The sequence below is a fragment of the Cervus canadensis genome, chromosome 21 (assembly GCF_019320065.1).
Source record: "Cervus canadensis isolate Bull #8, Minnesota chromosome 21, ASM1932006v1, whole genome shotgun sequence".
In the NCBI taxonomy this organism is placed as follows: domain Eukaryota; kingdom Metazoa; phylum Chordata; class Mammalia; order Artiodactyla; family Cervidae; genus Cervus; species Cervus canadensis.
In genome coordinates this window covers 44,625,787-44,747,682 of record NC_057406.1, presented here as the reverse complement: position 1 = coordinate 44,747,682, position 121,896 = coordinate 44,625,787, and the positions used below count along the sequence as shown (strand labels likewise).

The 121,896-nt window shown below is 45.5% G+C and overlaps 1 protein-coding gene across 1 annotated transcript; it reads right to left on the bottom strand.

The window, feature by feature from the left end:
- Nucleotides 1-2,259: 2,259 nt before the first annotated feature.
- ELK3 (ETS transcription factor ELK3) lies at nt 2,260-69,618 on the bottom strand. Its single transcript, XM_043440487.1, has 5 exons — nt 69,273-69,618; nt 41,709-41,917; nt 17,581-18,360; nt 8,492-8,614; nt 2,260-3,029 (listed from the first exon to the last, which is right to left on the bottom strand). Exons 2-5 carry the CDS (start codon nt 41,913-41,915, stop codon nt 2,931-2,933), a joined length of 1,209 nt encoding a protein of 402 aa, XP_043296422.1. The 5' UTR covers nt 41,916-41,917; nt 69,273-69,618; the 3' UTR covers nt 2,260-2,930.
- Between the last annotated feature and the right edge of the window lie 52,278 nt (nt 69,619-121,896).

The following is a 121,896-nucleotide window of genomic DNA, read 5'->3' as shown; positions in this document are numbered from 1 at the left end:
AGATTTTTGGGATTGTGATGAATTTATTGAATCCATAGATCACTTTGGGTAGTATTGTGATCTTAACAATATTAAGTGTTCTAATCCATGAACGTGGGATGGCTTTAATTTCTTGATGTTAATTGCAGCTAAAAGTAAATGGTAATGTAGTTTTCCCCTCCTCATTACCTCCCTACCTCAATGCAGAATGACAGAACTTCAGATTTAAGTGATCAGAGGACCAGTTTTCAAATCCATTCCCTTCTATCCAACTCAGTATCAATAAAGTATATTTGTTTCCTTAAATACCTGTTTAAATAAGATTTACATATACATAGTGTTTCAATGTGCAATATTTAAGCTAAATAACAATTCTTTTTCCAACTTATACCCATAGAATAGTGGCATTTGAATCATCCCAAGTAAATGGAAGTAATACAACCCACTTGCCTCTTCACACCTTTTATCACAAAGTATTTATTGAACAAAAATAATATAACAGTAAAAATGATACATATATGAAAATTGAGTGAAGATTTGCAGTCATAGAAAAGATGTGTACAAAGAGACCAACAGGTTATAGTTCTATAAACTTTACCATAGCATTTTAACACTGATCAAGCAAACATATAAAAAGGGAAAACAAACTTATTATGTTCTTCGAAACCTATTTTTTTTACTAAAATAATTGTTTAAAAAAAAAAAAGACAAACCCAACACACACACACACAGAATGAGGCAGAGCAATAAGGATTATACTTCAACACCTCCAGTTCTCTATTTGTGTTATGTGAGTTTTTTGGTGCATCAAAAATTCCTGTGTTTTTTCCATTTCTAATAAATGGAGCTAGAGTGTATGTTAATCATAGTATTTGGAGGAAGGGAATACTAGGTTGAGGTTTTTGCACATTGACTGACTTAGTTTCTCTGTAAGAATCTTGCATTTGAGGTATGCTCTTATCTGACAAGTTTTTTGTTTGTTTTTAATGCTCTTTTGTTTTTTCCTACCTAACATGCGGTTTTGGGCCAGCAGTTACCTTACAGCTGGGCATGGGGAAGTAGAACTGGACTGAACACCAGTCATTGTTCTGCCTTCAATGAGCTACGTAGCTTTAGGCATTCCCGCTTCTGTGCAGTTGTCCTTACCTGGAAATGGTGGTTGGATGTATCTCCAAGGCCTCTTTTAACATTTTATGTTTGGTGAACACCAGTCCCCTGGACTAGCTCTTTTATTTTGGTACAGAATTATCCTTAGCCTGTGGGTAGTGACAATAGTGTCTCCTTGCAGATTGTGGAACCAGGCCCATTACTTTATATTCAAGGATGCATATTAGAGTGTTTGGATTTTTCCCCCAGATAAGGGCTTACATCACCAAATAAAATTCCTGAAAATCTCAAGCTCAATTCCAGTTGAACATCTCAAGCGTTAAGTGTCGCAACATAATTTTAGAATGCTTGAAAACTCAAATGTTTGTTTTTCACCCTTTCTCATAATCCCTGCCATTTAACGCCTCATTTGGATCAGTGAATTATTTAGCCACATTTCAAATTGGTTTCTGTTACAGTTGAGGATGGTAACTAGCTCATGGAGCTGCACGCACTGGGCACCTCTCAGTTCTTGTGTCTTACATTAGAACTTCACTACTTCATGCACAGGTTGGCACCTGACTGGTGCCTGCTGATTTTTCTGAAGGAACAAAAAATGTTTCTGTTATCACTGTTCTAAACTGCACTACACAAAAGGATTCACTGCTTAGTGCTGCGGATTGTTACATAGTAAGTTCAGTTTCACAATGATCAGTTTCCTGAAGAACTTAGGTATTTTTTTTAATCAGTTTTCCTTCATTCTCACCATGAACAGTAATACATAAAGCAGTGTATCCTGCACCCCAGTTTCCACAACCAAGGCTTTACCCATACACATGCAGATACCTGGTATAAAATGTTTTCTTTGTTATATGTATTCATCACCAGTCTGTGAACCTTTTCCAAAGCATAGGATTTTTAAATGTTAATTATAATTTCTGGGGTTCAGAGAAACCCTAACTTACATACAGTAAATGCATCAGAGAGGTATGATTCTCAATGGAAAATGGGAAGAACCAGGTTAATTTTTTAAAATAAGAATGTGCTAACCTAGGAAATATTCCAGGGGCATAGATTGAGTGAACTTTATGTCGTTTTTCCATCTCAGGCTTTTGTGTGGAAGGAGTCTCAAAGAAATGTAAACAGGAGGCTAGCCTTTCAAGGTCCATTTTTCAAAAAATGCACTTTAGAACATTCTTTTATGAAAGTTTATTGTCTAAATATGGCTTAGTTGTTTTTTATAAAAACATTACTTGGACATTATAGTCACTGAATTTCAGTTCAAAAGAGGTTCTAAGGCTGTCTCATACAGTTGAAAGCCAAAAAGAAAAGTAATGAATGCTTTCATATTGCCTACTTGTGAAAAATAATGAAATTCTACTAGAGAGTTGTTTGATACTAATTTTTGTCTTTCAAACATTTTCTCTTAATACTAAAAATATATATATATATAGATAATTTACAATAAACTAAATGCAAAGGAAGGCACAGCTGGTTATAGTATATATAAGCACAGTTCAGCATTTGCAGAATTTTAAAGAGGAAGAAAGCTTCACATCCTTATTACATTGAAAACCATTTAGAAAAGTTCTTCACTGTCAACAGTGTTCAACACTTAAGAGCTAAGAAGATATAAAAACAAAAACATTAAAATTCACTTAATGCAAAACAGATTTTCATATATACTTGAATATAAAAAAGTTTTTAAAATGCTAACATAAATCTAGACCATCCATGTTATGAAAAGTGCAAACCAAATTAACAGACGGGTTTCACAACATCCTTCTCACGACACAGGTAAACTAGCCCATGGGGACAAATTTGTTTCATCAGTTAATGAGTCTTTAAATTGTGGCCAGATGTCATCAGGATTTCTGAGAGTTCGAAGAAAGCAGTACTGGAGAAGCAGCTCTGTCCAGACTGGGGATTGGCACTGGCATGTGGCCGTTAAGCAGTGTTGGGAACTGTAGGGGCAAAAGATGTTTACAATAATTATTGCAAATCCATTGGGAAGACCGGAGTTTTTAAACATTCCTAGACAGACCACAGTGGACCAGTTCTCTCATCACCTCTGTGATTGATAGAGGTCAGTTGCCAATTTTTAAAATAATTTTATTTATTTATTTTTGGCTGCCCTGGCTCTTCGTTGCAGTGTGTGAGCTTCTCACTGCAGTGGCTTCTCTTGCTGCGGAGCTCAGGCTTTAAGCATGTAGGTGCACGAGCTTGTTTGCCCTAAGGCATGTGGAATCTTCCCGGACCAGGAATTGAACCCATGTTCCACACATTGGCAGGCGGATCCTTAATGCCTGGACCACTAGGAAAGTCCATGTTGCCAATTATTTTACAGAATGAGTAATTGGAAGATGACAATGAAATCAAGACTACGTACAGCAGAGGCCAACGCTTAGAAAATATCCCAGATTATTTTATGTGCAGAGACTACTAGAAAAAAATACATACTTTATATGTTGCTAAAGCATGTTCTAATAGTGTTTCTAGAAGATTCCATTCTATTCAGAATGATCATTTGCTTTTCATATTAAGAAAAATCAATTTTGGAAACCAGGAAACTCTTTGTATATGAATCAGTAATTTCTCATATTGTATTTTGAAACTATCAGTTTTCCAGAGTACTACTGATGTTTTTCAGTAACTGTTAAAAATGAGGAATATTTTTATCTTCAGAGATTTAGAAAATAGTATCTTTAAAAATATTCTGGTTAAAATGATAATAGCAAACCAAATAGATAACCCATAAGTACCAAAATTTATAGTTAATTTGTCTTGTTGGTAACTAAGATGGGACAAAAGTACATGCTTTGATGTCTTTCATGTCTAAAGTATAGCAGCTATACTCCCAACTGAACACAAAATACTTAAAGACCTCCTTCTAAAACACGATTGCTGCAAACTGAAGTTTTCCTTGTTGAGGACAAGATGAGTCACAGTGATCTCTCGGGCTGTCTTCTGGTTTAATTCTTACTTAGTCTAGGTACTGTGCTTTCTGTATCCAACTGCCCAGCTTACTTTAATGTCAGTGGCAAGCGGGTGGTGCTGTTACTTACTGTTTCTGTAATGGTTATAATCAAGGTTTTCTTTCCTGACACTTTGAATTTTAATGTTATATAGAATTTTATCCATTTCATCTGGGGTTATCAAATCTATTTACATTTAGCTTATACTTTACTTTTTATTTAAGGAGTGCTCCTCACCACTATTCCCACTGATTAACAGCAGACACTGGAACAAGAGCACACTCTGAATTCTCATACTTGTAGTTTATTTACATCTTCTCTCATTTTAGTTGTTGTTCATCTTACTAGTGTTTTCAAAAGAATCACCTTTTGGTTTTGTTATTGACTTCTGTCCACTTTATTTCTGTATACTCAAGTGTCATAGTTTTTCTCGGTTAGCCTGACCTGACATGTTTCATATTCCTCTTTGTTGCCCCCCTCCCCTCCCATCATCCACACACAGTCCCTTTTCTTAAATTACAGCATTCCCCAACTGTTGTCCTCAGTACCATACTCAACACACGTCTCCTGGCGTCAGTTAGGTAGCCCCGGCACCTCTTCCCCACTCACTCTAAAGTCAGTAAGGTGGTCAGGAGCAGGACAGTGAACAAGAATCAGGGTGCACCGCTTGGTAACGTGGGATGTTGGGCAAATTGAGCAACATCTCTGGGCCTTTGTTTCTTTTTTCTTTTTCTTATAAAATCGGTCATCTTTTCATATAGAGCTATTGAGACTATTAAATAAGGAGCCATGAAAAGTGCTTTAGAACAATGTCTGACATACAGTAGCCCTCAAAAAACTGTAGCTGTTGTTATCAATAGCATTCCCAGTCTTTTAATCACTTAGTAATCCTTGCCTCTTCCTGATTTTTCACTAATTACTCCTTATACCCATGTAAAAGTCATCCTCTCAATTTTACCTCTGGAATGTCTTTTTCACTCTTCTTATGTAAAAGGTGGTTCTCCCCTCAGAATTTGGAGTAGTGTAAATCTCATGGGTTCCTGCCGCTTACTCTTCCTGCCTTCTGTCCTCTCTCCACACTATGATACCAGGGATACCTTTCTAAACTAGAGATCTTAGTTATCTCCAGCTTTAAAAGGCCTCCCATGGTTTTCACTTAACAACTCTTTAGTATACTATGCAAGCCCCACTGCTGCTTTTCCAGCCAGTCTGTCACCCAGGTCCCTTCCAGAACAGACTATGTATTTTCATATCCAAGTGATGCACATCTGTTCACTTAGAATGTCCTTCCCTCTGCCGTGATCCTGTCCCGTCTCCCCAGCTCAGACGTCTCTTCTGCCTTGGGGCCTCTGTCCAGGCCCCAGCTGGAAAGAGCAACTCCTGCTGGGTTCCTGGAGCACTGTGTTTACACACCTGTTATTCACGGGTTGTATATCCCCACAGTCCCCGCCTCAGAGCTTTACAAGTATTTTCTGGGTTAGATTTGTTGAGTTAAAAATTATGGAAAACTTTCTCAGTTGAAAATTACCTTGTGTCTGTACCTACTAGGTATATTCCAAATTTGATCAAAATCTGTTTCAAAAGTGGAACAGACATCCTAAAGACAAGCTTAAAATGCGAAACAGTCCAACTGGGAACCCATCTCACTTTATAAACCAAGGTGTATGTTTAGATTTAGTACAGTGTCTTTGGCATCTCTCTCTTTATGTGTCTCAATTACAAAGCATACCTCTTCTAGAAAGGCTCGTATCTCCACTCTCCTTCCCCTGAAATTCTCAGTATCTGCTATCACTTACTAATAATAGCCAGAGACCCTCAGTGCCAGAACTCCTCCTCAGCCTTGTCAACTGTTACCATAAGGACTCTGATCTACTTTTCTAATCATAACAGGAAATTTGCCAGCATCATTATAGGCCAAGTCTATTTTTTTTCCCTTCTCCAACACATTCACATAGCATATGTGAAAGAGGCTTGTTATTTTTAAAGTTACTTTCATTAGTTTAAAAAGCAGTACTGTTGATAGTAACCTAAATTTGAGACTCAATCATTTGAAATGTCTAATTTAAAAAAAAAAAGATTCTTCTTCCCATGTTATTTTAACCATTCTCAAAACTGCAAGTTTCGGCTTTCACCAGGTCAGTCCTCTTATCATATACATAGAAAGAGAAGTAATACTCTAAAAGGTACAAAGTTATTTTTCTTTAGTCTCACAGACCCCAACCCGAAAAAGAGGGTCCACGGCCATACGACCTGTCAGCCATCCACACCTGGTTACATTTCCCCATTCAGGATTGTGTTCTGAATGGCTCCAAGAGAGAGGACAGGCCCAGTTTGTGAAATCACAGTTCTGAGCAGGTTTTCTTCTGCAGAATTCTAAATGTAAATCAGGAGCCACTGGTTAGCAGTGGTTCTGAGTGGGGTTTCCTGAGTGGGGTTTCTGGAGCAGCAGCATCTCTAGGAATGTATTAAAGAATGTTATCAGGCCCCATCCCAGATCTTCTGAATCAGAGACTGGGGGAGGGAGGGACCCAGCCAGGTGCATTTTAACACACCGTCTGGCTAAGTCTGCCCTGTGTTAACTTGAGAACCACTGGTCTACAGTACAGAACTACAGTCCACAGTAGTGACTGAAGGGATACGCGTCTTGGCCAATTCCCAGAGCTCCTGATACCTTTTAATGTGTAGAATCAGTGGGGAGATGGGCTACTGTTAACTGTTGGGAGTAGTGGGCTAGAAATCTCCAAGAATTCTGGACCAGTAGTTCTGGAGGGCTTCCTTGGGAAGTCACCAAGCCCTGCACAGTCAGGTGGTAAGATTTTCAGCAAGGAGGGAAGTGAGAGTCCATTCATTATTCACATATATCTCAGGAAACCTAGAGAGGCCTTGTGTTGGATTCCAGGATTAGGGTAGGATTACAGGCCCCACTGCCCGCTGTGGAGCACCACACAATCCTGTCTGCTCTACTCAGGAACTCTCTGCTGCTCCCATCTGGAGACTTCCCGGAAATAAGGTCTTTTAGTTTCCGCACCAAAAGATCACCAATCTAAAACTTGCCTAATTCTGCATTTGCTTACTGCCTTTTGCTATTGCTAGTTTTTGTTTCTTTGCCTGAGTTAAAACGGCTAAGAATCAATTGGCTGCGCATGACTATATCTCAGTTTCTTGTAACGAGAAGGAAGGCCTGGAAGAGAAACCTGATAGCTCAAGTATAGTCACATCATGACATCCTACCTTCTCCCTACTAGGAAACCAGAGAAGCAAGATAGTAACCAGAACCTCTCTAGCTCTACCCTTCTCCCAGAGAGACCCTAAATACCAGCATGTATAGCCCCTGGCACAGAGGTGAATATTAACTTTGACAGACAAAATGAACAGTAAAGAAAAGCACTGGAGATGTGATCTTGTTGACACTTAACTTTCTCAGGCACCTCTTCTCTTGGTGAATTCTGAGGCATCCCTTCCTTTAGTCAGTCAGTGGTAACTGCTGAACATCTTGTGTACCAAGCAGCGTGCTAGATGCCAGGCACACACCACAGCAAACAAGATGCAGTTCTGGCTTCTTGAGGGCCCACTATTTAGTTGGGAGATTGTCAGATGAACAGGCAGTACAAAGTGGTTAGTGCTAGACGCAATGAGAACCAAAGAACGCCGGCTTGAGGTCAGCCAGACTGAGGGGCAGAGGTGAAAGGCAAGGTGGACGAGACAGACAAGGTCAGAATCGGGAACAGAAGGTGTGCGCAGAGTATCCAGCTTTGCCTCACTCCTGTCCCTGGGATCCTTCCTACACTCACATGTTCAGACAGTAACATCTTGGTCGGTGAGTCATAATCTTTGGGTCTCCAAGAGGAAATACCAATCTCCACATGACAGCAAGTGATGCTGCTGCAGGTTTCTAGTATGGAGATGCCTAATGAATGCACTTAACCTAGGACGGGGAGTTTTACAAGACGAACAGCTGAGACTTAACTCATTTTTAATCAGATCCCTGGATCTTCCTTTTTCTATTATGGAACAAGGAAAACTTGATTCTGATTCATAGAATTATGCAGGAAACTTTGCTGTTATTACAACGTAGAGTCCACTATTTTTATCTTTATTTTGTGTGGTTACTATACTAATAGGTTAGTATGTTAAAGTCTTACGAGATTTTATAAAATACAATTAAAAATTTTTTCCTTATAAATTTCCAGTTTACATAGTTAGTGAAAATAAATGGAGCAGTTGGAGAATTTATTGTTCCATTTATTGGATAGCTGACATGCACATGCCACCTCAATGAAAATACCTGCCTCTGAGGGTGCCTTTTGCAGCCATGTTAACATGAATTCCTTTTGGAAACTTACACAGTGACTTCTGCCCTACATTTAGAGAAAATGTTACCTTGCAGGACTTAACAAGGAAACATATCCCTTAGAAATTGCACATGTACAAGCTCATTTCTAAATGCTCACCTGAAACAGCGTGCTTGGCCCTTGCAGCCGGGCAGGACTCAGTGGAGCAACTGGACTGAGGCTGCTCCAGAAATGTATGCTGGACAGCAGCGGACTCGGGGTCAGAAGCAGTCCATTCGGCGTCTGGGGAAGAAAGCACACGAAGGATTGATGCCTGTATCACCGGCTTCCGCTGTGGTCAGCAGTGTGGCCAGGGGCACCAGCCCCAAACCAGCCTCCTCGTCTCAGGAAAACCTGATGTTATTTCCGCGGGGCTGTGCCGTTCAATTTCCTTCAGTGCTAACTGTATGAGCAATTTATATTATAAAAGACGGGAAAAGTTACCTTCCTTAACCATTCTAGTAGAAAACTCAAGTTTGTAACAACCTTTGTCCAGCTTCTTTCTTCAATTTGCGCCCCCTCACACATTAAACAAGATTGGTGGCAATAGCAGTAAATACTCCACCTGCAATGTAGGAGACACAGGAGATGCAGATTTGATCCCTGGGTCACGAAGATCCCCTGGAGGAGGAAATGGCAACCCACTCCAGTTTTCTTACCTGCAGAATTCCATGGACAGAGGAGCCTGGCAGGCTACAGTCCATGGGGTCACAAAGAGTCAAAACATGACTGAGCACACATGAACACAACAATATACAAGCAAATGGATCCCATGAGAAGGCTTTATTTCTTCTTCTCTGTATTAATTTTTCTGCAGTGGACATCCATTACTTGGGCTACACACACACATTTTTAAAGGGCCTCCCAAGCTTCACTTTCCCTATCAACAACTCTTTAAATACTTGAGGATCTGCTGCTAAAATACCCTGTAGCAGCTTCATGAAAAGCTCTGAACTGAGTTTACCAGATTTCACTCTGGATATGGGGCTGATGAGAATTGATCTCCCCAGGAATGACTCAGAGGGAAACAAAATCCATTCTTGTCAGATAGGATGTAAAGCCAAAACGCTCGGTTTCCTGGGAGAGTGCCAAGGATGGCATTTGCTTGCATACTCGCAGCAGGAGTCCTGGTCTTCAAGCCAGCTAGAGTGCAGAAGGAACAACCCACCCCTACCGGTAAGCCTGCCTGGCTTTTATTCTCAGCAGAGACAAGCTCCTTGTCCAGGGCGCCTGTGCATTTTAGGGGCTAGGAGGAGCCCCTCTGTAGTTCGTGATGTCAGTGAGGTGCTCTGTGTAAGAAGGGCGGCGAGGGTGCCAGCATTTCAGACTGCATCATGCTGCATGCCAAAGTGTTTTTTTTTCCCCCTAGAATTGGCCTCAGCAGCTTTGTTAATTATCCAGAACATTTGGCTTAAACCTAAATGGAAAGGTCTGTTCTGTTCTGCAGAAAGGAGATAAACATCCAAAGGTTCTTAGAATGGAGCTGCTGAAAAAACTCAAATTATTTGAGTCTTTGGTTCCACAGCATTTCCTACATATTGAATTACCTACAAGGTTACCCAAAATACAATAAATTTCCCATTTGTTCTAATCCAAGGCAGTTTCATAAACAGGCCAGGCCATCTGGCCTAATGGTTCAGATGTGGCAGTTCTGCATGGGCAGTTCTACTAGGGTTCCAACCTCAGAACAACTACTTATGAGTTAGGTAACAACCCCTCTCTGCCTTGGTTTCCTAATCTGTAAAACAGGGAGAAAAATGCCTACATGTTTTACATTACAGGATCATTAGGAAGAGTGAATGATCTGTGTAAAGCTGGCGGGTTAGAAATGCTCAGTAAATGTTCAAGACTGCTGTCAGTAGTTAAGTGTATTGGACTAACTGTATTAAAACCCAGCCACGGGAGAAATCCTCAACTGTGTAAAGAACTGAGACAGACAGACCAGCCCAGGCAGCCAGTACCTTGGGGTTCCTCTCAGCTGTGTTAGTCTCAGGCCTGTAGCTATTCTGACCTGAGGACTAATATTTGCACGTCACTCAAGCCAGGTTCCAAGCACAGTATGCCACATGAACATTTAACCAGCGTGTTGAGGGCCTCCTAGCTTACCTACCAGTGAAAGTCACAGCTCTAAAGAGACAGTGAATCCTTTAAACTACAAAACAGCTTTCTCTCTCATCCACAGCCATAAATATACATCCACTCCTTTTTAACCTTCTGAGCAATATGAGGTATAGAATATATTTTCGTAGTCTAAATGTCATACCCATGTCTGGATCGGAGATGTTTGCACATTTGTTTCTAAGGGATACAGGATGTACTCAGAATATAGTAGCCTTCTGTTTCTCCTATTTAATATATTTGAAATGTCTTCTATAATATATGCAAATAAATACTGTAAAATGACTTCATTCGCTCCTCTCCCTCCCATCCCTGTTCTGGCTGAAGATTCTATGGCCGTAGGGGAAAATCTAGTTGGTTACTCTTTTTTTTTTTTTTTTAGTTGGTTACTCTTTTAGGGAAAATTTCTATAAAGCCTGGCGTGAGTTCTCTCTGGTACCGTGTGAGCTTTCAGAGCCTCTCTCCACAAGCTCCTTGCACCCTAGACAGAGGCTAAAGAAAGAAGCTACCAGCAAAATGCATGCTTCCTCTTCCTTCACTAAAGAATGTCTTAGCAAATGGGGTCTTCTGAGTGGCAGACAGGAACTTCCTGACCCTGTCACCTGCAGGAAAGGAGATGCTTCTGGACCCAAGGGCCATGGGTGTTCATTTTCAAGGGGAAACACCCTCCTGTCAGTACCTCATGTCAGTTCTTCACTGAATACTGAGTCTTCTCATCTGAGCTAAACTGAGTGAGCTAATGTTGTCCAGACATGCCCCTTCTGAATGCCCTCTGACCACCACAATTCCGCCCCCTGAAAAGAGACTTCTGTTTTCTCCTCAGCCAGATGGCACGAACTCACCACCTTGCCAGATCCAGTGTTTATGACTCCGTTTCTGTTGACAGTACCACCATATATCTACCCACTCAGCAAATACTGACACAGTATATAGTATGTACCAGGTGCCAGAGAAACAGTAAGACATTGCCCCTGTACTCACAGCCCGTCTGCAGCCCAGCATCCCAGACACTGAGATGCAAAACGCCTTCCCCCGTCTCCTCGCCACAACCTCGGCACGGCCTGGAGATCCTTCCTTGAACTGACTCCCCTGTTTATCCCCGCATTTCCAGTCTTGCAGCATCCAAGCCCCCATCAACTTAGATGGCATTCGGCAACTGCCACCTAAACCAGTCCAGCTGTCTCTGGTCTCTCCCTTCCAATCTATTCTGAGCACCGCCACTGAATCAATCACCTTAAGACACCATTCACAGTTTTAGGGAAGAGAAGAGTTCAACCTAGGACTTCCCTGGCAGTCCATTGGTTATGACTCTGCACGTCCACTAAAGGGGGTAAAGTTCAAACCCTGGTCAGGGAACTAAGATCCTGCATGCCATGCAGCCAAAAAAAAAAAAAGTTCCCTTGGCCAAAATTCTAGGTAGGCCCATAGCAACCTAGAATGTGAATCCCTGCCCCTACTCTGCCCCATGGGTCTTGACTACCACACAATTCCAACCTACTAGTTCTTCAGCACTCATTCCAAAACCTCCATGACCCCTCAGCCCGTGGTCCCCTGGGCTAGAGCCACTCCACAAAGGATCTCATCTATTTCCATGGTTTTTAACCATCCTGTAACCACCTCAGACTCTCTGCTTAGCTCCAACTGCAGCTGGGTGTTTCTTCCTGAATGTCCTCCAGGCTCCTCAAACTCCACATGGCCCAAATTGGACCTGGACCCTTTCCCCATGAGTTTCTTTCCTCCCATGAAACTTATACTCCACTTCTGCTCACCCCTAACACCTCCACACCCATCACCTGTGTCAGATCCCTCTCCTTTGGCCTCTGGCCACGGTCACAGCCATAGGTCCTCACTGGCTTTTCACCTGGGATTTCAGCCATCTAACTGCTTCCAGCCTCACCCCTCCCTTGCCCATGTCTTCAGGATGATTTCTAAAACAGTTCTCACCATGTCCCTCAGGCTCCTCCTCCCACCACCTCCTTTACCTTTGGAATGTATCCGCCTCTCTCACTGAACCACTGCCCTAATGCACAAAGCCACTGCACATCTTTATGACCACAAAGCCTTGGCAGCATCCCCACCCCCAGCAAAGTGAACACCCTCTTCCTTAGTGCTCCTTCTACACCTAAAAATTCTTTGTGTATGTACTGTGTCCAGGATACTATATTTAACCAACCTAAAAGTAAGTTAGGAGCTTCCTCCCAATTCAGAAGGACTGCCTAATTCACGTTTGCATCCCCAGCTCCAAGCTAAGCCCATGACACATGACAGGCGCTCAGTTCGTGTTCAGTGAACTGAACTACATGTTCTTCCTCCTGTTCCTGAGGTCCGTCTCTGCAATGGGCCATCATGCATGTGTACACCTGGTCATAGCTAGATCCAAGAATGAAAGGTCATGAAAGTAGGCACTTGTCCTTCCTATGATGTGCAAATAATGCTCAATAATTACTTGTTGATAGATTCTAATAAGAATCTTTGTTTCCCTGACTTACACCTTCAGCAGCTCTTACGTTCCCATAAAAACAAGTTCCTTCCTCCCATGAAACTCATACTCATGGGACTTCTGGCCTCTGAATTCCTCAACGAGTTCCCTGGGCCCTCTATAATTTCACACCACCCTAAATTACTAATTGTTCTCTTTACCTATTGGCCAGCCAGCCTGTAAGCTTATGGGAGCAGGAACTGTTTCTTGCTCACCTCTCTTATCTCCAGGAGCCTAGCTGATGGTTGGGCAGGTTGTAGCAACAAACATCTCTAAGCTTAATCTCCCATGGATGCCAATGAAGTCCATGACACTGCCATTTTGTGGTTAAAAAAAAAAATCCTCAAAAGATGACAGTGAACCCCTGGAAACTCCTAGAGTTGTCTGAATTCAAATAAAAACATGTATTCAGCAACTTTCAAAAAGAAGTAGAGTCACAAACAGAAGTCTGTGTGGCGCTGAATGTGCTGAAATGAAGGAGAAGAGGACGGCCCTATTGGTCTAGGGTAGCTATGGTAAGAGAGGAAAAAACAGAGAAAGAACAGGGGAGGAGTCAGCAACCTGTGAAGGAGCTACAGAAAAGACGGGTTCCGGGGCGGAAAGAGAGGGGGCAGCTATCACTGTTGGTTCATCCTAGGCACCCCGAGCTAGGGGAGCATCAAGAACCTTCAGCTGGAGAGTCAAGTCATGCAAAGTCTATCAGCGGCGTCCTCTACTGCCAAGTTTCTAAAGGGTATCCTCCTGCAAGACCAGGATGGAGGAAGCTGTAGGCTGGGCTAGGGCAGTGTTACAGGGTGGGATGAAGTTGGTGGGGGGGAACATTTTTCCTTTTGTGATCATGGCAAAAGAGACAGTAAATTGAGAAACCACCCAGAGCTGAGCCAGGACACGGTCTACACTCACTGCACGCATCCATCTTACTCCCAATTCCCACTTTATGATTTGGGTTCAAGGTTGTATATCCATCAGTACATGCAGAAAGGAGCTTTTAGCACTTCAGTCTTCATCAAGCTGTCCCTACTCAATTAGTGGTAATCCAAAGCCGCTGCTAATAAAACAGCCCGGGGCATGCATGCTCAGACTCTGATGGTATGAGTTCACGCCCTGGTGCCCACACATATCTGAGTTCAACATCTTGGACATCACATGGGAGATGAACAGAGGTCTTAGCATAAAGGAAGGGGCAAGTGATGAGCCACTCATCTGAGAGAGGAGGAGGGCCCGATGACACCCAGGTACAGATGATGCAGAAAATCAGACGTTCCAGTTGGCACCATTCAGGCTTCCGTGCTATCTGGCTGGGAGCCAGGAGGGTCTCCCATCCCAGCTCTCCCCCATGTCCTGTCTCAGTTTCTGTAACTCACGCCATCAGAGAGAACATTCTGGCTTTTCTAGCAACAGACCAGTATGACCTCGATGGCCAAGCTCCAACTGCCTTACTCCTCGGCACCCAGCTGGCTTCTGTATTCTCATTTCCTTCAGTTCCACACAGTCCATGCTGGGGGCGCCTCTGGGTGATCATCATGTCTGTCTACGTTAGTAACTGTGGTTTCTCAAAGGCTCATGAGGAGGAATCTCAATGGCGTTTCACACAGGTCCAGAGCTGCACCATAAGTGTCTTCAGGAGTGGAGGCTGTAATGCAGGGGGACTGGCAGAATGCAGATGATTTTTTCATGCCCATCATGTTGTAGGTTGAAATTTCGAATCTGAATTTGGGCCTACAGGAGGTCTGTGGTTTAATAAGGTCCTGGGAGGGAATTGTAACCACATGACCCCAAGCATGCCAAGACATGCTTAATCCCACCCCTTCTTCCTGCCACGCTTCTTGCTGAAACTCGGGATTATTCGTGGAATACATGAATAAATGTAAATCTTTCTTGGAATAAATACAAGTTCTTGGGAAACTTCATTTTCAGGGTATCAAGTAAGTACAGCACACTTTTATCTCCTGTAAAGCCAGCCATGAAGACTGACCGACTGGACGTGCCCACAGGTGTAAACACTGCACACCCCAGAGGGGAAAGTGGCGTTTCTGTGACAAAGTGCTGAGGTGTCAAGGTCCCCCACCCACACCCAGGCCAGCTACACACGTCTTCAGCCACAGTGCAGGGAGCTTCCCTTCATTCCCCGTGTTCTGGTCCCAAACCACAGGGCCAGCCTGAGCCACTCTCCTCCAACGCAGCTACACGGCATGTGTTCAGAGATGGTGATAACAAACTCCCCAAGCAAGCACAGACTGAAATCAGAGCTGGCCTGGCCTGGCTCTAGACCTCTCTACACCTCACAGCGGGAAACACAGGGGAGGCCGGCAGGAGGTTCTCAGAGTGTCCACTCGGGGCTCAGCTTCTCCGCTTATTTCTCTGAGCCACGTCGGAGGCCGCTGTTTCTGAGCCATGTACCTAGCGGTCGTTAGTCCCCGGCCAGTGGTGCAGAGTGAGGAAATGCCCCTTAGAGCACACGTGCCCATTCTGACCTGTCACCTGGCCCTCAGCCCGCCCCTCCGTGGCAGCACGCTGGTCACCACAGGCTCACAAGCCACGCTAACAGTCCCTCGGGAGGCCACAGTCACTCTGGAGAAGCCCCAGAGAGGAAAAAGACCAAGAGCTGCTTTCAGCTGCCCGCAGACTCCACGGACATCTCACGATCAGAGAAGGCCAGGCACTTTCCCAGCACGTGTGCGGAGAGCGTTTTACTTAAAGGGCGTGGTGGATTCTGGAGCAGGCTAACTGGGCTCAAGTCTTCACCTCCAAGTCCTATTAGCTGCGTGACCTTGGGTGAGTTACTGGACCTCTGCCTCCTTGACCTCTGCTGGAAAAATTGGACAATGGCCATTATCTCCTTCACGGGCCTGTGATGATAGATAACTAAGATGCTGCGTGGATGGTGTTTACAACAGTGCCTGACACACGAGATGCTCAACTGTGCTGCCACTAATGGTGGTGACAGCAAGGACACCCACCGCGCTGGGACGGAGCTCCTCCCCCGGGACGGGACGGAGCTCCTCCCCGCGACGGGACAGAGCTCCTCCCCCGCGACGGGACAGAGAGCTCCTCCCCGAGACGGGACAGAGCTCCTCCCCGCGACGGGACAGAGAGCTCCTCCCCGCGACGGGACAGAGAGCTCCTCCCCCGCGACGGGACAGAGCTCCTCCCCCGCGACGGGACAGAGCTCCTCCCCCGCGACGGGACAGAGAGCTCTTCCCCCGCGACGGGACAGAGAGCTCCTCCCCGCGACGGAACAGAGCTCTTCCCCCGCGACGGGACAGAGAGCTCCTCCCCCCGACGGGACGGAGCTCCTCCCCCCGACGGGACAGAGCTCCTCCCCCGCGATGGGACAGAGAGCTCCTCCCCCCGACGGGACGGAGCTCCTCCCCCGCGATGGGACAGAGAGCTCCTCCCCGGGACGGAACAGAGCTCCTCCCCCGCAACGGGACGGAGCTCCCACCTGCTTCAAGCAGGCCCCACCCTGGTGCCACCAAGTCACATGATTCTGAAACCCGCCAGTTGTAGCCACCTCTCTTCCCACAGCCTTTACCCCATCTAATCCTCACACAATCCATCTCACGGATGTGGAAACGGGCTCAGAGAGGAAGTACCCACGGTCACATTTCTACCCAGCAGTGCCGCCAGGAACTGAATCCAGGTCTGTGACCCTGAAGCCAACGAACTTAACCTCTGCCACTGAAACGCATCCAGTTTTCCAGGGGAAGCAGAAATAGGTTTACCAGTACCTGCCCTGCCGTTGTCAGCTGGATGAGAGTGAGCATCTGAATAGTGTATTCGGAGGAGGCCGCCTTCATGGTGGTTAGTGACGCTTCACGAGTTTGCTCTCCGCTCCCCTGAGCCAGGGACCTGGGCTTGCTCAGACCAGCACCGTTTTTACAGAAGCATCTCTCATCGTTTGGTGTGGCCTCTGCATTGCTTTTTAGAGACTACAGAACAGCCCAGCTCCCCACTGACAATCACAATGGCCATATTGGTTAGCACATACTTTCTTATTAGCAGAAAACAAATGACTACTTACCAAGTGCCCTCCAAAGAGGACTCCGCCATAAAATTTTCATAAAACCCAAGTGCCTTCTGAAATGTCCATTGGCCTGCTCAGCAACTTAAAAGTATAGTGGCTCAGAGAGTGAAGAATCTATCTGCAATGTGAGAGACCCAGGTTCAATACCTGGGTCAGGAAGATCCCCTGGAGAAGGGAATGGCTACCCACTCCAGTCTTCTTGCCTGGAGAATCTCATGGACAGAGGAGCCCGGCAGGCTACAATCCATGCGATCTCCAAAAGTTGGACACGACTGAGGGACTAATGCTGTCAATGCTCAACTTGCCCTCCGAAATCACTGTGTGGACCTGCTTTGATGGCCCGTGTGCATATTCCCTCTTACATCACTTTAGGCCCCTAAAAGAAACCAATTGAGTGTCTCAGCCTATTTCTCTTGTGTACACCTCTGTCTGGGCGTGACTTCCCTGCACAATGCACAGTGATCTTGCTCCAGGGGCCCAAGGATCACCCTCTGAGGCGAAGACAGAAGTTGCCCCTCTCCCCCACGTTTCCCCTAAGCCAATGAGTCTGTGTGCGGCCGGACGACAGGACTCTACGGCGCTTACCTGGGCAGTGAAGAAGGCTGGGGTGAGGGAGCCCGAGGGGAGGGCCGGGCTGTTAAGGGCGATGGAGCCGATGTCGGTGCCGGAGAGCACCAGTGGGGGTGCGGAGATTTCCAAGCCTTTGGGCTTTTTGGCCTTTGGGGGGAGCGATGGAGACCTGGTCTTGGAGCCCGACGACAGGTTCAAGGGCTCCAGGGAATCCGAGTCATGGCAGGCGGCCTCCAGGAAGAGGCTCCTGTGTTCGGAAGGGAGGGGCGAGTTGGGGGACAGCGACGGGGACCGAGACGAGGCGGGCGAGGCGGACGAGATGCTGGCGGCGTTCGGCAACATTAAGGAGGAGATCTTGGCGGACACGGACGAGGCCAGGAAGGCCTCCGACGTGGAGGGCAGGGACACCACGGGCCGGCTGACGTGCTTATCGGTTTTGTTGGTCACAAACCTGATGACAGTCCTGACTTCTTCCGCGGGGGGGCTGTCTTCCAGCGGCTCCTCCAGCTTCTCCGTCTTGATGGCCTTGAGGGGCTCGGGCGGGTTCTGCAGGGAGTTGATGGTGAAGGACGAGTACAGGCCTGAGTGGATGTACTCGTTGCGGCTGGCGCTCTTGAGGGCCGACAGGCCGTGTCTGTGCGCCTCGCGGCCCTCGGGGGGCGCCTTGCACTCGCCGTCCTGCAGCAAGAGGCTCTCCCGGCTGATCTCCACCGCGTGAGGGTCCATTTTCAGTATCTCCGGGAAAGAGACAAATTTGTACACAAACTTCTGCCCGATTACCTTCTTGATGATATTCTGCAAACACAAAAGCAGACATGGAAAAGATGAGTGCATCAGAGAAACCGGCTAAGAGGGTCATTCTTGGGGGGTATTTTGCAGGCGGGAGCATCAAGCAGCCTTGATGACACATCTCAGCTATGGCGCACTGCCCGGGGGACAGAGGGCGAGAGTGGAGGCATCAGAGCTGCGCTCCAGCGTCCGCTGATTGCGAACGGTGTGGTCTTTAGCAAACTGATGGTCATTTTGAGTTTCCTCGTCTGTGAAGTGTGGATTATTTATACTTAGGAATATAAAACTCTTGCCATTTATTAAGCACTTACTATGTCACTGACATTGTTTCTGCAATGGCTCATAGAATCTGTAGCGCAATGCTAACAGGAAGGGACTATTCAACTCCCATTTTAAAACTTAGGGAAATAAGCTTAGAGCCTTTAAATACCCAACACAGCCACATGGTAGGTAAGTGGTGGAGGCAGCATTTCCCCAACCATAATACAGTATTGTCTTACCGACCTCTGGGGCTTGGGAGAATTCAAAGAAATAATAATGGGAAAGCCTTCTATAAGCTGGAAAGCATTATAGAAATGGAAGTTATTATCACCAAACACCACAATGTTTTCTTAAATCATGTAGCCTTTTTCTTTTTTTTTTTTAATTTGCTGCCAAGAAAGCCGCTGGAGGAAAACACAAAGTGTCTACTTGGCTGTTTGGGACACTCACACAGTATTTTAAGTTGATGTTATCTAATTCTGGCTCTTCAGTTTATGGCTCTCGTCCTTAAACATCAGAATGTAAATGAAAACCAATAATCTCTGCAAATTTTCCACCCCCCTCTTCGGGAGGATGGACTTCGTTTTAAAGGCTGTACTGTTCCTGAGGGTCATTAGATTGGAACATTAGCAAACACCAGATGCTTGCTGGTGAAGATACTCAAGGAAAACAAGGACAGTCGTCATCGAGCACAGAGAAGTGGCAGCGCCATCCCGTGGGAAAAGGGCTTCCTTGTAAATTGTTCCCCCAAAATCTGGGTATGAAGCAGGGTAAAAAAAAATCGTTTTGGGGAGAAAAGCTTTAAAAGTAGCTCCTCTTGCACTGTTGGTGGAAACGTAAATTGATAACAACCACTATGTAGATCAGTGGCCAAAGCATTGGCGCTTCAGCATCAGTCTTGCCAATGAATATTCAGGGTTGACTCTTCACCAAAACTTTGGCCATCTGATGTGAAGAGTTGACTCACTGGAAAAGGCCCTGATGCTGGGAATGACTGAAGGCAAAAGGAGAAGGGGGCAGCAGAGGATGCGATGGTTGGATGGCATCATTGACTCAATGGACATGAGTTTGAGCAAACTCCAGGAGATGGTGGAGGACAGGGAAGCCTGGCGTGCTGCAGTCCATGGAACTGCAAAGAGTTGGGCATGACTTAGTGACTGAACAACAACAAATGGAGAACAGAAACTAGGAATAAAACTACCATATGACCCAGCAGGCCCACTACTGGGCATATACCTGAGAAAACCACAATTCTAAAAGACACATGTACCCCAATGTTCATGGCAGCATTATTTACAACACCTAGGACATGGAAGCAACCTAAATGTCCACTGACAGATGGCATGGATAAAGAACACACCCACACACCCACACCCACACACAGAGAAATATTACTCAGCCAGGAAAAAGAATGAATTTGAGTCAGTTCTAGTGAGATGGATGAATCTAAAGCCTGTTATACAGAGTGAAGTAAGTCAGAAAGAGAAAAATTACTATATTAATGCATATATATAGAATCTAGAAAATGGTACTGATGAACCCATTTGCAGGGACAGAATGGGATGCAGATATAGAGAATGGACTTGTGGACACAGTAGGGGAGGGAGAGAGTGGGACGAATGGAGGAAGTAACAGACACATATATACTACCACGTGTGGAATAGATAACTGGTGAGAAGAAAAATAAAACCAAAATGTAGCTCCCACTAAGCACCTGCTCTGTCCGGGGTATTATGCACAAGTGATCCCACATGATCTCACATGGACCCACTTGCAGGCTGGCAGGTATCCTCCTATGACATGAGCTCAGAGACAGGAGCAACGGGCCTGGGAGCCACAAGGTTACTGATGCTAAAACCTAATCTTGTTCCCATGTCCACACAGAGTTTCAGGGAAACAAATTATTTCATATAAAGCTTTTTTAAATGAGATAAAATTGTCATATAACATTAGTTTCAGGCACACAGCATAATGAGTCAATGTTTGTGTATATTCCCAAACGACCACCACTATAAGTCTGGTTCACATCAATCAACACAGATTTTTTGTTTCCCTTGTGATGAGAACTTTTAAGATCTATCCTCTTAGCAACTTTCAAATATATGAAAGGAAATTTAATTAAATTCTGATGTTTCTCTTGTGATCAGTTTGGTGTACAAATATGTTTTTGCCTCCTCTCTTGTTACATTACAGCCCGCTAACTTGCCTTTGTCCTCCTTTAGATGGATCCTCAAATCCCAGAAGTGAATTTATCCAGTAGTAAGAAGGATGGGCATAATTACCAAGCCACTGAGATTTTCAAGGAGGAATTCCTCAGGGCAGGCTTCTAACGGAGAGACACATAAGGTTCCCAAGCAGCACCAGAAATCCCAATAATGCAAATCTGGGTGAAATTTGGCTCAGCACCACCACACGGGAGGTTCAGACCTGACTGCATGAGATTCAAAGCTGGGCGGTTCCAGTGCCTGGGACCCTGGCCTGCTCCTACTGACTCCCTCTGACCTCATTCTCACACTTCACTAGCAGAGCCGAAAAGCACCTTCAGAAACTTCAGAGAGATCTGATAAACCTAAAAGGCCCCCTGGGCCTAATGGGCAGCATCTCTGCAGGTGACATACCAGGCCTGGGTCTACAACTCACCCAGGAGAAATCAGTTCCCAAGGAGGAAAGGGTTAAATAAGGATGTCATTAGTGCCACCCGGCCCATAGATATGAAAAGAAAAGCATCTAGCCTGGTGTGTTTCTCTGCTATAATTCTAAGGTATTTTTGCTTCTCACTCATAATATTTTTCTCCCTGGGGCAAAACTTCATTTTATTCTCAGCCGGTTTGAACACTCGTCTAAACTCAGTGAATCATTAGAGCCTAGATAATTACATAGAAGAAAAGAGAAACTGTATGGGCTGAATCTTTCTTCTGGCGGGTCTTATAAATTCTTTAACAGAACCAACCTTTAATTTTATCATGGGTATTCAGAACATAATGTCTGAATGGGGATTACACTCACAAGCAAACCAAGAAGTCATTTGGGGCTGTAACAAAAGTGATAAACGTGGTTGGAAATGGAAAGGCAAACTCAGAGAGAGAGCTGGGCCTTGACGTGTTAAAAAAGAACGTAAGGGGCCTTCCTTGGTGATCCAGTGGTTAAGAATCTGCCTGTTAATGCAGGAGACACAGGCTCAATCCCTCGTCTGGGAAGATCCCACACGTCGTGGGGCAACAAAGCCCATGGGCCACGATTACTGCGCCTGTGTGTCCAGAGCCCACAAGAGGCAACTGCTGCGCCTCACTCCAGGGCCTGTGTACCACCAGGAGAGAAGCCGCCGGGATGAGAAGCCGGCTCACTGCAGCGAGAGCAGCCCCACCCACCGCAGCTAGAGAAAGTGTGTGTGTGTGTGCAACAAAGCCCCGCACAGCCAGAAACTTTTTTTAATTAAACAAAAGAAGAACTCAAGGAGTAAGGAACAACCCACATGATGGCTAACTGAGAAATAAAATAGCAGCGAGTCTTAAGATAGGGTGTCATTCAACCATGAAAACGAGTGAAGCGCTGTCACAGGCCAGAACACGGATGCACTTCAAACGAGTTCAGCTCAGTGAGAGGAGCCAGACACAAGGGCCACATGTTTCACTCTGTTTATATGAAATGTCCAGAAGAGCCAAATCTATAGAGATAGAAATAGATGAGTCACCTCCTAAGGGATGACTTGGTGGAATGGAGGCACTCGGGGATGTTAGTTAAAAAATCAGGTATTGGCAGGGGGTGGTGGGTAGTGAAAATGTTCTAAAGTTGATCATGGTGATGGATGTACAACTCTACATAGGCTCAAAGGCATGACTGATATGCCTTAAATAGGTGAATAGATTGACTCATACTTCAATAAAGATTTTTTTTTAAATGAATCTTTTCCCCCCCAGCTTGACTGAGATATAACTGACATAGAACTTTGTGTAAATTTAAGGTGTATAATGCGATGATTTGATACACACACACATATATAATCACAAAACATTTACCACCATAAGGTTAGTTGACACATCCTTCACCCACATAATGACCATTTTGTTGTCATGAGCAGATTTAAGATCTCTCAGCAACTGTCATTATACATTACAGTACTGTTAACTCTAGTCAGCACGCTCTACATTAGATCCCCCAGATTTACTCATCTCACTGCTAGAAATCGGTACCTGGTTCCCCAACCCAGCCCCTGGTAAACATCAAGCTACTCTGTGCCCTTCTTTGAGTTCAGTTTTTGTGGATTTCACATATAAGTGAGATCATTCAGTATTGGTCTTTCTCTGACTTATTTCACTTAGCATGATGCCCTCGAGGTCCATCTAGAACATAAGGAATTTGAAGAATTTTGGCATGCTTAAAGGGAAGATGGTGGGAACGTCTGCTGGCTGGGTGGCAACTGCCATGATCTGCTAATCCCCACTCTGAACAGAAAGACAGAGACACTGCACAGTCAGGGCCCTTCAGTAGCCGCTGCCTTGGTGAGGAGAACCAGCTAGACCCTGGGAGGGCTTTTGGGGGAAATGCGACACGGGGACAGGGATATGGAGATGATGACAGGAGCTGACCAAAGGAGAAAGAAACAGTTTCTGGAAAGAACCAGGCAGGGTCTTGCTTCTCTACAAACTAACAGGAAAGATGGATTCGATCTAGCTACCTGGACAATTTGAAACCTCTGCAAGGATAGAAGGCTTGGAAGGGACTGAGGCAGAGAGAGGGGAGGGTGGGATGTGTGAAGGAAGGCAGAGCCTGCAGGCCAGCTCTTTAGGAGCCCAGCTCCACACTGGAGACGTCTGCTCACAGGAGGGGAACCTGTCAGGAAACCCCCCAACCACGATGTTCAAGGCCAGCGATCCAGGTGGGTGGGTAGATTGGGAGGAGGGGTGTGCCTGGCAGTTGAACTGACAGCCCCTTTGTACATGACTTCAGGGCAGACCCCAGGATGGTATCAGTGGCATGTGTGTTTGAAGATCTTTCTGTAAGTCTCCAAAGCAAAGCTTCCTTGCACGGGTTTAGCCTGGGAGGGGCTTGCTGAGAAAACACACAGTATAGGGAAATAACACTAGATAGTATTTGCTAACTATTAGGTGTCAGGCTGTGTACTAAGAACCTGACCACCCTCAAGTCATTGAATCCTCTGAAAAAGTGGAACTGTTATTACTCCCATTTTAGAGATGGGCAAACTGAGGCTCAGAGACTATAAATCATCCCCAATCACAAGCATGTACTTGGGCAATCAGACCCCAGAGCCCCTGGTCATAACAGAAGGTGTCATAAGACTTGGGTTAACTGACACAGCCCAGAAAATGAGAGCACTTGGGTATGGGCTTTTATTATGAAAAATGATGAGAATATTTAGAAGTCTGTTTTTTCCACCCCTTCCTCCCAGGCTCACAAGTATTTGTTGCTGACGGTTGCCTGGTAACCTGACAAACGCTGTCTGTGTCCAGCTGGGCTGAGTGACTCTCCCAAGCGTGGTTTCAGAGCAACAGTTGCACACATCTGCTTCCCTCCACATGTGGGGGACCAGCCTCCACTTGTAACTTCCCATCAAATGTGCATTCACAACCAAGGAGGACTCCTGACTTGGCATTCTGCATGAGGTTACAGGCAGCAAGGATGGGACCAGCTTCAGCAAAGGGGAAAAGCGACATTCATCCAGTACACCCCAAGAGGCAGTTCCATCAGAAGTAGAAGCTCAGGTCTCCAAACCACTCCCTCCATCGCCACTGCCCAGTGGGTGTTTTAAGACTGCAGGAGCCTACAGGGCGAGCAGTCCATCTGGGTCAGCACCATGGTCGCCTCGTGCAAAGAAAGCCTTCCGGAAGCACCAGCCACCCCTGGTCCTATGGAGCCTCCCTAGGTTACCTCACGCTAACAAGGCGGATATGCTGAGAGCGTGGGTCCCATTTCCATCTCCCTCACCACTGCCTGCTGCCCTGACAGGTTCCAGGCTTACTTACACAAATAGGTGTGTCCATGGGTGTGTTCAAATATGTACCTCATGCCCAATTCTGCCTGCTCCTCCCACCGAAGAAAGAGGAATGTGTGTAAATAATCCCCTAGAGTGGAGAACTCAGACGTATGTTTATTAAGTTCCATAATTAAAAAAAAAATTACATACAGGGTAATAAAGAGATGTTTGTGAAATTGAATTTACCTTCTTCATTTTGATGTTATGAAGGATAATATTAAGTTCATTACACGTTTATTGAATGAATGACCCTCACTGTGGATAGAACAAACCCAGGCAGGAAGCCGGAGGCTTCACCCCATGACAAACACAATTTTCTGTAGCTAATCCTCAGGCTGGTTAAAGCTCCCTATGAAGCATCGCGTATATGTATTGGCATGTGCATTTTTGCTGACATTTTTTATTGGAAAACTCCCAGACACTGGGAGCTATATGCAAGGCCCCACAACCTCATGCCTTCAGTGAGAACTTGCTGTTGAGTCACTAAGTCATGTCTGACTCTGTGACCCATGGACTGTAGCCTGCCAGGCTCCTCTGTACATGGGAGTTCCCGGGCAAGAATACTAGAGTGGGTTGCCATTTCCTTCTCCAGGGCATCTTCCCAGACCAGGGACTGAACCCGAGTCTCCTGCATTGGCAGGCGGATTCTTTACCACTGAGCCACGGGGTGAGAGCTTACTAAACTGTAGTTCTACTTATCTAAGTCCCCAGCAATACCTGCTGCGTGTGTGGGCTCTGGCCTGGCACCCCAGTTCTGACACAGGGTCATGCGAGGGGCTCTCAGCGCTCAGACTTCTTACCCAGCTTGCATTCCTTTCCAGCACTGCCCTTCCCCCGGGGAGGAGCCAGTCCAGCTCTGAGCTCCCCATCAGCAGGGCTGCAGCCCTCTTGTTCCTCTACCATTTCAGGGTTCCCAGGGACTGCAGGACCCCTGCCCCTGATTCCACAACTTTCCTATCTTGTTCTCAACACAGAGAAATGTCTGAGACTCGTAACACATAACTGTCCTTTTCTGAACCCAACACCGGCAGCAGGGCTACAGAGGACAGGGTGGCGGATCTTTCCATAAATTCTTGACCTTGTCACGAGCGCTGCCCCTGGGATGACAAAGAGTGTTCCAGAGTCACGGGCCTGAGGTCACACGCTACCCCTCTCTCTTATCAGCCATGCGCCTCAGCTTCCACATCTATAAAATGGGGACCAACCTACCACCCACCTCACGGGACTGAATGTGTAATCCACATAAACCTTGCGGAACACGCACATGATAAGCCCACAATATATACCGGCTCTCACTGTTTTGATTTTTACACTCCCATTGAAGCAAAACAAAACAAAAGGAAAAATCCACCCTCTATCTGCTTTAATAACAACTGAAGAGTCAAAATTAAACATCTTAGAAGGCCGTGCTTATTCTCACAGCTCTGGGCGACAGGTGGATCATCTGGCAGACAGAAACCCGCCTAGTTTACACATCTTGACCAAGGAAGAGAAGCAGGAAGTTCTCTTTAGTTGGGTTCAGACAAAGAGGAAACTCCAGGCTTCAGTCCATCACGCCTCGAGTGGCCAGCACCTGACATCCACTGTGAGTAAACCTCACACCCGCCCCTTGCTTCAGGTCTGGGGGCCGGGGGGTGGAGGGCAGAGGATGGGAGTGGTTGCGGAGCCCATGTCCTGTCAGAAGGCCCCTCAGCTTCGGCAGAGATGCCGCATACCCAGCCTGACAACTGGTGCCAACGCTAACCCGGCCCATCTGCCTGTTCGCTGCTGCCTCTCGGAGCAGGGAACACGCTGCCCAGGCAGGGGGGAACAGCCCGGCTCCACAGCACCCCCGAGGCTTCGGCCCCTGGGGAGGGTGATGCGAGCCACTGGCCCTGGTGCCTGACAACGAGATCCCGGGAGGGGGAAATGGGAAGGACTTATTTGGGGGACATCTGTCTGGCTGGGCTGGATATCCTCCATGAAAGGAACCTGTGGCCAGAAAGGGCAAATGAAAGCAGCAAGTGTTTCCAGGAACAAACCACGTGCTCCACGTGCTCTGCTGCCTTGCAAGATGGGCACGGTGGTCCCATCTTAAAGATGCAGAAGTCGAGGCTCTTGGTTGGAAGTGAGGTTATACCCAATTTTCCAATCCACAGGGGTAGGTTAAATACTGGGTGGGGGAATTTCCCTGGTGGTCCAGGGGCTAAGACTGTGCTCCCAATGCAGGGGGCCTGGACTGGATCCCTGGTTGTGAATTCAGCTCGGGGCCCCGAATCCCTGGTCAGGGAACCAAGACTAGGGGCAGTCAAATAAATAAAATTTTAAATCCTCTTTTAAAAATGTACTGGGTGGACCTTATAATGGAATCTCCCAGGGCTCTTTCAGGGGACAATACATCATTAGCATTTTCCCATGTCTTTAAATTAACAGTCACGTCCAACTCTTTGCAACCCTTGGACTGTAGCCTGCCAGGCTCCTCTGTCCATAGAATTCTCCAGGCAAAAATACTGCAGTGGATAGATGGTCCCACCTCTAGGGGATCTTCCCAACCCAGGGATCGAACACAGGTCTCCTGCATTGTGGATTCTTTACCGCCTGGGCCACCAGGGAAGCCCCTTTGAAATAAAATAAGGGTAAAAAAGCAGCAGGCCTGAAATGCTTCCATTATTTTAACCAAAATAATTATATATACACTCATATATACATATAAAAGAAAAATTAATCTTGGAAGATGTATAATAAAATTTGACAGAAGTAGGATTACCACTGAGACGTAATTTTTTACTCTGTGTTTTCACATTAAAAGAATTATGTTTCCTATGTGTTGCTTGTCAAACTCAGAGAAAGAATCAGGCTCTAAAAACCTTAGGTGCCCAGGATGACGCAGCTTGTGACTCAACCAGCTTCTGTCCAGAGCCCAGACGAAGCCTTCTCTGTCCCACCAGCACACCCTCTCCCAGAAAGCAGCTGAAAGGTTGCTACCCAAGTCAGCCTGCCAGGACCACCGGCTCTGCGTTCCAGAGAAGCCTCGGGACAACTGCGGCGAACCTGGGAAAACCAGCCCCTTGCTCAGGAAGCCAGGGCCTGGCTAACGCCTCCTGAGGCTGGCCGGCCCTTCTGAGGCTGATCTGTAACTCCAGACGGAGCTGCCTCTGCCCACCCTCAGGGCAGAGGAGGTGTGTGCTTTGAGGGGACACCTGGCAGGAGGCACTGGGGACCCAGCGGTCCCACCACAGCAGGATGGACCCGAGGCCCACATTGCAGGCAGATTCTTTACTGTCTGAGCCACCAGAGACGTGAACCCCCGCGAGTGATGGGAAAACAACAGGAAGCTGGTGTCCACAGACACGGCCTGGCTGTGCCCCCTGAGCAGCAAAAGGGCTCAGAGGGAGGACGGAGAGCACCCGACAACTCCCGGATCCACGGCCCGGGTAGAGGTGCTCCCGCAAGGAGACAGGCCCAGAGCCTGGACGGGCCAGACGCGAAGTGCGACCAGCACAGGGGCAAACTGCCCCGGTTCCAGTCCCAGCTTCACTACTTACCATGACCTTGGAAAGGTACTGAAACTCTGCCGGCTTCAGTTTCCTTACCTCAATTCAATGAACTGGAACACATTTAATATAAAATGTTGATATCCTCAGAGCAACATTTTTACATGAATTTAGGAAAGTGAATTTTAAACAATCTTCAAAACAAAAGGACAGTGGTATCTTTGAAAATCATACAAACGAATTCAAGAGGTCACAACAAGATGTATTAGATGGCTGCTTTCCCCAACTAGATGTCTAGTTCATTCCTAAAAGAGAAATAAAAATATCTCACAGGGCAGTTTGTTCTAAAAGGCCAATGTATGTCAGTGCCTCACTCGGAGAAGTCTTTAGAGCCTGAGCTCTAACCCGGTGGAATTTCGCCCAGCAAGCAATGATCTAATTGAATAGCATCCTCATTATATCACACTGTCTTCTCATTTTATTCTGCCTTCAAGTAGTCAAAATTCCTTATATGGGTACTTTGGCATGCAGTCACAGAAGGCTTACACAGTGACTCATGTGGCCCTCGCAACACTCTGAAACCCATTTCACAGATAAGGAATCTGGGGCTCAGAGCTGAGTACACAACCCAGTAAGCAGCAAAGGGGAGTCTCCAGGCTCCTGGCTTTGCAGCCAACACCAGGGCTTCAGCTCCTCGTCTTGGGTTTCCATCCAGACCATGGTCTGACTCACTCCTTCCCGACACAGAAACTGACTGTCCTCTCTCCAAAATCAGAACAAGAACTCACTGTAGGAGTCATGCTCCAAGCTCCTCCTCCATCACAAGCAAACACTGAAGACGCGTTTGTATGAAAAGCTCCTTGCTCGGCTCTGAGGAATGGCAAAGGAAGGGAACCTGGCTCCATCCTCATCCGTGGAGCATCTGACAGCTACGCAGACGGTCGTGGCAGCCCCTGCCTCCTCTCGCCCCGCCACCTGGACCCGAGGGGACACAGTGGTTGGCCAGCCATACTGGGCTCTGCTGCGAACCTGTTATGGGCAGACTCACTGCACATCGTCTGCCCTAGGGCAGCTATGACAGGACCCCTGAGACCCAACCCATGAGTCTGAACTGCCTGCCCGGGAGCAGTCCTCCCCCTCGCTCATGAGGTGAACAGAGCTTCCATACATCCCACATCCACTCAGAACCTCGGGATGAGACCTTATCTGGATGGAGGGTCTTTCACATGTAATCAGCTAAGGACGTCAGGATGGGATCGTCCTGGAGTTACGTGAGCACTGAATTCAGCGACCGACGTCCCACGAGGAAAGGAAAGCTCCAGAGACACACATAGGAGGAAGGCCATGGGAAGGCAGGGGCGAGGCTTGGAGGATGCAGCTACAGGTTAGGAAGCAAGGGTTTCCAGGGGCCCCAGAAGCTGGAAACGGCCAGGAAGGAGGTTCCCCGAAGGCCTTTGGAGGGAGCCTGGTCCTGCTGATAACTCGACCTCACACTGCTGACCTCCACAACTTGTAGGGAATGCACTTCTATTGTTTTGAGCCACCAACTTGTGTGTTAATTTGTCACAGCAGCCCAAGGAAACATCCTCTTCCTTCTTAATGTCTCTGTCCAGCAGGGTGGCGAGGCATGGTTCCTCTCTGAGAGCTCGGCCGGCGCGCGGGCCATCACGGGGCCGAGGGCACCCGGCGGGTGCGGCCTGGGCCGCCCTGGGTGCAGTGTGGAAGCCCGGAGTGCACAGCCTGCACACAGCGTGCACACAGCCGCCCCCACTTGCAACTTCTAAGAATAACGCGCTGCCAATAAAGGGCTCCAACCCTGTCTCGGAGTTGACTGACTCCCGGGGGAGGTTTCCATGCGGTTTGGGATGAGATCTCTTTACTCTCTGGCACTGCTAAGCCGCCGGGCAAACCGCCCTTCCAAACCCTCCTGGCACTGCGGCTCAAGGAACTCTTGCTGCCCCACTGGGGGCGGGGGCAGACCTCGTGGCATTAAGGGCATCCTCCCACCCCCGGGCTCACAGCTTCTTCCCACTGGGCAGGAGTCTTGTCTCCCACTGGCCCCCTTTCAACACTCAAGGGTATTTTTATTAAAAGGTCTCTGGAGTGTTAATAAAATAGAATGCAGAACTGCTCCCCTCTTTGCCCCGTGGGTGGGGGAGCTGTTGGCAGTGACCCCACTTCGAGCAGCCGCTGCCAGCACTGGCAGGTGGCTGGAGGGGGCGGGGGTTGGGGACCACAGGTGGTCTCGGAGCACGTTCTCATCTCATTCTGGCTTTGCCACTGATTTTCCTGGAACTTCGCTTCCCCTCTCGGGTCTTCACGTGGTAAATGAGGGGCAGGCAGGGTGGGAGGGGATGTCAGGTCCCTTCCAACACTGACATTCAAAGAGGGTGGATTTCCCTTGATGCGCCTCTTGTCTCAGTGGCCGCTCATCATTCCCTCCATCCTGCGTTCCCGTGGTCCCAGCTCCCAAGTGGCTCTGGTAGAAGAACCCATCTGCCAACGCAGAAGATGTGGGTTCAATCCCTGGGTCGGGAAGATCCCCTGGAGGAGGAAACGGCAACCCACTCCAGCGTTCTTGCCTGGAGAATCCCACGGACAGGGTAGCCTGGTGGGCTCCAGTCCATGGGGTCGCACAGTCAGATAGGACTGGCAGAGCACTAAGGCGGGCCAGCTCCCAGGCAGCGAGGCAGGAGCGCAGCGCAGAGGCGGCATCGCCCAGCGTGCAGTCAGCGGGAGGAGGTGACCGAACAGGAGCTGGAGGACGACCTGGGCCCGGCGGGAGAGGCAGAGGGCCAGTCCAGGCGCACGTGAGGTTTGGAAGAGGGCCTGGGGCTGGGGCGGGGCAGCAGGGCAGTCGGGCTGGGGCCAGATGGAGTAAAGAGCTTGGAACCCTTCCTGGAGGCCGCAGGGCGCCGGGCAGGTGCATGAGCAGAGGGGCCATGCTCTGATCTGGCCTTTTTTAACAGGTAAGCTTTTTGTTTTTAGTGTTTGTGCCAGGTGGCATGTGGGATCTTAGTTCCCTGACTGGGGATCGAACCCACGCCCCCTGCATTGGCAGTGTGGGGTCTGGACCACCAGGGAAGTCTCCTCCACCAGAACCACCACCTCATGTTTTCAGCAGGCTCGGAGGACACTGCCAGCAGTTCTTCCATTGTCATTTCAAACAACAAGCCCTGGAGGCGATGCCCTTCTCCCCGCCTGCCCTGGGGCAATCATCAACATTAGGAATACCTACCAGATTCAAGCTTGAGTTCTTGGCCCTGCAGCTGTGTGACCCTCCAGCTTTATAGTCCTGAGCATGGGCCTTGGGGTTGAGACGCCTAAGTAGAAAGCCCTGCCGCTCACCAGTCGTCTCATCTTGAATCTGTAACTTAACCTGAGACTCAGTATCCCCATCTCTAAAATGGGTCCACTGCTGACAGAGCCGATGGGCATTTCACATGCAGGGAAACGAGTTTCTAAACAGGGCCTAGCTCAAAACAGAGGCTCCATGCATGGGAGCGTTCCCTGTTTCTGTCACAAATGTGGGGTAGGAACTGAGATAAACTGTCGCCGGAGCCCAAAGGAGATGGGAAGGAGCAGGGGAGCAGCTGGGCCCGGTGGGTGGGTGGTGGGCGGTGTGATGTGAGCACTAGGGGTTTTGTCAGTTTATCTCCACAACCACTCAATTTGCCTGCCACGAGAAGCCCAGAATTGGGAAGGCTCATGCCGGCAAGCTGGTGTGGGCTTGGGCAACGGCCTGACGTCAGCGGACTTGGCCAGGCTGCCGAGCGCTGCAGCCTCGTCAGCACGGTGTCGAAGTGACTCCCGAGACTCTGGGTGTTTCTTAGCAACGGCCCTATTTGGGGGAACAGTGAGTGCCAAAGGGGAAGCTGGCCTGGAAGTTTGTGCAAGACAGGCGGCACCCCTAATCAACCCTCAGGGTCCCCCCGGCAGGCTGGCTCCCTCACGCCAGCAGCTCCCTCCCGGGCAACGAGGGCCAGGCTGGAAGCCTGCCACGAGGCCATCAGCTACCTCGCAGGTTTCCGGGCAGCGTCCCAGCCCAAAAGCTTGCAGAGAGGGCCCGGGTCATCCCCGTGGCCCCCAGGCAAAGCCCAGTGGCCATCTGTTGTACTTTTAACCATCCAAGCGGCTGAAGAGACACGAAAAAAAGACACCCAACAAAACACGCCCGGCCCTCAATACTCGGACCCAGGGCTGAGCACAGGACCGTCTGAAACACAAAACACCCCCGAACAGAGTCCAAGATAGACGGGTCTTCTGTGAAGTTTCACAACCCACGAAGGTGTTCTAGAAAGTTCCAGGACACAAATGCTCGCCGGACTTTTTGCTTTCTCCACTCTGACAGACAATACATCACATAATCTTCACACAATTTATTTGGAGGAATTAAAGAATTCCACCTGGGCCAGGCTTCTCGGTGCAGGCAGTTGGGTTTAGATATGTATTATTAATACAAACATTTTCCTGTCGTGATTGCACACCCAATTTAAAATGAATTATCCAATTAAGTTAAGAAGGTGATGCATTCTGCTTCCAGGAATATGTTGCCAGTGACTCTGTCTTGACTGTTCTCCCCTAAAAACCCTTCCAATTAAGTTAAGACCGTTCGGTACATCGTGAGGCTAAGCCGGGAGGTTGCTGTGGAGACAGGAGGAGTTTTCTTCATATCACTATTTCAATCTCCTGATGAGAAGGGAGCTGGCAGAGCTCTCAGCCTCCCCCTGGGATGAGTGTTCACTGCCAACAACAACAAGGACAAAAAGCTCTGTTGGACAGAAAAGGATGAAAGATCGTGTAAGCTTCCAGATCTCCTTCTGCAGCTACCCAGAGAGCCATGGCTTGGGCCTCCTCGAGCAGAAGCCAGTTGGCGGGTGCATGCAAGAGGCAGACGCCACCCTGTCCCTTCTCTCCCCCTCGCGCTCGGTCAGTTCTAGAGGGGGGCATGCAGATCTGATGCGGAAGGTGTGACGGCACCAGCTCGGCCAGCAGACAGCAATCGACTGGTACCAGTTAGCCACAAAGATCGGGACCATGGGGTCGGACTGAGACAGCACCGATGTCACGAAGAGTCAGAGGAAACACGGATGCTTATTTCTGAAATGCAAGCCTGACCCAGGCACTCTCTCGCTGACAGCCCTGCACTGGTTCTCCGCTGCCCTCGCCCTCACGTTCACGCCCCACTCACTCCTGCCGTCCCATCCCTCCCTCCTTCCCTAAGGAAACGCTCAGACTCTTCCTCACCGCCCTGTCTTCGCACATGCTGGTCCTTTCCTCAGCATACCCCCCCCCTCCTTCTGTCAGTCTGGTAAATGTGTTCTTACTCTTCCAGACCTGGGTCAGATGCCTGGACCCCTGGCAGCTTTTTTTTAAAGAAAGGCAGCCTGTCTTTACAGGCTTCCCTGGTGGCTCAGACGGTAAAGACCTGCCTGCAGCGCAGGAGACCTGGGTTCAATCCCTGGGTTGGGAAGATCCCCTGGGCAAGGGCATGGCAGCCCATTCCAGCATTCTTGCCTGGAGAATTCCAAGGAGAGAGGAGCTTGTGGGTTACAGTGCATGGGGTCTCTAAGAGTTGGACGTGACTAACACTTTACTGCAAGGGAGACGCCAGAATCACAGCCAAGTCAGCGCTTTGCTATCATAACTGGTTTTCATGTTTGTCTCCCTGAGCAGCTGCTAAACCACTCAAGGGCAGGGAGTCTGTTTTCAAAGGAATGGCCTAACCACAGAAGAAAAGGCAGAGAGGACAGAAAGCGGCCATACCAACTAGAGAAGGATGTACAGGCATCTCTCAGAGACACCACAGGCTTGGTGCCCCAGATCCCCGCCAATAAAGTGACCATCACACTAAGGCAACTATTGCAATAAAGTGAGACACAAGCTTTTTCGTTTCACAGCCCGCATAAAAGCTACATTTATGCTATACTGTAGTCTCCTAAGTGTACAACAGCATTATATCTGAAAAAACAACACTTATATACCTTTAAAATACTTTATTAAGACAAATGCTAACCATCATCTAAGTCAATCTTTTTGAAATAGTGACATCAAAGATCACTGATCACAGATCACTATGACAAACGTAATACTAATAAAAATGTCTGAAACACCGTGAGAATTACCAGACTCATTCAACACAGGGTTGCCACAAACTTTCAATTCGTAAAGAAGTGCAGTTTCTGCAAAGTGCAATAAAACGAGGTATGCCTGTATAATTAGAAACCACACAGAAGTTGTTCATGAAGTGAGTAAATGCTGTGAATCCCAGGGGTTCCCCACGCCCCTCACACTCAGGCCCATGGGTGCCGGCAGTACTCAGGGCCAGAGACATGTGTGTTCTGGGTACAGACACTTCTCTTCCCCACCCCAGGACAAGAGATTTTAAAACCAAGTCTGCCTGATGTTATTAAGAGTTGCCAAACTATTTAATAAATAAAATCTCTGTGAGAAATCCTTATGTCTACATCAGGCTGTAGAAGTACCTTCTGGAAGACTCAGTTTAAACCTAAGAAGAGAAAAAACCCTACCCCCAAAATGTAAGCCATCAGAACTACTGATGCAATGAACCAGTCCACCTCTGAGGCTCACAGCAAGACAGCAAAACAAGCTGTTTGGTAGGAGACGACAGTGAAATGCCCAGGCATGCACTGAGCATCCCGTTTAGGCTTCTGTCCACTCTGGGTTCTGCCCTTCATGGGCTCAGACACAGGTGTCCTCTCATGACCTTCGTGTTTCCAACCTGGGACTCAGGGCATTGAGTCACTTCTTGAACAGCTGCTGCTGCCGCTGCTAAGTCACTTCAGTCGTGTCCCACCAGGCTCCCCCGTCCCTGGGATTCTCCAGGCAAGAACACTGGAGTGGGTTGCCATTTCCTTCTCCAATGCATGAAAGTGAAAAGTGAAAGTGAAGTCGCTCGGTCGTGTCAGACTCTTCGCGACCCTGTGGACTGCAGCCTACCAGGCTCCTCCGTCCATGGGATTTTCCAGGCAAGAGTACTGGAGTGGGGTGCCATTGCCTTCTCCATGAACAGCTTCTGGGTGGTTCTAATTATATAGGCATACCTTCTTTTACTGTGCTTTGTAGATACTGTGTTTTTTTACAAATCCAGGATTGGGACCACTGGGGCCAGTAGGTTTTTCCTCTAATCTGTGTCTTGTATTAAAGTCCTCTGCTCTTTCAGGGCATGGAACCCCCGAATTTCCAGAGACTCTGAAAGCCTCTAAGGCGGGGCTCATCTTCACGGCCTTTGTTCCACCCTAGGGACCCAGCACAGCGCCCAGTCCACGGTGAACATACTGTGACGCTCCGTTCACGGTCTAGTTTCACACCTGCAGCTGAATCGAGCTGTTGAACATGTCACAGGAACAGTGATCCTTTAGGATTCGCTGACTCAAACCACAATCTCCAAAGCTCTCCTTTGGTGCATAATTGTGAAAATCTAAAGGCAAGCCCAGGAGTGTGAGAAATGATATACATCATATGGGTTGAAGTGTGCTCCCCAAAAGCGTAGGGGAAAGCCTAGTCACAGGACCTGTGGATGTGACTTCACAGAGGTGAGAGAGTTAAGATGCGGTACTGAGGGCGGACTCTAATTCAGTACACCTCATGTCCTTTTAAGACACAGGGAGCGATGCCATGAGATGACAGAGGCAGAGACCGGAGCTACAAGCTGAGGAATGCCAAGGACAGGCGACCACCGCCCGGAGCTCGGGAGAGGTGAGGAAGGATCCCACCCACGTCTCAGAAGGAATATGGTCCTGCTGACACCCTGACTTCAGCTTCTAGCCCCCAGAACTGCAGAACAAATATCTGCAGTTTAAAGCCCCCCACTTAGTGGCAAATTGTTAGTGTAGCTCTAGACAATTCATACAATAACTGGAAGGCAGTAACTTTTTTCTAACACGTATTTAGTGTCGACTTTCACGATAGAAGTGATTTGAATCTGGGTGGAGGCCGCTTCACTATGTTATCCGTTTGCTCATTCAGAGAGACGACAGTGGGTAAGTCAGGAGCCTGTGGTGCAGACGGCTCTGTGAATGGTCACAGAGACAAACAGCTGCACCGCCAGGCAGTCAGTCTTACAAACACAGATAAGAGAAGTGGCGGGCATTTTCATCGTGTCCTTACCAGTGCTGATCAAACCAGTCCGTCCTAAAGGAAATCAACCCTCAACATTCACTGGAAGGACTAATGCTGGAACGCCAATATTTTAGCCACCTGATGCGAACAACCAACTCATTGGAAAAGACCCTGATGCTGGAAAAGACTGAGGGCAGGAGGAGAAGGGGACGACACAGGATGAGATGGTTGGACGGCATCACTGACTCAATGGACAGGAGTTTGAGCAGGCTCCAAGACATAGTGAAGGACAGGGAAGCCCGGTGTGCTGCAGGCCATGGGGTCGCAGAGTCAGACCCGATGAACAACTGAACAACAGCCGGGTGCTGAGGACCTGAGCACGTGGTCACACATACTCCTCACACAATCCAGGGAGGAAGGGGCTTTTCGGCGCCCACTTCCCCATCAGGGATCCGAGACACAGGGACGGAGACACGGTAGGACTCTACCAGGATGGCAGGGACCACAGAGGGAGCATGAGGAGGGGAGGCTCGCCCCCGGGGAAGCACGGGGAAGTGTCTGACTAGGAGGGGCGGGAGGTGTCATTGAAATATGAAAGCATCTGTGAAAGCTTAATTTTCAAATCAGCCAAAATAGTATTAAACAGCACCGCAGGGACTTCCCTGGTGGTCTAAGTGGTTAAGAATCTACCTTCCATTGCAGGGGACACAGGTTCAATGCCTGGTCGGGGAACTGAGATGCCACGCGCTGAAGGGCAACTGTGTCTGCACACCACAGCTGGAGAGCACACGCGGCAACGAAGATCCACGTGTCACAACCAAGACCCAACAGAGCCAAAAATAAACAAACAAATATTAAAAAAAAAAAAAAAAGCACAGAGCATGTCTTAGCACGAGCAAGAAGAGCTGTAACACCCAGGACATGCACGACCCGCGCCTACCCCAGTGTGGGGCAGGACGCAGGCACAAAAGTCCTAACTTCCTTCTTGGCACCTGCCTGAACTTTTCAAATAAGTGCTCAGGGAACTAGCCTCTGCATTTATTGTGGCTTAACACTTGGCAGCACTGAACATGCTCGGGTACTGCTCTTAGCCCTGTTTCATTCATTCGCTCAGTTGTGTCCGACTCTTTGTGACCCCATGAACTACAGCACGTCAGGCCTCCCTGTCCTTCACCAACTCCTGGAGCTTGCTCAAACTCCTGTCCACCCAGTCAGTGATGCCATCCAACCATCTCATCCTCTGTCATCCCCTTCTCCTCCTGCCTTCAATCTTTCCCAGCATCAGGGTCTTTTCTAATGAGTCGGCTCTTCGCATCAGGTGGCCAAAGTATTAGAGCTTCAGCTTCAGCATCAGTCCTTTTAATGAATATTCAGGACTGATTTCCTTTAGGATTGACTGGTTTGATGTTCTTGCACTCCGAGGGACTCTCAAGAGTCTTCTCCAACACCACAGTTCAAAGGAATCAATTCTTCAGTGCTCAGCCTTTTTTATGGTCCAATTCTCACATCCATACATGCCTATTGGAAAAACCATAGCTTTGACTAGACAGACCCTTGTCAGCGAAGTAATGTCTCTGCTTTTTAATACACTGTCTAGGTTTGTCATGGCTTTTCTTCCAAGGAGCGAGCAGCTTTTAATTTCAAGGCTGCAGTCACCATCTGGAGTGATTTTGGAGCCCAAGAAAATAAAGTCTGTTACTTTTTCCATTGTTTCCCCATCTATTTGCCATGAAGTGATGGGACTGAATACCATGACCTTCATTTTTTGAATGTTGAGTTTTAGGCCAGCTTTTTCACTGTCCTCTTTCACCTTCATCAAGAGGCTCAGCCCTAACCATGTGTTAACTTAGCTAATCCCTACCACAATACCATGACATAGTCTCTACTCTTATACCCATTTTACAGAAACTAAAGTTGAGGCCAAGAGAAATTAGGCAAAGCACTTAGTCATGGAGCTGGATTTAAATCCAAACCATGTAGCCCAGAGTTAATGCTATTATTGTAGTTCTCACTGTGATAATCTGCCCGGGGCTGGGGGGCGTGGGACTTGATGGCATCCTCTTGAGGAACAAGGATTAAAGAGCCTCAGCCCCAACCTGGTACCTTAGCCCATACATTGTTCTCTGATGTCTTCTGCAAAGTTTTGCATACATTTTCCACTTTTTCCCTCTGCCCATTTCTAAGTATTAGAATGGGTTAAAAATGTAGCATGCAGCATATAAAAACAACGATATCCTCATGCCTGCTTACTCTGGTGGGAAAACTTGCCTATTAGGACAAACCAAGGGATGTGCAGTTTCAGCCAACAGTGAAGAGACGCGAGCTGGCACAGAGGAGGGAAGACGACAGGAACAAAGCAGCAGCTGGCGAGGTGGGGCATCACCTAACGTATGCCACGTGCAGAGCAGGTTCTGGGCAAGGGGGACACGGGGGAGGGGAGGGGGCAAGGAGGACGGGGACCGAGGAAGGCACTGCAAGGCAGGCAGGGTCACAGGAGGGCCGGGGGACCGTGAGAAGCACAGGCAGTGAGGATGGGGCCCAGCGAGGGTGCCCGCGTGGTCAGGGGCTCCACATTCACAGAGACCTTCCCCAACTCTCTCTCAGGTGAGAGATCGGACCATGAAGACTGCCGTTTTTGTGGATTAAACATAGTCAGATATTGCCAATTTCATACCATTCAACTTATACATAGAGTCCTAGAGTCACACTGACAGAACTGAAAAAGTGTTCATCACAAAATGTAAAATACAACTTTTTAACCTTCTTTCATCTCTTCTCCCACCTTCTTCCCCCTTTCTGTTCTTTCTCTCCCCTCACTCACTCAGGCCCCCTCCTCTCTTCTCCCGCTCCTCCCCATGTCCTCCCTCCTTCTCTTTTCACTTCAAAATATATTTAGTGTCTGGTGTCAGGACTCCCCTCGAGGTGCAGTGATGAAGAATCCACCTTCCAATGCAGGGGTCACGGGTTCGATCACTGGTCGGGGAATTAAGAGCCCATGTGCCTCAGGGCGACTAAGCCTGCTTGGTGCAACTACCAAACCCAGCACGGCCGAAATAAATAAATAACTTAAAAATTTTTAAAAATCGTATTAAAAAACCAACAACCCTGTATTCAGTGTCTAATGACCATTGCAGGTCTCAAGAGAGAGTCAAACGGCCGCGCGTACACACGAGCACATGGTGTGCGTGTTCCCAAGGAAGGAGGAAGGGCATCTTCTCCTGGTGGCCGAGCCCGCCCGGCACCTGGACAAGAGCCACGCTGGCCCTCGCTCTCAGCGCGAGCTGCCGGCACGACGGTCACGCGGCCAGACCTTCGCTCCACCCAGCAGGAGGGTGAGCAGGCCACACTGGCCACTCAGACCCGGGGTGCTCCAAGAAAAGCAGAAACGTCCAGGGCTGCGACACCTTCGTGCTGTGTGATTGCCCACCTGGAGGTCAGGTGCTCAGAGGAACGGAAAACAAACGGCTCAGATGGCCGAGCGTGTGCCTTCCGGGCAGGAACGTGGGCACCCTGGCTCTATCGCTCTCTGGCCGCAGGACTGTGGGCAAGGTTCCCATCGAAGGCCCACGTCCTTACCTATAAAGGAAGAGATGCCCGCAGGACAGGCTCAGGGGGTGTGGAGACCAGGCTGAACAAAGCATGCAGGGTGACTGCAGAATCTGAAACTGCTTTCCCCAGAGGTTTAAAAATCTGCCCAAGGGATATCAGACGTAGACTGGACTGCACGACTTGGCCTGTCTCTTGGGGAAGTCACCTTAAGGCTCTGCTCTCTCTTTGGACTGAAGTCCCAGTCCTCCGTCCCGATGCCTGGGCCATGTGAAAAAGGGAAAACCGAGTCACAGACCCCGAACCCCTTTTCTGTGATGCCTTGATTTAAAACTATAAAATCACTTTGTTTTTTTGTCAGTCTCAAAGTCATGCTCTTAGGCATTCTGCCAGCCAGCAAGATGACAGTTTTCCTTCAGAGGGCCCCAGTTCTCACTGTGACTTAGAACCTGGGAAAAGGCAAAACAATAAACCATCTGTGAGGCTTCCAGACAGAGCAATTTGTGAGAAGTGCTTTTTACATCTTGATAGGACTCTGCATTAAGCCGGCATTAATTAATTGCTACATTAAAGGGAAGCACCTTTAACATTTCAATGACATAATCATATGCAATTACGATCATATAGAGGAACACTTTATAATTAACGATGCTTCCACTTCCTGAAATGTGTAATCCTTCTGTCTTGAATTCCAAAGAGGTTGGCAGGAGGATGGCACTAAAGATAGTTCAGGAACTAATATTTAAATCAGTTTTAAATTCACCTTTCAACATGAATAGTAAAACCGGAACAAAAGCTTACCCTTATTAGACTCCAAATCTTTATGTCTATGAGGCTAAATATTCAGCAACAATAGCTCCACACAGAAATGGTCAACAATTACAGGCCTGAAATGATACCCCTCAAGAGCAATAATTTTGCCCCAGCAGGCACATCAATTGCTTTTCCAGAAATGCATTACAGCTCACTCCGACTGTCCAGGCTTTGGAAACTATGCTGTGTTATCATTAATAGAGCACTTTGACTTATTTCCAGGACTTAAACATGAGAATGGTTTTGCTTTTAATTAGGGAGGTTTCCCACGAAGTCACGATCCCCAAGTACCAAGCATTGCTCTAAGTGTTCCACATATGCTGGCTTGTTTAGTTCTACACAGCAGTCCTGAGCCCACACTATTTGAGCCCCATTTTATAAATGAGGACAGCAGGCACCCAAATGTTAAATAGCTTGCCCCAGGTACCATCCCCTCCCCACCCTGGAAAAGCCTGTTTGAGTGAGTCACAAACCAGACAGGATAAACAGACTTTCTCGATTGTCACATTCATTCTGTCACTCTGCGTATGACCGAGGCCCCACAACCTCCCTGCATCTAATTTCTATTGTGAGAAAATTCTTGCAGCAACCACAGAAGAAAATGCAGAGGCAACAAAATTTGACCCATAGTAACACCTAAAGGGCGGACCTCCCTGGTGGCTAAGTGATAACTCACCTGGCAATGCGGCAGATGCAGGTTCAATCCCTGGGTGGGAAAGACCCCTTAGAGAAGGAAATGACACCCACTCCAGTATCCTTGCCTGGGAAATCCCGTGGACAGAGGAGCCTGGCGGGCTACACTCCATGAGGTCGAGAAAGAATTGGACACGACTTATGAGACTAAACAACAAAAACACCACCACCTAAAGGGCGGCCGGAAAAAAGTCCCTATAGCACAGCCTTTCTTAAACAGCACCCAAACTTGCATCGACAGCCCCTATTTGATGCCCTTCACGGTACACTCCTTGGAGAAGGAAATGGCAACCCACTCCAATATTCCTGCCTGGAAAAGCCCGTGGACAGAGGAGCACGGTGGTCTACCACCGCGCTGGGTTGCAAAGAGCTGGCTGTGGCTGAGCACGCGTGTGCGTACACACACCGTGCGCTATTTCCCGCTGTCCTCAGCGGGCTGTGACGGTGGCTGCCCCCCACCCCCGGGACAGCCCCCCGAGACGGCAGAGGTGTACCTTGTCGTAATAGTACCGCAGGGCTCTGCTCAGCTTGTCATAGTTCATGTTCGTTTTGTTTTTCCGGAGTCCCCACAGCTTGGCCACTTCTTCTGCCTTGAGCAGCTTGAATTCACCATCGTTGGAGGTCCAGCAGATCAGGTGTTCATGTTTCTGGTCCAGCAGCAGCTGCAACAGGAACTGCCACAGCGTGATTGCACTCTCCATGCCTGGGGGGGGGGGGGGAGGTTCGTGAGCGCAGCTGCCGAGGCCGGGGGGCACCTCCGCCCCGCCCCGCCCGCGAACCTCAGCAAGGACCTTCACGTCCATCCCAGCCGCCACGCTGAGTCATATCTGGCTGCATGTCTGCAAACAGCCACGGTTCAGAAACACAGGGACGCCCTGTGACCCCGGGACTCGCCGCACACATCCCCACAGGTGACAGGGTTACACTGGGAATGACATGAAAAAACGGTGAATGGACTGCCCCTTCCTGAATCAGTCCTCATACACACGATTGCCCACGCAACGCACGTGGTGTCTGTACCGTTCATCCTATCAGCGCCCTCGCTGGTCAGCCTCTAGGCTGTTACCTGGATGAAGCACCGGAGCCGCTAAGTGCGGTTACGGAGGGGCCGGGGGTATACCAATAGGTGTGCTGCGTGAGGAGCTTCTCTAAGAAGGGACTTTGTTAGGTTACTTTCTGTATTCCCAGTGCCCTGATAACCCTGCCCAATGCCCGACCGATACATGCTTAAAGACCTGAGGAATCAGTTACTGCCACTTAAAGAGTTGGTCTCTTTCTTAGGCACTTGTCACGTTGCAGATAGAAACACCTTTTGTGGGACTTCCCTGGCGGTCTTAGATTCTGCGCTCCCAGAGCAGGGGGCCTGGGTTCGATCCCTGGTCAGGGAACTAGCTCTCACATGCCACAGCTGAGAGTTCACATGCCACAACTAAAGATCCCACATGTGTAAATAAGACCCTGCACAGCCAAAAAAAAAAAAAAGCCCACCATTGTCACAAGCACAGAGATGGGAAATGCACTCTTTTCTTCACTATGAGAAGGAAGCCTATAAAATGTTATCTTTTCCCCTTGAATCTGTTGAGGACTTTGTAAATGCTGTTCCTCAGCTTTGGAGTTTGGTGAAATTCGCCTCATCCAGCACTACCCAGTTGATACGGAACCTTCTCAAGGAAATTTTTCCCCACTCTCCCAGGCAGTTCCCAACTTCAGACATTTGAAGACTTTCATGGCAATGGGTACTGATTGTAAAAATAACAACAATGCCCATTTGTCTCATCAACAATTGCACATCAGGAAAGGAGAGGCGGTTGGGCTGGTCTCAAGAGCTTCATCATAGTTCAACCCTCATGACTGGACACGTGAAGTGCCCTGGGTTTCGATCTGGGAAGGATGCTGGAATGAGGAAGCCCAGGATGTCCAGAGGGTGGAACGCTGGCTTTTGGCACAGATAGAAGCTTCGAAGGCCAGTTGTGAGGTGCGGACAAAGCCAGAGAGAAGTAGGGATTGTGCCGTGATGCAGAGAAGGAACACTGAAGCCCCAGGAGGCAGCCAGGGTGACGGGAACTAGGGCGCAGTGAGAGAAGAGCACGACTCTGGGAGACCTAGAAGCCAGAATAACAGCCGCAGGGAGACTTATCTGTACCAACATTTCTGTCAACTCCACACCTCCTCTCCTGCATTTCTCTTAAAGGGGCAGCTTTCAGGCTGACCAATCATTTTTCTCCCTTTCCACACGGGGATTCATGTGAAAAATACCTAGCTTTCCAATAAGTATTTATTTCCTTATTTCCTTTCACATGTTCAGCCAAAAGAACACATTTTACTCTTTCTCTGAGCAACATGGGTTTCTCAGTTAAAGAGAAACAGAATAGTAATGTTCTTCAAATACCCATAGGGCACTTTTTATTTACGGCTCTTTAAAGGAGATATTCTTTTCAGAAATCAATCTTCACCACAATGGCCACTCAGTCCGCAAGACAGTAAATCACTTCCTTGTTGGATTAAAACCGCCTTTTGTATCTCATGAGTCTCATAAACACAACCACGGTGATGCACACGCAGCAGCCCGCCAGCTCCAGCTCCGAATATGAGCTTGCGATTATTTGAGGACGGCCCACAGCGTCCTCCCCATCACTGGCACTAAGAATCGCTAACAGCGGTCTCAGATTCTTCGGCATTTTCACACCCAAACCCTTCAGGCAGTAAGCTTTCAAATATCTCTAAAATTTTAAAGTGGATGCTCGGAGGAATCTGCTGCAAAGGGCAGAAGGCTGCCAGTGGGTTTGGAGGTCTGATGGAAGGGATTCCTGGGTCGGGGGCTCTAGGTGTTCACACCTCCCCCACCTCTGACATGAGCCATCACGTTCCTGATGGAACAGGAGGACAATGTAAACATCTCCAGTGTTCCACACTTAGTGCTTCTCCCAACCAGGACTCCTCAGAGCTTCCTGTGCTTCCTGGAATCCCTTCCCATGGCACTCCAACCCCGTGTATTGCAGCCATGTGCCCCAGGCATAAACAATGAGGACCTACTGTACGGTAGACCAGATAACTGTTCTCAATCTTCCACTCCTTCCCCCTTTCAAGTGAGCATGCAGCAGCGCCCCAGAATGGGTAGAGTACTTTTCCCACATCCCACAGATATTTGGGGATGGCCACGCTATTTGATTTGGCCAATGGAATGATGAGCGGAAATGACAATGTGCCATTTCTCAGCTGAGGTCTAAGAGGCTTCCAATGTTTGCGCCTTCCCTCTTGTGTTCCTGTTACTACTGTGAGGCTGTGGCCCAAAAATGAGACACGTGGAGCCAATCTGAGCTTGACCCAAAATCTGGAGGAAAGTCACACAAATCACAGTTTGAAGCAGTGCCCCTGACGTCAACCAACGAGAAAAATAAATGCTGCCGGATACCAGCGGCTCTCAGGCTGTTTGTTATGCAGCATCATAGCAGCAAGAGCTGACTATTACAATGTCTTAGTCTAAAAAACTCTCTCTGCTGGGGCACAATATCTTTATACTGTAAACTTACATTCACAATCATGAGGTGTGCCTAGGCATGAAAAAGCATGTTATGCAGGGGGATTGGCCAATCCTGTCTTTACTCTGAGGGTTACAAATGGGCCACATAAATGACCATAGGTGCTACGGCTCGGCCCTCAGCAAAGCTAAAAGGAGGAAAGAGGGAAGGAAAAGGGAGATATGAGAGGAAAGTGAAGAGGCAGAGGAGCAAAGGGTAGGGACAGGGACACCCTCGTCAGGGCCCTGCCAGGTTTCTCGAATTGACGAGCTGGGCCAAGGAGCGGCACAAGCCGAGCACCAAGAACCAGAGGGCTGCCCGCACACACTCAGAGCTTTGGCGAGGCGGGGTGGGCGGAGGAGCGGCCCCTGCCTGCCCGTCACTCTCCCACATGGAGCTGTCGGAGCCAGCTACCGCTGAGGGTGGGAGGATTCCTCAGAGGGTGGATGTGAGGAACAGGGCTGCACCGGAGGTGACTGAGCCATCGAGCCGCTCCTGCCTAACGCAGGGCAAACCCACCACCGACGCCCCATTCTCCTTCTCCAGCCCTCCAGCCGCTCCACGCCGCTGGGTCCGCCAGCTTCCGCCAGCGTGCAGTCACACAAGCCTTCACTGTGCAACACCCAGCCACACGCTACTCAGAGGTGAGCCTCAGAAACATTTCCCCACGAGCTTATCACAGCGACAAACATCTGTCACCCACCTCTGCACTTGGCAGAAGTCGTGCTGGGCGACAGTGGGCCCCCCATGGCCACTCTGGCCTCCACCCGTCCCACCCTCCCTGGTGATGGAAACGGCCGAGTGCACGCGAGGCAGTGGGAACACGTAGGGCTTGGGGTGGACGGGTCAGCAACGGATCTCACCGCTGTGGTTCCCACCACTGGATACTCAGCGTCTCCTTGATCTTAGTTCCAACCTCAGTAACTGTGATGAAGTGTCATCATTTACACAACTGTCTTCACGTACAGTCACGCTTCACAGCTTTGCCAGCTACAAACTCTGCCCCCGTCAAGGGCACTGGCAAAGATGAGTCTCACACATGGCTGGGGAATACACTCTCCCCCCAACCACCAACACATAGTAGCAAATTGATCAAAATTAATATATCTCTCACCAAAAATATATATATATATTTTTTTTAGTGTTTTTTTTTTTAGTGTTTTTTTAAAAAATTAATTCCTTGATGCCTAGACTCCTTAATAAAGTCCTATGTCTTAACATGAAGGTACAATCAAGCCCAGTGTATCTGCTGCCATTATGAAGAAGTGTATAATTCAGGCAGCATCCTATGGCTCTTACTAAATAAAAAGTTCAAGAAAGCACTGATAGTTGAGATTTATGTTTGATACATTATTATACAAGCAGGGGTCTGCTTTAACTTAATATGCTTCATCAGCCTAGCCTCATTTAGCTGACTTCCCACAACTCTCCACTTAGATTATGTACAATACATGAAAGAAATGCTACAATTTGCTTTAAAAAAAATTTCCTAAATCAAACTTTCAGCTGACTAGAAAATGTTACTCTTTTTTCCCCCTTAGACCTTATTTTGAATGGACAAAATTTTATCAGGTATGGTAATGCCATTCTTTCCTTTTTCCAAGAGTCAATAAAATTTAATGTTTCATATGAACACATGATCCTTTGAAATCTTAAAATCTCATAAAATAATTTGAGAGCTGCAAAAATCATTGACTGATGGTTTTAAAGTCTTTTTAATTTCACGGAAAGCACATGATTCTATTCTTATTTTTTCCTCTTTTTTCAAGGTTAAATTTTTATTGATTGAAAGATTCTTTAAATTTTATAGTGCTCATAATGCCACGCTTAATGTGAACATTAAGCTCTGCACTTTTATGTTTAGGAGGATCCACTGTGAAATCACTGCTCTTACTGGAAGAGATGCCCTCCGCATTAGATCCTCTCTGTACCCTCCCTGACTGCATCTCAACCCTGCCGCCCGCTGCAGATCGTCTCTCTCTCAGCACTTCTACTGGAACTAACCCAAGACCACGGTCACAGCAGCTGACAAGGCCTCTTCCAGGCCTCTCCAGAGAACAGAGCTACCTGCTATTTGCCCCAGCTGTTCCTTCTCTGTAATTTATATAGCCTAGATATTGCCACGGTGGAGGATAGTTAGATCATTTAAAACAGTTTGTCAAATCTGAATAACACACATCCCTCCTTTGGAAGGGGCAGGAGGCAAAAAATTAACAGGTCCTCATGTGGGCAAATCATCTTCACTAAATATCTCATTACAGTCTCCCTTCAATATTAAGAAGAAAAATGGATATAAGTGCCTCAAGGTTTATAGTTCTTATACAACCAGCTGATCGCTCCCACCCTATGCAAATTAACAATTAATCTTACATATGACACATGATGCTTGGTTGAGAGGCAACCAACACAGAAGTTATGGTCCTGTAAGTTATTTTGAGTAAGATGTATTCATACAATTATACCCTACAAAGAGGAGAGAGACTCAATTCTCTCTCCACCTTTTTCAATTTTTTTTGAGTATCCATTTTATGCCAAGACACTCTCTGGGTATTTGGGACACACCAGAGACAAAGGAGATGACGACCTCTGTCTTCATGAATCTTACATTCTAATGGGAGAAGGCAGGCCATAAACAACAAACACATGACTATTAAAACACAGTATTTTGGAAAAACAGTGTTACAGGGAAAGGCAACCACAGCAGGTTAAGGGGGTGGGAGCCTGGGGTGTGTGAGCACAAAGTCATGGAAGGCCTCATCGAGAAGCTAAGGGCCGAGAAATACCTTTGTTAAAAAATAATTTTCAAAATGGGTAAAATCGTGGCTCTCCTACAGATATAAAATGAAGACATGTTAAAGATTTTATTTCACTCATTAGTCAACCAGGGAACTTGGCAGGGGTTCTAACGAGTTCAAAAAAGAATCTGAATAATAAAGGTATTTATAAATTAGGAATATTGAAATGAATGCATAAACAGGGGTGAGAGAGGAGTTAACTGAACTCTACAAGATAGGAGACAATTTGCATACCTATAGACAATAATTATTTTTGCTATCAGCTATCTCTAATTAATAGATTGTAAAATACCTTCCATAAAACCAGAATCACAGCCTCCAGAGGCAATTAGAGTCTAGGCAATGCAGTTTTTTGTGGAAGCATAATTATTTTCTACAACTTCCAACTGCTTCTGTTGTGAGGGTGAGAGGGTGAACTGCTTCTGTCTACTTAGAAGGCTACACAGTGAGGAAGAGCAGATTCAGAGCCAGACTATCTGGGTTCAAATTTAAGTACTGGTCCTATTTGGCTAAGGGACTTTGGTTAAGTTACTTAACCTTTCTGTGCCTCAGTGACCTCATAAGGAAAATGGAGATGATGATGATAAAGGTATCTCCCTTATAGGGCTGCTGCAAGGATTACATGAGTTACTAAGGACGCCCTTGAACTACACTTGGTACATAGTGTTATTCCAAAGTTTACTATTATTTCTTAAGCAACAGAGAAACTTCTTCATAGATCATGTTGTGAGGCTATCAGGCCTTCAGCTAGCTCAAAGGCATCATTTAGATACTATATCCACCTTGGTTCTTTGTTCATTAGGCAATGATTCCACAACAGGCGCTGAAATCCAGGAAGAATCTTCAGCTCTTTGGTGACTGTTGTTTATAAGGTGACCTAGAATATGTTTATGTGGGTTTTTAAAAAGACTATCATCAAAAGATGAAAAAACATCAACAGACACACACTACTATATATAAAATAAATAACAAAGACCTACTGCATAGCACAGGGAACTATATTCACCATCTTGTAATAGTCTACAATGGAAAAGAATCTGAAAAAGAATATATATAAAATGAATCACACTGTGTGTACCTGAAACTAACTCAACATTGTCAATCAACTATATGTCAATATTTTTAAAAGTCAAAAAACAGATTTTTAAAACTTCTGGCAGAAAACTCAGATCCCTGAACACATATCTGCTGCCTCCAGCTTAAGAAACCCTGGTGTAAAATGCTTGTCCTGACACTTCCAAGGTGTTTCTCTAGCAAAGACAGCCCTTGGGCGCTCACTCCTCCCTTGGGACTAGTTCTGCCCTGATCTATCTTGTGCCCCTGGAGCAGGGAAGGGAGTTAAGGAGACAAGAACCACTGGCTCCAGATGAGATAGAAGAAGGGCTCTGAAACGACGACCCAAGGGACAGCGTGATGGTACCACTTGTGAAGACGAAGCCCAGCTGGGGAGCGTTCCCCGGGCGGCTCATGGTGGAGGTGGGCCAAGCATGAAGAGCTTGTCCAGGGCACAGAGGAGGAGGGAGGGACATCCAGGCAGACTCTGAGCCGTCACTTTCCACCCTCATTCTGTGTTTTCAACTCTTTTTGTCTTTAAAGAACACAGATAGTATCCTTGATTCACTCTTTAATCTGGAGGGAGTCTCAAAGAGAAGGATGCCATAGACTGAATATACTGATCACTCTCGCCACCGACGGTGCCTCCCTCTGCCCACTTTGTCCAATAAATGAATGAGTGAGCCTGAGTTTCGTACAGGCCTGTCTGTGCCCTTAACCACTGTTACACCGCCTCCCACCAAGAGCAAGGAACTCGCATCATCAGGACTGGGAGCAGGCTACTGGAGAAGGCTTGCTAACGCAGTGAGCTTGAGCAGAGCCTTGAACAAAAGGGTGAGCAAAATCTGAAAAGGGTGATAGGATTTGATCAAAGTCCCTCCTTCAAAAGCTTAAAGCTAGAGTTCTGTTCAGAGGATGTGCCCGTAATTTCTCCCCTTTCCTTGTTAACATTTAGCTTCTGTTGGGTCATAAGAACCAGGTTCTGATACAGATTTACAATTCATGGAGTTGTGTCATCAGGAGAAAGTCTTGCCTAGGAGAGCATTTGAAGTTCTAGGGGGTGGAAGGCAAGAAAAGAACACTCTTTCACCTTCAAAAAGAAAAGGATAAGAGGAGAGAGTAAGAGTACATTATGAGGGTACATTATGGGTTGGATGAAGCACAAGCTGGAATCAAGATTGCCAGGAGAAATATCAATAACCTGAGATATGCAGATGACACCACCCTTACGGCAGAAAGCGAAAAAGAACTAAAGAGCTTCTTGATGAAAGTCAAAGAGGAGAGTGAAACAGCTGGCTTAAAGCTCAACACTCAGAAAACTAAGATCATGGCATCTGGTCCCATCACTTCATGGAAAATAGATGGGGAGACAGTGGAAACAGTGTCAGACTTTATTTTCCTGGGCTCCAAAATCACTGCAGATGGTGACTGCAGCCATGAAATTAAAAGACGCTTACTCCTTGGGAGGAAAGTTATGACCAACCTGGATAGCATATTAAAAAGCAGAGACATTACTTTGCCAACAAAGGTCCGTCTAGTCAAAGCTATGGTTTTTCCAGTAGTCATGTATGGATGCGAGAGTTGGACTATAAGGAAAGCCGAGCACCGAAGAATTGATGCTTTTGAACTGTGGTGTTGGAGAAGACTCTTGAGAGTCCCTTGGACTGCAAGGAGATCCAACCAGTCCATCCTAAAGGAAATCAGTCCTGGGTGTTCATTGTAAGGACTGACACTGAAGCTGAAACTCCAATACATTGGCCATCTGATGCAAAGAACTGACTCATTTGAAAAGACCCTGATGCTGGGAAAGATTGAAGGCAGGAGGAGAAGGGGACAACAGAGGATGAGATGGTTGGATGGCATCACCAACTTGATAGACATGGGTTTAGGTGGACTGCAGGAGTTGGTGATGGACAGGGAGGCCTGGCATGCTGCAGTCCATGGGGTTGCAAAGAGTTGGACACAACTGAACTGAAGAGGAAGAAGTTCTTCACCATGGGCAGGGCAGGGGTGGGAGCAGCCAGTGATGGCTCAAGTCCAAAGCAAGAATCAGTGTGCAGGCCTGGATGAGACGGCCATGTAACCTGAGCAGAAACAACCTCTAACTCATGCCTGAAAAACAAAGTCCACCCAAGACCCATAGGTACAAACCAGTCGTTACCAATAGGGAGGGGCAAGGAGGAAGGGATAAGATAGGACCACAGACTACTGTGCATAAAATAAATAACCATGGGGCGGAGACAAGATGGTGGAGTAGAAGGACATGTGCCTACTCCCTCTCATGGAAACACCAGAATCACAACTAACTGGTGGACAACCGTCAGTAAAATAAATGAGCCACAAGGATGGATTGTGCAGCACAGGGAATATCGCCAATATTTCATAATAACTCCAAATGGAGTTTAACCTATAAAACGTTTGCTCACTTTGCTGCACACTGGAAACTAATGTTGTAAATCAACTATACCTCAAGCAAAGTAACAGGTAAGTCCATCCAGTAGCGGAGGTTACTGTGCTCCTTCAGACGCCACCAAGCCTCCAGCAGCGGCCAGGCTGCCAGGAGAGTCAGTCCCAGCCCAGGGCCACCAGCATCACCTTGTCACCCTGCACCAGAGGGCTCCTGGAGAAGCTGATGCCTCAGGGACCATCACTTTGCACGAGTCTAGGGGCTCTAGTGATTTTGTAGTTATAATTTGTGGGGGTCTGTACAAAGAGGATTTCTGCAAACTGTTTTAAGCTTCAGCACCACCCCTCCCAAACCTAGTCCGGCCCCCACCCCTTCTCAGGCTGCCTCCTCCCGAGCAGATGTTCTCCGCTTCTTGGTGGCAGCCATTCTGCCGCAAGGTGGCGCCAGACATCCTAACGTGAGACAGAGCCGCTCAGAGTGCGTAGGCAAAGCCTGAGGTTTCTGCTTCCATTCTTAGAAGCTGAAATACCCGCTTATTTGCTCTTCTTCCTATCTGTGGCAACCTAACACTTCTCTTTGCATGTTTCTAGTTTCATTGTTTTAAGCTACCCTGAGTTAGAGTTTAGAGGGTTCAGAAAAATTGTCTTTGTAAAGCTTATACATTGTGGGAACTAGAGAACTTTTAGCCAACTTATAAAAAACCAGTTAGAAATGAGAGAGCCCAAGGAAAGGAGTAAAACTCCTGCGAAAAAAATAAACTAGGTGTTCAGCAAGTTCACATCTTTCTGCTTGTTAAAACTTGCAGAGTTAGAGAAGTCAGGATGAAACTTGAACACTCAGTACTGAAAATTCTCTGAATTTCAATTCCTCTGCCCAGAATATCTACTAAGTGTTTCTGTAGAGAAATGTCAGAAACCATCCCATTAAAACAAAAACCTGTACTTAAGGCAGGGAATTGGAAAACAACAATTTGTACTATTTGAGGTCAGCAGTAACTTGGCACAGAATAATTTTAGGGCATGAAGTCAATAAGGATTAATATTTGGTAACTGAGCAACACAAACGGAAGTCTTTTTTATATTATTTTTGAGAAGGTGAAACTAAGATTATTGACATGTATTTTCAAAAGACATTTTAATTCTTGTCAACCACTGTATGTAAAAAATGCTAATCTGCGAGGCTAAATTCATGTCCCTCGAGGCTCTTTTTATCTATTAAAAATGTTTATATTCTCATTCATCCTGTGACTATTTGCAAATTGTCTGTGCTTTAAAGAGCAGCGTGTGTGAGCTAAGTCTCTTCAGTCATGTCCAACTCTTTATGACCCCATGAACTGTAGCCCACCAGGCTCCTCTGTCCATGGGATTCTCCAGGCAAGAATACTGGAGTGGGTTGCCCGTTCCCTCCTCCAGGGGATCTTCCTGACCTAGGGGTAGAACCCAGGTCTCCCGCATTGACACCAGCACCACCTAGGAAGGCCCCCTTAAGGAGCAGAGTGAGCAAGAAAAGAGGGAAAGCAGTCATCGCTCAGCCTTTTTTTTTTTTAATACCTTTTCCAGTTCACAATGTTTTTCAAATCATTCTGAAGACAGAGAAAGATTTTTTCTGGGGAAGTCACTGACAGCCACTATAATACCACCACCTGCTGTTTACTGCACATAAAATCCACTCCTCTTTCCTTCTGAAACTATGTGTTGTCTGTGGGTATATGGGAAGCAACTCAGCTGGTTTGCTGGTGACTTTTATAGGGTGAATTTCCTTTGGAAAAGTAAATGGATGGCTACATTAACTCCAGCTGGGAAAGTAGGTTCCAACCATTCTTTCTGCCACATCTGTATATTCAGACCATGTCCCACCATTTCCCAGCCCACCCATCCCCTCCACTGCACATCCAGTCCTAGCTCACCCCACATCTTTCAGACTAGGCCCACAGGCAGATAAGAAAGGGCCTAGTCTCACTCTAGGTTGCCTGGCATGGATGGATACTCCTTGGGTCTCTAAATTTGGCAACATCTCCAAACTTCCTAATATTCCTGGTACTGAGTTTGTTCTTCCTGTGCCAGAAGAGGACGTGGTGATCTTAATCCACAGGGTTAAAAAATAAATAACTGGTTGTCCCAGAAGCACCCACCTATTTCTCTGCACCTGAAAGAAACAGATGGGTGGATCTAAATGAGATGGTGCACAGAAAAAGCACAGCACAGTGCCCTGTACATTGTGAGCCTTCCCCAGGGCTTAGATGCTGCTGCATCTGTGCCTTCCGTGAAGCCTTGAACAAGCCTCCCACTGAGGGGGCTATTTCTTGTTGGCTATCAGATCCCCTGGAGAAGGAGATGGCAACCCACTCCAGTATTCTTGCCTGGGAAAGGCCATAGACAGAGGAGCCTGGTGGGCTACAGTCCACGGGTCACAAGACAGTTGGACATGACTGAGCAACTGAACAATGACCATCACTACATCAGTGTCATCCAGCAATTCCAGCAGAGCACCTGGTAAACAAGGGGCATTCAATAAAAAAGCATCATGACTCTCGATTTCTTTCCCTTTAAGATAGGGACTGTAATATCTGACTTCAGAGACTCTTCTATCACCCGCTAAAGAGCCCAGACATAGAAGGATTTTCTTTTTCTACTTTTTTCTTGGGAGAAAGATGGACTTGCCCACTTCTCTGGCATCTCCCCAGATGGCTTACAGTCAGGTAGCCACACAAATAGTGTATGATCTGTAGTCCTCCACATATATACACATCTCCATTTAATCTCTTCTTTGAAAACATCAGACACAATTTTACTGGGCAGTTAAGGGAACACAAGCCTGCTAGATCAAAGCGGCCAACTGGTCACCCAGCCCTCCCAAAGTGGGTCTGTAGTTCATTACAGCCGATCGGCTAACCACATCTACCTCCCTTGTATATCAACATGCCCCCAAAACAGACTCAGAAGTCCTGGGCACTGCAGAGAAAATCTTTTCAGGTAACCAATGGTATTAAAAAACCAGACCACATCTTGAAAGATAAGTAGGGCTATAAAAAAATCAGAGGTTCCTACAACCTGGGACACTCCCCAGGTCCCCCCATAGAGGGGGTCCTCTCCCTCAAAAAGCCCAGGCGCTGCTGACAATGCCTTTTCCTTAAACAGATGGATTGCTCCTTCCCAGACATTTTTGGACTAAAACCCAAACCTTCGCTTTCTTTGCAGTTGTTTTTGTTGTCTGCGTTGTTTTCAAGGATCTTAATTCTGGCTTGAAGCACATCTCCCTCCAGTTCTCACACTTGGTAGCATTCAGCTTCCTCTTCTGCAGGTTGTAGGGAGGAAACTGGAAAATGGGCCACAGGAAACCTGGCCTCCTACATCTGTCCCACTTTGTAATTGCAGCTCTGGTTTCATTTTGCCTTGTGTGTCAGCTCTGTTTTAACCCTCAACACAACGGCCAGACTCTGCTTTCTGAAAGAACACTGCTAGGCCTAGTGCCCAAGGAAACGCATCGAGACTTTTTTCCTTCCCCAGAGTAATTAACCGTATGAATTCAACATGGAAAAAAACACCAAGCAAATTCTCCTAACAGTAGTCATTTGGATCAAAAGTCACATGGAGCTAGAAAAATGATTCATTCAATGTGATAAAACTACTACTAAGTCCCCAGTGAAAATTTAAGATCCCTTGATAGTACTGTACACAGCAGAAGTTATTGTATATCAGGATGATTACTAGCAGCTCAAGGCTGTCAGATGAATTCTGACTTTTGAGGCTTTGGTAAGTAACATATGAAAATAAATTATAATTATCCCTCATTATAATTTCTCATTATGATGCTATTTTAAATTATGTTCTTAACCACACAGCTATTAGGTTGAACCATATGATATTGTTTTCATGGGTCAAAAACAGTCAAATACCAACAATCTCCTATAGTCAACCTAAAACATACAATTACTAATATATCCAGAGAATAGACACACACACTCATCTCCAGGGCAGTATCTTCCTCCTGTGTTTGGTCCATGGACCCTTTTTGAGAATCTAACGTTCTCTAGTGGGGGAAAAAGATATATTTAGATCCTAAAGATAATTTATAAATCTCAGAGAGCCCCAGTCTAAAGGAAATGTTAGCTGTATCTTCCCCCACCAGCAATACTGAGTGTCCATGGAATTTTCAAAGATAGGGCTTCTACCAAAAAAACACAATTTCTTCCTTAAAGAGGAACTTTGTAATGTTAACATGTGATGAGCATTTACTGTGTACCAGGCATTATACACGTTGTCTAAATTGGATACTCCATGATTTAATGACATAGAATAAGATGCTCCAGTCACAGTGTGGGAAAACAGAGACTCGCATCCAGGTGCACCTGGGTTTTGAGTCCAGCTTCTTAATCACCACACACAGTTCCCCCAGCAGAGGTTTCATTTCTTATATGCACACCTTGCAGCTACTAAGAGAAACGTCCCATTTTAACACAGAGGAAAATACAGTTAACATTCCCATGAGAAATCAAATCAAAATGTTTCCTTGTTCATTTCTGGTTTTGCTTTTGTGACTCCAGTTGTTCCAAGTGGTTCTAAGGGAGTTTGAACCCACCCCATCATTTAAAAACAAAAACAAAGTTTCCTTTTTTAAAAAGATCTACTATCAGTTTCAATACAGGGCAGTTTCATCCAATGCTAAATAACCAAGGTTGCCTCTTGATGATAAGAAACTGTGCCTTCTATTATTTAGCTCTTTCTCAATAGGAAAGACATCCTCCCGGTTGGTGTGTACGCGCGCGCTAGACGGTGGATCAGGAGGAGGGACATGGGAAGTGAAAGGTAGGTGATCTCACCTGGCCGCCAAGCAGAGCCCCAAACCCACATGCATTTCATGTAACAACAACATGACTCATGAGAAACACATCGCTGAGAATAGGGGCAGGCTGGGGACCCCACTAAAAAGACGTGACCCACCGGACTCGGCGAGCACCCAGCGGAGGCTAAAAACATCTTTTTAAAAAACCAATATCTCTGGGGAAGCCCTGTTTCAGGTTCTAAGAAAGCAAATACGTGGGATCTCATGGCGTCTCATGACATGCACATAGAATAAAAAAGGTGTTTTGCATTGAGTAAAACTTACTTAAAACCTTGCTAAGTGTTCTTAAGTTTGAGCTTCAGTTTAACGAGCTCCCTAATTTCCAGTGGGCACACTTCTTCCACACTACCCCCTGATTCTTATATTTCATAGGCCTTTGAATGGAAGAATCTTTTCCCTAAATTTCTGTACTGTTAATAAAATTCAATCCTGTGTGCAAGGAGAAACACTGGATGTCAGAACATATAAATTCTCATCATAGTCATGACCTTGAGGAGTTGCATGATCTCAGGGAAGAATGTTAATTTCTCTGTTTCAACTTTTTAAGTAAGACCAACCCTAACCCTGCTCCATACAGGGTCAGCAAACTACAAACTACTTTTCTTTGATGAAGAGTATTTCAAAAGTAAAAATCTAAGATATCCTTTTGATCAATATGCTGTCTAAATGATCTTTAAAACAAAAATGGAATACCTTCAGCTTCAGATAAAGCCTTCACAGAGAGATTTTTTTAAATCTGTGGTTGCCTGAACTAAGTTTAAGGCAGAAAATGTTTAGTTACCTACTTTTAGTTTTACGAAAATAAAAAATAAAAGAAATCTCACATGCCACTTCTACTAGGATGAAACCATAACCTTTCAGATAAAGTTGAAAGCTTTTCTGTGCTAAATAGTAAGTTGGTAAAGCCCACAAGTATATACAGAGTGCAGTCAGAACACTTTTGCATGATACAAAATGATGGTGGTTTTTCCACATCCAGAAACTGAGACATTTCCTGCCAGAGCATCCTCCAAACTCTACTATTGTGTTGAAACTGTAAAATCTTTCTAAATCAGGACTGACTTCCTCCTATTATGCTTTAGAGGCGTCTTTCTGGGAAGGGTAGATTCAAGGCAAAGGTAGGAATTCCTGCAGCACCACCCAGTGGAAACATAAGAGAGAGAGAGAGAAAAGGCAAGATAAAACATGTTGAATTAAACAAAAGTCATGTCATAAACTCTGCTAATTAAAATTCTGGACAGTGTGCTTTTTCCATCAATGGTGACCAGCAATATTTTGCTTAACAATTGTGTCCTTGGTCCTCAGGCCATTCCTTCAATGCACCCACACAAATGATCAACATCACATCTGCCTGGTCTCTCTCACACGTGTGTACACACACACACACACACAGGGCCGACACCAGGCCCAGGGAGGAAGGAGTCCCGGGTGGGGTCAGGAGTGGCCTGCAACACCATCCCTTCCTTGCAGAAGGGCCCCCAGGGACCGTGGGGACCAGGAAATCTGTGCAGCTGTGCTCCATGTCCCTGTCCAGCTGCAGGGTCGGGCATTTCCTGGCAGAAAGGTAACCATCTGTGCATCTTCCCCTTTCCCCGCTCTGAATGCACTCGGTCTGGGCCACCTCCAACATCTGCAGGCATTTCGACCTCCCTCGCTTCCCCCGGGGTGGGGGGAAGGCTCTCGGAGCTTCCCCTTCCCTTGTGGCCCTGATCTCCCGTCCCCCAAATTCTCTCCACGGTGACCACTGCTTCTGCTCCTCTGTCTGACCAAAGCCTCCCACAGGTCGTTTCAGTCCATCTCAATTCCACTTACCACCATCATCTGAACACCTCTCTTGGCCAGCGACTGCTTCCCACGCACACACAACACATCGGGCTCCTGATCTTGGGAACGGGATGGAGCAAAAGGGACCCTTGACCCCCTCCTTCCAGCTTTCCTTCCCAGAGAGCCCTGGCATCAGCCAGGAGAGGGAGAGAGCTGTGGTCTTCCCAGAGACACTGGAAACTCTCTTCTCTACGGAACTTAAAATAAAGTATCATTTCCTCCATGTCCTGGCTATTGTAAATAGTGCTGCAATAAACATTAGGGTCAATGTATCCTTTGGAATGGTTTCCTCCGGGTATATGCCCAGGAGCGGGATTGCTGGATCATATGATAGTTCTATTTTTAATTTTTTTAAGGAACCTCCACACTGTTCTCCGTAAAATCCAAACGAGAGGATCTATGTATGCGTGTGACTGATTCATTTCACTGTACAGCAGAAACCACCACCACATCGCGAAGCAATCATACTCCAAATAAAGGGTTTTTTAAAAAGCATCATTTCTTCAATCATATCTGAAAGCCTAGGTCACTAAAAAGAAAAATGGTCACCAACATTAACACTCCTGGTAAAGTTATCTTTCCCTTTTCCTGGAATAAGTCCACCAAAACCATTTTCCATGTCTTCTAAAAATAGAAAATGATACTACTTAGCTGATCTTGACATTGTTTAGAAGTATATGATTGGTGTTAGAAATGTTACAGCATTTTTGAACTGTTTACAAATGGCTAATAATAATATAAATATAAACCTTTCCCCTTTCCTTTTTCTGAAGTGTAACATTTCACAAAATGTGCTGGTTTCTGAAAATGTCAAAATTTGGCTGGGATATATTGACTAACGTTAGCTAGTTTTGGGGGCCTTACTAAATATAGTACTGCTACAAAAATAGTGACAAGTTCCTGGTATTTGTGACATTTTCTTTAGGGATTCTGGAGAAGCACAAAAGAGCTGCCTTCCAGGGGTGGCTACCTAAGCAAAGATCCGCACTTACTTGAGCATCACCACTTCTCTTGAGTGCTCTTCTTGACAACATGCTTGGCATGGTTTAGAAAATGCAAATTCCCAGCCTCAACATTTATACATAAATCTGGTATGATAATATATTCACATTGGAAGGATCTATAAAAAGCAGTGACTCTGCAGTCTTCAAAATATCATCACCTGCTCATGTGGTGGACATCTGTGGGGGATTTTAGCTGCGTCTAAAGTCATGAAGGTAGAATCTCACTTTTATAGCTTTACTGTCTCCATATGAAGAATCCTTTCCCACATTTTTGTGGAGATATCAAGTTTAGCTATATATGACGAGTATGGTGCATAAATACAGAGTTTCTTCTAAATTCAAACGACTGCTAATAAAGTTCTTTTTAACATGAAGTGAAACTACAATGGCATGAAGGTAAAATGGCAAGCAAAAGGCATTTCATTGTTTCAGAGAATGTCCATTTAAAAAATCTAGCCAACTTGTAGATAAACTATAGAAAGTAGAACACATTTAAAATATCTTGGTGTTTCTGTTGAGTATAATTACTTGTATTTTTTTTTAAGTTGCAAAAACAGATAACGAGTGATTTCAAAACTAATCTTCTCCAGGGCGTTATACTTAAAATGCATTTATTAACCCCCAGACTGCAATGAATAAATGGACAAAATAACACCGAAACTGTCATCAAGTGGAAGACTCAGAGTTCATTCATTCGTGTCCGGCTGCCGTGCACGCGTTTCCTTCAAGAAACCAACAAAAGCATCCAATAGGAAAGAGCGGTGGTTGGTGGAATCAGCGCCCAACATCAGCGAGCCAGAAGCCTCCTCACTCACCTTAATTCCCATTCGGGAATCTGCCATCCACCAAGTCAGTTTAGCCCTTTTCTTACATGTCACATGTGACTTGTTCCTCTGCTTACTCTTCCAGTAACTCTTCCACACAAATATATTAATTGCACAAAATAAATGCCAGCTTCAACTTCAATGATCTTTTCCCTTTGCTAAAGAAAATCACCCTTTCTGTATTTGAATCATTTGGTACATATACAGTGTTCTCCATCAAGGTCTGAGAGTGTCTGTTTTCCTAAAGACAAATTGGTAGGTTTAATATCTAGGTGGCTCAGTGGGTAAAGAATCCGCCTGCAATACAGGAGATGCAGGAGACTTGGGTTCAATCCCAGGGTTGGAAAGATTCCCTGGAGGAGGGCACAGCAACCCACTCCAGGTCTCTTGCCTGAAGAATCCCATGGACAGAGGAGCTTGGCAGGCTACAGTCCACAGGGTCGCAAAGAGTCGGACACGGCTAAAGTGACTGAGCACACACAGCACGTACAATATTTAGGTTAAAAAAAAAAAAACAAAGGATGTGGCAAAGCCTGGAGGAGGGTGCTGTTCTTGTGGTTCAGTTCTGATTTAAATCAAAGCAGAGCAAAACTCTGGGGAGCAGTGATGCTGACCTTCTGGGAGCCCCAGTACTTTTGGGTCACTCGGTTTGATTCAAGACATCTTTTACTAGCATATACTTCTGGAATGAAAGCAATTCACTTTAGGAAATTGTTTAACACTCTTCAAACTTACTCAGTGCATCCAAGGATCACAAATGCAGAAATGAGAATCAATGCTAAAGAACCTAAAAAAGTGAATGAAGCAAAGTCAGGCAAGCCGAATGGCTGGCTGGGCCATGCTTCTGGCTTTGCCTGACTATCAAAGATGGAGTGGGCTCACCAACAGGCAGTCTTCCCTCCTCTAAAGACTCAGAACCATGGGACAGCACCTCTTTCTCTCCACCCGGGGTTTACTCACTTCCAACCCTGACTCAGAATATCACTGGGAGAATCTGGAGATGCTTGTCCTAAAATGCTTCTAAGAAAAAAAAAAAACCTAGCAATGCTCTACTACCCAACACCTTCTGGTCTAAATGATCCATATCTGGAGTTTGAAAAACAGGCAGGAACATTAGCAAAAATAGCTTCCCCACAACACTCATGAAGTCTAGAACCCAGAGGATTTCAAATGTAAGACCATAGAGAAAAGATCAAAGAGCTGTATCCACATAGTCTTCAAATGATGCTAAGTGGTTTGGTCCCTTCCTGTATGTTCTATATGGGGCTTGCTGAAATTATGATGTACCTGGGCTTTCTTCACTCCCGAAAATTATATCAAAAATCCAAGCTTTTCTGAGTTCTCACAGTGAAGTAATGATTCTTTGGGATGGGATGAAGAGGTCAGGCAAACTTTCCCTTATGCCAGTCCTCTGTATAGAACTGGGGCTTGAATCCTCCATGAGCAGAGGGACTGTGGAGAAGGAGCAAAAACTGAGACCAGTCCCATTCTCTTAGACTAAGGCATTCCTCTTGTAGCTCCAACTACGGAGGCGCGTGCACACACACACACACACGCACACACAATGCTCCAGTAAAGGGTACCAAGGAGGTTACCTCTCCAGTCCATCGAGTATTAACCAGAGACATATCCTTAACTGTTAGTGTTGGGAAGCTGTTCTCACATCTACAGCCTTTTTTGTTTGCCTAACAGAATGTTCCGATTCTCCCGGGCGCTCATGTCACCATTCTGACAACGACAAGGACTTACAGGTGTAAACATCTAAGAATTCCTCAGTTAATTCCTACAGAGAGACCCTGCAGTCACGCAGGAGCACGCCCCGGAATAAATTCTAGGGCTTGTTTTGTTGTGGTAGTTGTCATAATCTCTCTCTTCTGACAATTAACTGCAGGGAGAAAAAAAATATTGCTTAATTACACCTTCTGATTAATCAAGGTTTGACTATCAACAAACCACTCCTTGGCAAAACCCAGCTGAAATTAACAGCAGATCTAGCCCTCAACTGAAAACTATTTAGGTATTTAATTATTCATCCTTTCATCATCACACAGGCAATCTTATTATTTTAAAACTCAATCAGAAATGTCACTTATTATAAGAAGTTATAAACAAAAGCTACACAAAGGTGTTAGTATAAGTGAAGAAGCACTTTTAACAGTGAGTGTTATGAAACTCAGCCCAAGGAACCTATGGAAATTTGGTCAACTGAGTCTCAATAAAGGACTATGATGATTGCTGTAGAATGATTCATTTTAATATGGAAAGAACTTTACATTGAGATTCTTTCAAGCTGTACTATCCTATAAATTACCTAACTGTTAACCAAGAACTCTGAGTATAACACCGATGTCAACAACAGAGCTAAAGTCTGTCCCCTCAGATGGTAACATATTAACCTGATCTCTATAAATTCACTTTTGCTGCAAATCTGGACAAAAACTCTGGACAATGATATATCCTCTATAGAGGACCTTCTTTTAACCAAGAGATATGCCTCTTATTAATTCAAATAACTTACTGTCTAAGAAAGAGCTGGATTTAGGAATAGCAATAAAGTGCTTTATCAAGTTCACTGGCAAAATGGGGGGAGAAGAGCCATACTGACAAAATCTTTCCTCTTCAGATTGCTTTTAACTCAATGAATGTCACATATTGTACAAAGGGCTGGAATAAATACAAGGATGAGAAAAGATGAGGCCCAGTGGGAGCTTAGACTGCTGGGCAAGACTGATGAGCAATACATCTTGATACATTCATGTGCAGATATCCCTCAGTTTCCGAATCTAATGAATTTCAGGGTTTGGACGGTGACTTCAGATAACAAGAGGTAGCCAGCTATCAAATCTACATGGTTCCTGAGTTTTGGATAAGCAGTATTAATGAATAATGAGGAACACCAACCCTATCTCCAGAAGTAAACATCTGAAACTGTTTGGTACCTGCGCTTGGATAGCAAGAATCTGCAGAGGAAGAATTCAGGTAAAAGGAAACCGCAAGTAAAGCCGGTGGCAAGGGCTCTAAAGGCCAGGGATGGAAGATGGGGGGGATCTGGTCTGGAGAACTGGCAGAGGTCTCCCTGGGGAAGGGATGGCTGAGCTGCGACCTGACAGATGACCAGTGCTGGCTCAAAAGCGGAGTGAGAGAAGTTGATGGGAACACAGGACCAGGAAGGGATTCCCAGAAGAGAGAAGGGCATTTGGAAGGGCCCAGGGGCCAGAGGGCACATCACACGTTTGAGGACTTGAGGCAAGGCCAGTGGAGTTGGCCCAAAGCACAGCGTGTAGCTTACATTAGAGAGTTTTGGTCTATATCCCAGCTGCAGCCACTGGGAGATCGTGAGCAGAGGAGCCACAGGATGGGAACTGGGTTTGAAGGACTGCCCTAGCGTGCGGGCAGGGAAGAGACGGAGGGGCTGAGGGGAAATGTGGACCCCCTCAGATTCAGCGGGGGGAGGATTTTCAAATATGATCAGGAGGAAAGAACACGGACCCAACCTGGTGATCAAAATCTTATCTGAGCTACTCAGTACCCAACCTGGAGACGGTCGCTGGTGTCCCCAAGAATGAGGCAGTTGTGCTCTTTAGAAACAAGGGGTGCGTGTCACAAACCTCAGGAGGAGGGGGAAAGGGAGCCTGGCACCGTCCCTCAGGTCATCCTGATTCAACAAGGGGCAGAAGTGGGATTGAAGGGAAACTTATGGGGAGTCCCTTTTTCCACCACCAAACAGCTTCTAAAACTCGCTGCCTGTCTCTCAAAGTCAGCTTTCGGGGGATGACATCAAACATTCAATTTACACTTTCACAGCTCCTGGAAGAATTCAAGTTCTCTATTCTTAAAAAAAAAAACAACAACTCAAATAGGACTTTGGATCTAACTCTCCAACCACGCTACCCTCTGGCCAGGAAAACCTCGGTCCAGGGAGATCAAGTCAGCCTCTAAACCCAACTTGTTTTAAGAGAATCTACTTTTCCCCCCAACATACATACAACTGTTGATAAGCAAAAGTGATACTAAATAGTGAAGGGACTTTCTTTTCCTCTTTACAGGATGATGAGGAAATCCACACATTCTGACAATTTATTTTTAACCAAGCAGATCAAATAAAAATACTACAGTATTTTATCCTGGTGCCCTGGGGTTTAGTAACATGGTAGAATCATGAAATTGCCATAATATAATAAAAAAAATAACCAGGGGATGTTTCTAGATGATAGAAATTTCTCTCCTTGGAGGTAGGGGATGGGGATGACATAGGTGTATACTATAACACTTCAGATCTGTGCAATTTCATGTATGTAAATTATACATCAGTGAAAGAAATAAAAAGACACAAAGAGTCTCAGATTCATTCTACTTCTGGAGTAAATGAGCCCTTACCTCACCAGTCTCATCACTCCCATATTTATACTTGGAAAATTAGGAACTGTCCTTAGATATGGTAACTTTGAAAATACTTAGGATGCTATGTGCTTTGGAACTTCTTTTTAGAGCATGTATAAAACTAAATTTATTTTAATCCAATTCAAATCAGAATCCATTAGCATAACCATCATCTTAATTTCTTTAAAAATATGCAAATAAATCTCACAGCCAATTATAAAATAATCCCATTTAATTCCTAATTTAATAATAACTTTCCAGCAACTGTAAATTAAAACACACAAAGTGGTCTGTGAGTAATTCCTAGTGGCAAGTCAACCAAATTACAACTTATTGAAACGGTCAATTCAAAGTTTATTTTTAAATTGCTGACATATATTTGAGTTTCCAGTAATGGATGAAAACCATTTTCATTTTGGTTGTGGGTAGGGATGATGAGGAGTCACATTTCTACATAAAAGACTGAATGATCTACCATTTTTGAAGGCCCATAGGATGTGTTAACAGTGCACCCCAGACACAGAAAAATAAAAACTAATGGTTACTGAAGGGGAAAGAGGACTTGGCAGAGATGAATTAGCAGGTTGGGATTAACATATACACAATACTATATATAAAACAGATAACCAATAAGGACCTACTATACAGCAGAGGGAATTACACTCAATATTTTGTAGTAACTTATAAGGGAAAACAATCTTAAAAAGAATACACATAATTGAATCACTGTTGTACATCTGAAATTAGCTCATTATTATAAATTGTGTATCAATTAAACAGTATACACACACATACACACACACTGACAATTCGGTTTACTGAGGCTGTATCCTAAGTGGCAAAACCAGAATTTTCACGTTCTCACTGCCACAGTCTCAGCCAAAAAGCTGGATGATCTCAATTCAAATTGGTCACAGGCAATAATAATCTTGGACTGAAAATTCACTGAAAATACCAACTTCAAAGTTCGGAAACTTTACTGATATAAAATGAAACGCTAATGAATAAGAGTCACCCAATGTGCAAGAAGCACCTTCTTCCCTTCTTTATAGTTAGAGAAGGTCAAGGTGTATTTCTGGTCTAACCTAGTTTCTCTGTTTTCATCACTGAGCATTCTATTTTGATGTGTAGCACCCTGGACTTCCTGTTACTACATCTTGATATTCTTCTGCAAATCATGACTCATCCTTAAATCACAGAGAAGCTCATCAAAATCCCAAACTTCACAGCACATATGAATTCAGTCTTTCATGAGGGCAGCATTCTTAGAACATGACTTGGGAGCCACAGAGGCAAAAACACTGAACGAGTTCATGTAGAAATTATGTCAATTCACTGTTGAGTCAACACATTTATTGGATCAATAAATACAAGCTCTATGGGTGGTGATTTTGGTCTTAGGACAAGTTATTAAACTGTGTTACATGATATGTTAACTGAAAAAGTTACAAAACAGAAAGTATACAGTGTGACTCCAATTAAAAATATTGTGTGTGCATGTGTGGGTATGTGTGTATTTTAAAAGATCGGAAAAAAAAAAATACACCGAAGTGTTAACAGGGATTATGGGAGATGTTTATTATTTTTTCTTTGTGGTTTTCTCACTCTTCCTAAGATAATTCACATTAATATTTTTATAATAGAAAAAACAACTAACCTTTAGAAAATATTGCTATACTAATGTGACCTCAAATACGTCAATCTATGAAGGCAAAGGGGAATTACAGATAAATAATAAAACATGAAAAAGTCTTGCCTTAAACATACAGAAACATCTGCCAGAAATGGAGCCCTTCATTCAAATGGCCACAACTGCTCATCTGTATGTGCAGGTCCTGGCCCTTAGGGGCAGAAGCTGTCTGCCCACAGTCAGGACAAACCCCAAAGGGATAGAGAATCTTGTTTCTTTTAAAGTTTAATGAGGAACCCCAGGTCTAGAAATCACAAAGATGGCTGAATCATTCCCTGGGACTAGAAAGGAGCAGAGCCATTAATTAGTAAGCAGTAATTCACCATCAGCAAAAAAAACAAAAACAAAAACAAAAAAAACTCTACTCCAGGAAGTCACATCCTTAGATAATTTTTTTTTCCAGTGTATTGGTTTTGTTTGGTTTTAGGTAATGTTTTGCAACCATATTGGTTTTCTGAATCTCATAAACATATAATTGGGCAGCATAGGATGCTTAAAATCCAGTATCTGACAGCTAAGAATGGAATATTTTAATTTATATGCACTGCCTGGAAGCCCTTTAAAACCGATTTCAGGAAAAGATTCAAGTTCTAAAAAGTTATTACAAATATAAATTTCGATATAGGATCTCACAATTACAGTTATTATGTATTACCAGGTTTGAATTATTAAGCTTTTTTTTTTAATAAGAGAAATCTTTCATAAATGTTTAGGAAACATCAAAATTAAAATAGGGCTGAAAAAAACAAAAAACACTGCTTTCCCCCATCTGGGCTACTGCCATTCTGGTCTAGAAGGCATTAGTACCAGGTGAGTGAGGTTCAGAAAGGGACTAACTCAGCTCACAAAGGTACACCATCACACTATCATTATTTACATATCTACTGACACACATACTACTAACCAAACAGAAAGGGAGAGAAAATTCATGCCTACTTTGTTATTCAACATGACAGAAAAGTGCAGTGATGATTTTTATATGTCCTATTTGTTGAATGAATTCACATGAAAGTCATCTTCATCATTAACGTAACCAAGAGTTTCTCCATCTGGGTACTCCTGACATTTTGGGCTGGAAAGTTCTTTGCGATGGGCTGTCCTGGGCATTGTTGGATGTTCAGCAGCATCCCTAACCCCTACTCAGTAGACGCCAGCAGTACCCCCTCTGATTATGACAACCAAACCGTCCCTGGATGCTGGCAAATATCCCTTGGGAAGCAAAATTACTCTTAGTTGAGAACTGATATAAATGAACATCATGCATTCCAAATAATAACTTATAGGAATAAATAACTTGACCTCCTTTTTGTTTTGAAGGAAATGTAGTCTACAGAGGAGAATATTTACAACCTTCATCCTTAAGATAGATCCTGCAGAACGATGCTGCCTTTGGAAAGCTTTTTTCCTTATCTATTTATTGTTAAGTCCTGTTATCCTACTTACAGCTTTCAATGCAGCAATTTATTGAGCATCTACTCTGTGCCAGGTGCGGTGCTGGGGACACCCTGTACTCACGTCCCCTGACTCACACCCTGGTTGGGCTGTTTTCAGGACACGCCTTGCCATCAGAAAAGAAACACTGACACCTTAAAAAACCCTCAAGAGAGCAGCATGTCCTTGTCAATAAAGGAGACCCACAGTTCCAATCAGATTCCTTAAAATTATTTACCCTTTTTAGTAACTCTACACATTCCCAACATTGAAAGGTTTAAAAAAAAAAAAAAAAAAGCCCAGAAGGCCTTGGCTATATTTGGCATAGAATGACCATCAGGGGTTTTTGCAGGCAGGATCATTACTGGAAACCCTAAAAACATTTAGGGACAGTCTTCTTAACTGTCTGACGGGCGAGCCCTCCTAACACAATCTGTAATTTTATAATCCCCATAAATTGAAACTCATAACTGACCTTTCCCAAATAAAAGTGTGTCACAGAGAGAGAGAGAGAAGGGAGAGAGATCAGAGGGCATTTTGTTTGCCAATAAGACTCAGAAATCAATTTGAGCTCATTAATAGATGCCTGGAACACGCTCGGCTTCTCATCACCTCCGCCGCATGCCCCCTCCCCCTCCAACTGAAGCACAGATGAGAGAGGATGGGTGTGTTTAAGCTGCTTGGGTAATAGAAACTTCACACACACACACACACAGGCGCGCGCGCACACACACACGGACAGCTAGGAGAGAAAAACCTTGTAAGCCCCAAATCCAAAATGACTGCAAAGTTTAAGATGCTGCCCTGAAAAGGTTCGTTGGGCGACTTGCCCCTCTAAGTAAATAAAGCCGTAACTTGTCTCGGTCTCCAGCGCCGGGCTCCCCCGGCTGACAGTGGCTGCACAAAACCCCTCCTGTGCTGAGCAGCGGAAACTCCTAATGAGATTAGTTGGTGTGTGTGCAGACATTACTTAGCAATGACTAAAGGGGCTCTCTTCCTGCAGCAGCCAGTGGAAAATTCAGGGAACTTTTTCCCCCTGCAGCAGCAGAATCCCTTTAACCCTCTCCCCAGCCAACTCCAAAAACAACTCAGCCTCCCCCGGCGTCCCCCACCTCCCGGCTGGGGCGCTGGGGGAGTTAAAGACCCGCCAAGGGCTTCCAAAAGCGGGAGGGTGGGAGGGGGCCGGCGGGGAAGGGGCGGTGACCCCTCGAACACTACAAAGGAAACTGTAAAAGGCACAAATACATAAACCTGAGCAGCAGCAAACCACAGTTTCTTTGTCAGCTCCTCTAGTGAGTCATTTTCAAGATGCTGTCTGCTGCCAGTTTCAAAGCGGAAGCGCATGGCAATTAGTCTTGCCGTTTCCAGACAAGCCAGAAACTCTCCCGACACTCGTTTTTTTTTTTTTTTTTCTTCTTCTAAAAAGCCCCTTTTGCAGTTTCTGAAATAACATTTCTTTCTCCCACCCCCACCCGCCGCCTAACTGCAGCTTGTCCTCAGGATGATTCGGTTCAGAAAACGTAACAAAAATCCAGACCTGCGATTTTTCTTTTAACCCTGCAAAATTGTGATTCCTACCCCCTAAAGTTACAGTAGCATTACAGGCCAACATTCAGTTGCAAGTTGAAGAGCCCCATCCCAAACTGCTGGGGGCTCCAAGACCATCGCCTGCTGGGTCCTCCTCCCAGACCGTGTCCAGTAATGACTCTGCCGGCTTTATAAGGTCCAGCTAGGCGTGCGCCTGGGGCGGCGACCCGGGCGGGGGGTCACCTGCCGAGCCAGACGGGACGCGGCCCCCAGCCCCGCCGCTCGGCTCCCCACGCCCTCCTCTTCCCTCCCCACCCCTGTTCTCCCTGAATCCGAGCATCCGTACCCACTGCAACCCCGAGGAAGTCCCAGCCCCCCTGGAAGGTCAGCGGTGGTCCAGCCTCCAGGCACGCAGCCCGCTCCAGTCACCGACCCTCCCGGGGACCCCAAGTCTCACCGTCGCCCGCTCCTCCGGCGCGCCCCCTCCTCCCGGCTCGCAGCGCAGCCCCAGGGCGGGGTGTGCCCGCGGCGGGTGGCCGCAGCCCCCGGGGCCGGCGCGCGGACCCAGGCGCAGGAACATCCCGCGGCGCCCACTCCCCGCGGCCTCCCCGCAGCCCCCGGGCCTGCAGCCTCCTACGCGGTGCCCACCCGCCCCACCCCCACCAAACCACACAGAAGAAAGGAAAGAAAAAAAAAAATCCCAAACCAACCCCCACGAAACTTTGCAAGTGCCCGAGCAACAGGCACGAACCCTACTACCTACCCAGATGTGGGGGAGCTTTCAAGATCCTTCTTCGGGGGAATTTCTAGGAGGAACCGGGCGAAAGCCCCCGACTTTCCATGCTGACAGGCGTCTGCAGACGGTCTGTTGCTCTTGTAATGAGATCCTGATTTCCCCCCCTTTTTTTTCTTTCTCTCGCTCCTCTTTTTTTTTTTTTCCCTCTGGTGTGTGTGAGAGCAGGAAGTTGGAGCAGTCAGGCCGAGCCGGCTCACTTCCTTTACTGCATTATTCCCCAGGCGGTGTGCAGTCTGTGTAAACAGGCTTTTCCGCCCCGCGCCGCGCGCCCCGGCCGCGGCTGTGCGCCGGGGCTGGCCGCCGAGGCCCGCGCATACTCCGCCGCCCCGGGCCCCGCACCGCGCCCGCGCCCCCGCCCGCCGCGCTCCCCGCTTCCTGCTCGGCCACCCCCGGGGAGGAGCCTCCGGACCCCTGGCGACTCCGAGTGGCCGCAGCCCCTCCCCACGGGGGGCCGGGCGAGTCGGCCAGAAACCCGGAGGAGCTGCCCCGGCGCGCTCAGGGGCTGCCCTTGGGTGGCGGCCGGGCCCCGGGGGTCCCTCTTCTCCACCCTCTAACCGCCCCCCAGCGGGGGTCCCCGGGCTGGGGACCGCGCCGGGCCCCGCCGTGGGGGCTTGCCCTGCCCGGTTGGTCTGGACGCGGAGGCCCAAAGTGGGGAGGCGGCTGGACGTGGTGTTTCATGTCAGCTGGGATGGGAGAGCGGTGGGGCCGAGGGGCGTCGGGAGTGGGGTCTCGGTGCTCTGGGCCAAAGGGCTGCTTTGATCGTGGGTGGGGGCCTGATTGCTAAGGAGGAGATGTTTGTTGCATGTGCAGAAAAGGAGGCGCGGGTTTTGTCTGAGAAAAAAAAAAGCCAGCGCTCAGAGTAGGGGGCCCACTTTGGGGGAAAAGGATGAGAAGCCATAAACTGGAAGCCAGGATTCTCCAGAAGAGCCCTGTCTGGCCGTTCGCTATGGCCTAGCCCGGGCCCGACCTCTCCTGCCTGCTCAGGGACTCCAGGGGGAAATGAGCAGCGACCAGGGGCCCAATGACTGAGGCTTCGGAGGGAGGCTCCGTGGTCTCAAAGGTGGACCCCACCCCACGCTATTCCCCCACAAGGACACCCGCCTCGAAGGGCTCAGGCCAGGCTCTAACGAGGGAGCCCGTCCACTGCCCTGAGGCTTGGAGGAGGGGGCCGGTGGAAGGATCCCCACCCCGGTCCTGGGCTCCAGCCCCAGCTTCTCAGCTTCTGGCCCCTTCCACGTCCACGCCTCTCCCTCCCGAGCAGCGCGGACCCGCGGCTCCCAGACTGAAGAATGCGTCACGTGGGGGGCTTGTTAAAGCGGGTTTTAACTGCACCACAGAAGTTCCTGATTCAAAAGGTCTGGGATGGTTCTCAGCCCAGGCTAAAGTTAGAATCACCTGGGGAGTGTTTTGAACACTATTGATCTCTATGCACAACCCAAACCGATGAAGTCAGATTTCCCGGTGGCAGGGCCTGTGTGCCTTCCAGAGGGCGGCATTCTAAGAGTCCCCCACTTGCTTACTTGTTTCTTCCTTTTGCGATCTTTCTGAAGGTTATTTGTTCATGAATCTCTCAGTCTTACTATGTGTGGGCTTCTAAGGGCGGGGCTATGTTTTACTCTAGTTAGTACCAGGTCCCACCCCCAAGTGTCAATCAGAGCACCTGACCATCGGACTGTCCAGTTCCTCAGCCTTTGCTTTGGGGCTGGCTGGATAGTTCACGGAGAAGCGGGGCTGAAGCCCGCCAGACCTCTGAGAGAGATGGGAAAACAGGAGCTCGGGGCTTGGGGGAAGGTAGGAGAGTAAAGGAGGAGAGGGCATGGGGAAGAGGGTTATTTATCAACCCCTGATTTTCCACAGCTGATTTTTCACTTTAGGGATTATTGTTTTAATCCCTGGTGGGCTCCTATCACTCAGCAGAGCTCACTCTGTGCCCCTGAATGATCCAGCTGGGGACCAGGGGAATGTTAATTTTCTATCCTTCTCAAGGAGAAACAATCTTACACATAGAATTCAGAACCCTGTGTTATCTGCAAAGTGTATGGCAAAACAAAGCATTAGTGTATCTTAAACTAGTGGCTTTCATGCTTTTTTATTATATATCTTCATAAAAAATCTTTGCTGAATCCTAATATGTAAGCAAGAGAAGGTTTACATGATTTCATCAGGCTTTGTTTTGAAGAAATGCTTCTTTGTCTAAGGCACTTCTGAAACACTCATGGGCAGTCTTGGAGTTTCCCAGACCAAATGAAGACCTCCTTAAGTTCTCCTGGTGTTTTAGGTTGTCCATGTCACTAGTCCAAGCTTCTGCTTAAAATGAATAACTCAGAGCTGACACAGCTCTTCCTCGAGATGCAGGGAGGTATCAGCAGGCCTTAACTCAGGCTGCGGTAACAAATGCCAAGGTCGAGGTGCCAGCAGATTTGGTTCTTGGTGAGGGCCACCTCTTGTGTCCCCACGTGGCCTTTCCTCAATACACACGTGCAGAAGGAGACAGAGGAAGCAAACTCTTTGTCGTCTCCTATCATAAAGGGCACTAATCGCATTACAGGAGCTCCACCCTCATGACCTCAGTTAAACCCAATTACTTCCCAAAGGCCCAGCCTCTTAATACAATCACACTAGGGGTTATTCATTTTCATGTGAATTTAGGAGAGGCATGGAACATTTAGTTCACAACTGCTATTGGTTTTCTATGCTTTCCTTCTCACTATCAAAAAGCAGCCAAAAGATGTAGCATCTAGTATTGTATGATCACATTCTTTTTATGTTTCTGTTATAAAACAGATAAGAGTTTGGATTATATGGATGATGAGTAATTTCTTCAGAAACCCTCTATGACAGGAACCCGTAATGAATGACTGCCAGCCAAAAGAGAATGAGGCTCTCTCAGCTTTGAAAAGAACAACAGATCTTACCAGAGATTGGAATTAGTGTGATGAGTTCGAGGATGCTTGGGGCAGGATGCAGGAGGATCAGCTCAAATAAACCTTATGGAGTGAGCTTTTGCTGGGATAATAGTATGTAGCAAACAGCCCCAACACCCAGTGGCTAACAACAACAAGTGGCTCTCAGTTGCCTGGGTTCAGGTTTGCTTCACATGTTTTTCTCATTCTGGGACCCAGGCTGAAGGAACAGGCTCAACACAGGACTTGTGACTTTCCAGGAGGACAGGAACTCAAGAGAAGTGGGTGAAGACACATGGAACCTCTTAAAACCTCTGCTTAGAACTAGCATACCCTCAGGTCAACTCACAACCCAGAAGGGAAAGTGAGTCATGTGGCCAAGTCTGAAGTCAGTGGGGCTGGGGGGAAGTGATTGGGTTGGCTCTTTCCTGGTGGCTCAGCAGTGAAGAATCCACCTGTCAATGCAGGAGGCACAGGTTCAATCCCTGATCCTGGAAGAGCCCACATGCCATGGAGCAGCGAACCCCAAGAGCCACAACTACTGAGCCCGAGGGACCCCATCTGCTGAAGCCCATGTGCCCTACAGCCTGTGCTCTGCAACAAGAGAAGCCACCACTGTGAGAAGCCAGCTCACTGCAGCTAGAGAGCAGCTCCCGCTTGCCACAACTAAAGAAAAGCCCACGCAGCCACCAAGACAGCACAGCCAAAAGTAAATAAATAGATAAAATTATAAAGTCAACAGGAAGACTTCCCTGATGGTCCAGTGGCTAAGACTCTGCGCTCCCAATGCAGGGAGCCTGGGTTCAATCCCTGGGCAGGGAACTAGATCTGAGATGCCACAACTGAGTCTGCATGCTGTAACTGAAAGATCCTATGTGCCACAACTAAGACCTGGCACAGTGAGATGAATAAATTAAAAAAAAAAAGTCAACGGGACAGGGAGAAGGACAAAGAGGAAAGATGAGAGAAATCTGAACAAATAATCTACCATAAGAGAAAATGGATGCTGGGTATACAAAAACAGCAAATCTCTTGGTTCCCTTACAATTTAACATTGCACAATGTGTAACAGAATGGGATGCTGTGAACAGCTTTAAAAAATACAGATGGATGAGGAAGTATAATTAGATAGGACAAGAAAAAGTGAGTTTTAGAATATATCAAACTAAAATATTCTAGAACATAGCAGAACAAATAATATATGAAACATATGAGTTGATGGTATTAAACTTATGAATCGGTGAATTTTGGTAGAAACTTAAAAGTGGTTTGCTTCGATACTTTGGAGACTACCTCAGTATTGGCGGGGATGTGGGTGGGAATTGGAAATAGACAGCCAAAGCCTGATGAAAAGGTAACCCACACAGGGGGCAAGTAGACAAAGGGAATCAGGAATTTGGGGATCCAGTCCCATACTGACTTGTTCCAGCCCTGTGACCTTGACTAAGTCACTCACCCTCTCTGAGCCTGCATGAACATCAGTTTTTACTGAATTTTACATTGAATGCCAATTTTACATTAAAACAGCACGTGCTATGGACCAGGATTCGAATTTTTCACGAACTGCATTTGAATGAATATTTAAAACAACTGTATAGACTTGCAGGCAGACCCACTGAGAGTCTGCCTTCTCCTTTTTACATTGTTAGAGGTCCATCAATGGGCACCTTTGAGAAGCACTGATTTGGACCATCATTTTTGCCCTCAGACTGGCCATCCATGGGCCAGAGGTTGGCAAACTGCAGTCTGCAAGACCCACTGCCTGTTTCTTTATGACTTTCAAGGTAAGAATTAACTTTTTCTTAAAAAAAAAAAAGTTTAATTGTGGTAAAAACCATAACATAAAATTTATCATCTTGTGTTTAGTGTTTAGTATAGTAGGGTGTTGGAGAAGGCAATGGCAACCCTCTCCAGTACTCTTGCCTGGAAAATCCCATGGGCAGAGGAGCCTGGTGGGCTGCAGTCCATGGGGTTGCTAAGAGTTGGACACGACTGAGCGACTTCACTTTCACTTTTCACTTTCATGCACTGGGGAAGGAAATGGCAACCCACTCCAGTGTTTTTGCCTGGAGGATCCCAGTGACGAGGGAGCCTGGTGGGCTGCCGTCTATGGGGTCGCACAGAGTCGGACACGACGGAAGCGACTTAGCAGCAGCATAGTAAGGTGTAGAGTCTCTTCACATTGTGGTACCACTGATCTGTAGAACCATTTCATCTTGCAGAACTGAAACTTTCTACCCATTAAACACAATGCTCCATTCTGTCTTACTCCAGCCCCTGGCAACCACCATTCTACTTTCAATTTCTATGAATGCAACTACTTTAGGTACTGCATATAAGTGGGATTGGGTTTCCCTGGTGGCTCAGACAGTAGAGTCTGCCTGCAGTGAGGGAGACCTGAGTTCGATCTCTGGGTTGGGAAGATCCCCTGGAGAAGGGAATGGCTACCCACTCCAGTATTCTTGGACAGAGGAGCCTGGTGGGCCACAGTCCATGGGGTCACAAAGAGTTGGACACGACTGAGTCACTAACACTTTCACTTCTTTTCATAAGTGGGATTATACAGTATTTATCGTTTTTGTGACTGGCTTATTTCACTTAGCATAGGGTCCTAAAGCTTCACCCATGGTATATCGTGTGATAGGAGTTCCTTCCTCTTCAAGGCTGACTAATATTCCATTGTGTACACATACTACATTTTTTTTAACCATTCATCTGCTTATGCACATTTGGGTTGCTTCTACCTCTTGGCTCTAGTGAATAATAAGAATTTATGTGTTCAAATGATTGAAAACAAATCAAAGGAAGAATAATATTTTGTAACATGTAAAAATTATATGAAATTCAAACTTCAGTGTCCATAAAATCTTTGTTGGAACAGAGCCACCCTCACTCACTCACATGTTGCCTAATGCTACTTTTGTGCTACAGCGGCATAGTTGAATAGTTGTGACAGAGACTGGTATGGCCTATAAAACTGAAAATATTTACTTTCTGACTCTTTACAGAAAAAGTTTATCAACCCCTGGCAGAGGCCATCAAGTTTTGCCCTGTTTTTTGTTCTGGCTTTAGCTGCATTTTCTTTCTAATTCTGGAGAAGATGTCTCTCTCTCATATGGGGTTAAAATCTTAGTATCTTTAACAAACTTTGCATCCAGAAACTTCCTCAAAGGAAACCAAGTTGTTGGACTTCATTTAATTCCTCTTATTTGGTCTTCTGCTGAGGTGGGGAATAGCTGGTTTGGACTCTCCTAGCCCTGGAGATAGCCTTTCAAACTTTCCTCTGGTCTCTGAACAAACCTGAGTTCCCAGTCCTGTTTACACAGTGGAACCACACATACCAGGGCCTCACCCCTGAGATTCTGAGGTTGAATCCAAGAATCTCTATATCTTCAGAGCTCCACCCAGATGACCTCTCTGCTCATGAAAGCCTTGTAAATGTCTTACTCATCCTTTTGACTAAGCTCGAACTCCACCTCCTCCAAGAAGTCTTTCAAGATCCACCAAATGAAGTCCATGGCCCATTTCTCCTGCATCCCCATCATACAGGGTTTAAACTTTACCACTTAGCATTATCCCTAATGCCTACCAAAAAAGGTGCTAACAATTTTTTTAATCAACCAATTCATCAATAATGAAAGGATTGATATACAAGTTCTATAAATGATGTTGTACATTACTGAGACACATGAACGATCACTAGAAGGAAGAATAATTGATGACATTTGGAAGGAATAAACAATGATTCCAAGCTTTAGATTTTTTTAGATGATTAAAACTTATGAATATTTTATGTACCCACACTCGCCCCCAAACCACACTATATCATTAGAAAAGAAAGCAGATTTTCCTTTCTATAATCTCTGTAGATTATACAGATATATATATATATATATATGTGTGTGTGTGTGTGTGTGTGTGTATATAATAATCTGTTGTAATCTCCAGGGTGAATACAACTGAGAAACTACTCTGAGCAGCTACTAGTCAAAATCACTTCCTACATAATAGAAATCTGATTTGTCCAAAAAGGTACAAATGATCTTGGTTCTTTTTTCTTTTAGTGATGCCTTGCCTAGAGTTCATGTATAAACAACTGCTTTGGATTTTAAATGCATAGAACAAGAAAACAGGGCACTTTCTCTGTTTTAAATTTATTGGTATAGTAGCTTCACAGCACTGTATTAGTTTCTGCTACTAGGCAAAGGGAACCAGCCGTCTGCACACACATATCCTCTCCCTTCTGGATTCCCCGCTCGTCTAGGTCACCACAGCATGAAGTAGGTTGCCCTGTGAGATACAACAGGCCCTCAGTGGACTGAGGGCTTAGCCAGTCACCTCATGTGAGACATCACAATTGGAATCTGAGAAATAACTGGAGAAGACTGGGCTTAGGGGGAGCAGAGGTGCAGTACTGAGTCCCCCCAAGAGCAGGCAGATGTTCAGCGATGTCATTAGTGGAACATCCATGGTCCTAGGGCCTCATGTCTCCCACAGCCCGCTGAGGCTACAGATGGAACCCACGATGGAGAAGAGAAATGCCACCTGCAGGCTGCTGTCAGAAACCGGGCACCAGGGTTTGGATGTAAAGGGAGCTGGGGCGATGACACGTTTTTGAACTAGCTTTAAATTAACTAGGATTTCTGTAGGCTCCGGCGAGAGTTCTGAGGCCAAAAGCAGATGCTGAAGTTAAATGTATGGAAGGAGTATCTCCCTCCCCACAAAGTGTCAGTGGATGCTCTTAAGATGGGGTGAGACTTGGTAATATTACATTCACCCCCCACCCCCACTTCATCTCCACAGCAATACACATTTCTTTAATAAATGTGATAGATACTCACAGAGCGAAAACAACTAGAAAATGTGTATAATGCCTCAAACTTTAAAAAGTGCAATTAAATAGATGAAGTCAATCAGTCTCTAATAGTATGAATCCTGTTTTACATTTGATACAACTGAAGAGTGGAGATATTGATTTGTGGGTTAAGGGTCATACAGTAAGTGATGGGGTTGGGACTAAAGTCCAGGTTTTTGGAACAAACCCAAATCCTTTCTGGTACTCTTTACTGAGTTCTAATAGAGGACTACACAAGGTAAAAAACCTAAGATCATGGCATCCACTTTGATCACTTCATGGCAAATAGATGGGGAAAAAAGAGGAAACAACGGCAGACTTAATTTTCTTGAGCTCCAAAATCACTGCAGATTGTGACTGCAGCCATGAAATTAAAAGACGATTGCTCCCTGGAAGAAAATCTGACAAACCTAGATAGCTCATTTAAAATCAGAGACATCACTTTGTCAACAAAGGTCTTTATAGTCAGAGTTTTGGTTTTTCCAGTAGCCATAGATGGATGTGAGAGTTGGATCATAAGGAAGGCTGAGTGCTGAACTGATGCTTTTGAACCGTGGTGCTAGACAAGACTGTTGAGAATCCCATGGACACCAAGGAGATCAAACCAGTCAGTCCTAAAGGAAATCAACCCTGAATATTCATTGGAAGGACTGATGCTGAAGCTGAAGCTCCAATACTTTGGCCACCTGATGGAAACAACTGATTTATTGAAAAAGGCCTTGATGCTGCAAAAGATTGAAGGCAGAAAAGAAGGGGATGACAGAGGATGAGATGGTTGGATGGCATCACCGAATCAATAGACATGAATTTGAGCAAACCACCAGAGATAGTGAAAGACAGGGAAGCCTGGGGTGCTGCAGTCCATGCGGGTGCAGAGTGGGACACAACTGAGTGACTGAACACCACCACAAAGTAAAGAGGAGAAACCCAGAGTGGAGAGGCTGGGGAACTGCTGGGAGTGAAGTTTCTACCACTAACTTGTCACATCGCCTTTCTTAGACTCAGCATCTTCCCCCGTCAAACTATAAACTGAGGACACTGGACCAGAGAGTGTCTGAGACCTCACCTCCCACTGTAGTTATTCACAGCAGTTCTGCCTAAGAAGCCCCTGGTCACAGAGTCTGCACAGCAGAAGGCTGGGGCATTTTAATCTGCCCCCTGGAGCAGCAGGTTGAAAACTTTAACTCCAACCCACAGGAGGAAATGCAGTTTACATCTAAGTCCTACACACACATATAAAGGATTGAAACAGGTTTCACAATAGATTTTTTTTTAATGTTTATTACGTGTGACGTATTTTGATATCTTCTCTCCCTTTTTATTTGCTTAGAAAATGTCGTTTGCAGTCCACCAGTTTGACTTCAAGATCCCTGAATGGTTTGAGAGGCACAGCTTAGAAAGCTGAGAAGTGAGGGTTAGTGGTGAGGCAGACCATGTGAAGACGGGCTCACAGAAGCCAGCTGAAGTCCACGGGAGAAGTGGCTTAGTAAAAGGGAGAGCATTTTTCTGTCTGTGTGTGAGTCAGTGTCCTTCTAAACATCCCCCACACTTTCCCATTGTCTGCCACCTCACCAAGCGCGTTCCCAGCTCTGTCTTGAAGCTCTCTTCCCCAAATGCAGTATTTAAGAGATTCTCCTGGATGTCCTGGCTTTGTTTATAACTTTGTTGATTTACCAGCCCATCAGTCACCATGTTTCTTGAGGAACATTCACTGTGTATGTGGCCAGCGCCACACAGCCGGTCTTCAGTATCTGGGGACACTGCAATTGCAGCTTCAACCAAACATATATTGAAAATATTTGGGGTGAAAATTCTAGAAAGTTCAAGAAAGCAAAGCTTGAATTTGCTGTGTACCCAGCAACTAGGTACATAGTATTTACATTTTATTTACAACTACTTACACGGCATTTATATTGTATTAGATATTAGAAGTAATCTAGAGATGATTTAAAGTATACGGGAGATACAATGGAATATTACTCAGCTATAAAAAAGAATGAAATGATGCCATTTGTAGTGACATGGACAGATATAGAGATTATCATAGTAAGTGAAGTCAGAAAAGACAATACCATGTGATATCACTTATATGTAGAATCTATATACTACTGTATATACAAAGCAGATAAATGACAAAATCCTACAGTATAGCGCAGGGCACTAGATTTGATATCTTGTCTAGAATGGAAAGGAATTTAAAAAAGAATATATATATATATATATATATATATATATAATCATTTTACTATACACCTGAAACTAATACAACTGTTACAGTGTTAGCAGATCAACTATACTTCAATTAATAAGTAAACCAATCAATCAAAAAGCAAATTTCAAAAGCCAATTTAAAAACACATATGGGAGGATGTGCATAGGTTATATGTAAATACGATGCAAATTCCAGTGGACAATTGTGCTTACCATGGTGAGACAAGTGATATTTTAGCGGGGTAGTGGTGGGGGTGCACATAACAAGACCCAGATGTCACCATGGGAAGGCTGGTTTGGCTGATGATCCATGGATAGCACCACCTTGGTGACAGTCTGAGCCTGAGCTGACAGGTGCAGAGAGTAGAAATACACCTCTGAGCGTGGCCTCACCAGTCAAGGCCTCATGTTTAACTCTAACATTGTTGCCCAAGGATCTCATTTATGTAGGTGCAGACAGCCTGATAAAATTGAAAGTAGAAGGCATTCATGTATGTACATCCCATCCTCCAACCACTGCTTAAAATGCACTAAGAACTAGTATTTTTGTAGGTCCTTAATTATATTGTCACCAGTACAATAATATTGCATTGTGTTTTATATGTTGACAATTAAAATGTAGAAATGTGACCATATATCACAAGTTTTATACCCTTCTTTTGCATTTGTTCAGTTTTTAATATACCTAGAACTTCAACAAATGGCAATGTTCTATGCCATTCCCAACTTGGAGAGGCACCACCCCCAGGGAAAACTATATTGTCAGTGATACAGTTTTATTGAAACATTGACAAGTGAATTTGCTTGTAATGAAGAGCATTCCTTTTTCAAAGTAACTAAAATGCTTGCCTCTACTGTTCAGAGGACCCTTTACATAACCAACCAAGCCAAATCAACATTTTTTAAAAATTTGAGTATAATAGCTTTACAATGTTGGTTTGTGCCATACAATAACATGAATCAGCTATAGATACATATATACACACGCACACATGCATCTCTTCCTTCCCCCACCCGTCCTACCCCTGTATATTGTCGCAGAGTGCGCACGGGGCCCCCTGCGTTACACAGCGGTTTTCACTAGCTGTCTGTTTTACACATGGCAGTGCTCCTCTCCCAATTCACCGCACCCTCACCTTCCCCCACTGTGTCTACAAGTCTGTTTTCTATGTCTGCATCTCTATGCATGCCCTGCAAATAGGTTCATCAATACCATTTTTGTAGATTCCATATGTATGCATTAATATATGATATTTGTTTTTCTTTTTCTGACTTATTTAATTCTGCATGACTCTTAAGTTTATTCATATCACTACAAATGACCCAAGTTTGTTCCCACATCATTTGAGGAGTTGTTGCTTTGTTGTTGTTCAATTGCTAAGTCAACCCCATGGACTGCAGCATGCCAGACTTTCTTGTCCTTCACTATCTCCCGGAGTTTGCTCAAACCCATGTCCATTGAGTCTGTGATGCCATTCAACCATCTCATCCTCTGTCTCCCCCTTCTCCTCTTGCCCTCAGTCTTTCCCAGCATCAGGGTCTTTTCCAGTGAGTCAGCTCTTCACATCAAGTGGCCAAAGTATTGGAGCTTCAGCTTCAGCATCAGCCCTTCCAATGAATATTGTGTTGATTTCCTTTCGGATTGACAGGTTTGATCTCCTTGCTGTCCAAGTGACTCTCAAGAGTCTTCTCCAATACCACAATTCAAAAGGAACAATTCTTTGGCACTCAGCCGTCATTATGGTCTAACTCTCACATCTGATTAACTGGAAAACCATAGCTTTGATTATATGGACCTTTGTTGGCAAAATGATGTCTGTGCTTTTTAATATGCTGTCTAGGTTTGTCATAGTTTTTCTTCCAAGGAGCAAGCATCTTTTAATTTCATGGCTGCAGTCACAGTCAGTGGTGATTTTGGAGCCCAAGAAAATAATCTGTCACTATTTCCACTTTTTCCCCATCTATTTGCTGTGAAGAGATGAACTGGATGCCGTAATCTTAGTTTCTTGAATGTTGAGTTTTAAGCCAGCTTTTTCACTCTTCTCTTTCACATTCATCAAGAGACTCTATTTCCTCTTCACTTTCTGCCATTACAGTGGTGTCATCTGCATATCTGAGGTTGTCGAGATTTCTCTTGGCAATCTTGATTCCAGCTTGCAAGTCTTCTAGCCTGGCATTTCACATGATGTACTCTGCATAGAAATTAAATAACCAGGGTGATGATATACAGCCTTGATGTACTCTTTTCCCAATTTTGAACCAGTCCATTGTTCCATGTCCGGTTCTAACTGTTGCTTCTTGACCTGCATATGGGTTTCTCAGGAGTCAGGTAAAGTGATCTGTATTCCCAACTCTTGAAGAATTTCCCACAGTTTGTTGTGATCCACACAGTCAAAGACTTTAGCATAGTCAATGAAGCAGAAGTAGATTTTTTTTTAAATTCCCTTGCTTTTTCTATGATCCAGCAGATGTTGGCAATTTGATCTCTGGTTCCTCTGCTTTCTCTAAATCCAGCTTCTACATCTGGAAGTTCTCAGTTCACGTCCTGCTGAAGCCTACCTTGAAGAATTTTGAGCATTAGCTTGCTAGCACATGAAATGAGTGCAACTGTACATTAATTTGAACATTCTTTGGCATTGCCTTTCTTTGGGATTGGAATGAAAACTGACCTTTTCCAGTCCTGTGGCCACTGCTGAGTTTTCCAAATTTACTGGCATATTGAGTGCAGCACTTTCATAGCATCATCTCTTAGGATTTGAAATAGCTCAGCTGGAATTCCATCACCTCCACTAGCTTTGTTCGTAGTAATTCTTCCTCAACCCTACTTGACTTCACACTCCAGGATGTCAGGCTCTCGGTGACCACACCATCATGATTATCCAGGTCATTAAGACCTTTTTTGTACAGTTCTTCTGTGTATTCTTGCCACCTCTTCTTCATCTCTTCTGCTTCTGTGAGGTCCTTTCTGTTTCTGTCCTTTTTGTGCCCATTTTTGCATAAATGTTCCCTCGGTGTCTCTAGTTTTCTTGAAGAGTTCTCTAGTCTTTCCCATTCTATTTTTTCCTCTATTTCTTTGCACTGATCACTGAGGAAGGCTTTCTCATCTCTCCTTGCTATTCTTTAGAAGTCTGCATTCAGTTGGGTATATCTTTCCCTTTCTCCTTTGCCTTTTGCTTCTCTTCTTTCCTCAGCTGTTGTAAGGCCTCCTCAGACAACCACTTTGCCTTTTTGCATTTCTTTTTCTTGGGGGTTTTGGTCACCCACTCCTGTACAATGTTATGAACTTCTGTCCATAGTTCTTCAGGCACTCTTTCTACCAGATCTAATCCTTGAGTCTATTTGTCACCTCCACTGTATAGTCGTAAGGGATTTGATTTAGGTCATACCTGAATGGTCTAGTGGTTTTCCCTACTTTCTTCAACTTAAACCTGAATTTTGCAATAAGGATCTTATTATCTTAGCCACCGTCAGCTCCAGGTCTTGTTTTTGCTGACCATATAGAGCTTCTCCATCTTCAGCTGCAAATAATATAATCAGTCTGATTTTGGTATTGACCAACTGATGTCTATGTGTAGAGTCGTCTCTTGTGTTGTTGGAAGAAGGTGTTTGCTATGACCAGTGTGTTCTCTTGGCAAAACTCTGTTAGCCTTTGCCCTTCTTCATTTTGTGCTCCAAGGCCAAACTTGCCTGTTACTCCAGGTTTCTCTTGACTCCCTACTTTTGCATTTCCAATCCCCTGTGATGAAAAGGACATCTTTTGGGGTATTAGTTCTGGAAGGTCTTGTAGGTCTCCATAGAACTGTTCAGTTTCAGCTTCTTCAGCATTAGTGTCTGGGGCATAGACTTGGATTACTGTGATATTGAATGGTTTGCCTTGGAAACGAACGGGAAATGTTTTTGAGACTGCACCCAAGTGTTGCACTGACACCACGCAGTCCGCTGGAGAAAGGACTGGCAAACCACTTCAGTATCCGTCCCTCAAGGACCCCACGAGCAGTACTCGCTGCTTGGTGGTCAACAGTGAACAAACATGGGGTGAATTTCTCATCAAGGAAGGTCATCCCTGGAAACCACAAAGCTCCCAGTCCTCACATACATTGTCCCTATACTACATTCTGCTGGATGATCAAGCCAAGATGGCCTTTCTCTTTGTGCTCTATTCCCAGTCTCACCCTGCTCTGTCTGATCATTCTATTTTTAGACATTAAACTCCAGCAAAGCAGCTGTTCCAGGGAACCTGAAGATATCTGTTTTTTCCCCATTACATGTGGATTTAACCTTTTTTGTTTAATTTTCTAAGAGAAAACTTACTTCAAGGCCCAGGGTGAGCCTCTCTGTAGACTCCTTACACTTCCAATGTGCAGGGTACAAAATAGACACTGCCTGACCTTGAGAATTTACCAAACTAAAATTTAGGTTAAACCAAGAAATCTGTCCTCAACAGATAAATTGGAGCTAGCATTGTTTGGTGGAAAGAACCATGATTCAGCATCTTAGACTCTCATTCCAGCCCTGTAATATGATTTTGTGAAAGATACTTATACTTCTGGAAATGGTAGGCCTGAGGTGGGAGGAGGTTCAGAAAACCTCTCATTACTGAAACCCATTCATTCATTCATCCATCATATATGAATTAGTACCTTCTGTGTGTCAGGGATTGAGTCACAACTATTATAAATGGCAAGATAAGTAATACATGATTATTGCCTCCAAGGAGCTTTCAATCTATAACTTACAGCTCTAAAATCTTACACTTCAAAATACAATAATAATCAGAAAATTTAATTAGCCCAGGGTGGTCAACCATCTTAGTAAAGCCACATGCTATGTAGGAAGGTCTCCCAGAATGCAGTCAGATGACCTTTGGTTCAAGTTCAGTTCGGTGACCTTGAATATGTCCCCTTATCTTTTCCAGTCTCCATTTCCTTGTCCACAAGATGGGCATAAGATCTGATTTGAAGTGTGGGAGGATTAGAGATAAAATATACAAGGTACCCCACACATCATATATAAACTATCCTCCCAATTTCACTCTTAATCTTTAACATACATTCTTCATCCAAGCAGTCAGATCCATCTCTTAAAAATGTAAATCATGTCATATCACTTAGTACCCTCCCATGTGCCCCCACAAATACATAGCTTCCTGGCTCTATATTGTGGCCTGTGGGCCCAGCATGATGTTGCCTCTGCCTCCTTGCTCTGTCTCCTTCCTATCCCCTCATTCTTCCCTTCAAGAGACCACATGCCTCCTCTCTTTTTTTTCAAATAAGGAAAGTTTGTTCCCACTTTGGGGCCTTTACTCTCTGCATTTTCTAAAGAGTTATTGGTTTCTCACTAATCAACTATCAGCTCAAATGCCACATTGTCAAAGAGGCCTTTCCTGGCCATACATCTCCCAGTTTGGTTCCCTCTATCACATTTTCTTGCTTACTTTTATACCACCACTCTCTAATTCTTTTTATCTTCTTGTATATTGTCTGCTCTACCTCCCTCAAGAATGTAAATTCCCCAGAGGTAGATTCCTTGTGTCTCTAACTCACTGTATCCCCAAAACTGAGGCTGTGCCTGGCATATAACAGGTACTTGAAAAATGTGTTTTGAGTTTATGTTATTAATTATCATCATCATTTGGTGGCTGGAATTTATCTTCCATAGGTAAGGTATGAATCTTGAGCCAAAAGAGGGAACTAACTTCATGCCTAAAATACAAAACTGAGAAGAATGTGTGGGAAAGTCAGGAGTGAGAAGGAAGGAGAATCTGAGCTCTGAGAGGCCTTTTAATGTGATAGAAAAATTTCTGGATTTGGTTGAACTGACTGGGCCTTAAAAGTTGCCCAGCTCTGAAATTCCATGCCTTTAGGACGGAGCCACTTCAGGAAGCCCGGAGCATGGGCATGAGATGCTAAATGAAAGCCTCTGAGAAGGCAGTGTTGGGTGAGTCCCCTCTCCATCAGAACCACGCAGATCCTGTGACCCATCCACTCCACGGCCAGATCGTCCCTCAGCACCCTGCTTCCCAGGCTGCGCCTGGCACAGGGCAGCTGTTTACAGGCATCGGCTGAATGAAGGAATGTTCTCTGGAACCACACCGAGGGGAAGTGACAGCTCAGTGACTCAGAAGAAAGGGCCACTGAGTCACCAAGCCACTTCCTGTCTTGCTCAGTGTCTTCCATGGTGGGAAGATGGCAGACTGCTTAAGCTCTAGTGGTTCCATATGCAGCGATGTTGCAAAGCGAAGACCTCCAGGGTCAGGGACTGGGGGAGGAGGGGAGGAAATGAAACAGTCCCTTAAACTTTGAGTTCTTTGCAGCCAACTGTAAGGTGAAACTGAAAGATCACACAGCATGATTTCTTTTTCATAGCAATAAAATTGGTCTCTAGAGTGTCGGCTATAAAAGGGGCTGTATCAGCTATCTGGTTCTGTGTAACAAACCACCACTTAGTTGGTTAAAGCAACAACCATTATATTTGCTCACAGTTCTGTGGGTCAGCAATTTTGGTGGGGCTCAGCGCAGTGGTTCCTCTGCTAGTCTTGTCTGGGACAGCTCATGTGACTGTTCATCTGGCAGTGGAATGGTCCAAGACAGCCACTTTCACACTGGCTGGTAGCTGGTGCTGGATGCTGGCCAGTCCTCTCCACGTGAGCCTGTACTCAGGGAGGCTGGCCTAGGTTTGCTCGCATGGCCACAGCATCATTCCAAGAGAGTGACAGTGGAAGCCTCAAGACCTCTTAATGCTTAGACCCAAACAGAATGTCACTTGTACCGCCTTCTACTAAAGCGAGTCACAGGGCTAGTCCAGATTCAAGGGGAGAGGAAATAGACTCTACCTCTTGACAGGAGAAAAAGTGAAGTTATGCTGCAAAGGAGGCAAACAGATAGAGATGGGAGAAATTGTGGCCATCTTTGCAAACCATCTACTGTAGAGATTTCGAGGTTCATGTAGGCATCTCATTATACAAATGAGAAGACTCACACACACAGGTTAAGTGACTTGGTCAAGTTCTGAGAGTTAGTGGCACATCCAGAATGGGAACCCAGGTCTCCTTTGTCTCAGGTCATACTTCAAAGACCTCTTCCACCTGCAGCCTCTCTCTTATTTATCCAAACCTAGTGACAGAGCCGGAGAAGGCAATGGCACCCCACTCCAGTACTCTTGCCTGGAAAATCCATGGACGGAGGAGCCTGGTGGGCTGCAGTCCATGGGGTCGCACAGAGTCGGACACGAGAGATGCAGCAGCAGTGACAGAGCCAGTCTTTGGAGCCATCCCACTTCTCAGGCTTTATCTTCTGGATTAACTGACTGGTACAATCAAAGATTTAGGAACCAAAACCTGGCTACATGCATGTGTGAGTGCATGCTCAGTCACTTCAGGCATATCTGATTCTTTGAGACCCTATAGACTGTAGCCTGCCAGGCTCCTCTGTCCATGGGATTCTCCAGGAAAGAATAGTGGAGTGGGTTGCTGTGCCCTTCTCCAGGGGATCTTCCCAACTCAGGGATCAAACCTGCATCTCCTGCATTGCCTGCATTGCAGATAGATTTTTTTTTTTTTTTTTACCACTGAGCCACTGGGTAAGCCTTTGTTCTACAAGTCTCCTTAATAAGAAAGGAGACTTCATTCCATCTTCTGGCCTCTTGGGAGCTTGCCAGGCTCCCAGGCCATAGCCAGATTTGACAGCAAAATCTCATCTCACTGGGTTCTGTTACAGTCATTTGATAAGACAGTGCTCTGTCATGGTAGTTTTTAAGGCAATATGTCTATAGTATGTCTTGGAAAGGTGGTAAACCAATCTAATAGACGCAATACAACTATCAAGAATTATTCACCAGAATTGTTTCTGAAAGTGAAGACTAGAAGAAATAATAACCACCTATTGTTTCTGAGCTTTAACTACATCCAGGCACTGTGCTCAGCATTTACACGTATTAACTCATTTAATTCTCATAACTACCACATGACATAGGTATTAGTGCTAGCCTCATTCCTAAAACTGGTCTCTCAAATGTCACCTTCATGTCCAGTTGGGAAATCAAAAGTCTTATTTGCAACTTTTAGCCTTTTAAACTCTGAGTAACTTGAAAATACTCATTCATTCATTCAATTAGGTGATAAGACCCAGTACATGTGTAGGCAATATTGCAATAAGCAAGACAAAACATTTCTTGCCCTTTCTAGAAACCTTCTTTTCTAGTGGGAATGGACAGACATTCACTAAGTAGCAGCCTGCAAGATGGGTGTTATGAAGAAGGACCTGGGGAAGGACTCTGAAAGGTGAGTCTCTTCCCTCTTGGTTTCTGGGATTTGCATCTCTCCAGCTTCTAGTTCCTATTCCTCTGATCGTTCCTTTGCTGATTGCCAGGGTTTGGAGTTTGCCTCCTCCCCTTCTGGCTTCAAACGCTTTCCCTGGGAGCTTTCCTAAAAGCTTGTGGCTCCAACAGCTACTGAGGATTCCCAAACTAGCTCTCTAGTCACATCAGTGTTCCAAGTCCCTACAAGATGAACATATTCAGAATCTTGCCTCCGCCATTCATAACCCCTAACTGGTCTTTTTAGTTCTACCTTCATCCACGCCAGCCTTTTCAGCCAATTAAAATCCCATTCACCTTTAGGACACAGCTCACAACCACCCCACTCCTTACAGGCCACCCCACCCTCTCCAGGTGGAGCCAGTCACTTTTTCCTATTTCCCCCTGGCTACTCCCATATGGCTGAGTGACTGAACAATGACTCCATACCTATCACCTTATACAATAGAATAATTAGCCTTGTCTGTGTCTGTCTCCTCCGCTAGACTGTGTGTTCCCTGAAGGCAGCGTTCTGGACTCCTTCATCTACATGCTCCATGTTTTGCGGAGCAGTTGTTCAGTCACTAAATCATGTCTGACTCTTTGTGACCCCATGGACTGCAGCACACCACACTTCCCTGTCCTTCACCATCTCATGGAGTTTGCTCAAACTCATGTCCATTGAGTTGGTGATACCATCCAACCATCTCATCTTCTGTCACCCCCTTCTCCTCCTGCCCTCAATCTTTCCCAGTATCACGTAAAAGCCCAAATACTGTTTCTTGAACTGTTGAACTCAATTGGATCTAGGAAACTTTTTCAATTTCCCAGTTGAAGGCAGTGCTTTTTAATGGGACCACAACACTTCCTTTAGTAATTCTGTTAGGGTTAGTTGGGTGTGCCTGTCTCAATCATGGGATTGCCAGAAATCTCTTTGCACATTTTATTTGCCTTTTTTCCACCACTACCCTCCAGGACCAACCATATAATGAGAATGTTTGTGGTTCAGAATCATTCCGTTGCCTTGGTCCACCCTTGCTCAAAGTTAATTTGGTAATTCACCTATATGTTCATGTGTTTGTGCACTTATTTAACGAGCACTAATTGAGGGTCTTATTTGAGCCAAGCATTACTCAAGGCAAACCCCACCCTCAAGAAATTTAAATTTTAGTGCAGGACATGAACAATCAGTTCAGTTCAGTTACTCAGTCATGTCCGACTCTTTGCAACCCCATGAATCGCAGCACGCCAGGCCTCCCTGTCCATCAACAATAAACAAGCAAATAAGTAAACAAGGAAATGTCAGATCGATAAATGCTATGAAAGGACTAACTAGGGAGACAAGATGAAATGTGAACAGGAGGGAGGGGTGGCATTTTGGGTAGCAGGCACAAAGAGGTCCAGAAGAGATGTGGGGTGGGGGGGAGTAGGTAGGGCAAAAGTCCTAATACAGGCAGAGAAAATGGCATATTGAGAAGCTGAAAGGAGTTCAAGGTGCCTTGTGTGAAATGAACATGTGGAGCATGATGGAACAGGTAAGCAGGGGCCAGAGCATCCAGAATCCTGCGGGCTCAGAAGGACTGTTGATTTTATTAAAAGAAAAAAATGAAGAACTATGAAGGGATTTTGTACAAAGGAGAGACACAATCTGATTTGTTTTGTAAAAACAGTTCTCTAAAAAAAAAAAGAAAAATGTAGGCAGGACAGAGTAAGAGCAGAAAGACCAATTACAAGATGGCCACAATGGTCCAAGCAAGTTTACTGGTGGTGAGAGCAGGCGTGGGCCCCCCTGAGGGAGAGAAGATGATCCCTACACACTCCAGGCTGGAGTCTGTCTGCTCTTACTACTTCTGGGAATCATCCGCCCAGCCAGGAGGGTTCTTGGCAATGCTGCTGCGTGCCCAGGGCCCAGGAGAAATCCCCACGAGGTGGGTGAGAGGTATGCAGAGTTGGCCAGGAGCTCACGTCCTTTAGTCTCTGTCTCCTTGGCCCCCTTTTTTCTGGCTCAATCCCACAAGAAGGAGAGCCCCTGTGCCAGCCCTTCAGAGGTCTGGAGAGACTGGCAGGGCACAGGAATGCCTGAGAGCAGAGATGGCTGTGGGCTTTGGCAGGTGTGGGTGGCAGCGGTGGTGGTGGTCTGGGCTCCTACCAGCTGCCCAAGCTTCAGATCCATTTTCCTAGGCTGCTATCTTGACTTACTCTTAGACTATCTCTAAATGCATCCCTGCTGCCCTAACTAACACAGTTCGTTAATGTTATTTCCCCACAAAATCGAGGAGCATTTAAATCAATTAAGCTAAGCCAACTGTCCAGAGATGCTGAAAGGTGCCCAGTGCCACTGGCCTTACCCCTTCACCTGTCACCACCTCACCCCATCCTCCCAGCCCCTGGGAACTAGCCTCATTCCTCCTGGGGGCCTAGAACTCTCCCCTGCCTAGCTAACTCCTCCTTTAAATCTCAGCTCTACTATCACTTCCTTCTTGAGGCTGTCCCTGAGGGCTGCCTGCCCGTCTCTGTGCCCTGATTAAATGCATTCAAAGCACTAGGGACTTTTCATAGGACTCAGTAATTATAATTACACACTCACCCAGCAGGGTGGAATCACACATGACAGTTCAGGTTTTCTTTTCTTTCTTTTCTTAAAGGTAGCTTAAATGATTAATTTTTATAACCAGTCTCCCATTCCTGCTGATGGTGCGGGAGGGAAAAAACCTTCAACTTGCCAAAGGAAGGGGACAGCCCCTTCTGGTTTAAAACCACCTGTTTCCCTCTAACAGTCGGTTAATTCAAGGTTGACACTTCCTATCAGGGGTTCTCCCTTTCCTCTCAAATGCTTTCCCTGCTGGTCCTCCTTCCCAAGATGGGGTCTGGATGCAGGGAAGGATGGATCTGGGGCCTCACGGCCCAGGTGGGCTGCCCTGGGCTGAGGAGGACCCCTCCCCTCCTGGGCATCATCTCTGATGTTGGCCTTGCACAGATCCTGCTTTGGGAGACGCCAGGGGTCTCCTGCCCACCACACACCCAGCTCAGCTCTTGCTGGTCCTAGATACCTTCAGGACACCTTTTATACCTTGGACATCCCCAGTGCCTCCATGTCTGCCATTTGGGGGCTCAGCTCCACCCTCCAGCCCTCAGTTTCAAGTCCCTGTCTTGGTTTGCTATGAAAGCTCACAGTCTGACATCCTCAGCTGTCTTGGGAGTGTGTCTTGAGGAACTTCTATTTCCCTTACACGCCACAACAGGCCAAGGGGAAGTGGGGAACAGTCTCAGGCCCTACTCGGCAGAAACCCACCCACCACCATTTTGACTCTGTTGTGATGAGGAGCCTGAAGAGAGAGTTTTCTCTAAGTTCTGAACAGAAAGCAGAGCCCAGTCTTCTCTGATCTGAATCCCCTCTACCACCTGTACTGTCCTTATCCCTGCCTGGATGTTTGTTCAGGACTTGATGCTTTCAAATTGTGGTGTTGGAGAAGACTCTTGAGAGTCCTTAGACAGCAAGGAGATCAAACCAGGCAATCCTAAAAGAAATCAGCCCTGAATATTCATTGGAAGGACTGATGCTGAAGCTGAAGCTCAAATACTTTGGCCACCTGATGGGAAGAGTGGACTCATTGAAGAAGACCCTGATGCTGGGAAAGACTGAAGGTGAGAAGGTGGAGACAGAGGATGAGATGGTTGGATGGCATCACAGACTCATTGGACGTGAGTTTGAGCAAACTCCAGGGTACAGTGAAGGTGTGCTGCAGTCCATGGGGTCACAAAGAGTTGGAGCATCTGACGGACAGCAAGGACCCAAGTCTTTCTCCCCCTCCACGCTCCCCCTCCTAGTGTAAAAGAGCTTCTCCCTGGTCTTCCACTCTTATTGGACCCTAGGCCCCAGGATATGGCCTCTGTGGACCCACAACATGTGTCCACAAATCTTGTGATCCAGGTCTGCCTCTCTGTGTGTTAAGGCAAGCTTTGGAAATTAACCATCCCTTCCTGCTCCCTCACACACACACATACCTGCATCCCAACTGAAACTTTTCCTTTCTCCCACAAAGCCTGCCTTTTAGGATTATTGTCTTGTGGATCTAAAAATTGAGTGTCTACAATGAGGTATCATCTCACACCAGTCAGAATGGCCATCATTAAAAAAATTCAAACAATAAATGCTGGAGAGGGTACAGAGAAAAGGGAACCCTCCTCCACTGTTGGTGGGAATGTAAATTGGTATTGCCACTATGAAAAACAGTATGAAGGTTCCCTAAGATGCTAAAAATAGAGCTACTATATGATCCAGCAGTCCCACTCCTGGGTATATATCTGGGAAAAAAAAACATGGTTTGAAAAGATGCATGCACCCCAGTGTTCACTGAAGCATTGTTTACAATAGCCAAGACTTGAAAGCAACCTAAATGTCTATTGATGGATGAATGGATAAAGAAGATGTGGTACATATACACAACGGAATATTCAGTCAGTTCATCAGTTCAGTCCCTCAGTCATGTCTGACTCTTTGCGACCCCATGAACCACAGCACGCCAGGCCTCCCTGTCCATCACCAACTGCCGGAGTCTACCCAAACCCATGTCCATTGAGTCGGTGATGCCATCCAACCATCTCATCTTCTGTCATCCCCTTCTCCTCCTGCCCCCAATCTCTCCCAGCATCAGGGTCTTTTCAAATGAGTCAGTTCTTCCCATCAGGTGGCCAAAGTATTGGAGTTTCAGCTTTAGCATGAGTCCTTGCAATGAACACCCAGGACTGATCTCCTTTAGGATGGACTGGTTGGATCTCCTTGCAGTCCAAGGGACTCTTATGAGTCTTCTCCAACACCACAGTTCAAAAGCATCAATTCTTCGGTGCTCAGCTTTCTTTATAGTCCAACTCTCATATCCATACATGACTACTGGAAAAACCATAGCCTTGACTAGATGGAATATTACTCAGTCACTAAAAAGAATGAAATAATGTCATTTGCAGCAACATGGATGGACCTGGAGATTATCACACTAAGTGAAGCAAGTCAGAGAAAAACAAATGTCATATGCTTATATGTGGAATCTAAAAAATTATACAAATAAGCTTATTTATAAAACACACAGACTTAGAGGACGAATTTATGGTTATGGGGATTAGGGGGGAGAGGTGATGTGGAGGGTCAGACTGGGAGTTTGGGCATGTACACACTGCTGCTGCTGCTAAGTCACTTCAGTCGTGTCCAATTCTGTGCGATCATAGACGGCAGCCCACCAGGCTCCCCCGTCCCCGGGATTCTCCAGGCAAGAACACTGGAGTGGGTTGCCATTTCCTTCTCCAATAAATGAAAGTGAAAAGTGAAAGTGAAGTCGCTCAGTCGTGTCCGACTCTTAGCGACCCCATGGACTGCAGCCTACCAGGCTCCTCCGTCCATGGGATTTTCCAGGCAAGAGTACTGGAGTGGGGTGCCATTGCCTTCTCCATGTACACACTACTACATTTAAAATAGATAACCAACAAGGACCTACTGTATAGCATAGGGAACTGCTTAATATTCTATAACAACCTAAATGGGAAAAGAATTTGAAAAAAGGATACAGGTATATGTATAACTGAATCACTTAACTATACACCTGAAACTAACAAAACATTGCTAATTGACTATGCTGCAACCAAAAATAAAAACTTTAAAAAAAAAACATAAAACTCAGTGTGACTGGCAAGCCTGGGCACTGACTTCTTCCTCCTAATTGGCAGCCACCCTTTCTGAATTTATCTATGCATGGGCAGGGGCTACATGGTTTCTAGCTCAGTGTTTTGCACACTAACTTCCTATTACAGTAGTTTGTGTGACTCTCTGCTGCAGGTCTGTCTCTTTACTGAGCCCTGTTTTCTTTATGACTAACATATGTCCATGTGAAAAACATATTTTACTGTGCGATTTAACTGAATGGTTTAACTTTAGAATGGTCATAAAATGTCGAAGTTGTCAGGGACCATACAGATCATTTAATCCACTACCTTTATATTTGGAGAAGAAACTTAAGGCCATTAAAATCACACAATAATGTCAGGTATGGGTCTTGAATGTCTAATTTTTCTACACCAATCTATTAGTCTTCCAATTCACCCACTGGCTTTGCATGAGATTTCATTTGCCTCTGTCTCCTAAGCCAAATTTATATAATTTCATAAAGAGCTAGTTGTCCCAATTAACAAGTTTATCAAGACAAACCCTCTTTCCTCTTCTAGTTTTCTTCATCTGGAAGATAGATACATAGATATGTCATTTCAGAATGGAAATAGTTTTCATTTTTATGATAGCAAAAATCAGACATTCTCATTATAATGAAAAACTGTAAGGAAATCTTTATGCTGTGTTCCTGGCATTAACATAGTGCCAGTAAGTACTGAAATCTTGTTGAATGAATATTAATGAAGAAAATAAAGACCATGTATAATTGTGTGACCCAGAAATGATTATTTATTCAGTATATATGCTTCAGTGTATATGCTTTCTGTTTGTACATATATACACTCCATCAAAAATAGATATTTATTTTTCTCTTATCAGATTCTTTAAACATATCAAAACATATTTTAAAAAGAAATGAGCCATTCAAAGAGGTCACCTTGGGAGGCTACGCTCTGATTTCAAAGATGTTATTGTTGTTAATACACTTATGGAATTGCTTTCCAAGATTGCTGCTAATTATTTTATCTCCAGTATAAACAAATATTCATCCTTTAATGGATTTTACTTTGGAACAGAAAAATTATTTGAATAACAGTGAAAAAAGTGGGTGTTACTGTTCTGGATCAAAAACAAGATGTGAATATAAAACAATGAGACTGACTTCTACTGTGTGGTTCATAAAGTGCCTTGAAGATTAGCCCCCCTGGGGAATCCCAAAATGTTTTTGGCAGGGACATCACAGGAAAGGGGGCCAATCTTCCAAAGGGATCACTTAGCAGGTTTGCATCCGAATGTAAAAATTCCAGTAAATGAATTTTAAAAGACAAGCATATTGGTTTACAGTAATATGTTGTATAATACTGGATTTTTATGGAAAACTATTTGCAGTTGCATGGAATTTAGCTTAATAATCAGGTTGTTTTTAAGTAGAAATTTGAGGTCTTACATGGGTTTGGCTTGAGGGGATCAAGGATTTTCTTCCCAGTAGTTGCTTTAAATTTGCCCATCATTGCTTCATTTCTCTCCTCACCTGTTATCTTTCTGGTACTTAGTTACAATTCTCAAGAGGAGTAAGCTCCACCGATACTTCTGCATATCATGATATATGTGTTATCAGAGCAAAAGTACATCCCGTCTTTAGGAAGGGTCTAGTTGAGGGGCCAAGCAGGTCACATAAATGAGTGAAGAGGACTGACACGGGCTGTCTGTAAGAAAACAACAGTGTCAGCCTGATGACAAATGGCAAATGATGATGAACCTCAGTGCTGAAAGGCCATCGAGAGTGATAAGGACTAGAGAAAACCACATTCCCATGGAAAAGAGGCAGATTTTTGCCATGGAGGAGTATAAGCTCTGATTTTTAATTCTGACAAGCTGGAAATCTTATCTCTCTTGATTTTTAAATGTCAGCTAATAATTCAAGCATAACAGAGAGTCAGAGGAGCGTATCGGTCAAGAACTCTCGCTCTGGAGCCAGACGGCTTGGGTTCAAATCCCACCTCTGTCCTTTATTAACTGTGCCACTTTAGTCAAGTTACTCAGCCTCTCTGTGCCCTGGTTTTCTCATCTGTAAAATGGGGGTGGTCATAATAGTTTTAAGGTAGAGTTTAAGTGAGTTAATAAAGCACATGTATACCTGGTGTGTAGTTAGAAATGTTAGCTTTTGCTATTTAAAATGAGAACATTGTATGGCTGAATAAATCACATCTGCAGGCTGAATGTGACCCATAGACTTTCAATTAGGGTGTTCTGGTCTAGAATCAGGAAAGAAATCTTCAGTAACTTTACAGTTCATATAAAATTATACTCACCATCTCAGCATACATCAAGTCTTTGGAATAGGCTGTCAATGTCAATCTGACCCTTAGTAACTCTCCAATTTGCTGGTGAACACAATTGAACAGTAGTCACTCAGCTGACCCAGAGGAGGTGGGAGGGGGCTGACCTTTCCATTTCACCTGGTAGGCTCTATAGATAAGGCTAAGTTGTTAACATATTGAAACAATTTCATATTGGTCCATAAATAGGTGCTCTCCTAGCCAATTTCATCTATGACTTGGCTACCCCGGCAAACTCAGCCTCTCCCCCAGGGACACTGCTTTCAATCCATTGCCTGGCATCCGTTCTGATCGGTTAGTACCCATACCATATCAGTTGTGAAATATTTTGCTCACCATCTCTGCACTTGGGTGCAGCAAAGCCAAATGAGTTGCATATCTGATCATTAAAAGTTTTGTTCTCCTAAAACTTGTTATTTAACCTTTCTGAGCCTTGGTTTCCTTGTCAGTGAAATAAGGATAATATTAGTAATTATTTCTTAAATTGTTGTGATAAATAAGAGAATCCATGTAAAATGCTTAGCAAAGGGCCTGAATCATAGTGCGCTCACACACACACACACACACACACACACACGCACCCATAAATGCTACTCTGGGTGTTAATTTAAGTACTCTAACAGAAGGCCATGCCTTGAATCCCTTTAATCCTTGGGAAGACTTGATCTGGCTTAGATGGGCTTGCTAAATTCAAGGTGTTTGAATTTATAACTCTATATGTGAAAAAATCTTAATCCAATTAAATATGACTAATATTAATAAAAAGTGAAAAAGTTGGCTTAAATCTCAACATTCAGAAAACTAAGGTCATGGCATCTGGTCCCATTACTTCACAGGAAATAGATGGGGAAACAGTGGAAACAATGACTGACTTTATTTTTGGGGCTCCAAAATGATTGCAGCTATGAAATTAAAAGACGCTTACTCCTTGGAAGGAAAGTTATGACCAACCTGGATAGCATATTTAAAAGCAGAGACATTACTTTGCCAACAAAGGTCCATCTAGTCAAGGCTATGGTTTTTCCAGTAGTCGTGTATGGATGTGAGAGCTGGACTATAAAGAAAGCTGAGGGCTGAATAATTGATGCTTTTGAACTGTGGTGTTGGAGAAGACTCTCGAGAGTCCCCTGGTCTGCAAGAAGATCAACCAGTCCATCCTAAAGGAGATCAGTCCTGGGTGTTCATTGGAAGGACTGAAGCTGAAGCTGAAACTCCAATACTTTGGCCACCTGATGCGAAGAGTTGACTCACTGGAAAAGACCCTAATGCTGGGAAGGATTGGGGGCAGGAGGAGAAGGGGATGACAGAGGATGAGACGGTTGGATGGCATCACCGACTCAATGGACATGGGTTTGGGTGGACTCCGGGAGTCGGTGATAGACAGGGAGGCCTGGCGTGCTGCGATTTATAGGGTTGCAAAGAGTTGGACGTGACTGAGTGGCTGAACTGAACTGAATATTAATAAAATTTTACTTGATTTATTATTATAGATTATAGAAGCATGTAAGCACATTAGAAGTCATTTGGATGATAAAAAGGATGGGAAAATCTATTATCTCACCAGACTGGAATATGAGCTTCTAAATAGCCTGTTTAAATATGATTAAGAACTTTTCAGGAAATTCAAGTATAAGTTGACACCTTTCTAATATTTGGCTGAACTATTAACCCCCTGAGGGCAGGATCATGTCCATTTTGGCCACTGCTATATCCTCATCAGTGACGTATGCTGAATGAATGAATGAAGACTGGGGAGAAGGAAGAACAAGAGAGCTAGGGGAGGCCTGGGCTGGGGTACCTGCTAGTCTGGGAGTGTGGCAGGCCTGGTTTCCCTGCACCGCTGCTGGGCCAGGTGGGGAACAGAGCACGGTCAGTCTCCCTCCTGATTCATCATCCTTAGCAGCATCCTTGCTGCTTCCAGCCCCATATCATTCCCTGTCTCTGATTAGAAGGGCCCTTCCTGACTCCCACTGCTTCGCTTCTGTGGGATTTAAGACCTTGCTGGGGCCTATCTGGGGTTTTAGATCAGATGAGATTCAAAGAGCCTTGGACCTTGTCTCTCTCTAAGTTGCTACTAATTTACAGCAGCAGGCTCCAGACTGCTGGTTCTACAGAGGGAGACTGTGCTCTGTACATCATCGTATCAGGACTGTTGCTTAGCCTTTCATGCACTGGCACGGCTGCAGTGGTTACTAAAATACTGACATGCACTGAGCAGCTAAAGCGTTAACCCCTGGCACAGGGGTGGGGGACCTCCAGTAGAGTGTCCAAGGTCAGTGCCTCACTCTGAAATGTATTGAAAACCACCCTGGATTGTCCTTGAAATGTAACCCAATGCATGGCACCTTACTCTACATATGAACAAATACATGAAGGAATGAGTGAATGAATGAATGAGAGGATATCAGTAACAGCTGTTCCAGAAATCTGTGTGGCATGATGGAGTTCTCCATCAACTGTTTTCTGAAAAGGCAGGTATTCCTTCCAAGCGGCAGAGCAGTCTGAGTACATCTTAACCAGCATTTTCAACTGCTTTCAGAAGTCAAGCTCACCCTCATACTTGCACCTGGACTTTTATATAACACACTTCAATCAGCTATCGGGGCAACTGTCAGAAAAGCTTTCTGTTGTGAGTAACACATCCGGAACACAAGCCATATTTTGCTTTACATACTTAAGTGAAGAATCGGTCCCTGGCTGAACATAATGAAAGTCATTTGTTCTGGAAAAAGCAATTCAGAAAAACATATCACCTAAAACACTAGAGTAGTCCACTCAGAACTCTCTCCTCTGACAGGCTATGAAAGATACTTGGGCTTAAGAGCTATTGGGGGGTGGGGGAGACTAGGGGTGCTCTAATTTCCCATGATGGAATCTTCTAAGAAGTTTGTCTGCTCACTGTAACCATTTGCTTCTTCAATGTGTGATTGGCTCTGTCTGGGAAGTAACGAATGCTCCTTTTAAGAGTCTGGCAGGCCCCATTAGAGCCAGTTTGGAAGTGACTTCCACAATTCCTAGCCAAGTTGAAGGCACTTCTTCAATCAGTGGATAAAAAAAGAGAGACACTCCTCACACTTCAGAAGTTGACCTCATTACTTGTCACCCATCTCTGTAGTTTGAGGTGAAGGGCAGCCATTTTGATTTCACACAGGGATTTCACACACAGTGACTAGGAATAGGGGAAGAGACTCCCAAAAGTTGCTCTCTTTTCACCTTGGCACTTTTCTTTCAGGTTCAACAATGAAATCACTCCTTCTGTTTGAGCTATGGTTTTCACAACTCAAGCCTAAAGCCAGAGAGAGAGCCGTGTGGCCTCAGATTGGGTTCAGAGATTCTTATGGCTCTTCCTCTGAGCCCTGGTAGTGGGTAGGGAGGGAAAATTTCAGCCCTCACTGCCGTGGGGACACAACCATTCTCACATCCTTTAGGAGTGTGTTTCTTCAGGCACGTCTCTGGCCAAAACCCGGAGCTGAACACAAGCCCTTGCCTGGTCATGGGAAGCAGCAATTTGGCCACTTTCAACTTTTGTTCAAAGCCTCCTAAAAGGGAGCCGCCCTGTCCCACACGGGACTTCAGGGAAGCCGTGCCCTCCCCAGAAATGACAAATGGAAAAGACAGAACAGACTCCAGCCAGGCCAGGATACGGTCTCTGGAAAGAGGTTGTTTTTGTCTCCAGTGCCATAGAAAACACATCCTCTTACTTATTAAGTAGGGAAACAGCACAATCACACACGCTGGAGGTTACCAAGGTGAACAGAATCCGAGATTAAAATCTGCCAGCCCAGTGGTGCATGGAAGCATGGAAGGCCCAGAGAGGAAACCTAGTTCACTATTGGTAAATTTTTTGGGATGCTGTTTATGTTTGAACTTTTCTCTGTTTTCCTGTAGAAACTTCCGTACCCTCTTCCTGTGTCCCTACAAAAGGCTGGGACAATGCAGTCCCAGCGCTCCTGTAGGACACGGGCGGGGTCCCACCTTCCTCCTTCCTGGAGGGATATCCTCTCCTATAGAAGAGGTAAGAATGTAAGGTTCATGTGAAAATGTGATTATATGCCTTATCTCAGTCATTTCGTGATTTGCTCTTTGGCGACAATAAGTCAGCCTGGCCACATTCACAATAGAGGTGGCCCCAGTTCCTAGTTTTGGCTCTTGCTGTTTTCTCAGCTGAAGAGGGCAAACGGCTGTTAAAAAACGCGGCTTGTTTTCCAGGATCTTATCGAGAGTTCATGTCTAAGGCCAGAAAGAGAAGGGAGGGCTCCAATTTTTTTTTTTTTCCTCTCTCCTCATTGTTTTCAACTGAATTGGCAGGAAATGGGAGTCCTCTACCTGTCCCTCTGGGGAGCAAAATTGATTTGATTCCATTTTTCAGATGTATCCGCTACCACCAGAAATTGGGGACATTTCCGCTCACCCCCAAAAGAATGTGTCCTGCATTTACACAAATGACATCTTTCAAAACTGAAAAGGAATCACACTTCCATGGGGAGTTTTGGGCTTGAGGGTTGCCACAAATTGCCTCCCAGCATCTCAGATTTGTTTTATTTTCTCATCTCTCCCTTGATAAAGTGACTTTTGGGGTTGTGAACCTTGACTGACATGTGTGTGTGTGTGTGTGTGTGTGTGCATACCATGAATGGCATAGACACTAAGAGAACTGCAATCCTTCACACAGGGTTCATGACAGTTAAAACAGTTCATGCATGACACAGGGGCTGACATAGAATTCAGACAGAAGATTAGTCAGTTTCTTAAGAATCAAGGTATGTTTGTAACTGACCCAGTATTTTCCATTTAACCCAGTTCAACCAATTTGGTCAATCTGGATAAGATTCAAGATTCATCTAGATGCTTTATTTCCTATAAAATCAACCTCAGATAATTATATTTTGAGGGAATTGGTTGTTTTACTGCCTACAAACTTTAAACATAGGAATTATATAAACCACAGTATTGCATAAACAGAAGAATCTTTCCCTTCAACGTCAACTTTTCACCTTGGTGCTGAGACTCAGAACTTGGACAGTTACTAGATGGAATCACGAAACAATCAGATTTAACTCCTCTCAAGAGAACAGAAACCAGAACAGGCAATTTGATTCCACATCATCCCTATCCAGAGCCCTACTTCTGACCAAAGAGATTCTGGCCCCAACCAGTCTTGTCCTGGAACTCCCAGCTCCTCCCACATACTGCTCAGCCTGACAGTTGTTTGTGGCTCCTCTTCTGCTATGTGGGGCTTCCCTGGTGAATCGGTTGGTAAAGAATCCACCTGCAGTGCAGGAGACCCAGGTTCAACCCCTGGGTGGGGAAGATCCCCTGGAGAAGGAAATGGCAACCCACTCCAGTATTCTTGCCTGGAAAATCCCATGGACAGAGCAGCCTGGCGGGCTACAGTGCATGAAGTCTCAGAGAGTCAGACATGACTGAGCGACTCAACCACCTTCTGCTCTGTGAGGATATTTGCAGGTAGGGAGGAACTTTCCTGACTCTCTTCCTGGGGGTCCCAGGTGACCCACGGGGCAGTGCTCATCCTGGGGTTCCCAACTTTTGTTGCAGACACAGAAGTCCAATCGATCTGCCCAGAGTTACCCCGGGTAGTTTTTCTATCCAAGTGAGGCAAGCAACTTGAGGCCAGTCTCCAAGGAATTAGATTTGTGGGAGAAAAATACTTAACATCCTTGTATTGTATTGACCAATACTTTTCCTCAACCCCGACATTTCCACTCTCTCCTTGGTGCTTCCCTCATGTCCCTACTCCCTTTGAAGCAGTTGGGCTTTTCTGTGTTGACTCCCTCAGAGAAAAGACGTTACAATGGAAAAAAAGCCAGGGAAAAGATTGTTCCTGACTTTGGAGTTTCAGAAGCTTATATAGGCCATTAGGGAAATGGAAAAGACCCACAGAAAGGACAAAACATTGGCAGAAATACCATGAATGAGAACAAAATTCCTCCCCAGCCCTACCCAATGAGGTCTAAGAACTGGGGAGAACCCAGTGAGAAAGAAAAATTGGTGGGGTCTGGGGCAAGAGCACCAGATCTGAAGGGACTCTGTAGGCATGAGAAGAAACAGACTCCACAGACCACCCATTGTCCACTCACGTAACCCTATGTGTCACGCATGCCTGGGGCTACACTAGTTACCTTGTCCTTTGCCTTCCAGTGAGAGTGTCTTGCTGACTGTTTAGCAGGAATAACAATGGACTATGCCCCCAAACTTGGCTGTGTTGTTGCAGTTGGACTTAGGCCATGTGATCAACAAAACACAGAATATCTCAGGGTACTCTGAAGTTCCCAAGGAGGATGGAGCCCTCGGGTACCTGACAAGGTCTCTCTATGGAATGAAAAGTCCCTTGTGTCTACAACTGAAGGCTGAAGGAATACAGCTCAAGATTTTCCTTGAGCAAAAACCATGGTTAAGCCTCTCAAGTCCTCTCAACTACATGTCTCTCTAGTTCTTCGAAAGGAAACCACATTGCTCTTTCATGTTGAAGAATTTTGGGCAGTTTCCCCCAGAGCTGGTCCAGTGGTCTATTCGGATGATTCTACTCTGTCTTCCATTCCACATCTCTGAGCTAACCTTGACCTTGATCCAGGATAACTGCCTGGTTTTCCAGGTTCTCACAGCCCTCACCACAGAAGCCTGCCCTCCCAGTTCCCAGGCCAGGGAGTGTGCAGTTTTCATCTCTCCCACTTCACTGGAGTGTCAGTCCCAATGCCAGCAGCCTTTTCTTCTCATGGGCATATCAGTCATGTACCTAGAGGTTCCCTAACTTCTATGGCCCTCAACTCCACCACCCCTCATCTTCCCTAAGACGGAGCGAGTCACACACAAAACCGAGTCCTCAGGCCATACCATAAGCACCAGAGAGTGGTGGTCATACCTGGGATGAGTCAAGGTACTACCCTAACAGAACCAGGTTGGGCCAGTGGCCGGCCTGGATCCCCTCTTATCAGTGTGAGTTCTTTCTTCACTCTCTTCCCCCCTGTGTGCCTGGTATGGTCAGGTCATCCTAGACTAAGCATACGCTCCACTTCACTAGGGGCAGGGCAGGAGGGTGGCTCCAGACCCTAAGGAAAGGATTCTCCTATAATCTAGAGGTAAGGTCCAAAGGGCCACAGAATGAGCCTGTGGGGAAGTACCAACAGCTGAGGTTTAAAACTAAAGAAAAGGTGCAGGCCAACCAGATAATTCTTCAATAAATAAAGTTTTCTGATCATGTCTACACTGAAAAGATGAACACAAAAAAACATAAAGTGGAAGGAACATCTCTGGCTTATGTCACATGCTTAGCACATTGTTCATTTTCGTCTTTGTACTTTCCCCTGCCCATCCCTGCTTCACAGAGATGAAGCATTAATTAAGGTAGATAAAGTGTTCTACAGGTCTCAGATGAACGTTCTTATAAAACTGCAAGAATGCGCACCATTACTGACCCTAATTAGCCTGAAGTCAAGTGAGTATTAACTAGATTTAAAGGTAAAGGAATATTGGTGTATGTTTCAAAGCTCCCACTACCCAAAGGGAAGACATGCCCCGTGAAAGAAGATTTTTCATGGTGCAATTATAAAAGTATTCAGAGTGAGAAAAAAAAGGAAAGAGGTAAACATCAAACATCAAGGGATTATGAGTGACCATGAAAGCAGACTAGTTAACAAAAACAAAGTAGGTCCTCCACCAAGGTGACAGCATAACTGATTTTTAATATAAGATTTTTCAGGTCAAGTCTATTAAAGAATCTGTCAGCTCTGTGAACTTCCATTGTGGTGCCATTTCTCTGAATTGAATGCTGGCTGAAATTAATGGGGCATGGGTTAGGGGTGGAAAGCTTTCAATAAAACACAGAAATTTTTGTGGTAAATTATGGTAGCTAGGAGTTTGTGGTTGGGGGAGGGGAATGTTCTAGAACATTTCTTACATCAATTGCCCTAGCAATCATACACTACCTGATTTCTCATCTTCGGTGAGTGCAGTCATTTAACCTTTTTGTGCCTCAATTTCCTCATTTGTAGAAAGGGGAAAATGTTGACCTTATAAAGTTGGTGTGAGGAAAAATGAATTAATAGATGAAAAGCACTGGTATGGAAAATAATACTAAAGGAGTTACTATCATTATTACAATTATCATTGCTGTAATTGTACTCTGCTCTTGGACAGAGAATTTATTGGAGACTGAATAGGCCTTATAAAGGCCCCAAAGAAGGCCTAAGAACCCAGGGAAGAGAAAATCAAGAAGGAAACATGCAAAGTGAAAGGACGGTAGATCTGCTATGAAGATTTGCTTGGATAAGGTTTCACCTATTCCAATGGCTTTTTCATGCTATTTCACCTTATTTGAAGCCATTATCAAAATAGTATTTGGCCTATAGAAGCAAACTGTTTCCAAGCATAGTCAGGGCCTGTTTGTAGCCCAGTATTTTGAAATAACATTGGACACAACAGCATTATTTGACCCTTCTCTCCCAGTTGTTATGAGATTATCTGAAAAGGATATTTTAGATAATGGAAATGAGACAGGCTGGAACCTGGGGCCCTTGCAGTGCTGCAAAGCTCACATGTAGACACACTTCTCCTTGAGCTACAAAATACAAAGAAACTGTAGGAGACTAAAAATCATTGCATGCATGCGCAGTTGGGGCAAATTCTGAGCCAAAAGATACAAAAAAGACAAAGAAACTCAACAACCATTTCTGAAGAGCTGGGAGCAAAAACTGGGTGTCAGGAGCAAAATCAGGGTATTGCACATACCACCACCTAAAGGGAGGGCAAACTGCCTAAGCCACCCCTCCAGCCAAATGCCTGGACACACCTCCACTTGCTCCCAAGCTGGAGTGGGGTGCAGAAAGCCTGTTACTTGTTTTCATTCCCTCCTTCAGCTGGTGCAGAAGCCCGAATAAAGCCTTGCCTGAATTTCTTGTCTGGCCTCTAGTCAATTTCTATTGATTGGAGAAGGGCAAGGACTCTGGTTGGTATCAGAAAGGAGATGGGTAGTAATACCATTTGTCAATTATTTCCAACCCTCCTCCTGCTGAGCCCATGATAGGATTATACTTCTGCTCCCCTTTGGGGCATTGGATGGGGTCAGTGGGCTAGTTCCTGCCAATAAGTTGTGAAAAGCAGTGAGGTGTGTCCCTTCCAGGCTGAAGTATTTAATAGCCAATGCAACACCCACCAAACCTCTCCTTCTCTCTGGCTTGAAAGCCAGCAATTTTGGAGGCTGTGGCTGTTCATCAGCCTCATTCCTTCATGACTGATCAATGATGAGCAGAACCACCTCATTCCCACTCCTCTTCTGACCAATCCCCAATGAACAGGTAGCATGAGAGAGAAAGAGACTTATTGTTGAAAGCAGCTGTTTAGGGGATTTCAGTTGTTTGTTATTGCAACATAACCTAATCTCTTGTGATGGATACAGGTGTCTTCATTGTAAAAAGCTACTTGTACACTGAAAGAGTGAATTATAAATATAAGAGTGAAAGTCCATCCTGACTACTGTCCCCAGGCATATCTTTGTAAAATACCTCTTGGATTTTAAGATTCATCTTGCAGTCTGGTGTGAGATCTTAGCTCCCTGGCTTTGCTTCTCAGTTTAGTTCAGTTCAGTTCAGTCACTCATTTGTGTCCAACTCCTTGCCACCCCATGAACCACAGTACACCAGGCTTCCCTGTCCATCACCAGCTCCCAGAGTCCACCCAAAGCCACGTCCATCGAGTCGGTGTTGCCATCCAACCATCTCATCCTCTGTCGTCCCCTTCTCCTTCTGCCCTCAATCTTTCCCAGCATCAGGATCTTTTCAAATGAGTCAGCGCTTCGCATCAGGTGGCCAAAGTATTGGAGTTTCAGCTTCAGTCAGTCCTTCCAATGAACACCCAGGACTGATCTCCTTTAGGATAGACTGGTTGGATATCCTTGCAGTCCAAGGGACTCTCAAGAGTCTTCTCCAACACCACAGTTCATAAGCATCAATTCTTCAGCGCTCAGCTTTCTTTATAGTCCAACTCTCATATCCATACATGACTACTGGAAAAACCATAACCTTGACTAGACGGAGCTTTGTTGGCAAAGTAATGTCTCTGCTTTTCAATATGCTGTCTAGGTTGGTCATAACTTTCCTTCCAAGGAGTAGCGTCTTTTAGTTTCATGGCTGTAGTCACTGTCTGCAGTGATTTTGGAGCCCAGAAAAATAAAGACAGCCACTGTTTCCACTGTTTCCCCATCTATTTGCCATGAAGTGATGGGACCGGATGCCATGATCTTAGTTTTCTGAATGTTGAGCTTTAAGCCAACTCAGTCCCACATTTAACTTTCTGTCCCACAACTTCAGTAAAGAAATATTCTCAATTAAGACTGAACTCTTTGTCATGGAACCTCAACAAGACTTATTGAGTACTACCTCCCCAAGTAAAACTGTTTCCCTAACAAGAGCAGTTCTACTGTTCCCTGCCTGTTTAAATCCTATCCTTTGAGTGTAACTATTACTATCTTTCCAGAGAGCAACTGGAAAATGATTATGAAACTTTAGCACATGGTTATTGTGTTCATTATCATCAAATATAGATCAACAAATAAAATACAAGAGGGCCATGCGAGGTCAAATAATGACAACATGAGAAGGGCCAAGGATTGTAATCTACAACTGATGTTCTTGCACATCTGTAGAAATAGTCTTCATTGGCCATGGTGTTACATCCAGGATCTTCTATCACAAGTGTGTAAAATTGCACCTCTAAGATATTCACTGCATGGTGTTCATCGTGGTGAGAAATTGGGAAAGCCTCAGTGGCCACCGATATGGTGCTTACTAAATTAATTGCCATGAATCCATAAACTGATATGCTGAGCAGGTGTTAAAAGGGATGAAGTAATACGTATTGACATAAATAGATAAGCATGATATATGGTTGTGTAAAGAAAAACTTGAAGAGCACTATACGTGGTATGATTTCACATATGTTGCTGAATACATTTTATATTCATAAAAGTCCTGAAAGGATGCTTACTAAACCAATAGCAATGGCAACATCTGTGGGGTAAGACTGCTGGCATGGAGCGGGGAACTCCTGCACTTTTTACTGTATTCCTGGACCTCTTACAAGAATCATTTATTACTTTTATGGCAACAGTAATAACAGCTACTGTTGTGTAAGGATTCACTATGTGCCAAGATGCCACTAAATTCATGTGATAATCCTCAAAATGTGATGCCAGGAAGAAAGGCGTTTTGTTATCTTTATTCAAAGGATGAGAAACCTGAGGAACAGAGAAGTGAAGCAACTCACCCAGAGCTAGTAAATGTCAAAATCAGGATTTGAACCTAGAGAGTTTAGCTCCATATTGTGTGATCTTAATCACTAAATTATAATAAAATAAATAATTTTTAAAAACCTGTTCTTTTAGGATACAGTTCAACTTTCAATTCTGTGGTGCGACCTCTGATCACCTCAGACCATTCATTAATTCATTCATTCAACAACACATGACCAAATACTTACAATGGTCAAAGGGTCTGTTTGGGATATTGCAGAATATTTAAGTCAAATAAACCATAATTCCTGCTACTGAAGAGTTTACAGTCTAGCAGGGGAAGAGAAAGTGACTTCAGAAACTAGAATGGCAAGTGCTAAGAGACAGAGACAAGATTCTTAAGAGCTCAGAGAAAAAGAGGAGGCACTTCCAACCTGGAAGCAGAGACAAGCCTTGAAGGCAAGAAGGATGTCAAGAAAAGCAAATTGTTCCCTTTGGCTGGAGTGAAGGGAGTAATAGTCGAAGCTGCAGAGATGGGGAGAGAAAGGTCTTGACATCATGCTCAGGAGTGTGACTTTGGTTTAGAGAGAAATAAGACCCCATGAGAAAATCTGCAGTAGTTCAGTGATAGAATCAGAGAGCAAGTGAATGAGAATAGCAAATATTTGTCAAGTGTCAGACAGATGCTAAATATTCACAGGTAGTAACTCATTGTGAAGTGAAGTGAAAGTCGCTTAGTCATGTCCAACTCTTTGTGACCCCATGTACTATTCGGTCCATGGAATTCTCCAGGCCAGAATACTGGAGTGGGTAGCACTTCCCTTCTCCAGGAGATCTTCCCAACCCAGGGATCGAACCCAGGTCTCCCACATTGCAGGCAGATTCTTTACCAGCTGAGCCACAAGAGAAGCCTAAGAATACTGGTATGGGTAGCCTATCCCTTCTCCAGAGGATCTTCCCAACTCAGGAATCGAACCGGGGTCTCCTGCATTGCAGGCAGATTCTTTACCAACTGAGCTATCAGGGAAGCCCCAGTAATTCATTAAATCCTCAGAATAACCCTAAGAGGAAATTACTGATACTTTCCCATGTTTAAAGAGAGCTGAAATAACTGACTAATTGAGTTGCACAACTGGGGTTTGAACCCAAGCAGTCTGGGTCCAAAGTTTGCACTTTTAACCACTTTATCATACTACATTTTGTTGGAGAAGTCTCTCTTGTGCCAATGCTTGGGGGTAGCTTGGGGAGCAGAGAGCCTTAAGGGGCAGGAGAGATGGTTAGGACACCATCACAATAATCCAGACCACCACCCAGACTCACACAAAGTACATATCTGATCATTTATTCTATTGTCAGAATGTCTTACATGTATTAGTGTTCTCAAGTGGACAAGAAGTCACCAAAAGCTTGTTTCTATAACCTATGTAACATTTAAACACATGTGCACACATATATCACATAAAAGGGTTTGAATGAATAATTTCTAGTATTCTGTCATTCTCTGATTCTGTAGGAAGTAGATTGTGATGATAATTAGAGTAACACATTCCAATGCATGGCTCTTTACCATTTTACACTTTCCTCCAGAGCACCATTCTTTTTAATTCTGACCTTTAGAATGGACTCTTGAGGCAGATAGAGCAAGCACTTCTTTTTACAGAGGAAAAAATTGATCACGTGAGGTTAGGTGAACTGCCTAAAGCTGAAGAGCTCCCAAGCAATATAATCTGAACTCAAATTTTGTGGTTCTGCATGACAGCTGCTAAGTCGCTTCAGTCGTGTCCGACTCGATGCAACCCCATAGACGGCAGCCCAGCAGGCGCCCCCGTCCCTGGGATTCTCCAGGCAAGAACACTGGAGTGGGTTGCCATTTCCTTCTCCAATGCATGAAAGTGAAAAGTGAAAGCGAAGTCGCTCAGTCGTGTAGCGACCCCATGGACCGCAGCCTACCAGGCTCTTCCATCCATGGGATTTTCCAGGCAAGAGTACTGGCGTGGGTGCCATTGTCTTCTCCATGACAGAGCTCTCCTAAAAGCACAACCTAACCTTCAAAGTCAACTTTGCTTCTGAGAAACTCAGTGTTTCAGAAGCTGCACTCATCTTTTCTAAAGGGGTAGAGAGGTAGAACTGAACCTGCTTTTAAAGTGAACCAACCTTATCTTAATTTATAGGTGCCTCAGAGCTGGAGTGATCAAGTGCTGGCCTGTAGACCCCAATGGGGTGCTGCCACCACCCACCACATTGCTAAGGTTGAACCTTCCATTTTAAGGTCACATTAATTTTGCTGCCCTGGCATTCATCCATAAATGCTTTGATGTGGATCGACTTGGGTATGAAGTCAGTCTCTCTGACTCACTTCTACTTCAAAGAAACGAATTATAAATGAATGCATCTCAGGTATGTCAAAACACTGAAAATCATGGGCCATTCCCTGCTAACTTTTGTTAAGACACCCTCCTGGACATGATTACACAGAGTAACATTTGTGGGAGTGTCCAGCACAGCGCCAAGCACCTACCAGAGTCTGGATAACCAGTCGTTTCTGACACCGCTTGGGCCAGGCTCTGTTCTAGGCAGCAGGTGTGGCTTCTGTCCTCTAGGAGCCCGGCTGGGAAAGGCAGAAAATGAATGAGGAAATAAACAAGAAGGTGTGTCAGGTCCCCGAAAGAGCTATGAAGGAAATGAGACAGGTGATGTGGTGGAAAGTGACGGTGAAACAACCTCAGATACTGTAGTCAGGGGAGATCTTGTGACAGGAAGTCTTCCTTTGAAGGGTCAGTCATCCAGCTGGCTGCAGGAATGTCCTTTGGGCAGAGCTCACATGGGCTGAGCCTGGGAGAGAGGAAAGAAGGTGATGTGGCTGGAGTGTGAACAGGGAGGAGAGGCTAAGACAGCATTCTAGAAAGGAGGTAGCAGCCAGACCACGGCAAGTCTTGGTAGGCCAGAGAAGGAGTGTGGTCGTGTTCAAGTGGGACTGGAAGTGAATAGGGTGGTTAAGTATGACTTCAACTGACCCATGTCGGGAAAAGCTGACTCTAGCTGTTGGGCGGAGCATGGAGTGAGGAGGGAGCTGTGCTACTTAGCCCTGGCCGCTACAATAAATTGCCATAGGTTGGGTGGCTTGAACAACAGACATTTGTTTCTCACAGTTCTGGACACTGGGAAGATCACGGTAACAGCAGACCTATTTCCTGGCTTATAAATGGCCATCTTTTCTTTGTGTCCTCACTTGACAGAAAGCTCTGGTCTCTCTTCCTCTTCTTATAAGGACACTAATCCCATCATGAGGACTCCACTCTCATGACCTCATCTGAATCTAATAATCCCCCAAAGCATTGGGGGTTAGAGCTTCAACATATGGCTTTTGGGGAGACACAAAACTGCAGTTCATAACAGGGCAGGTGGAAATAGTGAGAGGGGGTGGCAGCAGAGATCCAGGTGAGAGATGGCTGGGCCTGGGCCAGGGTGGATGTAACTTGGTAGAGAGATGCAGGCAGATTCAAGTTGCCTTTGGAGTTGAAGCCCACAGCACAGGACCTGAATGAATGCTTCCACACATATATATTTTTCCTATTTCTCCCTTGCTATCTCCTTTATTTTTTGGCAAAAGATTATTTCCATAGTAATTCACATCTTTTTCTTTAAAGGCACAGATGATAATTACAACCAAAGCCAATTCAAATGAATTCAACAAAACTGTATCCCAAAGAGAATACACAGCTTTTCACATTAGATGTTCTTTCTGTTCATATCAGCTCATTTCAACAATGGGTTGTGATCGGCAGTTATGAGCCAGGCACTATGGTTGTGGCAGTTCCGGTGAAAAAGAGGGACTTCCCTGGTTGTCCAGTGGTTAAGAATTCATCTTCCAATGCAGGGGATGCAGATTCAATCCCTGGTCAAGGAACTAAGATCCCTGATCAGGGAACTAAGCCCATGTACTGCAACTATTGCGCCCACACACTCTGGAGCCTGCATGCCGCAGCTGAGGCCTGACACAGCCAAATAAATAATAAAGAAAACAAAAAGGAAAAAGACACAGAGTCAAACTTCAGTGACCTCACAGTCCGAGAAAGGAGAAAGATGGGCGAGGAAACAAGGTGATGTAAAGAGACAAGTGAAACGCGGGTAAATGTAAGATGCAGGGCACGGACAAAATGCAGAGGGAGAGAAAGAGCAGGAGGAGAGAACTTCCCGGAGCAGGTGCCTGCTGGCCTAAATATCGGGGAAGGACAGTTCCCTGGTGGACAAGGAGGCGTGCAGGGCAGGTGGAACAGCACAGGCTAATAGTCACAGGAGCAAAATGGCAAAGTTTGTCTGAGGAAGCATAGGCTGCTTAGAATTGCTGGAGCCAGTGTAACAACAAGAGGGAGATGAGGCTGTCAACATAAGCCAGACCCAGATCGTAAAAAGCCTCATTTACTGTAATTAACAAGCTTGTTCTACATTCTGTAAGTGATGGAGAGTCAGAGGAGTGCTTCCCAGGGGGTGATACCTTCGGATTTCATTCAACTCTATGCATTCGTCAAGTGTGTCCCTTGAAGACACACCCAGATGGGTGTGATGCATGAACATTATTTGAGAGTGTTTGTGAAGGTGTGTGAATGAGGGACTTTTAAAAACATGTGGCTCCAAGGAAATTATATAACTTGGAAAAGGCAAGGAAGGAAGAGAGGAAAAATTACAGCAGCTCAAGGAGAGCTCCTCGGCTCCCTTCCAGCCCCCGGGAAAAGTCCGACGCAGGAAAAGCAGCCCGTCTGTTTTGTCTGCAGGCGTCTGAGGCGAGCTCTGCTCCTCCACAGAACAGAGCGATTCATGCAGAAGGTCGGGAAGAGAGGTGCCCATTTTCCAGGGGCTGCGATGCCAATTCCAGTTGCAGTAAGAAGGTGACGGGAGCCTAGAGGACTGGCTATGCCAAGGTACACATTTGCAGTGGGCACACCATTAAGGCATCTAGTAAAAACTCCTAATTGTGCTCAGAGGGTTTTCATGGAGCTTGGCAGCTTGGACCGGCTTGGAATGTGTGCCTCCCGGGCCTGGCTGAGCGGAGCCTTGTAGCATCTTGGAGGGTCTTGAGAGGTGGTGTGAAAAGACAGCCCCAACGCAGGAAAACAAAACTCATTTGAATTACACTTTGATTTTCTTTTTTTCAGATGCCACATAAAACCTGGGGAAGGGGGTGTCATAAACTGAAGTCAGGAGAGGATGGCATCGCTCTGTGACATTCCTGCTGTGCAGAATGAACTGGGAAGGTCAAGGTTTCAATGCGGAAACATCCCCCGAGGCTTCCAAATGTTGTTGTTGGCTTTCTGGCTTGTTTGTCGAATCTGTAGGGGGGCAGCCCTCCTCTTTCTAGTGGGCAAAGAGGCAAAATGGGGCTCAGGGTATGGCTGGGAAATGAAATTGAAATAGTTCTATTATTTGGACTGAAAATGCTCAAACATTCTCTATTGTCAGCTGCTATGAAAATCTTATAAATCTGTACGGCCCAGCAGGGTAGCAGCCAGCTGCATCGTATTTGAAGTTAAACTTGCGCTAGCCACATGTCAAGTGCTTGGAAGCCATAAGCGGCTGACGGCTGCTTCGTTGGACAGTGCAGATGAAGACCATTTCCATCGCAGCAGAAAGTTCTATTGCACGGTGCTCTTTTAGACACTAGCTTCTTGGTGCCCTGTGCTCAGACCATAGACTCTGAGTGCTGCTTCATATAGTGTTGTGGTAAGAATAGCAATTACATTAATAATAATGATGACGATGGGCTGGTTTTGCCAGGCAGTGGGCTAAAGTGTTCCATATGTGGCAGGTTAATTCAGAGAGAAGTTAATTTTTTCATCATTGCCTTCTTTCTCTCTCCCCATCCAAAAATCCAAGAAAGAAGTGACCAAGGAGAAGTTGGTGTTGAAGAACCAAGAATCATAGTCAGCTGAATATAATGTATCTCCTTCTCTTTGTCAGGAAAAAAGCTAAGCTCCTGGAGGAGATGGTGTTGGATGATGTCCTGGCCAGGGAGAGCAGTGAGCGGAGGAAGAAGCAGGAGAGGAGAACGAAGCAAGGCCCCCAGACTGAAAGGAGGGCAAAGGTCAGGAGGTCCTTTGGCAGTGGAAACCAAACCCCACTCCTTGGAACTGTGCTGCTGCTAAGGCTGAGAGGAATGGTCATCTGTCCTGGGAAGGCTGGACTCAGGCCCTAGGCTCTCAGCCCTTGCAAAGGTTTCCACACCCCAAACAGGACACCGAAGCCCTGGAATCACTGAACTTTTAAGGATCACCAGCTGGGCCTACACTAGTCCATGTGGTGAAGTGAAAGTCACTCAGTTGTGTCCAACTCTTTGCAACCCCATGAACTATACAGTCCATGGAATTCTCCAGGCCAGAATAGTGGAGAGGTTTGCTGTTCCCTTCTCCAGGGGATCTTCCCAACCCAGGGATTGAACCCAGCTCTCCTGCATTGCAGGCACATTCTCTGCCAGCTGAGCCATAAGGGAAGCCCAAGAATACTGGTGTGGGGAGCCTATCCCTTCTCAGGCGGATCTTCCCAACCCAGGAATTGAACAGGGGTCTCCTGCATTGCAGGTGGATTCTTTACCAACTGAGCTATCAGGAAAGCTTTATGTGCCTCTGTGCTAATTAGAAAAAGGCAATCTTCTTCTTCATATAAAATAAAGTTAGTATTTTACTGATATGGGCTGAATTGTGACCATCCCCTCCCCACACCAAATTTGTATGTTGAAGCCATAAACCCTAGTACTTCAGAAAGTGACTGTATTTGGAGATGGGTATCTAAAGAGACGATTAAATTCAAATGAGGCCTCAGGGTGGGACCTAATCCAATCTGACCAATGTCCTTAGAGGAAGAGGAAATTTGGACATACTGAGAGACCACAGAAGCCCGCATGCATAAAAAGACCACAGGAGGCCACATGCGCAGAGAGATCACGGCAGGAAGCAACAACGGGATGGCCATTTGCAAGCCAGAGAGAGACCACAGAGACAACCAGTCTTGCCAGCACTTTGATCTTGGACTTCCAGCCTCCAGAATTGTGAGAACATAAATTCCTCTTGTTTAAGCCACCCAGCCTGGGCTACTTTGTTATGGCCCCAGGAGACGAATACAGTTCACATGCTGTCTGACCAACTCTCCCTGGTTAGTCTTTGCGGAGCCTGTGCTGGGCAGGGGTCCTGACAGCGAGCTCACTCCTGTTCACACACACGCAGGACGTGTGGACAGGTGCAGAGAGCCCGTCGGGTGCAGAGGGAGGGGCACACAGGAGCAGGGTCTCTGAGATGTGGTCGGGAGGAAGCAGCAGCTGCTGGCACGAGGCGGGGCAGTGAGCGGGCGTGTTTGTGATCTACAGGGTGTGTGCAGAGCTGAGCGGACCTTGCTGTTCCAAGACTCAGGCACAGGTCTGGACTCTGCACACCCACCCTCACAGTCCCACAGACCTGAGTATAGATCTCTGCTGTGAACAGTGCCCCTTTAGAGGAGACGCTGACCTGCATGACCCTAGGAGAGAAATGCCATGGCATTTCCCGCCAACCCAGTGGAATGGGAGATTGAAGGCAGATTTAATTCTTTTCAACGAAAATACATTATGTGACCCTTCTTGCACATACAAGTTTGTGAAATAAGATTCCTGTTTCATGTATGAGGCTGAAGCAGGAGCTGTCTGCCAGAAGCCTGGCAGGCAAGGAGCCTAGGGAATAAGTACCCCAAGCCTACTCTTCCATCCTCTACCCTTCGCTATGAGAGTTGGTGTAGCTGAGCCCAACCAGGGGCGCAGAGCAGGATAAGAAGGATGAAGAGTGAAACTAGGCCAAACAGGGAAGTTCAGCCTACCTTTCAGGTATGTGTCAGTTTATCTAGGCTGCCAGGGATTGGCCAGAGGTCAGGTGAGTCGCTCAGTCGTGTCCAACTCTGCGACTCCATGAACTGCAGCACTCCAGGCTTCCCTGTTCATCACCAACTCCCAGAGCTTACTCAAACTCATGTCCATCAAGTTGGTGATGCCATCCAACCATCTCATCCTCGCCAGAGGTAGGCTGCATTATTATTCACATTTTATAAATACAGAAGCTTAGGCTTGGGGAGGTGTTTAAATGATTTGTCCCTTGAGATTCTAGAATGTAAGCTCCACAAAGGCAGTGACCTTGCTTGTCTTGTATCCCATTATATCCCCAGGGCCTAAAAATGTGCCTGGAACATAGTAGGTGCTCACTGTGTGTTTGTTGAATGGCTAAAAGAGTGAACTCCTCTAAGATTCCACAAGTACCACATGGTAGTGCAGGATTTGAACCTAGACTCTCTGAGGGCAAAGCTCATAGATCTAAGGATCACATCAGTGTTCCTAAACCAAGGTATGTAGGTCCCTATGGGTCTAAGAGTTTGCCATGATGATTCTAAAATTTTGTGATTTAGGGACTTCCCTGGTGGTCCATGCTCCCATCTCAGGGAGCATGGGTTTGATTCCCGGTCAGGGAACTAGATTGCACATGCCATAACTAAGAGTTCACATGCTGCAAATAAGACCTGGTGCAGCCAAATAAATATTAAAAAAATTTTTAAGAATAAATAAAAAATTTAAAAAATTGTAATTTTTGTGTACTAATGTCAAATATAGTCTTAAAAATTTAATATGAACATGTTCCAGATCACCAATCTCGTAAACAGGGACTATTTTCCCAAGTCTGTGTTTGTGTTTGTTGTCGTATTGGCAGAAAGCAGTAACACTGTAATTATCTTGGGTTAATGACAAAGGAGCATGGATGGACCTAATTCCTGAGTGATACCTTGAAAACCAACTGACATCAAGGAACACTGTACAAACAAGAAAAGTGGGGGTGGGGCCCACACAAATGAACTGGCACCCGAAGTCAGAGCCAGAGTCTCCTCATGTTCAATAATTTATGCTAGTGCAAACACCATCTCTCATGCTAATATTATTATTCTGAATTATACTGATTGTGTACGTTTGGGCTCTTATAATCTGTTTGGTTTTACAGTTGCATAGGAGGTTAGATATAATTTTATGCTTCTATAGCTTGGGAAAAACACAACCGAAATCAACCTATAATGGTTTTTTAACTTTAAAATATGCCCAGGCATTAGTCAAGTATAGGAAATGCTTGTACTATATATATATGTTACAAACTATAGAATGAACAGCTTACAGCAGGAACCCAACAGAGGCAACACAGACGTAAGTACAGATGTGTCTGGGAAGAAAAGGAAACTCTTGATTTTCCTCTTCAAAAGCTGGAAATAGCTATTACTTATTGGGCACCTATTAGTCACTGTACTGAGGTTTTACATGTGCTAGGGACAGAACCATGTCCCTCCAGAATCCTATGTTAAACCCCTAACCACAATGTGATGCTGTTTGGAGATGGGGCCTTTGGGAGGCAATTAGGTTTAGATGAGGTGCTGACGGTGGGGTCCTTATAGGATTGAAAAGTGAAAGTGAAAGTCGCTCTGTCATGTCCAACTCTGCCCTCCATGGACTGTATAGTATAGACTATATGGACTGATGTATAGAATTCTCCAGGCCAGAATCCTGGGGTGGGTTGCCTTTCCCTTCTCCAGGGGATCTTCCCAACCCAGGGAGCAAACCCAGGTCTCCCGCATTGCAGGCAGATTCTTTACCAGCTGAGCCACAAGGGAAGCCCCTGTTATGGGATTAGTAACCTTATAAGAAGACACATCAGAGAGTGGGCTCCCCCTCTCTCTTAGCCAAGTGAAGACACAGCACAAAGGTAGCTGTCCACAAGCCAAGAAAAGGAACCTGGTCAAGAGCTGAATCTGCCAGAGACTTCCCTGAGGGTCCACTGGTTAAAAGTCCAGCTTGCAATGCAGGGGAAGAGGTTTGATCCCTGGTGGGAGAACTAGGATCTCACATGCCTCGGAGCAACTAAGCCTGTGCGCCCCAGCTACTGAAGCCCGCATGCTCTGAAGCCCACGAGCCACAGTTAGGGAGAGCCTGCATGCTGCAACTCCTGACGCCAGCGCGGCACAATGAATATCCCTGGTGCCACAACTAAGACCCAGTGCAGCAAAGTAAGTTAAAAAAAAAAGTACTTTGATCTTGGAATTCCCAGACTCCAAAGATGTGAGGAATAAATGTCTGTTGGTTAAACCATTCTGTGAGTATTTTGTTATAACAGCCAGAAGTAATATAACATGGGCTATCTCAAATCCTCCTAACAACTTTGCAATGTAATTACTCTCCCATTTCACAGATGAGAAATCGGAAGCTCAGGGAGTGTGTAATTTGTCCAAGCCATACAACTATGAAAAGGAAAATAAGGATTAATTTATAAAATTTTGTGAATAAAGGTTAATAGATTTTTAAAGATTCTCTACCTTCTAAGTCTTTTTTAATATGTGACAAACATTTCTGCTTACCATTTACAGTGAATGTCATACTGTTAATACTTTTAGAAACACTTCCTAGTTCCATGTGATACTTTCTAAAAAGTTTTTTAACTTTATACTGATCTGTAGACCATTTATTGCTAACACGGATGTCAACTAGGTTAAAACTGACTTCTCAGCTCTAATTACTTTAAATTTTGAGCATCTTTGAACTTAACTTCTCTTCCCACTTGAAAGCATTCCATGTGAGCAGGAAACTGCTATATGTCTTCTATACTCAAACGGCTAAAGCTTAGATGAAAGAGCTGGGGCTGTTCTCGCTACTCTAACCCTCTGCAGTGAGCCTCCACATCACCAGCAGCACCCAAGCTGATCAACAGCATTACAGGCCAGCCTCACAGACAGAAGGCATTAATGAATGATACCATCCTGGTGGCTCAGCGGTAAAGAATCTGCCTGCAGTGCAGGAGACCTGGATTCGACCCCTGGGTTGGGAAGATCCCCTGGAGAAGAGAATGGCAACCAATTCTGGTATTCTTGCCTGAAGAATTCCGTGGACAGAGGAGCCTGACAGACTACTTACTGTCCATGGGGTCGCAAAGAGTCGGATATGACTGAGCAACTAACACTTTCATTTCACTTTCACCATCCCTGATAGGTGGGTATCTTCAATGTGAAGATGAGAAATCTGAATCTCAAAAGGTTAAATGCTTTGTTGAGGTGTTGAACCTAAATCACTTCAGTTGTGTCTGACTCTGTGCAATGCTATGGAGCCCATCAGGCTCCTCTGTCCATGGGTTTCTCCAGGCAAGAATACTGGGGTGGGTTGCCATGCCCTCCTCCAGGGGATCTTCCCGACCAGGGATCAAACATCTCTTAAGTCTCTTGCATTGGAAGGTTCTTTGCTACTAGTGCCTCCTGACTGTAAATCTACTGCTCATTTCTACTATTCTATTTGTTCCCCTAGTTTGAGGAACGTGGACCTCTCAGAGGCCACGGCATGCTTGCAAAAGAATACACCAGCACATGTTATAATCACTAGCAATGCAAACTCTGTGACAGCAGACGGTTTCCAAGAGGTTAAGAGCTGGAGCTCTGGACCCAGACCATTGGATTCAAATCCCAGTTTCTCTATTAGCTAGATGTGTGACTTAGTGTAAGTGCCTTAATCTCTCTCTGCCCTAGTTTACTCATCTTAAAACTTTTATATTAATATGTAATATTTATAATAACATGGATAGCATCTATACCATAGTGTTTTGGGAATAAATTAATGAATACACATAATACCTGTCACATAATGCTTAACACAACGAGTACAGAGAAAGTACTCAATATATACAAACTATAATTATTATTATTTACCACTGAATTATTCAGCATCTAGATTAGTGCCTGACACCTAGTACACCCTTCAATTACTTGTTGGATGAATTAAGTAAATAAGTATTTTAACAGAAGATTCCAAAGATAATATTGTGAAGAGGGAACTCTTAAAACATTTTTACTTTAAAAAGTAAAAATATATCTCCATGTGACAGGGACATCTCATCTTGAATTTACAACATTTCTAGATGCTTTAAAAGATTTAGAAAAAATTGATTTTGAATCACTTTGGCTTTTAAATATAAGTTCACATCAGTGGTTAGCACAACTGGATGGCATACAATAGACAGTCACTACACCCTTGTTACTGATGATAAATACAATATTTTGGGCAAGAACAGAGGAGAGGAGAGGATCACAGTTTCTAGAAAATAATTTTTGCAAAGACTTGGTGACAAGACCTCAGAGGGCTGGTCTTCACATGACTGATGCTGCTTAAAGATTTCTTACTGAGCATCAGTCCTTGTATGAGTAGAGGTGAACTTTATTCCGAGAACGGAATTCCAGAGACTTTTCCCTCCTTTCCTAGATCCAGGACTTCTGCTTTTCTGCAGTAATTTGAAAATCAGGAGAGTGAAAGTCGAGGTGGTTCTCACCAGGTGAGCGGTACGAGGCTGGGCGTGCAGGGTGTCTGACAGCACTGGGCGTCCATCTGCCCAGAAAGCTCTTAGCTTGCAGCTTCTGTGATTCAGAGATGAGAACTGTGGGCAGCCAGCCATCAGAGGTGCACAGTGCCCAGCAGCAGGCTGAGAGCATGCAAGCAACTATTCTAACCTCAAGACTTACTGGTGCTCAGGGAGGTTTTGTTCTAGGGAATGCTATTTCTCTTTACAGTCAACCCCACATCTCTTCTTATTAGACACCTTTGACTTTCATGAGTTATTTAGAAAATCACATTCTCAGAGTCATCAGAAGTTGCTCTTTCTAGGATGGATTTTACTCTCCCTCTCTCCCCCACCGGGAATTTTCCCTGAGACAGGTTTGCAAAAGAAAAAAAAAAAAAACACTCTTAGAGCCTTTTCAACACATGGAGGACTGTTCACAAGGCACAATTGTTTGTCTTCAACTTGGAATTCATCTCCATTGAGCCAGGAACAAAATCAAGGCGACAGAGGCTTTAAAATTCCGACAGGAAGTTCTGCCCTTTTGACCTGGGAAACCAAGAGGAAGGTGAGGAGGAAGACGATAAAGAAGAATCCCAGGGGCGTCTGATATCTGTGCCTCATATATACCTTCCATGTTTTGCCAACAAAAATGCTTAAGGAAGAGGAGTTCTTTTTAAAGACTGCTGATGAACACCCTGTGATCCAGAAGACAACCCCCTAGGTCTGATCCAGGCAGGCTTCTCGTCATAAAATCCTTTTTCGCAGACACAACTAAGGCAAGTAGTTGGAGGAGAGAGAGAGGGTGGGGGAAGCAACTTTGAAAGCTGTGTCCTGCACCTTCCAAAGGAGATGTCCTTTCCACACTCACATCCTTTACTTCCTACCTATTTTCTCCCCCTTCCACCCACATGTTCACACCTTTCCCCTTCCTTCCGGTGTGGCTGCGCCTGCCCCTGGCCTATTTCTGGCTCGCTCCTGCAATTCTTGTTGCTTCCTTCCTCTGCTCTCCCTCAGCCATCGCTCCCAAATCATTTCTCTTTTTAAACCCACATTTGTCCCACTTTCTACCATTTATTCTTAGGATTTTCTACCAAAGCACCTTCTCCCCGTGGGTAGTATCAGTGGCTACTTTACAAAACTGTGGTTTAGCCGACGCTGAGGGTCATACTTCTAGGTAAATGCTTCTAACTAAGCTAAAACTAAATTCATCACAACCACCCCAAATTTCTCTCACTCCCACTTACAACTTCTCTGGCCTTCTTTTCCTCATCTGCCTGGATCCACCCAGACTAGATCCCTCCCTCTCTTCTCCCCCCCAAGACCTATTGATATCACTGTAAGGTCTTGCCAGTGTTTTTTCTCTCTGTTCCCACTGCCTTAGTTCAAGACTTCACCTGAACGGTTTTCATCCTTCCTAATCCTGTGCTAGTACCGTCCTCTCGTTTCTCATCAGAACTGGTTCTCTAAAACCCAGATCTGATTTCACCATTTCCCTTACTTAAAAGTGTTCTGTGTCTCCCTGTTCCTAAGGGCAAGTCGGCCCCACACCATCAGGCTCCAACTTACTCTTCAAGCCGCATCTCCCACCACAGGTCCTCCATCACCATGCACTGAATACAAAATTCTTTGTGTTAAGATGTTTTGTTCCATGATCGAAGCAGCTGTGGTTCATACTCAGGGCTCCAGACGGAAAGTGCACTTACTCCTGACCCAGGTAAATGCTGAGGCATGGTTGCCCTGAGTGATCAATCTGGGTCCTAGCCTAGGTTTCCTCATGAATACCGTGAGGTCGAGATGGCTTCAAAACTACCCTCAGTACTAAAGATGATGGGTAAGATCCACAGACTCTTCCAGCCAGACTTCATGGGCTGTGGTACTTTACTGAGTTATCCAGGTACTAACTCTCAGTGCTGTCCACTTGAAGCCATCACCTCATTCGGGGATAAGATCAGACCCTGGGAGAACTGACTCATACTGCCCAGACTCAGACAAGTCAGATTTGTCCCAGAAAGCTTCTTTATGAATATGCAGTAGCAAGAAGACCTCCATCTCCTCTCCAGAACACCTTTTCCCTACATTAATGGTATATGTATATTAGTATACTACCTAGATTTTTTTCTTAGTAAGTTAAGTTAGTTATCAAAAGATGATTTGGGTATATGTTTTCAGAGAAAGAAGGGCTTGTGATCCATAGGCTGATGTTTCCCGTCTATGATAGTGCTAAGTCACCTCAGTCATGTTTGACTCTTTGCGACCCCTTGGACTGTAGCCAGCCAGGGTCCTCTGTCCATGGGATTCTCCAGGCAAGAATATTAGCCTGGGTTGCCATGCCCTCCTCCAGGGGATCTTCCAGACCCAGGGATAGAACTTGCATCTCTTATGTCTCCTGCATTGGCAGGCAGGTTCTTTACCAGTAGCACCACCTGTGAGAGGGTCTCACGAATTCCCTTTGTTCCATGTGTCTGTTAGCAATGTTCAACAGCAAGCAATTGAAACTGACCCTGGTTACACAGAGCAAGAAAGAAGGGCTATTTGGAGGATCATGGGCAGCTCATGGAGGTTTTCCCTGATGATCCTATCTGAAGTGGCCTCTTCTGTTGATCGCTAATACACCAAAACCCTTTCTCTTTCACAGGACTTATCTAGTGGATAATGATCTTCTTTACTATTCTGTCATCAGTCTTCCTTATGAGACTGCTCATTCCATGATAGCCGGGACACTGTCATTCTTGTT

What these genes read in the sequence shown, in the direction of transcription:
- ELK3 (XM_043440487.1), bottom strand. Translation starts at nt 41,915, where the DNA reads ATGGAGAGTGCAATCACGCTGTGGCAGTTCCTGTTGCAGCTGCTGCTG. An exon ending in CAGCCTTCTTCACTGCCCAG is followed by an intron (nt 8,615 to 17,580) that starts GTAAGCGCCGTA and finishes TTTCTTCCCCAG; the next exon opens with ACGCCGAATGGACTGCTTCT. An exon ending in GGCCAAGCACGCTGTTTCAG is followed by an intron (nt 3,030 to 8,491) that starts GTGAGCATTTAG and finishes TTGCCCCTACAG; the next exon opens with TTCCCAACACTGCTTAACGG.